The 144,179-nt window shown below is 35.5% G+C and overlaps 6 protein-coding genes, 1 long non-coding RNA gene and 1 pseudogene across 8 annotated transcripts in view; 4 read left to right on the top strand and 4 right to left on the bottom strand.

Moving 5' to 3' along the window:
• LOC100367577 (protein transport protein Sec24C-like) overlaps positions 1-21,998 on the bottom strand; it is a 24,927-nt gene extending 2,929 nt beyond the window's left edge. The window contains exons 1-18 of one of the 2 annotated variants that reach the window (XM_085494055.1): positions 21,350-21,998; positions 15,239-15,404; positions 14,263-14,856; positions 14,064-14,117; positions 10,463-10,574; positions 10,067-10,194; positions 9,665-9,803; positions 8,669-8,784; positions 8,133-8,257; positions 7,475-7,666; positions 5,438-5,531; positions 4,802-4,918; positions 4,354-4,524; positions 2,900-3,142; positions 1,933-2,071; positions 924-1,042; positions 145-324; positions 1-39 (exon numbers count right to left, since the gene is read on the bottom strand). The exon at positions 1-39 is cut by the window's left edge and continues 243 nt beyond it. In XM_085494055.1, the coding sequence (XP_085350181.1) occupies positions 1-39; positions 145-324; positions 924-1,042; positions 1,933-2,071; positions 2,900-3,142; positions 4,354-4,524; positions 4,802-4,918; positions 5,438-5,531; positions 7,475-7,666; positions 8,133-8,257; positions 8,669-8,784; positions 9,665-9,803; positions 10,067-10,194; positions 10,463-10,574; positions 14,064-14,117; positions 14,263-14,856; positions 15,239-15,404; positions 21,350-21,675 (3,054 nt within the window). In that variant the 5' untranslated portion in view covers positions 21,676-21,998. The remainder of the gene's footprint in view (positions 40-144; positions 325-923; positions 1,043-1,932; positions 2,072-2,899; positions 3,143-4,353; positions 4,525-4,801; positions 4,919-5,437; positions 5,532-7,474; positions 7,667-8,132; positions 8,258-8,668; positions 8,785-9,664; positions 9,804-10,066; positions 10,195-10,462; positions 10,575-14,063; positions 14,118-14,262; positions 14,857-15,238; positions 15,405-21,349) is intronic. The other variant, XM_002735988.4, reaches the window with a different exon arrangement.
• Positions 21,999-24,130: 2,132 nt separating this feature from the next.
• Positions 24,131-25,138, top strand: LOC146730893 (uncharacterized). Its single transcript, XM_085493746.1, has one exon. It carries the CDS (start codon positions 24,131-24,133, stop codon positions 25,136-25,138), a length of 1,008 nt encoding a protein of 335 aa, XP_085349872.1.
• Positions 25,139-31,179: 6,041 nt separating this feature from the next.
• Positions 31,180-38,122, bottom strand: LOC100367422 (thioredoxin domain-containing protein 15-like). Its single transcript, XM_002735987.2, has 4 exons — positions 38,041-38,122; positions 36,503-37,058; positions 32,529-32,659; positions 31,180-31,447 (listed from the first exon to the last, which is right to left on the bottom strand). The coding sequence occupies exons 1-4, from the start codon at positions 38,120-38,122 to the stop codon at positions 31,239-31,241; spliced, it is 978 nt and encodes a 325-aa protein (XP_002736033.1). The 3' UTR covers positions 31,180-31,238.
• A 25,647-nt stretch (positions 38,123-63,769) lies between these two features.
• On the top strand, positions 63,770-113,480 carry LOC144354673 (neuronal acetylcholine receptor subunit alpha-10-like). Its single transcript, XM_078010340.2, has 6 exons — positions 63,770-63,839; positions 91,970-92,172; positions 98,029-98,073; positions 100,369-100,478; positions 108,226-108,770; positions 109,879-113,480. Exons 1-6 carry the CDS (start codon positions 63,770-63,772, stop codon positions 110,481-110,483), a joined length of 1,578 nt encoding a protein of 525 aa, XP_077866466.2. The 3' UTR covers positions 110,484-113,480.
• LOC146730892 (uncharacterized) lies at positions 106,941-107,836 on the bottom strand. The gene is made up of 2 exons (XR_014927492.1): positions 107,612-107,836; positions 106,941-107,114 (listed from the first exon to the last, which is right to left on the bottom strand). It is a non-coding gene; the product is annotated as an uncharacterized LOC146730892 (long non-coding RNA).
• A 7,909-nt stretch (positions 113,481-121,389) lies between the features above and the next one.
• Positions 121,390-123,019, top strand: LOC144354672 (neuronal acetylcholine receptor subunit alpha-7-like). The gene is made up of 2 exons (XM_078010339.2): positions 121,390-121,711; positions 122,466-123,019. Exons 1-2 carry the CDS (start codon positions 121,390-121,392, stop codon positions 123,017-123,019), a joined length of 876 nt encoding a protein of 291 aa, XP_077866465.1.
• Positions 123,020-126,156: 3,137 nt separating this feature from the next.
• On the bottom strand, positions 126,157-131,737 carry LOC100367124 (neuronal acetylcholine receptor subunit alpha-9-like; annotated as a pseudogene).
• Positions 131,738-135,331: 3,594 nt separating this feature from the next.
• On the top strand, positions 135,332-140,762 carry LOC100366969 (neuronal acetylcholine receptor subunit alpha-10-like). Its single transcript, XM_002735985.2, has 6 exons — positions 135,332-135,419; positions 135,794-135,933; positions 137,919-137,963; positions 138,120-138,229; positions 139,308-139,858; positions 140,257-140,762. Exons 1-6 carry the CDS (start codon positions 135,332-135,334, stop codon positions 140,760-140,762), a joined length of 1,440 nt encoding a protein of 479 aa, XP_002736031.2.
• Positions 140,763-144,179: the final 3,417 nt, after the last annotated feature.

The following is a 144,179-nucleotide window of genomic DNA, read 5'->3' as shown; positions in this document are numbered from 1 at the left end:
AGACACCGGCAAATTTGTAGCTTCTAAATCTAAATTATGCTGAAATGTGAATGAAATAAATATCATTTAGTTGTCATGATAATGAAAAACTACTCTACAAACAATGAATATCATTTAATTCGGTGAAAGGTGGTACCCACTTACCAATGGAAGTAATCGTGGATAGAAATAGACATGTGATGAAGCCACGTCCATTGCATTGACAGACTGCATTAACCAACTCCTATCATCTGTAGTGATATCAGATCCACCTGACAGTGCATCACTCTTAATTAAACTGTTTGAATACAGTGGGAGTAACTTCATACATTCTGGTAGTATTAACTACAAACAAAAATGTACAGTTAGTATGTGCACAGTTTTTTACGCTGCGAGTTGGAAACACGAATGATTGGTGCACTGTGACTTTGCGCATCTAAATCTGTACTACCTTCCAGTTTGTTGACCTCACACAATATGCGCAAAAGAAATAAACGCACAATTTGAGAGTGATGAATTACAGACAAGACAAAATAACACCAACGATTTATAAGACAAAGATCTCATGAGAACTAAACTCGTAGCTTGTAAGAGTGATCGCAATCTGTGTACATTACTAAAAGGAATAGCTAACCAATTGTTTCATAGAATGCAGTGAACGCTTGGAAAGGTACAACTGTGCAAGAAATGAAAGTTTATCTCGGCATTCAATAAAGCTAGCATAACACGCTTGCGGACAAACAACGATCGGAGATTAATCATTTCTTTCACAGACTCACTAATTTGCATTACAATTACAAGAAATATACAGGGTAGATTTGTCTTGCAATTGTGATCATCTCGCAAGTCGCGCGACTTCAATTTGTGCGAGATCTGCATCATATAGCCCATAGTTACATGCCATTATGTTATACATACTTGACAAAACTTATTTTTCAGCTTACCTGTCCAGGAGATGAGGGGCTAGCACAATTTTTTCTGTAGCATGTGAGTATGGTAGCACATTGATTGATTATTACTTCTCTAATTGCTTTGGGTGTAGCATGAATCACTTGATCAAGAGCTGCGAATGAAACAACATTTATAAGAACTTCAAAATCTAGTGTGGTAAATTGAGAAATGACTATAAACAGAAATGGTTATTACATGCTGGAGACACTAATGTGGACATATAATAAACAAGCAACCAGTCGGCCGAGACAGCTCCACTGTTAGCAATGCACATTTCAATTAAAGAACTGAAAATATCATTAGAGAATGAACAATATGTACAGTATCAAAGCAATTGGGCTTGCTGCTTTTAACAAGAATTCAAAAATATCACTTTTCACCAAAAATATTCATCAAAATTAGATATTGAAGATATCATCACGAAATGAACAAATCTGAGAGAGGTTCACATGTAGTAGCTATATATGTAATATCAAAGCAATCAGATTTGTGGTTTTTAACAAGTAGTCAAAAATGTCACTTTACACCAAAAATTACAAAAATATTCACCAAAATTAGAGAATTAAACAAATCTAATAGAGGTCTACCAAAAGTACAACAACAAGTATCAAATCATTCAGGCTTGTAGTTTTCAAGAAGAAGTCACAAAAGTAAAAAGTTGACACTGACGACGACGGACAATCACTCATATAATAAGCTCTGCTCCGCTTGACAATTTATCATGGCTTCCAGTCGGCCATACTAGATCAAATCATATTGTTTTCCTGTAACCCAATTGCCATGAAAATACTATTAGCTAAATATGACAACAAAAGTGGCTGCAAGTGATTGGATCATCAAGAAAACGTGTCTCCAAATAACAGATTGCAGGAATTACACTGCAAGAAAAGTATAGAATACCGAAAACTCGACTCAGATTTGTTTTGGATGGTTTTCATTGGATATCAGTACTTTTATTATTAAATAAAACAACGTATGTCATGTGACATGATGTATACTTACATTGTTTTGCAATCAAGTTAAGTATGGAGTCCATTTCACAACTTCTGAACATGTCCGCCATTTGATTACAACAATTCAATGATAAGTTATGTATCCTAAGACGACGCTGCCCTCGAATAGTCGTATATAGCAGTGCAATCTGTCATGAAATGGAACATTATATAAGGAGTGTGACCAGATCTCGGCATTCGTAGACTTCACATACAGAAAAATGCCAAAATGATAATGAAATTTAAACTTGTACAATACTTTAGCCATGCTTCATGTTTTTTTTTTTGATTGAGAACTTTCAGTACAGCATCTTCATCGACGACCTCGTTTTTTTTTGAAATTATCTGGCAAGCTATAAATGGCAGTAGAAGAGCCATGCTATTAAATTTTTTTCAAGAATGTCTGAATTGGGAGAGCTATAAATATTTTTTGACTTGTGGTAGGTAAGTGGAGTGGCCACTCGGCTTAGCAAGTGCTGCATCTGTATAATATGTATATATAATATACATCCAATCCATGATTTGCTTTTTAGTATGAATGTTGCATGTGATCTGATGCACAGATTATTTTCTTAAGTCATGTACAATTGAGGTTCCCACAGCGGGAGGATCGTCACCTGCACACGCGTGGGAATTGAGTCCCAACTGACGATAACAACACATGCTAAAATGCAAAGGCTCATGGGTAGACGCTTGGTGTAAACAATGACATGCAATGGCCATCTGAGGCATGCGCAGGTGACGACTTCCCCGCTGTGGGAACCTCAATTGTATATGACTTAAGAAAATAATAATTAACATTAGAAGCAATGAGAGAAAAACATAGCAAGATAAAGTTATCCCACAGAAAGAAACAATTGTACATTTACAAACAACAGGAAAAATTTTCATTTTGAGCATATTAATCATAAAAATGGTTAAAATAAGAATATTAGAATGAACTTCCTACATGTAAATACAAAACACTGTCAACAAACCTGGATAAAGGCCCCCGATTCTTCCTGTAATTTATCGTCATGTTTAATTTCCACATCAATGGCTTTGTCACAATCGATCGATGCTAGTTCAACATCAGTGGTGTTACTCATATATAGATTACCATGGAATGAAGTCGGTCGAATTCCTGTACTTGTACGTACTCTCATTATGGCATCAAATGCAATGGGTCGCTCTATGTCGCGTGTTAAATCGAAAAGAAATCTTTCACCATCCGATGCCGCCTACGGAAATGAGAAATAATTAAAATATACAAAAATGTCAACAGTTTTCCTCTGTTGTTGGTTTCAACGCTGATATCGCAAATTGCAGTTTCTTATGATTGCATTCAAACGAAGGATATTAAAAAGCATGGTTGAATCATCTAGTCATTTTAAAATCGCAGTAAAAAGCACATTTTCGTTAATCAACTGTGAGACCCATATCAATCAGGTTATGGTGATGAAATATTTAAATAAAATGAAAGTCTGTGGTACATCAGCTATTGTGAGTACCAGGGAAGAAACACTGAATATTAATTTTTAAAACAAGCAGCCTATCGGCTGAGATAGCTCCGCTGTTAGCAATGCACATTTCAATTAAAGAACTGAAGACATCATTAGAAAATGAACAATATGTATAAAATCAAAGCAATCGGACTTACAGTTTTTAACAAGAAGTCGAAAATATCACTTTTTACCAAAAATTACAAAAATATTCACCAAAATTAGAGAATTGAAGATATCATCACAAAATGAACAAATCTGAGAAAGGTCTACATTTAGTATCTATACATGTAATATCAAAGCAATTGAACTATTGGTTTTTAACAAGAAGTCGAAAATATCACTTTTTACCAAAAATTACAAAAATATTCACCAAAATTAGAGAATTGAAGATATCATCACAAAATGAACAAATCTGAGAGAGGTCCACATGTAGTACCTATATATGTAATATCAAAGCAATTGCACTTGCGGTTTTTAACAAGAAGTCAAAAATATCACTTTTTACCCAAAATGACAAAAATATTCACCAAAATTAGAGAATTGAAGATATCAACATGAAATGAACAAACCTAAGAGAGGTCTACCCAAGGTACATATACACCAAGTATCAAAGCATTCAGGCTTGTAGTTTTCAAGAAGAAGTCGAAAAAGTAAAACATTGACACGGACAACGACGGACAATCACTCATATGATAAGCTCTGCTCGACTTTGTCGACAGCGGAGCTAATAAAATGGTGTTAATGAGAAACCCATGATAGCAATAAAGATATTATGATATCAGGCATTTGAAATCACATGCATAAAGTGCCTATCTCCATGGAGTGATAAAATACAGGACATGTCAAACATGCATATCATTAATTAAACACACCACCAACGTTCATTCATTGGTTACAACAATTAAAAAAATCCTAGCTAATTACACCAAATTCAAATCAAAACTTACCGTAAAGTAATTATATTTAAAACATTGTCCGCCTGTAATTGTACAAACTTGACCAATAGTAGCAAGATCCAAATACGCATTGGGGAATAAAAACATATCTACACTACACCCAGCTGCCACACAATTCTGAGCTACTTTGCTGTAATATGTGGTTTGTGGTTGTAAAACAAGCTGTAAGAGAAAAGAAAAAGAAATTAGGAGAATTAAATATTTCACTAGAAAGTGATATCCAATCATAAGGCACCATCAAAGAACATATGACCCTTATTAGTCAATTACAATTGTTTTTACTACAAAAAAAATTGAAAATCTGTATTTTGTTCCTAAAAAGCACATCTCGCTAATACAAATGTAGATATGCAAAAAGATCAAAAATGTTGGAACATTTATCATATTATCCAATTAAGAGGCTTGTTACAAAAGCACTTTAGTATCAACAGCCAATTACCTTTTCTTTGTCTGAGCCTAATAATTTTCTATCATCTCTGTTTTTTAATCTCCCTGGAGCCTCCGCAATCGGCAAAGAAGAGTGGAAGATAAAAATTTTACCCGCACAGTCCGCAGCCTAAGATAGAACACATAACATAATCAGGTGATTACATCGGAGGATACAAGAATGCAATTCTTATTATCCCTCGGTAACTGAAGTCAAAATTGTCATCAGTGGTTTCGCATTATGGGTATATGTAATATAAATATTAATGTTTCTGTTGTGTTGATACATTTCAGGTACATATGAAGTTTAAATAATTTAAATGTAGTAGTTGTTACATAACTGTATATTATTCAGAAACTTTGTAATGACATGACAAAGCAATCTTAATATATTAAATTTAATAAACGGATAGAAATTCTCATTCCATGCAAGTTTTTCATTCACAGAAATCGATTGGGTCGCAAAGAATGTATGAATAACATGGATACAGCAATCTAACAGCCGTTTGGCTAACCAAATATTTTGGGGATTAGTAAAACTCACTTATAGCATCACTGTCTATGGCTACTTGTCTTGTGTCAATGATCAAACGCAATATATTCAAGATTATCTCATTTGCATATTTAGGAAGTCATGTGACATTCTCACCTTCAATGCTGCGAGTCCTGCCTCTATAACTGGACCGAGCATAGTTTCCGTTTCCCTGGTGTCTCTGAACATCACTGGTATCTGTTCAAGTAAGCTGTTGCACAAAAGCAATAAACAAACATATATTGAAGCTCAGACATTATTGGTCTCCAAACAATGTTTGATAAGTTGGCGTAGCAACGGCCTAGATGACTTTGTACAACCTCAAAATTCTACCCATTTTGATACTGGGTATTCTGGAAGGAGGGAGTGAATATTGCCGTCAATTCAGAGTCCTCTAATGGATATCCCATTGTAAGTGTGACAACTTACAATACAACTTTCTAGGGACTATTGTATGAAATATTTGACGGTCTAAATTTGTGCACATTGTGAGAAAGGATTCTCTGGGATTATTTTTGGAATCTATTCGACTTGAACGGTAATCAAAAGCATCAGCAAAGAAAATTAGAACATAAAATAAAATGGTAAGCCGAAACAATTGCTCGCACTGAGACATGCCGAAACAATGGCTCGCATTGAGACATGCCGAAACAATTGCTAGCATTGAGACATGCCGAAACAATTGCTAGCATTGAGACATGCCGAAACAATTGCTAGCATTGAGACATGTCGAAACAATTGCTAGCATTGAGACATGCCGAAACAATTGCTCGCATTGAGACATGCCGAAACAATGGCTCGCACTGAGACATGCCAAAACAATTGCTAGCATTGAGACATGTCGAAACAATTGCTCGCACTGAGACATGCCGAAACAATGGCTTGCATTGAGACATGCCGAAACAATTGCTAGCATTGAGACATGCCGAAACAATTGCTCGCATTGAGACATGCCAAAACAATTGCTAGCATTGAGACATGCCAAAACAATTGCTAGCATTGAGACATGCCAAAACAATTGCTTGCATTGAGACATGCCAAAACAATTGCTTGCACTGAGACATGCCAAAACAATTGCTTGCATTGAGACATGCCAAAACAATTGCTTGCATTGAGACATGCCAAAACAATTGCTTGCATTGAGACATGCCAAAACAATTGCTTGCATTGAGACATGCCAAAACAATTGCTAGCATTGAGACATGCCAAAACAATTGCTAGCATTGAGACATGCCAAAACAATTGCTAGCATTGAGACATGCCAAAACAATTGCTAGCATTGAGACATGCCAAAACAATTGCTAGCATTGAGACATGCCGAAACAATTGCTCACATTGAGACATGCCAAAACAATTGCTCACATTGAGACATACCAAAACAATTGCTAGCATTGAGACATGCCAAAACAATTGCTAGCATTGAGACATGCCAAAACAATTGCTCACATTGAGACATGCCAAAACAATTGCTCACATTGAGACATACCAAAACAATTGCTAGCATTGAGACATGCCGAAACAATTGCTCGCATTGAGACATGCCAAACAATTGCTAGCATTGAGACATGCCAAACAATTGCTAGCATTGAGACATGCCAAAACAATTGCTCACATTGAGACATGCCAAAACAATTGCTAGCATTGAGACATGCCGAAACAATTGCTCGCATTGAGACATGCCAAACAATTGCTAGCATTGAGACATGCCAATACAATTGCTAGCATTGAGACATGCCAAAACAATTGCTCACATTGAGACATGCCAAAACAATTGCTAGCATTGAGACATGCCAAACAATTGCTCACATTGAGACATGCCAAAACAATTGCTCACATTGAGACATGCTGAAAAATGTTGGAATTAGGGTGGAGCTACATCACAGAACGTTCTATATTGCTGAGACAAGTACCACTATACCTATATTTCTAAGGGCCATGTGCGAGCTGCTGTGAAACGCCGGTCGAAGAGTCTGAAAACAGCCGAAAAGGAAAAGCGCAAACTCCCAAGAATTTGAATGCTGAAATTTATTTTTATGTAATATCAAGTACTATCACTCAAAATATTTGTCTTTTTCAATTATGTACTCTATTTCTCAAATTATTCTTAAAAATCAGACTATAAACACATATTAATAAAAGTTACCAGGGACTTACCTATCTATTACTAACTTGGCTTCTGACAATTTAACTAGGAAACCATCTAATAGTGGCATAAATACATCATTTATATCAGAAACAACCAACATTTGAGGCTGAGCTAATGCACCATTCAGATTGTAGAAATGTAAAGTTTTGTCGTAAGTCACAAACCCAACACGAATTGATGATTCTTCTTGATCCGTTTCCCTGGAGATGAATAATAAAAATTGTTGACATTAACCTTTGTTGTGAATTGTATTAACAATCAGAAAATTCAAGATTGCTGCTTCAAAATATGTTGCCATAGAAACAAAAAAGTTAGTGATCCAAGACGAACTAATCAAATCATACTGTAAATACTTTATTTCCACTTGGAATTTATTTTCGCTGAAGAGATGATTCAGAGAAAATAAAACATAGTGAATGTACCTTTTTTCCTATATTTTACATTCAACTCATCAAAAGTCAATGAAAACAAATTCCATACAAAACACCCAAAAAGCATTTTCAGTGAAAATTAATTCCAGCGAAAATTAAGTATTTTACAGTACATAAAGAGAATAGACTGCAAGTAGTAACCTCGTCATACTGATAAACATACACATAAATAAGATTATCAATTTTTCAACTTACTTAGGTAGACAAATACAAGATCATGAGATTTTCAACTTACTTAGGTAGCCTTTCTAATAAATTATGAAGTTGATGACAAAGTAATGGCACCATTCCATTCTTTACACTATTATACGTTACATCAATCATAAAAATAAACGCTGGTGGATTTGGTAATTTATTATTCTGAAAAACAAAATAATGTAACAGTACAAAATGATAAACCAACAAGACAATCTTGACCAATGGCAGAGTTTGAGACAGAATGGCAAGCTGTCTCAAACTCATTGAAATCATGCCTCTTGAAAGAGTACCGCTAGTTAACTATACTACGATGAATCACTTGTTTGTAACGATAATACCGAACTTGTTCTATTAGTAGCGATGACTTAAGGTGAATGACAAAGGTTAACAATAAATGTAATATTTTTTTTACATGCACTTTTACTAGAGCACATACAGCATATGCTAGTTATCCATGCATGGTACTGTAACTGGTTGATGTGACAAATGTCCATTTGATAAGCCAATGTTATTCACCGGATTGGCTCACATCAGTCAGGTGATTGGCTAGTTTACATCATGTGACATACTCACCTTGCAATAATCAGTTGTAGCTACAAACTCATAAGAACCTAATGAAAGTTCAGGTCTGTCATAATAGTCTAGTCTTCTACCCATGTGATCTAAATGTTGGAAAAACTCTGGTGGCACTGAAAATACAAACAAATACAAGTCAATTGATTTTGTGTGTGTACAAGTAGAGGTGCACTTTAACAAACAATGAATACTATATTGACATCTGCAATACATAGCGACAAGAAAAATATCCCTGAACACTCAATTTTAAGACATTTATCTGAAAGATTGCCCTATGCAATGTTTTGAAAAATGGGTCATATTTTGGGAGATAACCAGAACCAAAATATCGCAATGGGCAAGGTTTTGGTACTTCTTTCTTAAAATTTTTTGTATAATTAAACGTTCACATCTGCCATCAACATAGATCAGTTAGATCTTACAATACTTCGCACACTTACTTAATAATTCGCACACCCCCCAAAAAACATTGAACATATTCTATATACTGGTACTGTGTTTAAAAAAGATTTCCATTTTTATCCTTTTAATTGGCACACTAACTTTCTATATGCAAAGCATAGCACACTAATTAGTTTTGTCAAGTGATCCGGTGATCCCTACCTGGTATATAGTAATGACAATTTCTACAAAACGTAAACTTCTTTTTTACGCACGACATAACTACTGACATATAGCCGGAGAAAAAATGCTTTAAAGCAATGCATATAAAATCAAAGAAATTCCTCAATCAATATGGATTAATTAGAAAGCACTGACTCCAGTGGTATTTTGTTTATAGTTGAACACTCATTACTCCCACACATGTACAAGGATGCCATGCGTTAACCGATGATTGGATAGCTGGTTGACCCCCGTACAAGTCCACCAGATGGGCAGACATTTCACTTCAAATTTCCCATTGCTGCAGAGCTGCAGTTCAAACAGAACACGGGATCTATGACTTAGCTGGACTAAATCATTCTAGTTTAGGGAGGTACACGTTATACATACCTTCAGTGATGCAATTACAGAAGTTACACTGGAACCTTCTACCCCCATCAATGAATTGCATAAATGGACACATGTAGGCTTTACACCTGTTGCAGCGAATAGGACCGTTGGCGCCGTTATCAACGACAGGAGGTGAGGACTGCAAACAAACATGGAATATTAACAATCAGTGGGCGATGCGTTTACAAATCAATTTCACTCGTATGGAAGGTTCACTCCCTTGTACATTTATTTTAATTAATATTTTGAACCAAATAAATATACTCTAATAGGCGAGAGGGTTTGATCAAAATTTTTAGAAAAATGTGGGTTTATTTTGTGAAAGTTGACAAAAGTTGACATGCCCATGATAAGGGTCAAATTTTCAATTTCGATCGTCCACTACTCTAATAACGTACTTACCTCATTGGGTTTTACTTCAGCAAACGGCGTGATAACTAAACCCAGCGGTACTTGTGATTGCTTTAACATGTCTTGAGTACACGGAATATTATACACAGTGGCTCGAACAAACCTAGGACTGCAGTTACCTAAACAATATAATAGCAATCAGTCAATCATAGTCATTGATAAAATATTGATAAGCTGCTAGGTGGCATGATATTGGGCTCCTTAACCTCAATGTAAACTGCCTGACGTACAACATGAAATAATATGAACTCCCTAGCTATAAGTATATTATGAACACCTGAGATACAAGAATAATGTGAACTCCCTAGCCAAATTGCATATATGACAAATGTTGCTTTGATAGTACCAAATGAAATTATTTTTTTGGGGGTAGAATTATTTATATACCTTGATCAACAACCCTGAAGTCTGTGGTCACCAATGGTGGTACCTGGCCACGTTGATTTGTTGTAAAAGGCTGGTTACCATGGGTACGTCTGTCATCTTCAATGACCTGAATCTGATGGGGAAGAAAAATAAAACAGGTTTTGTGTGTTAGTGTTGTTGATGGGAGCAAAGAAAATGTACAGGATTCAGTATTCCTCAAAATTTACTTATCGTCACTAACAAACAACCAATGAATGAAATCATTCAACCATCAAAATCAGTAAATTAATGTTAAATCAATGTTAAATCAATGAATAAATTAATGTTTTAATTGCAGCTGATGATATTACTACTGATTAGCATAATTTTATGAGACAAATTTTCATCAATATTTTGTGGAATAATTTTTTTGTAATAATCTTTGAAATGTTGCAGGGCCGAAAATATAACTGGGTTCGCAACGTATGGAGTCGTTATGACAACTTTCAATAATCAAATGCCACAATTTAAAACAGCAAAAATTGAGCAGTATATAGTATCTTGCATATTTTCAATTGAATACGAGTACTAAATATAGTCCAGTTGTGTTCATTTTTTTTTGAAAACATAAATAGTACAGTTCTGCTCAGTTGTATGTTATTTTTTTGGATCTGGATCAAAATTATTATTTTTACAGACATTAAGTAACTGTGAAGTCATCAGATTGTAGTAATACAGAAATAAATAACAAGAATTTAGTGAAACCTAGAGCATTTTATACAACAAGGCCCAATGATAGGAGCACACATAGTTTTATCAGTGCTACCAGGATACAGGATATCGATGGACAAAATGTAGCACCAGTATAATTCAAGTAATTCCCTCAGAAATAAACCTCACTGAGCAAGGTCAAGTACTACATCACAAGCAGGCACCAATATTTTGCAAGTAAATAGAAAACCTTATCCTCCCGACCATCACCTGGCACCATGCTGTGTTCTCCCCAGTGAGAGCTAAACTGCATATGATAAACAGTAGCCAATCACATAACAGATAGATGAGCATTTATACAAGTCATCTGTAGTCTTCTTTATGGCTAATTTGGTTACCATAGTAACAGTTACTATGACAAAAACATTTCGTAGCCTTGTCCAAAATTTTACTGTTTCAGACATGGGGAGAACACAAATAATACTATAAAATCAGGCAGTTATTTAGAGAAACGGAGGGAATGCAAGAAGGAGTAAACACCAAAATAGAAGTGTAAATTTGCAGTGAAATAGAGAAAGAGGATAGTGACAATTTTTTTTAAAGCTTTCTACGATGAGTGACTGACTTATCTGTACAATGTAGAACTCACGTCCACATACTGAATATTTTGTTAGGAGAATTATCAATGTATGATATATAATTTTTTAATATGAACAAATCTGGAGGTGTTGTTTGAACTATGTTTACAAGAATTAAACAAGATGAATGTTTTCTCATCACTGGATACAATTCAATCGTTACATATCTCATGTATGGTTTTTTCACTTATGTCACTGCTATTGTAATGAAATAATGTACAATAATTCTAAACAAATAGACAATCTGAGCCAAACCTGTGTACAGTGACCATCCAAAGAATGTCATTAAAATGGTCATTATAGACAGATGGCCCTTACATGGAGGTTTGATAATTATTTTTTTTATGGATTACCATCTCGTACATTTGTCCAGAAAAATAATGAGATGGCATTGTTGCAACAAAAACACATTTGTTTATTTGAGTAAATTACAACAAGTTTTGTCTTGAGGAAATTGAAAATTTGTCCTTATAAATGCAATGCCAATTATTATTTTAATCTCTAAACAAAAGCGAACCTGGACAAATATTGCTGAAAGAGTGATCACATAGGACTATACTGTAAGCAGGTTGTCTTTATACATGTGTATAGGTGGTCACTAACACTGTCACAGGTTTTGACTGTAGATAAAAAGAATTCCTGTATAGTAGTGTAGTGAGAGGAAATCACAGGCTACTAATACAATGACGTACATGTACATGTACTATTTTTGGCATTCACTAAATCCCTTACTATATATGCACATACTTGCATATATACCCATGTTCCTCTGTTGTACGTAATACTACAGATTTTTTTTGGTTTGTATCAATATGTAAAGTCTAATTTGTTTATTATCTGGACTTGAGTTTTAATTTCTCATGAAGAATGGAGAGTCTGATTTCTGGAGTACATTATACCCAAAATGCACTCTAATGAGCCAACCTAGAGAAATACGAGTCTGTGAATGTCAGTATTTAATGTAAAAGTCACCGAATTTGTTAAAAACACGCAAACCCAAATGTTGAATTTTACACAAGATTGTGAAGTGAAGGACGAGCAGAATGAATCATGTTTGTATTATGGGACAGTTTAATTGCTGTTTAAAGACTAAATTAAATCAAAATTGAACAAAATAACCCTAAAAAATTAATGAAATAGTCTGCGATTCAAAGTAACAAACAATTTTGCTTAAACTAAAAGTAATTTTGTTTTACAAAGTCATCCCAGTTTTAGCCGCATCGACTACGGGTAACTTTGTTTTTCTTAACCAATTTTAAACTTCCTCAGCCACTCCACAAATCGAGAGACATGAAAAAAAATAAGGTTTTCCTGATGTTTATTTCAAATTTCTGTGATGACCATTTTCACAAAAGAAATTCATGAATTTAAATTACTTTTAACCAATGGTGATAAAATCTGAAATGAAATTGACAATTCGCAAAGCCCAGACATACTCGGCCTGGGAGTAACTATTACTCGTAGACTAATTTATGATATTTCTAGAAAATTATGCTGAACCCCTTTTGCAATTTTATAAAATTCACAAGTCTTGGACAACCATAAAATTCTGTAGCGATGACATGTTACTGGGTTAGACACCATGACTTACATAAAGTTCAGTTTATCCACACTATCTAATGAATAAATCACAGGAATCAAAATCGTATATTTTTGTAGTTCAAAATACCGGTAATATTTACGCAAACCAGTACTCAAACAGTTGTGCTTACTAAGAATGATAACAGTGAAATCTACAAGCGTTGTATACTCTCCAATCAAAGTAGATTGGTAATGGTATTCACGAGTATTTTTTTTCAAATCAATGTAGGAGAAATTCCGGTTAAAGTTAGTCTAGCTTCGTAAAGCTTGTCAAATTTCACTCGTTTGGTGTTTTGGTTTTGTTCGTGCAGCCAGTATTTCTTTAGTTCTTGGTCGTTTCCTTAACTGAGTCATCGTAATGCAAGTTCACGTCATGTGACACAAAAAAGGCCCCTAATATTGATAAACAACGCCATGTGCTGAACTACATACAGTGACTTGAAGGTGTTAATGAAAATGTAAATAGCAGCTACTTCATGTTTGCAGTCATGTGATCAACTGTTTAGCATGTGTAAACTCTCGCACAGCTCAGAAATGTTATCCACTTGACCTTGACCGAGTGTAAGTAGAGCGTTCAGATATAATACAGCAGGTAGAACAATAATGAATGTTATGGAGTTTAAATTTGCCAGCATTTTTTGTTTTTAGTATTTCAATGTTTTTGGATAATGTGGAGAAGATTACCAGCATGCTTGAATTATTGCTGCCTTTACCTGATCAGCGCAGCCCTGGATATCGTTACCATGGCTACCTTGACTGCCTAAACGCTGCATGCAGGATGTAGAAGAGAACTTAATCAGTGAAGTTTTTTCTTAAAATGAATTACCGGTAAACTATTAAATGATAATACTGGCATTACTCCATCAATTAAGTACAGCCGAGTTAATGATTAATTTATTTATAATAACTTACTGGACTAGGCATCTGGTCAGGATCTAGTCTCCTCTGTGGTGCCTGCGTCTGCGGTTGCTGCATCATGCCAGCATGACTGGCAGCCATGCCAGCACTACCCATTGACATCGCAGCCCCAGCTGGCATTCCACCTCCCATACCAGGTGATGGCGGAGTGGAACCCGGTCCAACCATTCCGGCACCGGTTTGCTGGTAGCCATACCCCGGAGTAACACCTCCTGCCATAGGGGGACCAGACGACGGGGGACCAGACATTCCAGGCTGTCCCATATGGCCACTCGGAGGGCCAACCTGTTGCGTTCCCATGTAAGCACCACCACTAGGGGGAGGTCCCATACTTGGTGGGCCAGACATACTAGAAGGTGGGCCAGCCATACTTGGAGGAGCCATGCTGGCTGGTGCTTGCCCCATACTCGTAGGTTGTGGCCCCATATTAGTCGGTGGTGGCCCCATACTTTGATGTTGACTTGTTGCTGCCCAGTGTCCCGGCGCATTTGAACTTGGAACTGCACCCTGAGAGTATGGCTGATTAGTGGAGTAGCCAGCGTACGCATTCGGGGCCTGTGAAGTGTTAGATGGAGGCGGTGGGCCACGCTGCAAAAAAAAAAAAAATTCAGAAATTAATTACACATGCAGCTACATGAACCATAGCAGTGACCATGACCCAGTGATTACAATGAAGTGCATCCTTTCCAGCAAATCAGCAATATCAAAAATGTACCCACATTTTTCTAATAGGGTAGAAAAAAGCTGGGTCACAACTATTTTATATCACAGACCAATATAACCATTACAGAATACTCGGAAGAATAGAAAAGGTTTGATAATCACTTGAATATTATTAAAATGTTTATTACAAAATTGTGACTGTTCCTAAACTGAACCAAAAAGCATTTTCATATATCAAGTATGTGAAAAACATAAAATATAACTTTTGACATGCAAACAGACAATTCAATATAACAAAAGGACATACCATTTGTTGTTGACCGGTAGGCAAGGGTGGTTGACCGGAGATGGACAATTCACTCATCTGGGTTGGCAGCTGACTTGGTGCCGGTCCTCTTGATGGTTGTGAGGAAGCTGGAGGGACACCATATTGTGCTTGGGGGAGTCTTTGATTTGGTATTGATGTTGGAACCCTAAACGTAATATTTAAAACCAAAACCAAATGTTATTGATAACAATTTAAGAGAGTTGAAAATAGCATTTTTCACTAGAAATGACAAAACAATTCACTAAAATTAGAGAATTGAAGATATTGTGACAAAATAAGGTTGACTTCAGGTGTCTATATACATGTATAAAATATTGAAGTAATCAGACTAGTCATTTTTAAGAAGTCGAAAATAGTGTCTTTTTTACCTAAAAATGACAAAAATATTCATCAAGAGTTGTGATTTGAAGATATCATCCTGAAATGAACAAATCCAAAAAAGGTCCACCCAAGATACATATATTGTATCAAAGCAAGCAGACTTGACGTTTTCGAAAAGAATTCGTAAATATAAAGTTGACGACGTCTGAGAATCATAATTATAATTCGCAGCTTAATTTCTCCATGTTTAAAAATATCCTTATATTCATTTAGATTGCACATATTTGTTTTGTCATTCCTAGTTTCTGTAATTTTGTTTCTACTTTATTTCACTATGTTGCATGTTCCAATCCTATAAGTTGGACCATCTAACTTATAATAAAATAATCATTTTTTTTATTTATAATACTCTAGAAATTCGTCCACCTGGCAGGAGATTCGTTCACCTGGCCACATTCACTTTAAGAATTTTAGCTACACCTTTGTGTGGTTAAGCATCTTGTTCTTACTTTTTCTGCTTTGGAATCACCAATGAAAAGTAATGTTGTTCACAAAGACGTTTTGTTTTTTTAAATGCATATTGTTGCAACATACTGTTTTTGTGATAGTACAAGTACATGTAATACAGTAAGCACAGATGTTCTACAGCTTTGACATCCTCACTGTAGTGAATAAAACAACCTACTATTAACGCAACTTTAAACATTTGCAAGTACATTGTCCTCATAACTACCATTCTTCAACACAATGTTTAATTTAATCCTTCGAGAGCCATAGGTTTTCTCTGCACAATTTTAGAACATTTTTGCTTCTTTTTATGCATTTTTTATATTTATTTTGATAATTTAGGAAAAAATATTATAATTTTCTATTGTCTCAGGATGAAATCAACATTATGGAAAATTTATTAATGTATAAAATTTGTGAATTGCGACAAGTGTTAGCTTTGGCACGCATAAGGTTAATTTTCATCTTGTGAAATTGACTAAAATACACATTGAATAATTTTCTTGATTAACAAGGAATGCCTTTACTATTTAGCTACATTCAAACTTTATACTGTAAAATACTGGAATTAATTTTCACTGAAAATACATTTGACTGTTTTGTATTACCGGTAAGTTTATTTTAGCTGATTTTTGGAGAATAAGAGGTCAATGTAAAACTTATTTTGTTGGTTTTTATTTTCACTTATTTTATTCCTTTGGCAAAAAAAATTTAAGGATGTAGTAGACATAACAGTCACTATTTTATACTTTTTTTGTTTATTGTCTATTTTGGTGGCATTTGTCTATCTGCATGCAATGGATGTGTTTTCCACTCAAAGTAGTAACCAGTACACCCAAAAACGGCATTTTTAACAAAAAAGTTAGGATATGTGTTTATAACAGCAGACCGCTCACTTTGATTTCAGGATAATCGGCTTTGAGCGCAAACAATAAATATTGACCTAATTTGCATAAGTTGGCCTACTTAGCAACGGAAACAACGCACACACGCCCTGTCTCTGTGATCGTTCTATATTAGTACACCGTGTGTGACACATCAAAAAATTAGCGTTCCTTAAAATTGTTATCAGAATTATTATTAGAGAAGGAAGGAACAAAAAAGGAAGAATATGACTCCAATATCCGAAGAAGCAAAACTTCGTCTCAGAAAAAATAACATCGATCGCAGTTCGTAAAGTTCGGACTCCAACGATACTTCTGTGACGGTGCAACATTTATCTACATGTAGCTCAGAATTGAAAAACCAGAAAAAGTGTCAAGAAGTGCATAAGAAAGGAAATTATCATCACATGGTGACGATGATGGGGTGGCTGACGCAGATGGATCGCTGAGACTGATCGATGTCTACATTTTAAATAGCGAACTTTTTCGGCGCCATTGCGGTGCTCAAGTTGCAACGAAGAGATTTGACATTGGAGGAAGCCACACGGCACGACTGGGGACCCCACTTCCAAATTAAATGTTCAAATTCCGAATGTTATTTTTCCTCAGCCGAGAGAATTTTCACGTCTTTTGAAAAACAAGAAAAAGAGTTCCAAGTAAACAGGAAAATGGTGATCGCCGGAAGAGTGATCGGTAAAGGCCGACGTGTGATGGCAATATTTGCCAAGTACATGGGTTTACCGGCACCGATCCACCGGGGACCATATAAAAAACACGTCGTTGAAGTGGAAAACGGGGCCGAGAACGAACTTGAGAAGGAATTCGTAGAAGCGGCGTCAGTAGAGCTCCGACAAATAAAATTCAAATCAAGAAACGTTTCAATCACCTCACTCCTTATACGGATTGTCTCCGCCCAATTATGACGTCAAATGTTCAGAGCTGAACTGTACTGCATGTTTACTTCCTGCATGGAGCTCCATGATTCCTGTATACCAGGCAGGGTTATCTTTTCACAGGCCGGCTTCAAAGGTACTTTTTCACACGTTGTCCCAAACGACAAATTATTTATCACAACTAAATTTTAATATCCAGTAAGAAACTGAGATATAAATACAATTGAATAATCGTTACGCCAGTCCCGGTTGCCACTCGACCGAACAGCGAAACACATACTCTGTCGGATCGAGCTGTTTCTATCCCTCGTCTCCAGCTAGCATGCCTGCATCTACATTAACAAGGCACATTTCATTTTATTTTATTATATATATATATTTTTTTTTTTTCTAAGGGGGGTGACCGATATGATCGTTGTCAGCAACTTGGACATTGTGTAGAAAACACGCGGCGATTTACACTGATCACAGTTGGCCTACATTAAAAATTGCAGTAGCTGCCACAATAACCCCAGTCGTGCGGTTCCCGGTTACTAAGGAAGTAACCATAATCTCTCACTTATGTCCAGTCAATAAACAACCTTTGTATGCGCATAGGATTACGTAATTTATCTTTTGTAACTGTACAACGCTATTTCGATGAACGAGTCTCGCCAGTGCTTTGGAGCCTGTTTTACGTTGAATATCGACGATACGCTTGATCACTTTGTAACTTGAACCACACAATCTATAAAATAGAAGTATACCCTTCGCCCGAGTGTCACATTTTTTCTCAAACAACGTCCCAAACTGAAAATATTGGCCAGTTTGTTCAGTGGAAAGGTTATTTGCCGTTTCTGCCAAATGAAAACAGACTAATTAGTGAACTACATTATCGAGTACGCTGCGTTTCCTGGGTATCGCATTGGCTTGAAATTTGCACGGGCTGTTCTACCGAAAGTGTAAAACATGCGGGTGAGAGCGTTTTATCCTAACAATAATCGTTGGCGAGAAATCTTGTTATAAACTAAAAGTAAATTGAGTGTAATTCAGTGACCGCGGTCTAACATTTCAAGCTGGTCTCATGAAATAAACGCATCTCGCTGGGCAAAAATCTTGTCACCCGATTGGATGGGACACCCTGTGGTTAACATTACGATGTTTGTTACTCATCTAACTAGTTCCAGTTTCATGCAGTACTCGTTCTTTTAAAATAACATTTTTGTTTGTTTACTTAGCAGTCACGTGATAACCATTAAATTCTATCCAAAATTACCCAGAATTTCAGAAAGTGTGAGATAAGAGGTTTCATAAAATATATGGTTTACTATAGTTCAGGTCAATTCTTATATGAAAATATCAAGCCTAACTATAACATACTTGTTATGTCTACTACATCCTTAAATAAATTGCAAGTGAAAATAAAGTTCATTTTACAGTAACTGTGATTTTATATGTATTTTTATATAATTAAGTCAAGCAGAACATACACAGAGTTAGTTTTGGTAGATTTTACAATGCAAATTTTTTTTTATAGATCAACATCTTTATTCACTTCCACATTGGATCAACAGATTCAAGATGGTACATGTATAACATGTATAATATATACTAGTATACACGATTTGAGCCAAATTAACATTTTGCTGTACTGAGCGTGCTACTGCACGTTAATGTATCATGGGAAAAAACTTGCAAAATGGAAACTTACTAGATTAAGTAAATTTTTTGAAATGTTTTAATAATTCATGTACAAAACTTTTGCATCTATGTCATTCTAGCGAAATTGGGAGATACAGTATATGCAGAAAATTTCACCATAGAAACCAATACATCATTTAGAAAAGTAAAGAAGATCATTACCAATAGGACTTCATAAAGCAAACAATACTTTCTGTCGTTTTCTCTGTTCCACTCAACAGGGGAAGTCCTACAGTCAAGATCATGTAATATTGTACTTGTTGGCAATAGCTGCCTTTGCAGTAACGGTTTTCATAAACACAATATCGATTGGTGACAGTTTTGATGGTATGACGTTAACGAATTACGAAATATTCACTCTTGTTCAAAGCACTATACAAAAGTCAGAATTTAATAGGGTTGGGTGTTTTGATAAGTATTGGGGTTGGGTAGCCAATAAGAAACAATCTTATAAGTGGCTTGGTAATGACCCCAGTAATTTGGAACAAAACTGAATCCAGGTGAATCTTGAATATTTGACAATTCACACAATTCATACATGCGTAAGAGATTATCAACTAATATCAGGTGTTCGAAAAACAGGTAGATACACTTCACTGTTTGTATTATCCACATACTGAATCTGAGCAGATAATAGAGCTTATGAAGACACAAGTACATACTTAGTATGGTATTACCGTAACCAGTTTTACGAACAAGTGATATCAGACGATAACCTTTTTATCACATAACCAGCTCAAAATGTGTCAAATGACAGAAACTGTATTTATATGGAACCACACTTACGAATTATATGTGAATAAGGGACGACTTTTAAGCGTGTTGATGAACACGCATCCACGACACATCTCATGTGGTGACGTTAATTAAAACTAATTGATTTTTGTTTTCGCCCGGGTTCGAACCAGGGGCCTTTTGCGTGTGAGGCGAACGTGAACTACTACACTACGAAAACTTGTTACATGAAATCGCAAGAAATCAGTTAGGCTTCAAATGTAGTATTCGCAAGTTTTTGAAACTGCAAAATTGCAAGATTCTGTGATCAATTCACTATACTGTTAATTGTATTTTAGAGATGTGAGGAAAGCAACCAGCCTTGTAAGTTATTGTCATCTCACCACACAATACTGTCCCACAATTTGGTTTCTCAACATACCGGTACTGTTCGAGCATACAGATTGATGACGTTTATTGTGGATATCGTCACATTTAGTGTGATATTTAGTTATAGATATTTCACACTAATACGTCACTACTGTAAATGACATGCACAATGGTCATGTGATAATAGTCCAAATACAGGAATAATCTCAGACTGCTCATGTGAGGACATATTCTATCGAAGGTCATGTTGACCCAAGTGAAATTTTTACGGAAAGAGTTCCTTAAGGGCCCCTTACCCCTAACCTGAATCCTAACCCCAACACTCCAGCCCCCAATGTAAATCAATACAACCTTCCAAATAATTATAAATGACCCAAGGGCCAGGTTTTAGGATTAGAGTTATGAATGGGGGGGGGGGGGCTAAGGAACTCTTATCATGTTTACAACAGCACAATTTCATGATTCTCTCAATATTATTTAATTAAATAGGATTGGCTTTATGTATTGGGTCTTGTATTGGTAATGAACGAAGTCGGAAAATGAATGACTTGCAAAACCAAATTTGGGTTTCCTCTTTTCATTGATAATATAAAAATATGATATATATAATCATCTACAACAACATACCACATACAATAATGACCCTTTAATCTGGGGTTGAGTAATGGCAATACAGCCAGATTAAACAGGAAGTGACTGACCTTTGCTGTTGCTGTTGTCCGTAATATTGTTGTCCCTGACTGCTCGGTCCACCACTGTTTGTATACGGGCCGTTCTGATTCTGCTGGCCATGCATTGGTTGTCCTGTCGGTGGTGGTGGACCAGCATTGTAACCACCCATGGGTGCTTTACTTGGAGGTGGTTGACCCATCGCAGGTTTACCACTAAATGGAGTTCCATATTGATTCATTGACTGTTGCTGTTGTTGATATCCCATGCTGTGTCCAGAAACTGGAGGAGGGCCATAGTTTTGTCCACCAGGCGGCTGTCCATAGCCCATTGATTGTCCGGCTTGTGGATTATACATTGTGTAGTTTCTATTCGTTGTTGATGTTGAGATATGAAATCAGAGTATAGCGACGTAGGACGAACACAGTAGACAAACACAATCTGTCATATGTTACAATACCGGAACATGCGAGATCAAAATGGAACTCGGTACCGATGCTATCGTGCTTGATACTAGTCTGACACGACACAAACTCGCTAATCGCTTCAAGGTTGACACAATATGTTCCACGTTTCTTCTACCAACAACCTAAAGGTGATCGAAGTTCTATACACGACGCAAAACTGACGTAAATCGGGCAGATACTTATGCCACGTCGATTTCGGGTTCACGCAGGTGTATTCCCGGATGTACGCATGCGTAGTAAAGCCACGTCGACAAATTCTGCATTGTATTCTGGGATATGCTTCCGGGTTCACCAGAATGCGTAGTAATCTTGCGGAGCTGAGACAGTGTTTGAAATTCGTATGGGGGGGGGGGGGGCAAGGGTTATTTTTGTTCAACGTAATTGCAATATTTTTTTGTTCGTACAACGTAAATTGAAAAAAAAATAAATTCCGTAATTCTGTAATCACAGACTAGACGTACAACGTAATCAATCAAATATTTTTTTCGTACACTAAAAATGTGTCATTTTTCTCGGTACGTACAAGAATTTTCTAGGTTGTCTTTCTTAATCTTCCGTAAAATGTAAAATAACCTTTATTTTCTCTGTAAACTGTAAACATTCAATTTTCACTGTAAACTGTAAAAAACGTCTTTTTTCCTTGTAAATTGTAAAAACCCCTATTTATTTCCCGTAAAACTGTACCAGCTACCCCCCTTGCCGCCCCTCCGTATAAGATATAAACCTGTCAGAAAATAAACAAAGATGCGGACAGTTGTCATCTTTTGGGGTTATGGCGTTTCTTATAAAACAAGTGAAACAACGCCGACAGTTGAGTCAGAGCACTTTAATCCATTAATATCAAAGTCTAGAAACTAATAATATATAAATAAATAAATAAAATTATAATTGAAACTTCACAGTTACAGTTAAACAAATATTAAGAAGATTCATAACAAACGTTGCAATATAATATATAAAATAAAATAAAAAGGATAAATATAAACATAAACACAACATGGAAATATAACTTTCGCACGTACGGCTTGAAATGAACCCCTGAATATAACTCTCTGTTATCCAGTTTATTAACCCGTGGAGTTAATAAGAATTTACCTCCATGATTAACCGATGCCTGTGCCCGGTTCAATAATTAAAATCAATCACCAATGTCTGTACTATGTACGTAACTTCTTTACAATTCACACTTACCGTCATATATGAACAAACATGATTGAACTCAGAACAGCTGTTTTAAAACACAAATTTAATCTCTCAGGTGAGCAAAAAATAAACGTTGTAAAAATTATAAGCCATAAGTAAATGTTAAGTTAGACACACGACATCAGAAATTTACAATAACTGAGTACATTTTATATGAAAACAGTCATTCACATTACGCGCATTGCATCGTTTGTTGACGTTTTTTTTTTTTGGGGGGGGGGTCATGTACCAAGATGCATGTCTAATGAGGTTGAAAATGTCAAGCTGCAGTTCTCTGTCCCGGGGGATTACTTATTTACATACGGGTATGCAAGGCACGAACTTTTGGTGATAATCATAGACCGGGAGCCCATTTTGAAACATATTTTACAGCGAGCGCAAGATATTTACATACACCTAACTCGCGCACCCGCTAGGTAATTACCGAGGGACTTTGCAACATCCCCAGACACTTTGCTAGACGCCCCAACGACCGTTGTAGACGCAATAAAGTTACATACACTCTCACGTGACAGTTAATCAAAACACCGGACGCGGTATGCCTTTGATGTGTGGGCACGAGGAACGAGGGGTAGTTTGGATATTCCATTGCTTTGTAGTTATAACAATCTGTGTAACACTTGACATTCAACAGCTCTGGCAACTGCCCCATCGGGAATTAGCCTATAATGGCCTTTTTTTCCCTCATAAATACGCATGAGGCAGATAATGAGCTGTTCTAACTTTTTCTGGGTCAATAGGTTAAATACATGCGTACTTGCTATATTTTGGTTTTGAGCACGCTCAGATGATTTAGATGGAAAGCACATGTTCATGTTCAATCAAAACAACGGTCCGGGGTTTCAGATAGGTTCAACTATTACAACGTGTAAGCGCCCAGTCAAACATTTATCAAACAATTTTTTATTCATTGTTGTTGTCGGACACTTTATTATGTCATGCATAGATATGTTCGTTTATTTACTAATAAATAAATTCTATTTTGAACGTTTCATTAATATAATAAACCTTGTTAATACAAACATGTAATACAACACCCCTAACATATAATGGAATTACCATCGCGAGAACAGTTTAGTTTTTTTCAGTGTAGTTTCTGGATTCAAGTTTGAATTGCTCGCTGACTATAAAATTATTGCTATTATGCCAAAGGGTGTAGACGAAAACACTCGGAAGGAGATTATTCGTCTTTTCTTTGATGGAAATAGTTTGCGAATGATCGCCAAGGAAGTTGGACTAGCGGGGGCAACGGTCCAGGGGATTGTGAAGCATTTCCGTCGCACCGGTTGGATACGTTCCGACAAGAGTAGCGGCCGTCGTCGACTGAAATCTACACAGGAAATCGTTGAGTTTATGGAATTTTGTCTCTTACAGAAACCATCCCTAACGGCAAAGGAAATACGCATGTCTCTCTTGAGGGAAAATATTTGCGTACAGGAAAATTTGCCTTCGGTGCGTATGGTACATCATATAATGAAAAGTGATTTGAATTATTCGTTCAAAAAAATAAGTCAAACTCCTACTGAGCAAGTTACTGAAAGAAATATGGAACGAATATTACAATATATAGACACTGTTTCTCAGCTTGATCCACAAACTTTGCACTTTTTCGACGAGACTGGTGTGAAGAGAACGACTCCAAATCGCAATCATGATTACGGTCACAGTTTACGCGGTCAAAAGGCTGTCGAGTTTCAACGCTATGCTTATGACGTCAATTTTACAGTGAGTCTCTTACACAACGCCCGAGGTGTAAGTAACTTCAACATTTTAGACAGTCCTTCCAATGGACTCGAAATGCTTAATTTTTTTGAAGAGACCATGGAGTTACTCGACGAGAATGGGCAACATGTATTATCACCAGACGATACAGTAATAATGGATAATTGTGGTTTTCACCATGGCCGGATAACTGAGCCAGCGCTTCGTGAAATGTTGGCAGCAAGAAATGTTACGCTACTTTTTCAACCACCATACTCACCTGAATTTAATTCATGTGAAATGTGTTTTTGTCAAGTGAAGAGAAAATTACGAGAAAATTATATGTTTGCCGTGTTGTTTACCGAGACTGCTATTATTGACGGACTTGCATCAATAACGCCCTTGATGTCGCGCAATTTCTTTCGTTTTTGTGGAATTGCCATAGTCTAGACTAGATAACATTAAAAAAACATACTAAATTTTGATGGTGGAGCCTTATCACAAAACTTACTGGAAAGTGTAAATTGATAAATAAATAAGTTTTTTCTTCAAAAATGTTGTCGATTATTTTTTTATATGAGTTGCGTATGGGGTAGGTCTGCCACTAAAATTAACTGTTACAGGGTTAGGTTTGACCAATAGAAACACTGGATGGAGAGATAAAACCGTTGAAATTATTTAAATTCTTTACTTAGTTTGAGGTTAGATCATTGTTGATTATTTTGTTTTCAAAACAATTCGTTTCCCTGGAGTTTAAAATTGCCCCGACAACTCTTCGTCACTGTCATGGGAGGACTTTATTGGAGAGTCTGCAACAACAAAAATACACATTTAATTATACTGTATATTCGACGCTAGTCTCACAGCCTATAACATTAAAATATTGACGAATGTGTTACAGGGTGTAAAAAATAATGAGTATACTCATAAATATAATTATTAAAATATCGGGTGGGCTCGCCTTTTAGCAGTCCATATACAACTTCGCAACTATCAGGTGGTTCGTAACCAGTCTTGTGATTGGTTGTTGACAAATGCTGAACAGGCCACGCCTCCAACTGTACCGTGCGTTCGGGCAAACCGTTAGGAATTCCTAAATGGAGTCAATTTGTGTAGTTTTCTTGATTTATTCTGCAGATATCGGTAAAATGTAGGTAGGGCTTTGGCGAAATTTGAAGAAACAACTAATATTCTTCAACCTGGTATTTTTTTTAGATTTTATTTTTTATTTTTGTCGTCCGTTTTTTCGAGTTTAAAAAATGTGAGCTGGCTGGAGCCTTCATCCCTTGTCTATTTCTTACACTAGATACCAGCCGATACCCCCCCCCCCCTCGCTCATAGAGACTGCGTATTACAGTTGATTATAGTTCCTGGGCTCCCTGTGGTAAAACTATATACTAGTAAGTAGAAGATTTCTGGGAAAGACTGACTGGGCGCTGTATGGCAAACTGGCAATGGGACATGCCATTATGCGCAAACGCGACATTTTTAATAGGACTGTGTATAAACCCATTGACAACATCTCAACAAACTAACAATCGAAGGAATTTACTTTTAACGTTTCTTGTTAATATTTATTTCCAGTTTTATGTTCGTTTTATATTTCTTCCAAGTGTTACACAGCAATGATTGTTATACCTACAAAGCAATGGAATATTCCAACTACCCCTGTTCCTCGTGCCCACACATCAAAGGCATACCGCGTCCGGTGTTTTGATTAACTGTCACGTGAGAGTGTATGTAACTTTATTGCGTCTACAACGGTCGTTGGGGCGTCTAGCAAAGTGTCTGGGGATGTTGCAAAGTCCCTCGGTAATTACCTAGCGGGTGCGCGAGTTAGGTGTATGTAAATATCTTGCGCTCGCTGTAAAATCCCCTTAGGTTCTCGCATACCCTGTGGACGTTTCTACTCGTGACTCCTGCCCCCGCGGTTCCCTACCCTACACTAGATTTATACGCCGGGTTTCATCTCAAGATTTACACGATTTTCTAGACGCAACGAGTACCAGGGTCAAGATAGATGAATTTATATAGCATTTGCATATAAATAAATTAATTACCTTATGAATATATATGCTAATTATTGTATTCATTTGCAAATTAATGTACATTCATCTATCTTGACCACTAACGCACACACATATGTTCGTATTCTCAAACTCCTTAACCTTACCGTGATTACAAACTACAAGACTTAGTATTTGGGCAAATAAACTGGATCGTCCAAGAATATCTGAACCCCTAATTGAACTGAATTGAATATACACACCCCAATTAAAGCACTACGTCACACTCTATCCGTTTCTCAAATCAGTTTGCTTCACTACCTTTTTTGTGCTAAAATAACCAGTACACATAATCAAATGGCAATACAGTTTGGCAAACGAAATTACAAATCAGCTGTCGATTAGTAGCGTGACTGACGTCATGAAATCAACATGTTTCTTACTAAATGATTCAATTAATATGCACACATTTTGAATCAAAACCAGCTGAAATAATAAATTCTTATCTCGGGATTACAATATTAGCCGAAGAAGAACATCAGGCCAATTGTCGTAACGATATCGTTCAAAGGCGTTTGATTTTGTGAACTTTACTCAAGTTTACAAAAAATATATCCCTAAAACATAAGTTCACAGAATCTGAAAACAAATATTTTCTTCGAAAGTTCTGAATAATGATTTATTTTGGAAGAAAAACAAACATAGCACGATATAATATAACTTTATTTGACACAATAAGTAATGTAATGTAATGTAATGACCGTTTCGATGGATGGTTATTTTGAGTCGTTAAAGGTTGGCGTATTGGCTGGTTCCTATAAGCGATATTTTGAGACACTTTATAATTTGAATGCAAGGAAAGAGAAAACAAATTATAGAAACAAAACTCGGGATAATTCTAGCCCGCAATTTAAAACTTTATATTCTCAGATTTGGATTTTTTTGTGGAATTTCTTTTTGCTGGTTGCCAAACTGAATACATTCAAATTATTAGTTACACCTATTACCCTAGAGAATTTGTCGTTTCCATTGGTACATAATACGGGAAAAAAAGACTTAAACCGTTACTCGGCGGAGGTAACAGATTAGAGTTACGGGAAAATAACAGCTAGGCACGGCAAGCTACTTGAAATCCACAGTTCGCTTACAAGCATCATCAACTTGTATTTTCTCAGTCTGAGCTTCAAGTTCAGTTAAAATCGTTGCCTTTGTGAAATAAAGTGAAGTCAGACATTTTCCAAGTGTTATGCACGATATTGCTTCCGGACACGGGTTTCCAGAGAATTTCTTCCAGAAGTTTTATTTATTTTTAGTTTTCCCTGCGAGGCGTACATTAGAAAAAATTATACCCACTTCGGTTTGACCACCCTGCTATAGTTTGCAAAACAACTATCATCCATTACCGTGACACAGTAATAAAGCTTCAACATTTGGCTCATGCACTATTGAATTGTAGTGAAGACAATCCATAGTTACTTTGCTACTTGTAATACGTGCAACTTAGTCACTGAGGGCGATGTCTTGAAATTCAAAAGCAAAATCGATTTTTTACAATTTTAAAATAAAGTTTGGTAAACAAAAATTGACTAAAAAATATTTTTTTTGGTACTAAAAGAAATGAAATAATGCGCATACATCTAGTTCAATAATGTTGAGAAATAGAAAAAAAGTCTTGTATAAAATAAAGCACAACTAGACGAGATTATTTTATCATTTCTACTGCACCAAAACTAATGAAATGCACCATGCCACTGGTGATAGAACGCTCCCGTGACGTCAAAATGACGCACAAGGATGGAGGAATGTAGATCAAACCAGTCATCTATATACGGTCAACATCTCTCAAAAAACACAAGCTTCACTGATTTATGACTATGGATCAAAGCAATAACAAAGAGTAGAACAGCGTTTGTCTCATCCGTTTTTATCATACACGATTTTCATCACTAGAGGGCGCAGTTTACAGAATGGTGTATTCAATGGTCTAATTTGAATACATAAAGATGCTGGTAGTACAAATTTATTTCCAGCATACGACTTCATGAAATTAAAACAAATCAATAAAAGGATATGCAAATTCCAAATATGGAATGATTACATGGGTTTGACCAGACCCAATACAAAGAAGTTCACTCAGACAGTATGCGGTCACATCGACCTCTGCTGCGTGTCTGTCTATACTCCTGCTATACTGTATTAGTGCATACTTTTCGGTATCCTCGTAATAACCTCGTATTATGTGGTCTGCAGCGGCTAGACTCAGGCTGTTGACAGTCCTTTAGGTCTATTTAAAGGCCGATCAGTGATATAAATAGCTTTGCTATATCAAGCTAATAAATCATTTTGTTTACAAACTTTAATCGAGTTACCAGTCTTGTACTTTACATTATCCAATCAATTTGTATGTAACATTATTTTCCAATAATATGTACAATATTTCCCACACATAATATTCAATGATAGACTATAGTGTGAGCCGAATTTAAATTTTTCACTACTGAGCATGTTACTGCACATATATGCAATGCATTATGGGAGATAACCTCATTGATATAATTGAAAACTAGTATCACCCTGGAAACTCGTTTTACTCCCTAAATTATTCGTTTTTTTCAAAATTGAATAACAATGTTGGATTTAATATACATAATAATCCCATGTAATTGAGTGAAATTTTGAGATACGAATGAATAATCTCACCATAGAAACCAGTGTAAAAATGACAATTTTGGAAATTTTCCATGATATTTCGGACTACTGTATCTCACAAAATCATCAGGTGAACCCCATTTTTTTTCCATTTTCGATATTCTGATGGTATGATCTTATAATAATTAAGCACGATGAACAGGATACAATCTTCAATTCAGCTCAAACCTCTAACTCGTTGAATGCCTGATAATTTACCTGCCTAAAATTCAGGGTAAATATTCTCTCCAGTAAAATTGTTCTAAATTATATAATTATTTTGGACCACACTCACCGTTTTTATTAGATATTACTTTTAGTTTTTGATCAAAAGGTTTGTAATTTTTTTATCAACATTTCATGTGGAGAGGAGCAGACTGTACTTTTTGCAGATGGTGCCAAAATTTGATATCACTAAAAGGGTTACAAAGATATGATAATAATGAATACATCTAATCAAACCATTTATTACAGAGTCGACCACAAAAATTAACTACACACACCATGGGCAGCAGTGTATTGTGGGAATGGAAACCATTTTCACGACTAGATGATGACATTTTCACACTAGAGTCACTATTTGTTGGAGTTCTAGGCAGGGAGCTACACTGACATTCATGTTTAATCAAATTAAACCTCCTTCAAAATATTTTGTAGCAATGCCAATGAAACAGAGTAATTTATTCCAGTTAATTTAAAAAGTCATTCTTAATGATATGAAAATAATAAGTTATTGTAACAGTATTGAACCCTAAAAACACAAGATAATTTTGTCAACATTATCTTGTCTCCCATTTTTGTTCGTTTACAAGACTTGCTTAGTTAAAGCATGGAAGGTACTAACGGAAGGAGCCACGACACCTATCAAGTGGCCAATTAAGCCTCTTAATTGGCTTATTTCCTTTTGTTTCAACCCAAATTAATCCTGATAAGGCCATTGTCTAGCTCATCTTTGATGTCCATGATAGTTTGCGATTGTTTACACAAGTAACGAGTTAGCGGAGTATGATACAACCCCGCCATTTTTTTAATGTGACTATGAAATATATGCGCATTAAGAAACTACGGTCATCACACATGCGCACTGGGTTTGTTTAGATCTAAAAGGTCAAAATACGTATTTCACAACCGGAAATTCAACAGATGAACGTTTGACTTCACAAATTTCCCATGTTTTAAATATTAGCAACTGTAACTAGAACAAGATTTCGAGTGCATACAACAACAATTCCTAAGGACTCCTAAGAAATATTATCACAGAGAAAGTGTGGAGGCATGCTCTTCTTTCGATACTATCTTTTCTGTTGGTGTTCGCTGATGTCCGGTGGTCAAAAATTTCGACAGTTTCGGGCGCCAAAATGGTACCATTGAATAATGCAATCGTCACAAGCAATCATTGATTAACTGTCATTACCATTACAAATACAAAATTCATGATATTTCATCAGTTCTTCTTCAATCAATGTTATATCTGACAATTTTCCATTAAAGTTCGCCATTTTCAATATTGTACATGCGAGGTACTATCGCTTCCGAACATGCTCTGAATATTACCGAATGCTCGAGATTAGCATAACCCATCGTACGAAGGTGTTAAAAGCTAACAAGAACAATGTTTGTGAACAAACATTGACAAACGATCATGGGGTAAAGCTAAAACAATAGCGTCGTGGCTCCTTCCGTTAGTACCTTCCATGGTTAAAGTCATTAGATATAGACCCTCCAAAGCCACCCAAGGTTGATTACTGTCATGCACAAAAAAGTCTGATATTAATAAAACTGACATGATTACTACTCGAGTTCTCAGTAATTATTGCATATTTCACAGTCTCCAACAAAGTGACCAATTTTACATCTCAATCTAAATGTTCATGAATCTCTGCCCAAGTCCTCACACGCTCCATGATTCGGTCTCCAAATTTTTGTTTGAATAAATAGCAAATAAAGGCAATGACAAATAAGGTTGAAAACCACAGGAAATAGTCTGGTTCAACTGTGGGTACGCTGGGTAATGGTCCGAGGTAGTCCTCATCTGTTACTTCAACCGTAGCATCTGCATCAATTCCTGCAAATGACGCAAAGTTCAGATAAATCAAAGGAGAATAACTTGTGTAGTATTGCGTAGAAGGATACTGTACAGAACATCGGGTGTGTAGTAATAACACAACAGAAAGAGTGTGAATGTTTCATTGTTCGCCATGCCTGGCCCCTATGGTCACACATCCTGGCATTTATACCTGGCCCCTAAGGTCAAATATCCTGGCATTTATACCTGGCCCCTAAGGTCACACATCCTGGCATTTATACCTGGCCCCTAAGGTTACATATCCTGGCATTTATATCCAGCCACTAAGGTCACACATCCTGGCATTTATACCTGGCCCCTAAGGTCACACATCCTAGCATTTATATTTAGCCACTAAGGTCATACATCCTGGCATTTATACCTGGCCCCCCAAGGTCAAATATCCTGGCATTTAGTTTTCCCTTGAAAGCATGAATCATATGGACCATGTGAGGAAAAAATGTACTACATGATACAGGAAAATACAGGAATGCATTATCCTATCTCGATTAAAACAGCGTGATATCACAAGGTTGTTGATCTATATGTTGATTTTGCAAAAGATTTTGTTAATGCAACATGGTAAACACAATAATTCAACTCACACATGAACACTCTTAGTCAAAGTTCTATGAAGCACTTCATACTGGATCACAATATTGCATTTTAAAACTAGCCATGCAATTTTGTTAAATTTTCTTGAAAGATGCAAAGTACACAAAATATACAGCTGTCTATGGTTGTGAAAACAAAGCTGAAACACATCCTGGTATAATAATAAAAAATAAATAGTTTGAGCCCCTCAGAGAAACTATTTTCCAAATATCACGAGTTATAAAACACATAAAATCAAGAGAACCACATGTTCTAGGTATGATAAGGCATGGTATTCTCATATTAGCCCCAAAAATGTTGCATCCCGAATAGAAGCCACACCCATTTTTTTGGAACAATTGCAAACCAAAAATTCACTTTCTCATATGCGCAGATGCTCTAATAGAAGCCGCATTCCCTCTCTTGCATTGTACCATTTTAATAGACTCTCCAGCTTCTAATACTGATTTTACAGTAGTACATGTACCTGTATGGTTCTTGATAAATGATTTAAACTGTTCAAATGTTCTTTCTGTTTGATTGTATCTTGCAACTGGTTTACCATTGTGGAATAGAATGAGATTGGGTACAGCCACAGTACCAAATCTAGCATTCAAACTGGCAAAAAAAAGATAAAGTGTAAGACTGTGAATTGTACATTTATTGCTAAAATACCATAATTAACACATACATTTAATTTCTTATTATAAGTCACAGAAGTTAAAGGATGGTGGCTTGCACCTGTTCAAATGAAAACAATGTATTTTACATGTGTTGTATACATCGTATGGGACCCATATCAACACATCCTGGCAACGCCAACTGCCCTTTAGACACAATACCATACTAACAATTTTTGTTTATTTTCCATCTTGTGGTAAATGTGTCTGTAAAAATGAATTTATCACCGTGTAGACCACTGTGTTATCGCAAATATGCTTGAAAAGTTGTTAAATGAACAAATAATATTAAATATCAAACTATGAAATACAATCATCAATAAAGATAGTTTCAATAATAAAGAGAATTACATTACATGCATTACATTCTATTCTACTCTACTGCATAGGGTTTTAATTATTTGGTGCATTTTATTTTTTGTTTTTTCGGCCGATAACTAAATGCTCTAAATTCAAACCCAGTGAATATTTAAATTTAACAATAGAATGTATTGTTTCCTTCAGGAATCAGTATCTTTGCAATGTCATCATATGCAGGGAATATTTCTCTATTTACAGTATGTGAAATCTTGGGACTGCATGCAACAGCGCCCTCTAGTGGTAGATGTTTATTAATTTGACATTATGGTGATATGAAATCAGAGTGCAACTAAGTGCAACTAATTTATTAGGAAACCAGAATTGTAATTGCATATTATATTAAAGTATGACATGGTAGGAGTGTGTACAAATCTTTTGCAGAGCATTCGTTGAGTTGGCGTGCCTTGTTAGCTTGTATGCATACCGTATTTATCTGGGTAAAGAGCCCAGGGTTCTGAACATGGAAAATGCCAAAAAAATAGGGGTGGCCCTATGTTAGAATGTCTCACTATATGGATATCATGATGGGCTTGTAATAGGAAGAATTTTTATTTATAGAAATGCAATAGCTGTGATAAAAGATGATGACATTGCAAAATTGTTGGCCCCAGTTATGGATTCGCAAGCTGCTACCAAATATTTTATAAAGACAAAACCACTCTGGAATATGGAACAAGGGACCGAAGCTTGCCCACTGTGTACACAATATGCTAATGACCTTTAACAAGGTTATGACGTAGACATATCTCATGAATATTATTTGAAAGTGCAATTATCAATAGAAAGCATTTATTATGAAATGCCAGAATCATGTATATTCTGTCTATTGTGGTAATTTGAAGACTGTACATGCTTTCTATCATACTAAACTGGTCACCAAATTTAACACTGGCCTTTACACTGTAGTCTGAATGTGCGCAGACAAGCCTAAATAAATTTTGATCACAACCACAAGTAAAATTGAAAGGAGGAACTAAAATACAAGTATTCTGTTACACGTAATATTTCTTTAGTTATGCATACCTGTATGTACTATTTGTAGTTAACAGGCCTTAAACCTGACCCTTGAAAGTCACACATTTATACTTGACCTCTAAGGTCACACATCCTGGCATTTATACCTGGCCCCCAAGGTCACACAGCCTGGCATTCATACCTAGCCACTAAGGTCACACATCCTGGCATTTATACCTGGCCCCTAAGGTCACACATCCTGGCATTTATACCTGGCCCCTAAGGTCACACATCCTGGCATTTACACCTGGCCCCTAAGGTCACACATCCTGGCATTTATACCTGGCCCCTAAGGTCACAAAATCTGGCATTTATACCTGGCCCCTAAGGTCACACATCCTGGCATTTATACCTGGCCCCTAAGGTCACACATCCTGTCATTTATACCTGGCCCCTAAGGTCACACATCCTGGCATTTATACCTGGCCCCTAAGGTCACAAAATCTGGCATTTATACCTGGCCCCTAAGGTCACACATCCTGGCATTTATACCTGGCCCCTAAGGTCACACATCCTGTCATTTATACCTGGCCCCTAAGGTCACACATCCTGGCATTTATACCTGGCCCCTAAGGTCACACATCCTGGCATTTATACCTGGCCCCTAAGGTCACACATCCTGGCATTTATACCTGGCCCCTAAGGTCACACATCCTGGCATTTATACCTGGCCCCTAAGGTCACAAAATCTGGCATTTATACCTGGCCCCTAAGGTCACACATCCTGGCATTTATACCTGGCCCCTAAGGTCACACATACTGTCATTTATACCTTGCCCCTAAGGTCACACATCCTGGCATTTATACCTGGCCCCTAAGGTCAAACATTCTGGCATTTATACCTAGCCACTAAGGTCAAACATCCTGGCATTTATACCTAGCCACTAAGGTCACACATCCTAGCATTTATACCTGGCCCCTAAGGTCACACATCCTGGCATTTATACCTGGCCCCTAAGGTCACACAACCTGGCATTTATACCTGGTCCCTAAGGTCACACATCCTAGCATTTATACCTGGTCCCTAAGGTCAAACATCATGGCATTTATACCTGGTCCCCAAGGTCAAACATCATGGCATTTATACCTGGTCCCTAAGGTCAAACATCATGGCATTTATATCTAGCCACTAAGGTCACACATCCTAGTATTTATACCTGGTCCCTAAGGTCACACATCCTAGCATTTATACCTGGTCCCTAAGATCACACATCCTGGTATTTATACCTGGTCCCTAAGGTCACACATCCTGGCATTTATACCTGGCCCTAAGGTCACACATCCTAGCATTCATACCTAGCCACTAAGGTCACACATCCTGTCATTTATACCTGGCCCCTATGGTCAAACATCATGGCATTTATATCTAGCCACTAAGTCACACATCCTAGCATTTATACCTGGTCCCTCAGGTCACACATCCTGGCATTTATATCTAGCCACTAAGGTCACACATCCTAGCATTCATACCTGGCCACTAAGGTCACACATTCTGGCATTTATATGTGGCCCCTAAGGTCACACATCCTGGCATTTATACCTGGTCCCTAAGGTCAAACATCCTGGCATTTATACCTGGCCCCTAAGGTCACACACCCTGGCATTTATACCTGGCCCCTAAGGTCAAACATCATGGCATTTATATCTAGCCACTAAGGTCATACATCCTAGCATTCATACCTGACCACTAAGGTCACACATTCTGGCATTTATATCTAGCCACTAAGGTCACACATCCTGGCATTTATACCTGGTCCCTTAGGTCACACATCCTGACATTTATACCTGGCCCCTAAGGTCACACATCCTGGCATTTATACCTGGCCCCTAAGGTCATACATCCTGGCATTTATACCAGGCCCCTAAGGTCACACACCCTGTCATTTATACCTGGCCCCTAAGGTCACACATCCTGGCATTTATACCTGGCCTCTAAGGTCAAACATCCTGGCATTTATACCTGGCCCCTAAGGTCACACATCTTGGCATTTATACCTGGCGTCTAAGGTCACACATCCTGACATTTATACCTAGCCACTAAGGTCACACATCCTGTCATTTATATCTGGCCCCTATGGTCAAACATCATGGCATTTATACCTAGCCACTAAGGTCACACATCCTGGCATTTATACCTGGCCCCTAAGGTCACACATCCTAGCATTTATACCTGGCCCCTAAGGTCACACACCCTGGCATTTATACCTGGCCCCTAAGGTCACACATCCTAGCATTTATACCTGGCCCCCAAGGTCACACATCCTGGCATTTATACCCGACCTCTGGTACTGTTGTGTTGTAAAATTCAGTGAATTTTCAGTGACCATTTTTTCACATGTTTAATTACTATATTGAAATCTTGACAGCTGAAAACAGAGCACCTGGTTAGAAAAAAGAAAATACATACCCACTAAATTGTATAGCATCCACTGCTAGTACATGTAACATTGGATATGCTCTCCCAACAGCATTCACATGTGGTGCAACTGCTGCACTGAATCTACACCATGGCGCATAGAATAAAACAATAGCACACGGCCCTTCAGACGTATTCAGTCTATTCAACGTCTGAAAGAGTTCTGTGTTGTTCACTATTTTTACAGCGGCCGTTTCATTTTCGGCAAGTTCAACTTTGGTACACTGGAATCTGGGTTTATTTTCTTCTGTATGATTCGTTGCAAAACATACCCCCTCATCGTTATCATCGTCTTCCATCTCTTTGGTGACATTATTACTTGGTATAATTTCTGAATCATTCAATCCTACTTCACTTATGATATCACTGGCATGACATACATCCTTAGTGGTATCATCGTCTACAATATCTCCAGTGAGTTCATTCTCTAGAACTGTAGATGATGGATACTGACTATCATGATCTTCTAGCAGGTCTTCATCCACACCAAGATGATCAATAACAACTGGCTCAACATTATCATTGTTTTGTATATCTCCCAGTATCACTAGAAATGTAGGCAAATTAATGTTATTATTTTAGCAACCATTTTGATTAATACAGTCTCACTAAACAATTGAGAAATTGCACACACTGACCATAATTCTTCATATGGTACACAAAATCACAATTTGGTCTACATTGGCAGACCTTACTTTCTAAGGACAGTGATGCCTCAACTGATTCACAGTCAATTCGTCACAATTCACATTCGTCCCACGAGTCGATTCGTCCCAATTCACATTCGTCTATTTTTAAAATTTTTGGTCAGCATTACGATCTTGAACAGGGTCAATTTCTATGCCAACTGTTACTGACACGCTAACTAATAACTCCACGTTGCGTGAACGGATTATTTGTATTTATTAACTAAAACTCTACGTTGCGTGTACGGTGTATTTGTATTTATTAACTAATAACTTGTACGTTGAATGTCCGGTGTATTTGTATTTATTAACTAATAACTTGTACGATGTATTTGTATTTATTAACTAATAACTCTATGTTGCATGTAAGGAGTATTTGTATTTATTAACTAATAACTTGTACGGTGTATTTGTATTTATTAACTAATAACTCAGCGTTGTACGTAAGATGTATTTGTATATAACGTCGGCAAAAACAAAATGGCGTAACGAACAATTACGCATGCCAGTGCATGACGTGTACGTGAACAGTTCGTTGTTTGGATGTGTTTGTGCTTATTTGGCGAGTTAGTATTTGGCTAACCTTAAATCCGACGAATCGACTTGTGGAACGAATCGACTTTGGGACGAATCAACTTGTGGGACGAATCAACTTTGGGACGAATTAACTTGTGGGACGAACCGACTTACCGTATGTAAGTTTGACTTGCGCTTAGGGTAAAATTAGAATGCCACACACCTGTGATTAGAGTGTACGTATATATAATGGGGTCTTGCGTTTGACATAAGAGCCACACATCCATCACCAAAGTAAGTAGAAACATAAATAAATAGAATATTTACCTGAGAACGTACTGAGCAATAACAACAAATTCGAAAAATTAAAAGCAATACAAAATACGACGACTCTCTTGTGCGTCGCCATTTTGTATAGACCACTTAGGTTTATTTTATTTGCGTTATGTAACCAATTTTCGCATTAAGAACGCAATTGCAGATTTCATTACCCCAAACAAATAATTATAACTTAATTAGTGAGGTGCATGGTATATTTGGCGTAAATAATCACATCCATTTGCTATATAGTATAGCATAGTGTATTTAAAAATAATTTATACTTTTTTTATTAAGCTAGAGGGTCTTACTTCGAACGACTGAATTTGACAACACGGCTAGAGAGGGCGATGTTCTCATTGTGACCAGTGGCAAGAGTTCAGTTTGTACCCATTCCTCCACTGAGAATCAACCGATGAACACGTAAAAAAACGAACACACTTATCACAAACGAAATGAGATCAATGATCCAGCATTAGTGATTCTGCTCAAAGGCTGGACACTAAATCGACGAAAGGTAGGTGCTCTTTATTGATTCAAAAGTCATGAAACGAAATACTCGCAACGTATACAAGCGAATGGATGCCAGATAACAGCAATTGTGTCACTGCAGTTGGATGTCGAGCTGAGAATTCAACAGTTTCGTAGTGCTATATTTCATAAAGTTTAAAATACTGTAAAACCAATTCCAATTTGGAGAATTTTGGGAAAATACTTGTTACATTCTAGCTGCATGAGATCAAGTTAAACGTTATTCTGATTAGCAATAGTCAGTAAGTACCCAATACCGTATTTTCTAGAGCATAATGAATATACAAATATGGGCATATACCTTTGCATATTTACAGCGTTAACATTGCTGCTATACCCAGTTCGTAGACGAGTCGAACATGGAAGGGGCCTTAAATTCTGATTGTTAAAGTAGTGTTTCATCTTATTTAGGAAGATTCGCTCCCACCCATTCATTGAATTAGTCCTATATTTGTGTACATGAACCTTATTACATATAAAGTGATTTTAATTCTGCGTCACAAATCGCACCTCGGCTAAACCTTCTCGAGTATATATGAAGCCGGGGCTAGAACGGTGAAACGACACGCGTTACAGATACACGGTACATGCGCTATGCATTATTCTACCTAGTTAAAAATTTACGCTCGATTTGATTGTAATTACATGCCATAAAACAACGTAGTCTTCAGTGACCTTCTCGTACATTGGGATGCAATTAAACCAACATGGCAATATATTGACTCTGTAAGTGAAGGGAAATAACAATTCTTCGATATAAACAAATGACTGTGATCGACATTTTATGCAACCACAATACTTTATTTCGAATCTAATAACGACTCCAGCCTTTACACGCTGCTGTGACGTTTACAATTCTATAATTCGACTTTCTGGCTGAATCATTTAATTTAGAATTCTAATTTGTGTTTATTGTACAGTGTGACGAAAACAAGAATATTATTCATTGAATGTTAAAACTTTGTAATGCAGCTGGATCATCCGATGCAACCGTATCGTGCTTTCTCGTGTCCGGGGGACGGATCCCCAGAGGAAACAGCCTTGCGGGCATACTCGGGGCTTACAGGGCCAGGCTATATGATTTGGTGTCGCCTTTTAGGGATTTTAATTTTGGGGATGTCAGACCAGTGCAAAAGTTGGAACGTACGTTTTACTTTAGATCAAAACTAATATTTTATTGTTAGTTTTTAAACAATAAAATTTCCTAAAAATAACAGTTACATGGTTCAAAAAAAGAAAGTAAATAACTGCAGAAATTGAACACAACTATTAAGACGGCATAACTTCTGGCGCAAGAGTGAAATCATCAAGCCGTGTTTTTTGTCATTGAGAAACAATTTCAACAAGAACGCTGGCGCCAGTAATACTTGTTTGAAAACAATCAGTTCTATCGGTGACGTTTATATTTGAGCGAGTGTTACACGTATGCCTGGTATTAAACTGACACAATCATCTGGAATAGTACCGCTAATCAACTTTCGATTTTTAATCCATTGCGAGACGGCCTACGGTGATACTAAACTAAATACACATGAAATGCAATATACATCGTGGCACATGTAAATATCCTCCAGACGGAGAATCATTTACGTCCCCCCCTAACATCCATCCATTATTCCCCTCATTCTTAAAATTAGTTTATTATTGGTGTATGGCTAGAAAATGGTTTTAATTTCGCTAGGCTCTGTGATTTGACATGCACGTGCTAATGAAGAGTGATTCGGTACCAGCTATCTTTAGCAATGTGTTTTTATTTATTTAGATATCTGCGCGATTCGCAGCTATTGACAACGTAAGTAATTTACATATTGTAAATTTCCACAAGAACATTCAGACGGTGATTAATTGAGGAAATTTGACACAGAGAAAGAAGCAGTAAATAAGTAAATGAATCAGGCAGAAAAAAAAATTATGTCTGAATATGACATTTATCATGGGAGTTACTCTTGGTTGTTAAAGCGAGAACATCAATCAATCCCGTCTCTATAGTATGAGCTATAATGATATTATATCAAATACGTTTATAATAATTATAGTGATACTATATGATTTAATTTATTTCACTTGTAAACAGCAAAAATCAATGATTAGACAATGTCCCCTTGACGAAGGATCTGGACATTATTTATGAGGGATCATTGGATTGAAATTTACCGAAAACTACTCTGAAATATATTCTTCAAGAGTAAAATGTTTTGCAGTATCATACTGCACGTAATTGTTGATGAAATGGTCCACTTAGTTTGCAGCACGAAAACAACGCATGCTCCCCTCATCATGATGACAATTCTTAAAGCGCGGTGGTCGTCGCGCAGCGCGTGTTTAAATTTCATGTAAATAAACAATGTATTTTACACGCGTTGTATACGTCGCTATGAGTCCCATATCGAACAGGTCGCGGCGCGACGACTGCCGCCCTTTAATTCGTTAAACCACATGTCGTACGTGACAGTGAATAGGACTGTGGCTTGCAGATTTACAATTACGGCTATTTTTGTCACGTGGTACCCATTACGCGACTGTCAAGAATCAGAGTTATATGTCTTGTTAACCGTAATTCTGTTGTTCTATTTATCACATAATTGAGGTTTGTATCTACTCGCGATACTTTCCAATGTGGCAGCGCTTCTCAAAGACAAGCGGTACACGTTAAAAATCCATTTAGGCCAGGTAAAAAAAATTCTCTGTTTCTCGTTTCATGGAAATTATTTTTAAAATGAGGCGGCGAGGCGATTTTTTTAATAGTGAGCTGAAATAAGTCAAATTTGAGACAAGTGCGAGTACAGGCGCATTTTGAAATGCTTTAGAAGGAAAAAAAAAAAACGTCCGAGGCGCATAGTTCAACGCGCGGAAACTAGAAACATATTTTTTTTCTCAGCCTTACACATGTTTTACCAGAATGATATCCACGATGAAGTCCGTGATGCGGCACCCATCAATCACTCAAAATGTCTAGGCATGGAAGGCTTGCTTTCAAATACGGGATATCTTGGTGTGGTCTGTCGTAGTATTCGGTCAGTAATCAGAACTTAATAAAGGTATTCGAACAGGAAAACAAACTGGCATGTGCATTAAAGGTGCATTACAACGTTAACGCGTCCTCCATAACCAGCCAATCAAAATCTTCGTACTATTATGTATATCACGGATATTCACAATGTGCGTTCTTTGACAGTACAGATAGAATACAGTGAACTGTTGTACCACATCCACGGTGATCCATTCTATAGGTGGAAGGGGTGGAAATAATTACATACCGTAATCCTATGATGTGATAAAAGGACAATTTTTTATCCCAATATTCTGTCAAAATATATTATGTACAGGGGAGTGGCGACACGTGACATACCAGCATACCCTGGTGGCATGTCCACGGTGAATGGTCAGTATTGAATTATAATATCTAGGCAAATGCACAACATCACAATTTGATGTAAAATAAATGTACGACACAGTTGAAATACTGGGTCTTTATAAGCATATTGTATTACCCTCGATGATGTACCCGTACCCCGGGACTCGTAATACGTTATGTACGTTGAAAGAGTTGAAAGGAAACACTTAAGGCTGTTCCCCATGTATTGAACCGTTACCAACAAACACTCGGGATCGGTTTTCTTAGCTTCTCCAATCAATTATCAATCAACACGTCACTGTTAATACCCTGTGGTATTCGGGGAGTAATTTACTCGTTCGTCTCATGACCGTGCACGCTTCGCTATTAAGGTTATGACCGGTCACACTACGGTCATTGCGTTGCCATTTGTTCTCATCATTTCATCATTGACGTTAGTTTGTATTTATGTCATCTTGTCTTAATAACTGGTTGCAGGTATTTATGTTTTGTTTCTCAATTTCTTTTACACATGCCCCCCCATGTATAGGTAGAACATATGAGTGTCTTGCAAAACCATAAACAACCTTTTTGCACTGATTTGTTTTAATGCTGTTTTATAAAATGAATAACCTTAATACAGACTAGATATACTGTCTTCTTGTTCTATTCGAATACCTCCGTACTTTTGATGAGTTTGATTCAGTTGGAACCTTCAAAGCAACTCAGTCTTCTACTGCCAAGACACTTCCTTGTTTTAAAAAGTATCCAATTTTTTTTCGGTTTTCGCGGAAGTGCCGAACTTTGAAAAGTATAGCCCCTAGGATAGTGATGGTCTATGTTGCATTCATTCACTCACTAATTTGATCGTGTTTCTAAGTTAAGCACTTTGGCGGGAGTGCAATATTATGTTTATACAGTTTTATTTCCAATATGCGACTCTCCCAATAATCTGCTATTGGCGGTGTTACTTCCATTTTATACGGACGACATTGTGCAATGTTTTCCAATCTGAACACTGGAATATGATCGCCATACTGGTTAAAATCAATTCTTAAATCATTAAAAAATAATCAGATAAATATACACATTGTAATTGTGTCACGCTGAGGTAAATATAACTACACGTACAGTTATTCAGTGTCCGGGTCCTCCCTTTTATGTACTAGAATGTTAGCCCTATGGCACCCCGTGTATTTATTGATTCTACTGAAAGTTAGTTGCTACTGCTATCCTCAATTAATCTGGAGATGACGGTATATTTGCAAGCTCAGATATTTTAGAACTATTATGTCCTTTTATCGATTCTGCCTCTATGTATGAAGCAATACAGATATACTCTTATGTACACGAATCGCGCTCGGAAATGTATTACACAACCTTTAAAGTAATATACAAGTCAACTAGTATCCTGGTAAAAAAAACACTGTCAGACTTTGGGTTGCATTCATAACATCTCCATATGTTGTCCACAAGGACATCAGCGTAAAAGATCACGTGATTGAAAAACGCAGCATTATTGGGACATCCCCGCGAAAATAAATGTTATATATAGCCAGGTAGAAAGTTGTGAAAGTGCGATTTCTTGGCATATATTTACTGTTAGGAATGTCACGGTAAATCTATGTGGTGTCATCGTAGTACCCTTAATTATGTTAATGAGGTCACTTAAAACCATTCATTGTACATATATATCAGAAACATGGGATATTATATATATATATAAAACGATACATTATAACACACACATTAACTGTATGTTGTTGCATTTGTGCTTTATAATAATTATAGTTAATTTGTATGCTAAATAGATTCATACCCGTGTTTTGCATACTCTATAACGTGTTATGTCGTAGCGGAGAGAGCTGTTGTTTACAGTAGCGAAATGCATTTTTCGTAGGTGAGATTTCGCACGATTACGTGTGAATTTGACTACTTATTCTAAGATGTTTGTAAATCGTAACTTAGTTGGTCGTTTCTGACCATCAGTAATAGTGCGTCTACCCACATTGGGGAGTCGATTGCCGTAATTGTAAATCGAAGCGTTCGTTTTATGTTGTTATATCTGTCTGTTTGTTTACATATACAATTTATTAATTCGACTTAGTGGTTGTTTAACAACAATTATACTAAATGTTACGTGTGATGAATAACCACGGTTGTGCATTTTTGTGTTTAATCTATGGAAATAATGAAGATGTTACGTATAATTTAAATTTATGATATCATTGGACATTGGACGATTTTTTTAATGTATCTGCAAATTCTTTAGGCCATAGTTACCGATTAGCGGTTTAGTGATACTGATCATGAATCAATATAAAGTTAAAATATGCACACAGTATATGCATACTAAGTATGTTCCGAGTGGATTTGACTTGGCTGAAAGTGACTGGACCAGCCACAATGTGCTGAAGATGGGAGGATATCAAAATAAGAAGAATTAGGAAAAACTTCAAATTGGCATTCTACTTATTGCGCCTCTAATGGCTAAATAAACATTTAAAATTATATAATAATTTGTTAGTAGTGAGAATGAGCCGTATACCACTATATATGGGATGTTATATTCAGCTGAGCAGACTGATAACTGACAATTATTGCATTGTAGAATCTTGTTTCCGAAGTGCAATCAGTCAATCTCACATTAAATCACATTAAATCAACATACTCTCTAATCCGCCTCCACTAAGGACTGGAACTCACTTCCCGATCACATAAAAAGTATACAAAATAGACGGTCTTTCAAATGCCACTTAAAAAGGTATCTTCTAGAAGATATGTAAATTTTACTTTCCTATCAGCATTATGTGTATTTGTATGTTACGTTGTTTTATTTTATCAGGGCGTGTGAGTGTTTCTGTATTGCTTTATGTATTATAGTGTTCATTACATGCTTTAACTACTGTAGAATACTTTATTTTAGCTGGAATTAATTTGCGCTGAAAAGACATTTTGGGTATTTTGTATTAAATTTATTTTCACTGATTTTTGACAAGTTGAATGTAAAATATAAGAAAAAAGTATATTCACTGGATTTTATTTTCACTGACTCATTCCTTCAGCGAAAACAGCGAAAATAAATTACATTTCATTCATTCATTCATTCATTCATTCATTCATTCATTCATTCATTCATTCATTCATTGTAACAAATAACATTCAAGTAACAAATAAGATATGGTTAATAGTTTTAAATGCAGCGGAAGAGTCAAGGAGAGCTAGAAGGGCTCGTTGTCCTACATAGAAATATCACTGTGGACTTCAAAAATCCGTTTCAGTATTGCGGAGTTGGAAAACTTTAGAAATGAAGGTGCTACTTGAAATAGGTCCGCTGTGATAAATATCATTTATTTGAGAAACATCATTACAGTGGTTCATTTCTGAGAGTATAAAACAGTTGAGCAGGAAAATTGATGAAAATTGTGTAATATTGTCAAGAATCGTTTCAGGTAGAGATTATTGGACTATGATCTAGGTGTGCAACCTTTGACCTTTGATAATTTTATAGACATTAAAAGTAAAATTTGGTCGAAAAGATGAGATCATGGCTGATGTGGTGTTCAAAGAAACAGTAACTACTTGGCCACGAGAATTGTCTGCATTCAGGTTGTTGTAGTCTTTGGTAATTGTCACATGCATGTAAGGCAATTGTATAATTTGAAGGCACTGACGATGATTGCCTAGAAGTGAGGCTGTACACAGACAACGCCTCTGGTTTTATTATTATGGTATAGTTGTTGGTTTAGCGTGTCTGTTTAGCTGACAGCCATATGAATATAAGACACTGTATACATTTCCTGTACACGAAGCATGAGGAACAACGCAATAACTTGAGAATAACGCAACTAAAGTTTATTTGCAGAAAGATTAACATCAATATGACATTGTATTTAGATACGATGCTATTGTTGCTATTTGGAAAAAAAAAACGATTTAGCATTAAATCTAAATCTAAAATACTCCGACATGGCTCAAGACTAAACAGGCTCATAGCTTGTAGGTCTGACACTGTATAGTGTCTCCATTATAGACTGTCTGATTAAGATACGCGTTGCTAGTCGTTGGACACGCTCCAGCTCTCCTTCGTCCTGAATATTATTGACATTCTAGGCCGTATTCTAAAATTGAGATTACTCGCGATTGATATAATAGGCATAAAGGTGAATTAGTTGAGAGAACTGTCACCATCCTCGATATAAACACAAGCAATACGTTGTCAAAAAAATAATGGTTATCAAATCCTTTTCAAACATGTTCATGTTTTATGGATGCTTAGTTTGGACAATCATTTCATTGATGTGTAACTGTTATGGAGATACCTTTTTAATATTGAATCAATATTTTAATATTGAAGAATGGAATGGAATTACACTTGTAATTGTGTCATCGTTTTGATTGTATGTGATTAAATACTATGCACATTATTTTATTACAATTCTTATTCAGTATTTTGCTACGGACAAGGATTCGTTAGTTATGCTATGTTTCTAAATATAATTTAACTTAAAAGTATTGATTATCAAATTTCGCACAATGATTTTTTATTTGGTATATTGAAAATGCAATTAATTACCCAATACAGTTTAGATATGATTATAATCGCAACATACGTGAGAATATGCAAGGCAGTATTAAACATATGATACATTGAAAGTACTTTACTTTTTTTGCCGGGTCTTGCGTACAGGAAAAAAGGGTCGTGGTAATTGACGTAATTTAAGCGAAAAAAAAACATTGCATTAGCACACAACTTGCAAATATTCGGTCTGTTACCTTGACTACAAGCCTATTGAAAGACATATACAATAATAACTAATTATGTGATTTGAATACCTAACGATATGTTAAACAGAATGTAACTCCAAATATATGTTGTCCGCTTATTTCGCCGTATCCAATTTATGTATCTGTATATATAGGAAAGGCAAGTATAGGAAATGCACATACGATTGTTGCAGCAATTGAACATGATATTGTGTGATGTTCATAACTTGAACATTGGTTATTCGGCACTCTGTCGTGATTTCGAATGCCAGATCAATGACGATACGAATACCATATTCAGTTCATTGACCTAAACCAATTTTCAGTGTCGAACTCAGTACTGCTTATCCGCCTACTCACTGAGTCTACACGTCGATCGATTACACAGTTTAGGAACTTGTAGACGAAGTGGTTATTTTTAGGAACATAAATTATATAAAATAGAGATAATTTCGATTGATCAAACAACATTATTCGCCTGATAGGCTTATCATGTAGTGGATAATAAATAATTACGTCAACGTATCCAGTGATGTTACGTACGTCCATCTGTAGATAAGACGAATCTCGCTTCCGTTGCACGCATCTTGCCGACTGATAATGACGTACTCAACTCCCTATGTTACATACTTCCGTATATATAAGATTCATCATGATAACATTCCAAGTCAGGGGGACACATGCAACTAAAGATTACAAAAAAGTATGCACGAAGACAGTACAGCGGGAATATCAACCGACGCACAACTGAGGTCGATTCGACGGCGTACTGTCTGAGTGCATATTTTGCGGTATTCTCTTAATAACCTTATTATTATACATCTTTTCCTCCCAATGATACATCATGGGAATGCCAAAATCCAAAAAGTTTAAAACAGAATCAGAATCTTTGTTTGGAGTCCGGTCAAACACTGGTGGCAGGCTGCAGCCATGTTTGTTTTTATTATTAGAAGGTGCGTCAGATGGAACAGCTATACAAGACAGCACCTCGTGATGGTAAATGGAATGAAGGCTAATTGAATATATAAAGAGCAAAATTAAACATCAATAAATATCAACGACACCATACACATGTACAAAAAGTGTGCCAAGCACAATTTGAATCTATAATTAAAGATTAAAGAAAATAATTTCCAAAAAACTAACTAATTCTCTCCCTAAAAACAGTAGCGCTACGATTTACTGAATTAGTACAGATAGTATACAGTATGTAAAAACATGTATTGGGTTAATATGTCTACTCGATTTTGTACGACTTAACTTTGGTTGTAATTAAATCTTGTTGCCAATCGTATTGATCTAGAAAACATGTGATGGTCGGACGAATCAATATCGAATAAATTATTAGACAATGTGTAAAGCGTACGTCAATCATTGCTTGTCATAGTGACAAAATAAACACTAACACCCACAGAAGCGCTCATAATAATTTTTAAACAGTTCCTTAGAGCATTTAACTTATAAATTTGTATTAATTATAAACTTGTGTTCTACACTACCAACAATTAGAGTAATTTCCTGCCATAATTCAGCTGCTGCTATAATTTGTATGTCACAGCATATTATCTAATCACACACAGAGGAAACATTATCGACGTACCATTCGTTTCCGTTTTGTCCCTAAAAATAAACAGCTACTATTTACTATATATCAACTAAATGTTGTCTTGTAAAAACGCTTCAACAATTAATGTATAGATCTGGTAGCAGACGTAAACATTGACAGAGAGACCCAACAACTTAATTACGACTCTTGTATACACTGAATGAAATAAACACAACATGAATCATATTTAAATTATGTATATTTCCGTAAAGCATAATCCCAGCTCATAAATTCACCTGTCTTTTACAATACACTATTCAGACACGCATCACCAATTTATGTTAAAGGTAGTCCCCTGAGTTGGACACTTCTCGGTGATGGCTCGTACGACGAACACGAACTCATCAATACAGTCAACAATAATTTGATTTCGGTTGCCCTGTCACAATACGAGACAGTCTTTACATGATTGCGCTGGGGCCGTATATAAGCGTTGTTGATCAAATAATAAGAAAACAAAACATCCATTCTGTATACCGTCTAGACGGTCATTCCTGCGAATACCTGCCATTTGCATCTCTGATAATTAAACCACGATCAGCGCTTCCTAGAATGAGTTAGCATGAAATTGTTTATCATATTCTAGTCGTTATTACAGCACACTAGTAATATTAATTTAAAAGCAGTGAAGTGTGAAAAAGGCCCATATTCAAGGAGTTACCCCCTCATGATACGGCGCACATTGTACCCAAATTACTTTGTCCAAAGTCATTTCGTATCACGTGGTCATTTCGTACCACGCACCCACTTTGTTCAATTTATCTCCTACCGCGGGATCACATCGTAACAACCTCGACGTTACTTTTTACCACACGTTTCAAATCAACATGAAACATCAGTTTGAAACGTTCTACAAGGCCACATAGTGCCATATTGTAATATTATATTTGTTCATATGTAAAACCATAGACTTTAAAACAATACGTCTAAAGACTGTAGTGAAACCCACATTTTGTGTTTACGAAATACAGTTATAATCCCTGGTAGATAGCCGATTTGGATTTATTTGGCCCCAATATATTGATTAGATTAGATATATTGAGTTGATTAATTGTATTACATTAACATCAAATATGTGAAATTTATAAATATTTTACAAGTTAGCTAGTTTTCATATAGTTAATATTATTTTTGTATACACCACCCTCATGAGGTACATCATTTAGCAAGCTCGAAAACAATGAATAAATTAACCGTTTGATGGTGGACGTCTTGCCAAGATGGCCGACGTATATGAACGTGTTCATTCAATCAGGTTACGTGCTAGGCATCTCACCCTCCTAAGGCGACACGTGCACCTTCCATGGTTTAGTGAAAATATCTAAGTGTGTGTTCACCAATACAGTCCATAAATATAATGTTTGAAGTAAATTGTGTCAGTTCAATATTCCGTATTATTCCTAACGTGTCATCTACATTAATTAACCTGGCGAGTACACGTTTTCAGCTGATTTAATTAATTAATTAATTAATTAGTTCTGATAACCACTGAAGATTACTATCTTAGTGGCGTATGCCCTGGGCAATATTTGTATTTTATGTTACTTATTCATTTATTTTATACGTCAGTAAACCACAACTGTGCCGTGGCGGTGGTCATAGTGCATAAATTACTAATGTATACGCTAGAGTATATCGTACGGGGACTGTGAACAGCACTGTGCTTAGGAGAAGTTGCGCTTTGTTGTTATCTAAGTCAATAGATATGTATATGAAAAACGTGCAATGCATCATCCGGAGAGTGATAAAAATCGATTTTTAGTTACGTCATTCTTTGTTCAAGCTGTAAATTGTATTTATTAAATCAATGTACATATTTGCATTTACTGGATAAAATTTGAGTCGCACTTTCATTAAAAACGTTGTATCGAAGTTACCACTCCCCGGGTGGTTTACTTATGTTAGTGCTTGTGTCAGTCTGTCTGTGTAGTCATGCGCGCTTAAATGTATTGCTTTGGATGGTTTATCCACTAACAGTTGCAACAAGAGAGATAATTAACTTCCGGTTTCGTTTCACCACAAATGGACAAAATAACTAGTGAACGTTTTACAGACGATGTTTGTAATTATAACGCACATGTAATTCAAATTTGTAATTTGGCGGCGGCCATATTTGATTTCGCCTAGCTACTTGCAAAAAAGCTATATTTAAACCATCATTAGCCACTTTCTTAGCACAGATTAGCACAAAAAATATGGATATTTCACTACATTAAAAAATGCATGTGTACCAAGTTTGGACTAGGTAACACTGCAATTCGAACGGAAAAATCGGGAAAATGTATTATTCGTGATTTACATGAAGACAAACTAATCAGATATTTAATATTACCCTAATTGACATGAATACCAAGTTTTGTTTCATTTGAAATACTAGTATCAAACATTAAGCATCAAGAATGAAAGAAACATCGAGACAAAAATAATAGATACCCAAATATTCACTTTTGTGCTTGTGATTTTTGTGACCAAAACATAGACTACTTTTGCTTGAAATGTTAATGGATTGCTTAATATAGTAATCATTAACACGTTTCAAAGTACATGTATACTATTTTGCTGAAACGTTACTGTTAATGTATAAAAATTACATATTTTTTTCCTTTTCTTCCACCTCATGTTCAACAAATCACTTTCCAGTTTTGTAAAAAGGCTTTTAAAAATGTGCGTTATTGATCTTTTGATTAGTATTAACATTGTCATTAAATTTAACTTTTCTTTTCACACTAGTCGACCCACACTAAGTTAAAGCTACTACAAATTTTAGTATATTTTCTCCGTTTACGTTGTACTATTACAATCACCCGTTTCGTCTTCCACTGTTTACTCATGTCCTTCCAAAATGCCATGTACAATTCACGACATAATACCATCATATTGCAACCAATTACCATTTACAAAGTATTTTTTTTTCTGAAAAATACTCACACTAAACAAATTAAGTTGGAGTTCAACTCAATGTTCATTTTGTTTAGTTTAGTAGACTCTTTGATATTAGTAGACCAATCAAAATTCGACTCACTAATAGGCAAAGTAGCCACATACTACAATCACCTTTGTGTCGATAGAAACTTAACAACCTGCCGGTAATTTGAATAGGGTGTCGTCATAGCAACATCAGCGAGATCGAGTAAAGAGCGATTCTCAATGTGCATGTAGAATGATTGCAGACAGATAGTCAGACAGGCATATTTTACAAACGTTTTTATCATCTCCCACTTTTCGATGCAGAATACGAGTAAAAAAACTTTGGAAGTAATTACTATCCAAAGAATAACACTACACGGTACTGCCGATTTATTGTTTTCATCACTCTCCGCATTTACTACCCTGACGCAATTGGGTAACAATAAGACCATCTACCACCGTGATAGGGGAACATACATACAGGTTGCCTTATCAATGTTACCGTTTATATTATTATATGATTAAAATATAATGCCATTTAGGGGGATTGCACCTACTATTCATAATTTCAACTTTCAATATCCACCATGGTTCTATGAATTGATAGCGTCTAGTAAATCTTTATTATACTCCACACCTGACAGATCGCACTGTGCCATATTAAAACATCCGTTAATTTGCATATAGCGTGTAATTTATTGATCATGGTGTCGCCACTCTCCACTATCAAGGATGAGAAGACAATCACTACGGACCTTAAGTCTTGATAGTGTACGAGTGACGACCATGTTCGTAAAACTCGGCACCTAAGTAATATGGACACGTTTGAATTTGTCATAATAAAATGCTGTGTGACAGCAGAGTTGATAAACAACCATGACGTAATGTCGAATAGTTAACTCATGAATAAACAGAATACATTGGGATGATGCATACATTCGGATAAACGGTGAATCCATCTATCATAGAAACTCATACATGCTGCTATGTTGAGAACACTTGCCGCCTGACGAAGAATTTGACGTATATTTGATGCAATGTGATGTAATCCTGGGAAAAATTCAAAGCAAAATAAGGTAATCGACACGCTACATTGAATTATACATTAGACCAAGACGTATGGTATTATCAGGGGGGAAAGATGTACAACTGACAAAACATCAAATTGTTGAAGTATAAATGAAATGAACGAATACTGACACTATTTGCCGCTCCTCGTATTTATAGCAAAAATGTGATACAACTATCAAATACTAAAAGCCATTAGATTTCAAGACTCTAATGTTTATTTATTCAACGTTATCGAAATGCTTCATAAGAGGCTTACGTGTGTCTTAACTCGTACTTACGCCTTCAAATATCTACATGACTTTTGCTATCATCATGAAGGGAATTATCATTTTTGATTATAACTTTCGTTGAATTTTAATTTTTAATCCACTGCTCAGGACGACGCTTTATTGTATTAGGCAACATGAATCACTGAGACGCATAATTTGTCAACCACCGAGAAATCGGTGCTCTATTTTTTCAATTGTTATAAAATCAAGCAAATAAAGGAAGAGATGTCAGCACTAATTATTAAACCTCATTAAACAATTTGAGACCGTTTCAGCTAAGCCTTTATGTTCATTTTCAAACCTTTTATTATTATTTGATTCTCTGAATCCTTATTATTCTCTTTTGAGCCATTATTACTCCATTCAATATTCTGGAATAAATAAGTAAAATATATAAATATTTCTCTTTATCAAATATTTTGAAATTGTTTGAAATTGTTTCATTTGAAACTGAACATTTATCATCCCATTTTAAGCCATTTTTAACTCTTTCTAAACCCTTATTATTCCATTCTAAACCCTTGGTATTCATTCAAGCTGCAAAAGAAAATGCGAGGCACCATTCCCTCTGCAGATATAGGGCCAGCTTTTGGTAAGATGTACCACCTCACCTCCGTGATAAATGTTATGCGAAGCATTAGTATACAAAGCTTTGATTGGCTGGCATGGTAATGTTCTGATTATAGAAATCTATAGTCCCCCTGCACTGATTCTAAGCTTACGTTTTATTTAGAACTATGATTGACATATCCCACCCTGTATCGGCACATCTACATCTAAAAAGCTCCTGGGCGCATGAGAGTGTACTTATGCTCCTCGAAAGTTCTCAAAGTTATTCAATGATTCACAACCCCCACTGAGACTTCATACTGAATGTAATCACGTCCTGGTCACCACACTGCTTACGCATTATCAATCCTTCAGGGGGAAAGTCTGCCTGTAAATAACACACGGTGATGAGACTGCCACGTAATCAACAAGCTCTGTAATGAAGTCAACTCAGTGTACTGAGTGGACTGATGCGTAGCACAAAGAACGTTCGCGCCATAGTATAAATAGAATTGGAGAAATGGTGCATATTGAAACGTTTAATGTCAGATTATGACACAACAAATGGTTCTACTGAGATCTCACTCAATGAACCCAAAATTACAAATGAAGTAATAATGGGATGTGCGAAATTCACTGGATCGGTTCAGAAATCAGAACAGTAGATAGATCATAATCTATAGGAGATGTTAATGATACGATTGGACAAAACGTAGCAGCGTAAACATGGATATAAAGATTTAAATGAAAGTGAAAAATTGACACAATGGGCATGGAAGATCCAACAAGAACACGATTCAGCAGGTTTTGACACTGACTGCGAAGTGCGCTCTAAACTGAAACAAGTCTAAAAACAAACAAAATTTTTACACAGAAGCACTTGATAATAACGAACTCTTCAGAGACTAACGAATCGAACTGCAGAACAGATCTGAGGGACTTATCATAGAAGATGTAGAGGATCTGAGCACCATTTGCGAAAGGCTATCTTAGAGGACTGAAATAATTGAGGTGAAACAACAACGAACAAGAATTCCATCAATAGATCAAGAAAACAGACAACATAAAATTAAAAAAATATAAATAAAGACAAACACAACAGCATTTTAAGCACAAAGCAACTAGTCAGCAACACGTGGGCAGAATATCGTGATGTTTTTTAAAATTTCAAGATATCTGAAGATGAGAACTAACACAATACTGAAAATATGGCAGATAGAAAAAAAATGGAATCGCGTTTAATTTCTCTGAATAAGCCAGACAGTGCCTGGAACAGTAACAAATGCACCACAATAAACAAAATGAAATTCTTAAAACTTTCTATTTTCTCGATAGTAGAGAGGTATGGACACTGAGAAATGTTTTAGTTCACGGATTCGAAGCTAGAAACAAGTGAACATTCTGACTCTCATCGACATTAAGTGTGCGGGGGTGTGTGACTTTGCCTCCATTACTGCTAACATCGTGATATACGTTTTTCTAATCATTTAGTAGTTCTCGTTTCTATATTGACAATATCCAGGAAAACACTTTCAGCGTATGATTAACTGAACTGGCGATTGTGTTAAAATAATTCGAATTGACATATTACGATTTGGCAAGTGCACAATACGATATCGGATTAATACTGTAATCTATTAAATCATGTACACATCATTGAATAAACTTTATACATAATGCGTAATGTCATGATCCTGTTAATCACGACACTCAAGCCTGTAATATTGAATATTTAGTTTTTTTGTTTCCGAATTTCCTTAGGCGACAAGTTGTGTAATTCTTAACTACACTCTGTTATATGCCTGTGTCTGCCTTCATCACGTCCCCTGTGTTTTGTGACATAATTGATTAAACACGAAAGTGCATGCACCATCTCCAAGTCATTTTAAAATGCAGATACATTTTGGTAGCTGATTCAAACGAATTCCTGGTTTGATGCCAGCTACACATGCATTGCTTGCGTCATCGAATTAAGTACTGTCACATTCTAGCTATTTTTCCTACAGTTTTGTTCTTTGACAACACAGTCACATATTTTGCTAAATCCCGGCTCAGTGAACTGGACGCTGACTTATAAAGTGTGCACATTGCGCTGATTAGACAAATATTTTGTTTTCAATTCCTTCTCATAACATAACAAGTATACCCGCTTGATTCTGTTTTCACGAACAATAATAGTGCGAAATGTCGAGTGATATGTCGGTATATCCTGCTGGCTTGTTTTGTTTACAGTTTTGACAAGGTGAGTTTCATATATTGTCCACATCCCACATACAGGACGTTGCCACAAATATACCAGCCCTGTATAGTAAAGTACAGCTTGATTCTATCCAACCTCACTCATTCACAACCGTTTATATGGTCATATTCTAGTTTCAGGTTTCATATTGTCACGTTAATACGGCTTTCATAACGTGCGAGAACATGATTTGAAAACGCAGAAAATAATTGTTGCCCCTGTCAGTGATATCAGGACATTTCGAACTACAAACACAGTCTCACAATGCCGCCCGGTTTTTCCATCAGCCGCGACGTTATTCGCTATAAATTATAAATTCGTATATATAAACTTGCATGAATTTATAATTAATGAAATTATTGAAAAATATAAACACAGTGGACGCAAGAGCAATTACAATTTTAGATTACAAAGGTGAACTGGTCTTCACTAGACTTTATAACCTCAGCATAAACATCGGTTTCTTGTTTTACTTTGTCTTTATTTCTATTTTTGCATCATCACCATTCGTGTCAAATGAATGCATTGCGTACTTTGATTGTCAGCTTTCTCCAGGTCCAAATGTTCATGATTATCAGTTTATCTTCTGATGAAAGGGGCTTAATTTAGCTTCCTCCCATCACAAAAATATATTACAGTGACTTTTACCGTTCTATAGGCAACAATATGCGACTTTCTAGGTTAAAATTGCAGCACATCAAGGTTTATAACTTTGACTAAAAACGGACCATTTGTTATAATCACCATACGCTAATACACACATATCATGCATCACTATAGAGCACCTATCTCTTTCTCCTAACATTTCAAATACGTTCTCAGAGAAGTAATTGAATTAATTAAGTACTGATTCCAGTTTTTGTTCTCCGTCCGTTTTCGGGAAAACAAGAGTTTACTTTATGACATGCGCTGTCATTGAGAAGATCCGCGCTTCCCGTTTGTATACACCACGTAGCGCGCTAAAACACGTTTTGTCGGTCTTGCTGGCAGGTTATTTCTTGTTGTTACCAGAGCCTACTTATTCTATATTTACCCACGTTTTGGTAACACAAGAAATTGAACACTTCAGCAAGTTATTGATCCACCTCAATTCATATTCCAATTTGAATTCCTGAACATTTAGCAATAAAGATACAAAAACAGATAAATAGTGGGTGTTACAGGATTACTTTGCATGACGTACGTGATCCACCGCATCTTCCGAATTGTATATTGCTGTGACTCCTTCTGATGCGGAGAATGACAATTGGTAATCTGGGAACATTAAACACAATTTTAAAATCAGGTGAAAGATAAATCGAGTTTTTTTAAAACAAACTATGTAATATATTCAACAGCCATTTTCAAACAAACACACAAACAAGCCAACCATCGATTCATCCGTACATCTCGTCCATCAACCAATTATCCAACTTACCAAAAATACGATCATTAACAAATATGTTTAAGCTCATATTGCGCAGATGTATACGAAATCGATTCGTGCATTGATCACACAGTAATTTGATGTAATAACAAGGTAGCTATGCAAACGTTGAAAATAAAACTAAATTAAGTATAACTTCCGTGGGACATCAGACAGGAATCTTTAACAGGTGAGATTAATCAGCAAACGACTAATCAAACAGATTAGAGTTCTAATTTCATAGGTCTCATTCGTTTAAGTAATATGCAGTATAGACATATGCAGTGAAATCGATTTCACAACGACAATGGTTATTTCATTTTTTTTATTTCACTGCTATCAATATCATTTAATTCAAATCACAGAAAAGACCGCTATGATGTATCACTATCGGTACGAATAGTGCGATTAAAATCCATTAATTATTATCGATGTTTAAAATTAAATTAGATTAACAAGAAAACTGACAAATATTGTAATGACGACTAAGTTTGAAATTGTGGAATTGTCCAAACATGACAAACGATAGATTTGGTTACTAAGAACTTGATATATATTGAAATGAACATTACTTCATGTGTACTAGTTTTTTCCTTGGGGGCATTGACAGTAATTCTGTCACACGACATCATACGTTACATAAGTACTAACATGTCACATTTCCATTCCTATCGTATGTGACTTGTACCTTTCTCCTGTCAAGATTATTTTTATTACTGACGTCCGGGACATTTAAATCAAACCATCACATCCGAAATTTCAAGTAAAAACTACGATATCCAGGAAATTGGTTTGTGCGACAGAATGATAAGTTACTAGTCGAAGTCCTGTTTGGCACGACAGTTGCTATAGCAACAATTACACAAATTTATACTGGACACTCGTGTGGTTTAGAGAGAAGTCACGCAGTCGACTTTATGACTTACACGCAGTTACAGAGTGATTGCATCTCGCAACGAGTATGCGAGCAAGGTAAGTGCGGATGTGACGTAGGAGAAATCACATAACATCTTGACTGATGATTGTATGTCGGTGCGTGACCAAGTTAACTGATAGAAAAACTAGCTCTTTCACTAAATACTACTCAATGTACGCATGATTCAAATATTGAACATCCGTACTGTGTGGTAGACATATTCCAGTAAAATGATTTGAACAGTATGGACTATGTATTGTAAAAAACATACAGGAATTAGTTTTCAATATGTATCTGTAAAGTTTTGAACAATATTGTGACATTGTGTTATAGTAGGCACTTTCGTTCAAAGGATTCCGGCTCATATGCTTAGTAGCTGTGTGTGGTGATTTTTTTGTGTGTAGTGAATAATCTCGGCATTAAGTTACGTTAAGAATGTACAATAAATTACAGGTACTCTTTCACTCACGTATTTCCTATTAACGGGATCAATGGACAATTCACATCAGGGGACACACCGTGAAGTCAGAGTTGTTGAATTGCGTCTTGTCGGCACGTCAATAAAGAAACCTAGTTTCGTCTGGCGGTATATTCTAATACGCCTTTCATGATCATGTGTATTGTGTCGCGCAATTAATTGTTCAATTAAAATATGTACACGTTTCCATGGTTACGATTTTGATAGCATATGATAACCCAGTTATTGGTTAAATGTATAACAATAATTTGATAATGTGTACTCGTCTAACGCCTAGGTGATATTTTCCGATTCCCACGTGCTATATATCCGCCGCACCACGGTCAAACACAGCGATCAGCAGGTCTTGAGATTCCCCACCTGTAACTATGCAGTCATCTTAACTTGATACGTCAGCGCTCAACGTTAATATATATACGTGTACAATAAAATTACCAATATAGAAATAATAATATTACGTACAGGTCAACTTGAAAAATAACAAATACATTAAAAACGCAATGCGGCCTCATCTTGGGTAATCGAACGCGGATCCCCGATATATATGATGCGTTGATTTTTCTTCCAATACTATATATCTGATATTAACCTTTCAAAATGAAATTACTATTGCTCCAAACCCATGATGTAAAGCACTGTGAGGCACCTGTCTCCAAAATATACAGAGTAAACTCGGCGCTCACACACTAAAAGGTTTACCGTGTTCTCCAAATATGCTATCTATTGGCGAATGAAAGATGTCCGTGAAATTTGAGAGATAAATCATTTGAGGACCGCGTTATGAAAAAAGGTAATTGATTGGATTGGGATTGAGCTAGTTGGTTTTCAATCCCTCCAGGGAACTTTTAATGACAGCCGGAGCTTGTTGCTCGGATTTCGCTGCCGTGGGTGGTAAGCAAAAAAAAAAAAAGATGATGTATGGGAAAATGATCACACAACAGTGGTTTCAAATCTAAAATCTAAATGTCATCGGAATGTTGAAATTTATTACCTACTTGATTTCTAAGGTCAAGGGTGAATCGGTATAATCACAAATAATTCTACATCGCTAGAACGAATGATCTTTTTTTGCGAAATTATTTCAGAACGTTTGAGAAAAAGTATTTTAATATTTGGTAATTTCAACGGGTTTGATTACTTGATTAAAATAATTAATGGTACTGGTTGTTTTAAATAAGGAATTCAAATTACGTGTTAGGACTTCCCACATAATTTGTAGCACATGTTGAACGTTAAATTGTTATAATTTAAATTGAGGATACACAAAGTGAAGTAGTGCGGTTTCTCTATATAAATTAACGTCTTGAATGATTATAACGTTATCAACGGTTTAGTTATACATTATAAAGCAAATCTGAATGTATTTGCCATACACAGGTGAGTGAATAACTAGACACGCAGGCCTGAGACGCATGCCTGTTTATTTGTTATATATATCAAAAATACTTATCACATGGTATATTTCACATTGTACATACATTTCAATTTATGGAAGGTCGTGACTTGTCATCTGGTCACTAGTGGGGATTATTTTTCTGTTGTATATTTTCAATAATCAAGTACACCTATTGCGTCTGTCCGAAAAAGAAAACGCGGATGTGATGCGACTCAGAATCAGTTATATCTATAATGCGTGTCAACATGTCAGTTCAATAGTCATTACCCTAATATGTTGTGATACATAAATCACATTGGATATTGCACAATTCGCAGCATATATTGCAATTCGGTTCGGGCATATATGTCGTTAATTGTGCAATAGCCCGTGGATACTCTACTGCATTGGTGGTTTATTGCTATATTATACCAACGTTATTACGACCTAGAAATAACTTCAAAGCACCGAAAAACCATGTAAAAATGTGATACGGAATTTGTACGTTCTGCTTGCTACCGTGGTTAAATAAAATGGGTCATTCAACTAACATACTACGATTTTAGATACATCGAGCGACTTACCCTTTCTACTAGACTGTATGTAGTTTTAACATCATCAATTTCCCCCATCTTTGTAGTAATGTACTAGTATATCCTTCTTTCCCCTTCAAATGATGTATATATTTCAAAGCTTGTTTGATATTCTTGAGCTTGCACCTGTTATAATGACTTTGCTAATTCAAGTCTTTGTTTTCAAGATATCGTCTTATCTCAACATTCAAGCGTTTCTACGGTAGATATCATAAATTAATGACAATATCATCGAGGCAGTTGATCTATGATTGTGGTAACATCATTTGTCTTATTTAGAAGATCCCGTCATGAATTGACCCACTAGATTGATATATGGCGAGTGCTACGGATAGGGCAGATTACGCTCAATTATCTTTTGCAAACGCCTGATATCACGTCTTTGCCCTTAACCTTGAGGTACATATATCATTTGTACATTAGGTTTTGTGAATGTCCGAGATTGATCACTTCATCTCGCGTAGTACATTATTTAATTTCTGTACAAGTGTACACAAGTATGTGTGTAAATGTATATCTATGTACTAGTATACTGTTATGTTCATTGGACTTTTTTGCATGTCTTAACTGGACTCTATGACCAAAGTTGGGACTGTTAAATTCGGTCACCTGGCGTATTAGGATTGGATATCCATATACAACTGAGAAATACGTTAACCTTTGTGTAATTGCCGGGTGTTGTTGTGTTATCCGATTTTGTGGTGTACAAAAAAACTAAAATGGTTTACCCTACGGTAAACACTCCAATCTTATTCTGTTAAAATCATTTTTATTGGATTTTTAAAATAAATTAATTATTGGATAATTAAAATAAATTAAATAGATATGACTATTACAAATATTACTTGTATATGTGTACAGATTGTGCTATCAAAATATCAAGGGGACTAACCGAAAATACACGTGTACTACTAAAATATAATCAAGAATTAACGACCGGGTTGACTGCCTTTGAATTAACTGACTGTATCGTGAAACAACTTTCACTTCTGGCAAAGTCTAAACGTGGTTAATTACAGCTGTATAATGTTTCCATACATTGCCGAGCAACTTGTTGGAGACAAATTAAGTTTTACATGAAGCAGACGTTTCATGGCAGTTGTCATAGTGACACCAAGTGCAGTTATTTTTAACGCTGTTACCATAGGAGAAAGAATATCACAATAATGAAACTGTGTTTGCACTAATGTAACACGTAATTGGCAGTGCAAGAGCGCTGACTTTTATTCCAACTGTCGAATACTACAACGACTAAATATATTTATTGACGTTTTTATTTTATTATTTATTTACCAAGTTATTTAAACATGTACAAAACACCCAAGTTGCGACTTTACTGTATAAGGTTTCATGTGTTCTCAAAATATTTTGTTAATAGCATTATTATTATTATTATTATTATACATTCTTTTTAACAGACGTTGGGAGGAGATGTTTACCTAAACTATCGCTTTCGCTTTCAAAGTTTTCCGCTGGGTACTGTCAGTGACATTTTCGAAATTTGCATATTTGAACGCGCTACATACGCGCGCTTCCATGACACAAATTCTAGCGTTCGTTTCGCACTCGATCGTGACCGCTCTCATATGCTTTCATACAAGCTAGAAAGGCTGTCTTGCAAATGTATTTGTACAGTCACCGTAATGAATATCTTTAGATAATATTACTGGATGTAGTAGCGACCGTGAAACGCGATCAACTTTGACAATTAGCAGTCAAAACACAGTCACCTTGCCTGAACTCGTAAATAACCACAGCCGGCGTTTAAACGTGATTACCTGAGAGTCAGTCAGCGAATTTTGGAGTTTATTTTGAATACGAATAATCATTCGAAGAAAAGTTAGGCTGACTAAAACGTGTTTGATTGTGTGTATGCGTTGATCTGCTGAAGAGGTCACACAGTTTTTCAATGACGTTGTAAATTTTCATAATTATTAGAATCCCTGGCCCAATTTCATAGTTGTTGGATGCATGCTCCAGAGTTGTTTGCATTTCATAAAATCATAGAATCAATAATATATAATATCAATTATAATGGTTATAAAACTTCAAGTAAACCCATTTATACGCATAATTATAACAGCTTATTTATTTATTGCTTCTAGCAGACCCAGTTATTTCATGTCCCACCTGTGCGATGCCGACAAAAACGTTTAATTAATTAGCTACAGTGGAATTGTGTTTCGTTTCAACTCAATCAAAAAGTAATTACGGTTCATAATTGAAATGCTTTTACCTCACTAATTCGGTGACACACACCGTGGGGTTGATAATAAATGGAAGGCGAGATTGAAGTAGTAAATTGGGACTTTTGTGTTGCAAGGAACTCGTTATTATCAATGTTATCACATTATAGTCATAATAATTTATTGTTCCACTAATCAACAACAAAGCACTAACACTGATGTCAAGAAACAGTGAACAATCAAGTTCGTTGTCATTTGCAGTTAAAAAAACTGAAATATTCAAAACTGCCGATCAATGCTAGTTACATTGACTAACAGATGTTTTTTTTAACAATATGATTATTTTACACAACAAATTACAAACATTTGTGATCAATAACATTATTTCGATAATTTATTTGGATGGAAATAATTCTTACCACACACTGTGGGAGAATTTGAACCTATGCAACTTCCGGACGATAGGATTCACAGCTTTCTGTTGCATTGTGGTTCTACGTATTGATTGTTCTTATCGCGGTTCTTCATGCATATTTTATCTCCACACTGAAGAGTTTGATAATATCTACACGGAAGTAGTAAGCAATTAAATACCGCACATTGTACAAGCATAGATTTTCGTAGCTTATGTTCCAGACAATTTATTGATCTAGTGAGACAATTAAGTCGCCATATTGATTATAATTTACAAAGTAATTAACTTTAAGATAGTTACGAAATGTTTGAATAGTGAAACAGCTGAAAGGGTAAACACGTCAATGCAGGAAACAATACATACATTGCTGCCTCTACATATACCACATTTACTAGTTTATTCCATGTATTGTTGAACAGATCACGTAGTGCGCGTTTGGATCGCCTTGCTGATTACAAAATACTACTTAACTGTTTAGTTCAATTGTATCGTACCCATATTAAAATATTATTACAGTCAATCAAAATCCATCATAATCTTGGAAGGACCAACTGGTGAATGCAGTGTTTTAAAAATATATGGATTTCAAAGCTTGTATACACTACACTGAAAGAACAGTCTGATCGGGATCGTGATCCTCAAGTGGGACTCGACTTATATTATCAAACAAAAGTATAGTCTAGATCAAACATGTGACAGGGGTTATGATATCTGCAGAACAACTATAATTTCACTCAGGAGTATACACTTTATGTTTAGTTTCCAGGAATATGAAGCTGGAGTGAAAAACAATGGCTAGACCTAAATGGAATCCTTATAACTGGTGTGGAATTATACGACGGTGTGAACGCATTGGCCGGGTATGAACGACTGAATGGTCTGTGTGAATAATCTCGTTGATGAAGGGATATTCCAGGAAACAATTCCAGATTTTAACGGTATCAACACGGACAGTTATCTAACTAATCACAGTGGCTGTATATGTCCATCGTGGTTGGATAGCCACAACACTCAGTCACCACCGTAACGATCCTCGCTGCCAAACACAAATACGTACTGAAGCTGACACGAAACAAGCTTTGGACATGATACTCAAAATGGCGCTGGGCAGGCAAAAAGAGCACTGGGAAATGCTATTCTTCTTCATCGTATCTTTCCATGCTTACGGTAAGTGGAAATATTTCATTTAAAAATTAAATATCAGTAATGTCTCAAATAAGCAGCGACGTCTTCATGCATTGCAGTGTCACAGACACGTTTGTGACTGAACACCAGTATGTGATGTTAGAGATAAGAAACGTATGTACTTTGGTATGATTGCGTTAACTTTAACAACAACAACGTACATAAACAAGACACACTAGATTTATAGTTTGCTGAAATTGTGTTTATTGAATAATAAAATAAGTTATAAATCCTATGCAAAGGTTAGCAAGGTTAGTAATGTAAACTGTTGCTAAACAGTCCTACTACAGGATTTCAAGGGTGCTGTCGTTATAACGTGTGTAACACTATTTCCTAAATAATTTGTATCGACAAAACTATAAAAGTGTGGTAGATTTATGATCTAGACAAATCATATACACCAGTCAGTGATGCCAGATGGGGGCCGATAATACGAGTATGTACCTGAGTCGTAGCAGCAGGACACCTGTGTAAAACATTTAGTGTTCAGTTACAATTACTCGTTAAAGCAAGGTATACACGATGGTTTGCTTTTTTTCATTGAAGTCTATAGACAAACTAGTGCATAATTGGGGACAGAATGACTATAACCATGTCATGCATGACACCGATCTGACCCGTCGCAAAAAAAGTCGCTAAGAATTTACGTTTCACGGTACATGAAACACAATTATTCATTGAACAACTAGTCCTCTAAAGTCAACATTTATGCCCGCCTGCCACACACAACTCTAGTGCTAAATATTATTATTTTTACTACAGTATGTGCTAATTGTACAGTAAAGTTTGAAAGTATATTTTCTGCATTGGTTGGGACCAACACACTGCGGGCCTTCCGTGATTTCACTCGAGTACTGCAATCAAATGACAAATGTGTTTTCTCGTCTCAGTGCGAGTACTTGCTGAATGTAGCAATTTATTTGTTTTGTCTGTCACGTGTCGTATATTAATATATATAGTAATTGTGAGTGTATGGATCAATTCAGCATGATATTATTTCTACTGTGTTGTGCTTCATCTGAGTAAATAATGTTATTGCATAGATGCATAGAAAATATCTCTTAAGTGACTCTTGTATATCGGATTTATTAAAATAGAGTAGTAATTTTCATTTGTTCTGAGCCTTTGGTGAGAAACACATGAAAATTACATAGGTTTAATGAATCTGACTTTTGAGGGTCACACATTTGTTATCCTGTTTATCTCATGTATATATGTTACAGTTTCTAAAAGCAAAAAACTAACTGAGTGATCGTAATTGTTGAGCGCGTATTCAGGACATAGTATGTTTGGGCTTATTTGCATAAATGGCCGCCCTTCTTGAACACAGATTACCGCTAGTTTACAATACTAAGATTAAGTATACTAGTAGTTATTTTTGGAGTCATCACTATATTTACGGTTCCGGGATGCATTGATAACATAACCTTCAATTCAAACCGTGACCGTTTCACAATGTAGGTAAAAATCGCCACTAGTCGTGGATGAACAAATTTCTGTTATTGAAGGAGTTTGGAGGATTTAAAAGAGGTCCCAGAAATATATACGAATGAATCAAATGTGTCAAAGTTACAGATCAATCTGCTGGGAAGAACCAATCAGAATAACGGGATCAATACACTGCTTTACTACACTGAACTGCCATGGTATATGGAACAAACGTTCGTAGACACCATATTTGAAGTTCGGTTTTGTTTATTAATCTTTATTAATATATTTTAGCTCCAAATCTCAACCACAAACATTTTTAAATTGAGAAAATATGGTATATTTTGAATTTTAATTGTTTGTAATGGTCATTATCTGAGTTTATGGATTTTAGTTTGTCAGGAAAAATTCACAAGAATTAGATACTGTACTTCGAGTTGTTTGCTTTAACTCTACATAGCAACGTCACAGCTATTGCGTTTTGTTGGCATTCAATTGATGCTGCAGTATAAAGCAGCATCCACGTCTTGCAAATCCCTGTCAAACTACGATATGAAACTATGTAAAATCTCTAAGAAATGAACATTTCCGAGCACCAACAAGTTTTCATCCATACCTTCCATTAATGGGGATACTCTGTTAGACGCTGAATACGTGTTCCTCTCAATAAGTCATCATCCATGCCTGATACTTATATTCAACATGTAACTCTACTATGAACAACTTACTATTCCGACGCTCGTGACAAACAAATTCATAACTGTTCGCAGTCAGGTTGTTTCTCTTTCACTTAAGTAAACTAATCTTTTGGAAAGCAATAATCTTGCATGCATGCTCTTTCAGAAACGTCTTCAATTAACTACCTCAAACACAAGCTTTTCATCACCCACCTTGCATTACTCACTACACCTTAATGTTAATCTAATGGCTGACAAGTGTTTGATTGATGGACCTTATGAACTAGTCGGTACATATTTGGTGACTAGTTTTACTATCGACCGTGACTGTGATTGGCGATGATAAATGAAGTTGTTAACTTATATTGTCACGTTATAATATGTCTGATAGATAAAGCATTGAACATATCAGTTACAGATCAGTAATCAGAACATAGTGCGAGCCATTCCGCTTAAGGTCAAAGCTACTTGACTGATAAATATCTCATACATATAGTTTCCGTTTTGATGGACAAGATAAAAAGTAAAGATTGTAATTTCCCATCGTGTCAGAAATGCTTCACGGATAACAAGTTATATCACTGTAACTGTCATTCGAATCAATCCAGCTTCCCTTCCGATCTTTTTGAAAAATGACTGTCATCTTTATTTGTCGTGTTATTATAGTTTTGTATAAAACCGTTAAGTACAGAATGGTTTCATTCGAATTTCGTAATCTCAACTTTACAAAATTATTCTTGTATCTGTATATCAATATAACTTGTCGACTATGTCAAATGAATCAAAAGGATTCTCTCGAGTCACGTGTTATTCATTCTTTGACTATTCATATCATGTTTTTAACATGAATTCTATATGAATATTCCTTCTAACTCAATTACTACCTAATGGAGTTCGCTCATCGATGGAAATACGGCAATGTCGGTTTAAATAACCATTGAATTATACGCTGTGATCAAATTTGCTCCGATGAGACCCAAATGTCAATATGTTTGCTAAGCCGCATGGCGTATTAAACGAAGCTGTTTAATATCGAGTTTCGGTCATTGACATTGTTGACTTCGAGTTATTTATCTTTTTTATTGGTGTAAACTTAACATAGCGATGTTTGTTACTTCATTCCATTGCGCACTGTCCCACGTGTGACGTATATCGCAAATTGACTTCGCAAATAATTTTTATATCAGGTATGAGACCGGAAATCGATATTTTTAAATTCTACTCAGTTCTCGTTGTGAATTCTCTGTGGGTCATATTATACCGTAAACTTTTATGTTTTGCGTCCAATTAATACAATATACGCGAAAGTTGATGGTACTGGTGCTGTTTCGCTAATCATCGATATGTTTTCATGTTTGTCGCAGATGCTATAATTGTAATCTGACAGATTATGATTTATGAACTCAACAAATATAGGAAGGGAATATCGATATGCATAAATGCTAACAATACATTGTTCTAAAACATGGTATAACAGTATCAGCTTTAGCAGGTCACAATATTAGCTCTAATTAGCCACCCATCCCAGGTACAGAGAAATTAGGAAACACCTCCCTTGGATTGGGTTAACTACTTCGAATCATGTTCAAAACAACATGGACGTGTTAGCGTCTCTGTGGAATGTAAAGTATCACTTGCATGTGCCATTTACAGTAATACGTCATTAGTCACATTCACTAGTTGTTTGAGACATACTAAAATCACGAATGTTTTTAACACTATCTAGTCTACACACGTGGACCAGAACGCACTGACATGCTGGAAACTCTTTATAGCGTGAATGTCGTATGAATAATGTAGTCTGAATTGACTACGGCAGCTTATAAATATTTACCATCTATCAATGTTGTCCTTCTAGTATGTGTATCTTACTAGTGTATGGTTTACAGATGTTTACACTAGAATAAACAAAACAAAAATAGGTTAAGGGTTTGCATTCTTCATAACTACGTACGGTGATATGCGACGAAGATCTCACAAAAAACGAACTCTCACGATTTGCGATCGTTTGAAAGCGATCTCCTTCCGTACGCGTCAATTGGACACAGTTTCAATCAATAGCGTCCCAGAACACAGTGGGTACTTGGAAATGTTCGATTGCGTAAAGTGAAATTATTGTCTCCATTCAAAAACACAAAACGCACGTATTACGCGTTTTTCGAGTATACAAGAACACTACTATTGAACGGTCTGAGATAAACACGAACCATTTTTTTTTCACAGACTCACTTATTTGTATTAGAATTTCTAGAATTAAGGATTTTCGTGCGATTTTATATCGCAATTACCGTTACTTTTGCAATTTGCTTGTGATCGTTATCATACATTTTACCCAAAGCCCAATCTTATACATGAGTCCTTAGATCAAAACATTTATTTAGCTTCAAATATATTTGTGGTAAATGATTTCCTCTTTGGAGTACAAGAATAATATTCTCGAGACTGAACCAGTGAAACATCAAGTATACGTTCTTATAAGTGGAATAAGTGGGCTGTCGATTGCATCGGTTGTTTGTCATTGCGTTTTGGGTACATACTGGTTGCATGTTCTAATTATTTCTCGAAATATTAATGACAGTCATCAACAGGGATTTCGTAAACTTCCCAAAATCATTCATCATGACGACACAGCTGATGTGCAAATGAGGAGTTATACAACGACAGTCTTAACGAGATTAAAATACAACGAATACCATTGAGTGAATATGTACTCAATTATATTATTCAAAAGAAGGAACAGTATTGAGAAAGAAATCCTTTACTCTTTTGTTGGGAATTAGCAACGTTCACGGCTCTTCATCGCCTGCCCCAACCATAGAGCGACAATCGCCGCTATTTTGTGCAGCGTTGATTTTGTGTGCACTGACTGTTACCAAATGCATATACACCGCATTTTCAGCCTCTTTGCCCAATCTCCGCCGGAACTTCCTTCAATCGGAATCGCACTAATTATTAAGCGCGACAGCGTACACTCGTTCTAATTGTGATCATGCTTTATCACAGTCTATGTATAGTATACAGAGGGAATGTGTTGGTACTTGTTCAAGTGAGTTATGTAGTTGTACTGTAGTGAAACGTTTATCCATTAACGTTTGGCTCTTTTTGACTTGGTTTGTTTTGTTGTTGCAGTATAGCCGCGTGCACTCAGTCCAACGCGCGTTTTTTTTAATTATTTTTCCATCAAGAATCACCGTCTACGGGACACAAGTTGTGATGTGTGGCGCAACAAAAACTACACACTTGAGGGGAAATGCCCTTTAAATTGACGGTATATGGGTCGAATTTGATATGCGAATACAGTGACAAATTGTGACAATTCTTAGGCATTAGGAAATGAATACAACTCGCAGTCGCATTTGCCTGAACATTTCATCGTCTTTGTGCTTACCACAGCATGCCGTTTCAGTAGGTAGATTACATGTCGTCCCATGGATAATTGAAGTTTAGGTTAGGGAATTGTGTGTCTGGACAGATCGGTACCTCTTTGATCTGCTCTTACATCATTATCAGACACTTTAAGTTATAGACTGCCGGGCACGATTACGAATATAGCGTGGGTGTAGACGCATGGAAATCAATAGAAACACATTTCCGTAAAGATTAGAGTTCAAATAATATTTCAATGTTGTGTTAATCTATTTTATTATGCATCTCTTCAGTTAGATAGTTTCACGATGTTGATAGTATTTTCATTAACACATTCACGGCCATTCAGCACTGAATGAGAAGATGCTATATCGATTGATTGTCAGAACTGTTTCATATATATATATATATATATATATATATATATATATATATATATATATATATATATATATATATATATATATGTTATATATATATATATATATATATATATATATATATATATATATATATATATATATATATATATATGTTATTGCCAGTAGTATATAAGACATATATATGATTTCAGCCACAGGTGCCATTTAATAAAAGCTATTAGGGCAATGTGTCTGTAACCTAGTATCTTCTAGCCACGATGTGATAAACACGATGAATGCGTTCAACTGTGTCACGTGCTTTGTTTTTATTTCCCATCTCTGTGATTCTGCATTGAAACATTGAGTTTCCTTGTCTTTGCTTTGTGAGTCGTAATGGGAGCATATATTTTTGTTGTTAGATGTTATCACGTTGCAATTTGATATGCAAGGTGTGTGTCAGGTTTAATTAAAACGTCGTAAATTATTCACATGAACAGTTTCATCACACTATGAGACAATTATGTCGTTTTACCAGCTACAACGAGTATCAAATTCCACGGTTATATACCTATTAGTTTTGAAATGAGCAGTCATTATGAAACCATGTTGCGGATCGGATCGGAAATTAATGACATTATTGATGGTCGCAGAGCGACATGAAGGCGCTGAAGTATTCGCAGAAATGTGTCAGCAGAACAAGGAGGTGTCTTTCTTTTAATTTTAGAACTAGTATATTAACCATGTTACAAGGCATGGAATGTGGCACCTTATCTGAACACTGTGTTGAATTTGGCGACGTCAGAGTGACAGAAAACAACGTGTTATTAAATAAAAAAAAATTAGTTTGGCTTTATATAATAAATTCAATATATTTATAACATTTTAATTCATTTGAATTGCTTAAGCATGAACGTGAATCGGATTTGTTAGTTTAGTTTTACTAGTAAAATGATATTAAGCTTATAGCTCTGTATTCAGCATCCGTGAAATGGTCATTTTTCGGAAACCTCATAGGTGATTGCTAAGTATCGTAATTAGTCCATTCGATAGTTTAACCTTTTACTTTAGCAAAAAATTGGTTAACTGATTTGAAGATACTATTTAAAAAAACGAGGAAACTATAACATTTCTCAGTTATGTAGTTTACGAGTTTATCTGGCACAGGAAGCACCCCCCTCGAACGATGCATGACATTATACCACACAATTAACGTATCATAAATGTAACCAAATGCATTCCTTAAACATGAGTGTGAGGGAGGGGGTAGTATCATATGTGAATATTTTCTCATTGTAAGGTAATTTAAATATTAATTTTAAATTTATATTCGTGTTTGTATAAATTACGTATAACTTGAATACGGCGGTTTACTGAGAAATTGGATGATGTAATTAATTAAAAGCTACACCATTAGTAACAATGTAATCTTTAAGGATTAAAAACACCCGTCTGTCACGATGACTATCTATATTTATATACAACGGATTATATCTGTCTACGTGTTACCGGTTCAATCACGCCATCCCGAATTATGATGTCGGAAACGCATCTCATCTATTCCAGATCACTAATAAATCGCATCAGCAAATCGGAACTTCAATATAATCTATTAGTGGAAATGCAGAGAATGAAATCTTAGTAGTTGCCGGCAGTTGTTGTCCTTCATGTCATCACGTTTCCGTCATGTCCTTATATATGACAGTGGTGTTCACCCGTCGAGCACCTGACAAATATATATATTTAAGGGTCCTCAGAAGTTTCGTATAGAGTCTGTTCGACTATTTAAAAAGTTTTGGTAATGTTTACGTCTTTTACAGTTAGTTGGAGGTCGCGTTAAAGAATTGTCGTCACACAACGTGTGTTTGAATTTCATTTAAACAAACAATGTATTTTCCAAACAGTCAGCTGGCGTACACGTGATAATAAAATAAATGTAACTTACCGCTATTTACTATATAAGGTCCGCCATTATGAATACGGCATGAAACGAAAGAGGCATATTGAGAAATGCATTTTCCAGATTCCTGTAAATCAGGGAAAAATACCAACTGAAACTTTCACAGGCAAACGATGCGTTTGGACAACTTCAGGTCAACCGCTAACAACATTTTGCAGAATTGATTTTGTGTGGAAAAAAACTTTGCATACGAGCACCTAATTAGACATAGAAATCTTTCCCAGGGTATTTAAAACCGTAATCTTCATCTGAACAGTAAAGCCGTCGCTGTTTTGTTCCTGAGTTGGATGACGATTTCGGTTTCAAATACCCCGCTTGACAATTATAAACTCTGTGCACGGGAAATAATCCCTACAGGGTTCATAAAGAGAAAAAAAAAATGCACGCTTAAATCTTCGAGAAAAAGTATTTCACATTGTGTATAAAACAGCAGCAAATTATTCATGGACAGTTGCACAGTTTTTCTGACATCGTCTCCGATGGCTACATGTATTCTATTTCAAAATATCAAATTCCGCGAAATTATTTTGCACATCAGCACAAGAAATGAACCGCAGTTTTGGATGAAATAAAAAAATAGACGTCGTCAAATCAGTCAATCAATTGATGTGAAGTACAATTTATGTAATATGAGGTTATTACGAGAATACGAATACGAAGTATGCACGAAGACAGCAGAGTATCGACCGACGCGTAGCGGGCGTACTGTCTGAGTGCATACCTTGAGGTATTCTCGTAATAACCTTATTATTATACATCTTTTGCTTCCAAGGATACACCATGGGAATGCCGAAATCCAAAATGTTAAAATTCGGCCGAATTCGTCGTTTTTGTGTGGAAAAATCCCTTGCATGCGAACACCTAATTACGCGAAGAACCTAGAACACTAAGCCGGGGTATTTGAAACCGAAATTGTCATCTAAGCGTTAGGCCGTCGCTGATTGGTTGCTAGGCTGGAATGCCAATTTTTAGTTTCAAATACCCCAGCAAAGTGTTCTAGGTTCTTCGCGTAATTAGGTGTTCGCATGCAAGGGATTTTTCCACACAAAAACGACGAATTAGGCCGAATTTTGTTATCGGTTGGCTTAATATAACCCCAACGGACCGTATTTTTGTGAAAGATTGGTATTTTTGTCATGATTTGTAGGAATCTGAAAAACGCGTTTCACAACTTGTCTCTTATTTAGTTTTATGCGTCATTCAAGATGGCGGCCCCCATATAGTAAATATCGTATTTATTTTATTATCACGTGTGCGCCAGCTGACTGTGCCATAAACCATGGGACATGTGAGTTTTTATTTCCACCAGTCCGAATGAAAAAAATCACCCGTTTCGGGATGCGGGGGAAGGGGTGACAACAATTTCAGTCACAGGAATCAACTGTGAAGAAACGTCACCCACGAGTGTCACTCGAATCGTATACCCCATACATCATCGTATCAATGCAGTGTCACCCGCCATATAAAATGCTCCAACAGGCCGTGACTCGCAATTCAGGACCGCTGTGGTTTAAATATAAACTGAATGGTGATTTAATGTTCATCTATGACATTATATATTTAACTTCTCATATATTAAATTTAAATGCTCATATTTTAAAATTAAATGCTCATATTTTAAATTTGAATGTACACTTTAATTACGGCCCTAATGGAACACCATGGAATAACACGCCCTATTAGTGTAAAATTCAGTGACCACAACGACCATTGGCGCCGTGCTCGTTTTAAGTAAATCTTAAATAAACATCTTTGCGATCAATGGAAAATCTGTTTTGAAATACACGGAGCATATTATTTTCTACTTTCGGAGTAATCAATCATTTGGATGAATTGGTCAACTTATTCTGAATACACAAGCTATAAACGGGATGGTTTAAGATACGCTGTGATAACAATAGTTTTTACGAGACTATATTACCAGTATGGAATGGTCATATATGGACCGCGACAATGCTAACATAGATGTTATATCATGATTGGTCATTGACGGCTACTACGCTTTATAGTCATTACACTAACTGAACAAAATGAATCCGTAATTCATCCAAATCAGACCTAAGCACACAAATATTATTCACCGCCCTAACCCATTCAGCCTTTGGTTGAGAGAAGCACAAGATTGAAGCGAAGTACCTTGAAAATATTACGAGATACAACCAGAGGTATTCGAACCAACAACCCTTTGATTGCGAGACCAAAGTCACAGCTATTTGCGATAAGGTTGGGCAAAGTACTGAGTATCTCTTCTCAATTCACTTGTAAAAAAAAAAAATTCACCGGGCAGTTGCACATTGTAGTATTATGGAATGATTTGTGAACCTAATCTCCAAACAATGAAATTTGTGCTCATTGACTTAACGTCGTGCTTAACTTTAATAAATTCGTTACACACAGTGTTGTTGATATCTCAATTTGTTGGGATACGCAATTGTTTAATGGCAAACATCAGTTTTTGGATATGCTTGATGCAATTTTGCACATTTTCTTATTTAATGTTAGATTGATATAATTTGTCATCTGTTATAGATCTTGATCATCCATGCTCTAAATGCAAAAGATGATAAAAGGTGACTTTTAAAAGTTGAAATGGGTATGATATACATGTTTTTTTTTGAGAACTATATGAACTAAACCTACTGGGCTCATTAGCTAAAATATTGTTATCCGAAAATTTTATCGGTATTTGTTTCATTTTTACGTTCAATTAAAGTGCGTTTATGTAATGTTAACTAACATACACCTCACATTGCTGGCACGGTACTCTGGACATTATTCAAATAATAATGTTCGTGTACTGAGCCAAAAACTTAAGAGAGAATCTTCGCCAGAGGTATATTTGCAATATTGATGCGTTTTGTTTATCAGATCGTGGTGGATGTTTTATAACCCACGGGAATTGACTTTTGTAGTAGAAAGATTGTGTATTATAATCACTATGGTTATTTTCCCATTGACACCCCCTTCCCTGTTGTTTATGCATTCAATGTTTTGAATAAAATAATACACGTACAAATAATCGAACAATTTAAATGGCATTACTGGGACATTCAAAGCGGGATTTATCAAACAAAAAAACGGGAATTGTTGTTGTGTAGTCATTTTCCAGCTACGTGTTCTGTTTAATTATTCGAGTTCAGTCAACCGAGTTACGCTGGTGGAACCAAAGAATGTATACAATTGAAATGTGTCACTGATAGAGTAATACGAAAACATATGTATCGGCATTACATAGTCAAAAATAATTCAAACCATAAATTGACTATAGTGCGATTATATAGGTATCTTTTTTAAACATTGACATAAGTGAATACATCTTTATATTGTTCAATGATTTAATAATTCATATCAGCAAAGCAGAGCATAATTTGAAATCTAATTAAGTAGATATTTCTATCGTATTTCAATGAGTAACAGCAAATCCAACACACAACCAAATCTCCGATACAAGTTGTAGTTTTATTTGGTGAATATGCCAAGTCAGAGCATATTGCTTGGGCTATTTAAAAAAAACAATTGATCGCAACGCAAATTTCAACAATGCTATTACATGCGAAGAGGCTAAACATGAATTACATCATTAATAATTAAACACTGTGAATACAGATTATATTCAGATCCTATTTTATCCGTTCGTTTTTTTATGTCGAGCCTGCCACTCAAAAACAATAAGAACTAAAGAACACGAGCACAGACCATCAATATTAAATGGATGAAGGTGTAATCCTGTTTTATCCAGTTTGAGGCTGTTTGAACCTTTTCATAATAGCGTTATAAATTGCATCGGTCATCTACATTTATTTAATCAATTACGTCATCGTAGCTGATATTCCTATCAATCTTATCCGGTAGGTGATTGTAGGTTGTAACATATAATGGCACATGATTACAGAATTGTTCATTTAAAAAAAAAATGATACTCGAATTACGTTTATTTGTTTAGCCTTTTTAGACGACTATGTCAACCGGTAACTCTTGGTGAACCTTGACAGAACATATTCCTGTAACTTGATATGACTGTACACCGATAAAAGTGTGTAGAGCGTCGTTTATTTAAATTCTGAAAAAAAGAAGACACTGAGAATTTTCATAATAATAATAATAATAACAGTAATTACGTCATACACCGGACGACCATTCACGGATCGTGTTGTTTAAATGTACGACACTTGTTTTGTAACCACTTCATGTGTACGTATTCTAGGGTTATTAGCTACAGGAAACTTAGCGTCTTAACATTGGATTAACTCGGTTGACTCGTTCGGTTTATTTGAAAATTACTGCATTACTTGGGGGATTTTATAACATATAAATAAAATAAAGTACATCACGGTTCGCCCGTCAAACAGAGATGATGATTCATTTTAATCTTCGAATACCGATTAATACCCAAAATGCAAGTAGATACGGAATGACTTATGCAATACTGCCACACACGCGACAACCACCTGCACTATCTATAATTCTATAGTTGAAATTCGGACGCACGTTGGTACCACAAAAGTAAGCTTTTCAACGCCTCGATTTTCTTAACTCAAAGATTTACAGTCTGTCAAGGTTTATATGATATTGACAGCATACCACACTTGTAATTGGATACGGTTACAAACCTTATTTCTGAAATTGACGTTCAAATGTTATTCAAAATGTTGCATGATAGTTTTAGTTTGGATCGATCTAGATCGTAGGCGATACGGACTGTTATTCTAGTTTCTGCCCTGAAGACCGGAACTCTTTCTAAAATTAATCCATTGTATTACCGCTAAACACACACTGGTACCACAACATATCATTACGTATTGTTTATTGCTCAGTGTCCTGTGGCACATTTCTTATCGGTTTATCATATGGTTCTAACGACCCACGACATTGCCATTATGGTTCATCGCCTAGCAACAATGTCACCATTCACATAAATACAAACTGGCATTACTATGGTTACTTATGTAATACTAGACTATATTATTTTGATGAAGGTTTTGAACCACCCTCAAATGCCCCAGTTACTCCGATATTTATCATTCGTTCCCTTCCCCGAAGTGGTCGATGCAGTATACATGCGTAAATGCGTAAACTAGTTTTATCTGACTTTTGAATCGAGTACTCACGGATAGGGGATAGTATTAATTACATTCGGGATTGAAGTCCACGGATGAGAACGAGTTATAAGCATGCATGATAAAATTTAATACGGATGATATTCGCGCACAGTAATAACGCTAACAAACGTCTTATGTTATCTCATATAAACAGTTTGTTTTTGGTTCTATTGAATATGTTTTGCTAAACCACTTATAAATTAACCCCCATCAATTTGAAACATAAACAGCTCGCAACTTATTGATATATTGGAATGAACTGAGCATCTTAAATGAATATGTAAAGCGCAATTTATTTTACCAATCGCCCAGAAAAAAAACATTTCACTTTTTTATTTGCTAGTATTGAAGTGATTGTGATACGTTTCTCATAAACGTGCCCATTTTTGTTTGCTTATCGTATCTCAGTAAGCTTCTGAGGGTTCCCGGTGAGCGCGCACAGAACGTCCACATGATCGCCTTGGTATCTCCGCTTACTTTGTAGCCATTCCGGTCCGGAGAATATGTTTACATATATAAGTCATTTATGTTTTTCTCCAATGCCACTCGTTAAGGAAGGTGTTAGCCAATCAAAATGATTGTAACATTATCTGATTTGATACATTTGCCAGCGTCAGTTAGCAATGATTTTTGTAGTTTCAGAAATCAATTATCATACAATTGAATATCTGTTCACATATAATTAAGAATTCGAATATGCATAAACTAAATCTGATTATTTACTAATTTGCATAGAATCAAACAGCGAGTGAGAGCGTTTCCAAAATAATTTTCTGGTAAAGACATCAGGTCACGAGACAATAGTTGTGTCATTTTGTTTTAGTCTCAATATTTTTCATATAACAAAAAATAAAGTTTAATATAATGAAAAAAGAAAGACTAACCTTCTAGTATCAAGGGAGAAACACGACGTTATGATGAAAAGCTGTTAAAATCGATAGAAAACACTATAAACTGATTAGAAATATACAGAGCTACCTTGCCTGTCGGCTTTCTCGTTTGCTCTCGTTAACATAACTACAATGACAGTGAGTGATTGTGTGCAGCCAAAACGTGGCTGAAACATTGACCTGTTAAAACTCGATTATAAGATCACATAGGTATATTTGAGTTGTGCAAATTGAGTTCGAAAGACGTACATAAAACGTTTTCTAAGGTCCGTATCAGGCATATTTTATTTGCATATGCAAATTATACACTGAAATTTGTATTAAAAGAATAGTTCATTCAATTCAATTCAATTCAATGAAGGTTATTTGGAAAGTTGTTCAAACGTGCAAATCTAATAGAAACACAAACAGGTGCGATCTCGCGAGATAATGCCTAGAAATTGCCATCGAGTGGTGAAGCACGTGGTAGAGTGTTTTAAATTATGTTTTTTACCTGGCAAGTTGTATATAACACATGCAATCTCATAGGTATAAGTTAAGTCACTAATACAATACTGAAGTAAATTGAAGTAAATTATGGATAATTCCAAAGCATATTTTTAAGCTCAGTATTCTTTATATTGTAAGAGATGACGCGACTGTTTACTTAGACGAGATTCCCTCACTAACATAGCATTAAAACGAGAAATTGGAAAGCGAACATGAAGGATGGCATTTAATCACGCTGCCAAGTAATCAAATCAGCCGCGTGAATAGTCGTAATTTCCCTTTTCACGACTAGGTTTTTGCCGTAATAATTTAGTTCCCCCATTCGTTCTGATTTTAATTTTAAGTCGAACAAAGTTCCTCATTGCTGATGGGATTTATCAAACAAATCTGACTCTGACAGACGGATGAATCCTGATTTTTTTAAAATATATTTTTCCGCCATGTAAGTGATATAGCTTGTGTGCGTATATGAACATATTTCCTTTTTTTGCAACATTTTAGACTGTACTTTACATCCTGTTTGACATTTCCCAGCTAAAAGCCAATTTACTGAATGAACAGAAGAAACCCTAACCTCATGCGACATGTCTAGATCAATAATTCAATAGAAAACAATTCGAAACCATTTATCAGTTTGAATCGGCTAAATTTTGTGCGAGGAGTTGTAAAATACGGGAGGTCAAAATGTCCTAATTCTTTTTGCCGTTTTTAAGCCAAGTGTGATGATGCGAATGAGCGCATGTATGTATCATCCTTTTCATTCAAATAATTCTCAACATAGTTCCCCTTTCGCTTTGGTATACCTAAATAAAATTAACTACCCCATCGAAGGCATGGGATGCTCCACGTGCACCAAAGATGAGTTAAATGCAGTATGTCGATTACAACTTGTCTGTCAATGTGATTGCATAATTATTTGTAAGGAATCCACAGATTTCATATTGTTGTGTACGTGACTACTAGTCTCGTAAAGCTACTAACAACCAATTCCAATTTTAGTGAAGTTGATTTGTGTATTACCGCTTTTGTGTGTTTGTAATGAATTAATGCACTTTAGGGGATGATATGAATGGATCGTTTTTCTCACGTTCGATGGAAATACACCAGTTTTTGGTAATGCTCTTGAGACCCCATTGACGCATGCTTGGCATTTAAATCATACTATCTCTTCATTATTATTGAGGGCTCATTCCCGACGCGTATTGAGAACATTCATACATAAATAATAAAATTGAAAAAGTGACGTGAAAATTCTATTGTAAAGGTTGATTTTACACCGGTCTGTGAATACAATTTTGATGCAATAATTCGTGGCTATCCAAATTAGATGGTAATTCTGAAGATATATTAATTTGTATTTGACTCGTTTGGCTCCCATCTTTAAGAATGGTTACAAGGTTGTTGGCCTAATTACAACTCTCTACATTTTATTGAAAGTTTAATTGTATTATTTAATCGTTTTAGACGGTATATCAGTTTACTGGCGCCATCTGGCTATTACGTCACAATCGGTTAAACACAGCTGAGTATATATGAGAATCGATTTGATCTTTAAGGTGATTTCATTGAGTAGCAAATCGCTGCAATTAGACTCCTTTTTTTTAAATAACCAGCTATTGACATTTATCTGTCATTTATATGTGCCTTCAAGTTGTGATACAAAACAAAGTGGGGAGGGGTATAGATCACAGGTCATGGGGAAGGAAAGTGCATATTCTCACGAATAACAGTGCAACTACTGTTACCCAAAATAAAAGCATACACATATTTTTCCAGAGTATATTTTGAAGACTAAACATTTGTATTCCATTAGAACGAGTATCAGTGCCCCCCTTATGTCAGTATTCAATACACACATGCATTGTCACACAACTTTGTCGCGCACTTACTCCAGCTAAAATAAGCGTCGACAACTCGAAAATTATGTTGAATTTAGCTCATATTATTTTTATTTCATTCGACATCGTAGTCGGTACAGAAGAATAATTTATAACTCTTTTATAAAATATCATGATAAAATGGTATAAATAGTGTGACAAATTAGTTTTCTATTACGTTACGACCTTATTGCTATGTTATACAGCCCTTGACATTACAAGAATCAACCATATTTTAATTTTACTAATTTTAAAAGACGTCCAAGCGCGCCACTGGACGTGTCTTTACATATATCGTCATAGTTAGCAAGATAACTTTTAGTCGGTACCCTAAGGAGTCAGTGTAATTGCATCACGTGACTAATTGCTGTTATTCGGTCTGCAAGTATCATATAATTGATATGGTTTTCTTTGTGTGCTGTTCGAACGCCCATGCCATATCTCTAGTGACATGTCGCACTGAAGTAAATGCATCTTGGTTATGTAGTAATTTCACTATATATTCGTTGTGTGAGTTTTGGAGTGTGGGTGTTTGGCAGGTGATTTATAAAAACCTGTTAACAGTGTTTCTGATTACATAGATGAAGAGGCGAACAAAATATGTGTTATCGCAGGAGCTCCAACCACCGTTTGGTTTTTCTTTAATTTCTTACTGCCGCAATACGCGACATAGGAAATATAAGTCTATTATACAATACTCGTAGTTGCTGTACCTGGAGCAATATTTTCAGTCATTATTGTATTATTTACTTTTTATTCGCAATGTTCATTAGGTACAACAGAAAATAATTAGCGCCACGGATGTTATTTGCAATTTATAAAACTTAATATATGTTAATATATATTTATCGTGGTATTACTACTTTTGTTGTTTTTGCTGACCACGATTTAGTCGCTCAGTTAAAAAGCGTCATTATATGTCAATGATGTTTTTGAAGATTTTTAACCACATAAACATTTACCAATTTTACCGAAAATGACTCCACACAAGACTAGGGTCACATAAAATGCAATGTGACAAATAAGGGTCGATTATTTCGTTGAAATCTGTCGTATTCTTGCGATGTAACTATTGGCGCAGGGAATGTTTTATTAAAAATAAAAAAAGCGTAGAAAAAAATTGATAGTTACATCTATTTGTGCTTTAAGTTGTTGGCGTGCTATTCGGCATAATGAACAGACATACACTTTTTAACTTCAGTCAAGAAAATAAAACAGCCATTTTTATATGCACTGTGCTCTACCGTTGGTGGCAGTAGTATTCAAGTTGTTTTCATATGATCGTTCCTCGTTTATCCAGGAAAAGGGGTAATTCTCATTTCATACATCTTCATCGACCACGAACATTAATTAATTAATAAATAAATAAATACTGCAGTCCTGGCGACAGGAAAATTATTCAACCTTCTGACATGCTGACAGGTCGGAGAAGTATACATTTGTATAATGAATACAAAATGCCGTGATAATGCTCTCGTAATCTGGTGAACGACATTTTGTATAATTTATCTGTCAGTGAGCAGCGAAATATCACAAACACACGATGTTAAAATTGCATTAAGGTATTATAACATGTCTGACCCTGTTCACTGTTGCAGGAATATATAATCTTTAATACTATCCCCACGCGTAAAACAAATTATCATCATTACTCAATAGTGTTAATGACATAAGGTCCTGTAATATTTATATTTATCTACATTCAGGTGGGGGAAATATACGAGTGACGTAAGAGCCATATCACTACGAGTCAAATATATGCGTTTTCATTTTTCGCATTTGATGAATTCGCTTTTATCAATTCTTAGAAACATATTCATATGTTCCGCTCCAAAGACTCGGAACATCTAAAATAACTGCAGTCTAAGAATAATTCTGATTTCATAGGTTACTCATTGGATATTCTATATTTACACGTTTACATTACCAGTGATTGATGAATTGTTCGAAGTTTATGTAGAATAATTACGTTCCAATAAATAATAATTAATTGATGCATATTATTACATTCAACAGTTTCTATATATACACTGAATGATCATCAACTCAATTAATTTAGTTTTTAGTAGAATTTCTTAGATTTTATTTTTTTATGCTGGTCTGCTTTGAATGTTTTTTTTTTCTCAAAATAAAATGACTGTAACTGGTCCAATGTTTCACGTGTTTCACTGTACCAATGAATAATAAGATTTACAAATGTAGCAACCATGATTGTACTCAAGTTGTCATGATGTTTCATGCAGTAATTAATTTGTTTTATTTCGATAATTTTAGAATATAATCTTTGTGTTTGCATACGATTTACGCAATTTACTGGGAACGCAATGCGGGTTTGGTTGTATAGTGTGGGAAATGTTTATAACGCCCTCATCTGCAAACAAAAACAATCGTTATCATCATATATAGAGTCTATTACCTCCAAGGAGTTTATTTTTGAGGACCTGTTTCCACAACGAGTCTATAACATGTGCAGAAAAAAACTAACCCGGTTGCCATGAAAACATGAATATTTGGAAGGGTTCTTCACCATTCTCAGTTAGAATCATGAAGATAAGTTCTTTGCAGCTGTGATGGAAAATTGCGGTTTCAGAGTATCTTTTACATTGCTATTGTATTCTCCACATTGTTTCCCGTTTATATAATCCGTAATCCTGAAATCCGCAAACATAGCTTAACCTTAAGGATTACCCAGACTGGTTAAAGTATTCATGAGAATGCATTCGCTGTCTCCGTGTCGTATCAATAATTTAATATCTTATTTTCTACCGTGCAAAGTTGTTATAAGTATGCATATGAAATATACACAACTCATAAGGGCAGTATGGCATATATTCTTAATAATTACTCCAAAAACGCCCACAACGTCTCGGACAAATATAAGTACACAGAACACCTTTTCTAAAAAAACGTTAAAAAAATATATAAGACAGTCACATCATACATTGGGATATGCTTGGTCGGCTATGATAAACGATAAAGCATAGGGGAAACACATGATTGACAGTGTTCCATTAAATAACCTCCCCAGCTGCTCTTTTCAAAACATGCAACATGAGGTCAAAAGCAGGTGCAATCGTCGGACCAATAACTTGAAGGTCGTTACGGACGTTAGCTGGGCTATAAATGAACCATTGATGAAAGTAAACTTTCCAGAACTGTATATTCTGTGCACTCAGCACACCATGTAAGGCTAGACTTTTTTTTATTCCTTGTTTCGCGAGTTTTTATAAGGCAATTTTTTCAGGAGGGCGGAAAAAATAAAATTAATTCTTTTTTTTCATTAGATTTGTGTGATTCTCAAAGAATTGTAAGTGAGATCATTGATCGGAGAGAAGAAATGAAATAAAATGTTATTCCATGTATAACCTTGTTTCTCATCTGCGCGAGACTTTGATCATGATACTCCCACGAAAATGCAACTTGGGTTTATTATGCGGCGGGCGAAAGTTTTTTTTAGCAATTTTTTGCATTTACAAGTCGGTGGGCGCGAGAAATTACGCTGAAATAAAATTTTATTTTTATTTCATTTTCGGTTTCTGTTCATTCGGCGGGTTCGCAAAACAAGGTATAATAAAAGTCTGGCTTTTTATCCGTTTTCACCAAAATATTACATTAATTGCACAGGTATAACCGCACTTCATATCGACGTGTGAACAACATTATTTCGTTTCATATCATTTACATATTTTACCAAAACGTTACTAAAATAATTTACTAAACTTCATAAGCTGTGACGATAAACATAAATTACATTCCTTGATTTTAATTTAGTGTTTAGTAGCATAGTACCCATCAACTAATTTTAATTGTGAACTGTTCCTCAAACTTCGACCAAGAGCGGACGTCTTTCAGTGCACGCATTTAGTGGGGCATCAGTTCCAATTGAAATAAAAAAAATCATGATCATGATAACATTTACGATAGGGAGGATATTACGCGACAACAGGGAAACCGTGATATCGCATTATTTACGGTTTTACACATGATCTCGGTATTTGAACTCGTTGCTTCGCGACTCATTAACCTCAAGATCACTCGTAAAATACGACGCCATACCACGGGGATTGTCGTGTATTAACCTCAAACATCTTAGTATGTAAGTTAGGTAAAACACAATAATGAATACATACTTCCAGGCGCACATCGAATTAAGGGTAACACGAAGAAATAACATCTGTTCTTAGCAAATTTCTTTGCACCCAATTCTCGTATCATCGTTATATATAAACCAATTGTGCGTATTTGAGATCGCCCATGGTAACAATCAAGTCTGCAGCCAATCATCGTAGGGAAAAGCATGAAGAATCTCCTTATATTAACAATTACAGTTTCAGTCTCAATAGAGACGCTTCAAATGATATCGCATTGATTGTTAACTCTCCAAGAGACAATCCATTAAAAGTGATAATAATTACTTTGTTTAAATTGAGTTGGGATTACACATTATTTAATGTAATCAACCTGGATATTCTGGGTGGACTTAGACTAAAATTGTCGATCGTGCATGTTTTGTGCACCATAAATTAATAATATTCAGGCATGAATTATGTTGACGTCTTGTGAAAGATTCACCACTTTGACCTCTATCGCCCACCATCCTATATTTAATGTATGTTCAATACATTGATAGCCGTAGAAGCATTCTTACAAAATATGCTCTTGTATGTTAAAGGACGGTGGTCATCGTGTCGCGCATGTGCGACATTTGTGTTGATTGATTTTCCCACAATCCAATGCGTTTTTTTTAAATCATGAGTACGAGTTTTGGCCTCAGCGCGACGTGCACTAATTACCGACGATGACTTCTTCGACACCTTCCAATCTCCAAAGAAATTACCTAGTTAAAGCTTGGAAACTTCTCAGTTTGTGCGACACTCAAAGTCGCCATCTTTGTTACAAGAGACCCATATCTTGCGCATGCGAGGCATGATGATCATCGCCGTTTAAGATGCTACATTGAATTGTGATTTATCATAAACCCAAAATGCTATTTTTGCTGTGCACATCTGTGTATTCCTTCAATGAAACCCATTTATTACGCATGTGCACTGTTGTTATTGGTACGTACAAAAACAATTACTGTACATGCGCAGTAATGCTTTTCATTTTCTTCGAATTAATATTATGAATTCTAAACATTTTTAGTTCACATTAATTCATAAATACATGATAATGCGTCTTTAAAATGTATCACCAGATGTTTTTTTTTACTTTTACCGTGTTATGCAGTTAGTCACACAATCCATATACAAATTATGATCGCAGGACTACGTTTTCCACACAAATGTTGGATTCACCACTGGGTTCCACAGTGAAAAAATCCGTTATATTTCAAAATTTCGTTCGGGGTACAATGGTAAAAAATAAGTTGGGCAATCATGGTTGTCTCGAATTATTAAAGATTTTTGAGAATACATTTATTTTTATGAAACACTATTTTAATATAAATCGACATTTTTTAGACAGTTTTTTTGCAAACAATATATATATTCGTACCCGTTTCATTTTTTAGTTATCAGGATGAATGCCCTAAAATACCTTACGGGATCGGCTCATGTGAAGTACATTAAAAATGTGAAAATACTATTCAAGTCATTTTACCTATCCTAGTAGGCATTATTCGACATTGTCACGTATCCCGTACATATCAGCTTTATTAAATACGATAAACCAGCCGTGAAATAATTTTCAGTATCATGTCCGGCTTTGTTTAGCCATAATTATATCAACGTAATTCTTTTATATAATTTAGAATGCACACAACTATCCACTTGCCACGTTCTTATCTTATATAATTTAATGTGATCTTGAGATTTTGAACGTAAAGATTTCTGACGCCACCTTGTATGACTTGCCTTTTAAAAACATCGGTCACGTTACCTGCTAACTAGCTTTCGGCGACAGACAGACAGACAGAAATCAAATCGTATTCGCAAAAGAGTTGCGTGAATAGCGGTCGAATTCCAAAACCCTCGTGCGTCTTTTGGTGCCGAGCACTGAACGTTTGCTCACCCGGTATGAATAATAATTGAAATAAACATCTACAGCTCCAAACAATTCGAAGTATTTTTATTATGCAAATGTATGATTAACTTGCTCTCTGATCACAATCTATAAATGTATTGTCCATAAATTGTTTCGTCAACAGGGACACATACATTTTAATTTAGTAACAGCAGCAACGAACAATGCTCTTAATTTATTTTTGGGTGCAAAAGACCGGTATCGACAACCAGTCACTACGCACACACACACGCGCGCTAGGATAAACAAGTGCGTCCACCAATAATGAATTAGGCATGATAAAAGCTTTATTGACAGGTTTTGACATCTCTGTCAAGCCAGAGAAGTCAATCCAGTTTATACAAATAATTTCTTAGTTTTCTTCTGTTTCTCGTGTAATCAGTTAGTTGCTTTTTACTTGAAACGACAGGTTAACGTTCATGTACTATTGAGTCCGTTACTGTCCTTCCCGTGAAATGTAACGCCACCTTTCATTGGTGAAATTAAACCAGACATACAAAGGGTCCACCAATCATCAATACACCATATACTATCCATCAATTCGGAACGAGACTACTAATCAACTTCCAGATTTCGTTACCCAGACGTTCCTGTAAATTGAACAAGATATTTTTTTGAAAGCCTATTTCTCCTGAGATTAACAATTTCGCTTGTGGGAATTGTGTCACAATACACTAAATGTTGATGTAAATGTGTGATTTTTCAAAGTTACACACGCCTACGGAAAATAAAATGAATATATATAATTATATATTTTTCTGCCACGGCATAGGTATAATCGTTGTCATAGTAACAATTGAAATAGATGTCAATCACGTACAGACAAATTATTGAAATGTTCACATCAATAATTTATAAACGTTGTCTTTTTGTTAATACTTGGACGACCTTTTGAAAGTGCCTTCAGTTGAAGCAGTTACCCACCGAGGCGCAAACCGAGGCGCTAACCGAGGCGCAAACCGAAGCACAACTATTTTGTTTTCATAAAGCATACGGTATAATAAATTAAGTAACCTTGTTTGGCTTTTAGTGTAGTTTAATGTCACAGTTGAAGCATAAATATAAAGATCATTAATGACGCCACGTAATTCCCAATTTCGTGATAAAGTAAACATCATGAAATATTTTGTGGACAGTGGGTACTTAATTTGATATTACAAATAGTTTGCTTATAAGATAATTTATAGATTATTTATATTTTGGGAATTCCAGTACCAATTAAACAAGAGAATCGTTGTATGACAGTAAATCAAATGTAAATTTGATTCGTTGATTGTTGTGTTTTTGTATGTGTATATTTATATTAAACTTTTTTAGCAAGAAATAAAATGTATTTCGATCGTCATATAATATTTGAACAAGCAAATATTTGGATATTCCGTGTCGCTTCCAATAAACGAATATTCACATTAATTTAGTTGGTCAACAAAATGATGCACTTATACATATTATAATGATGTGAGGACACGGTTTGCTTAAATCATTATATGCATTGTTATAAATGTAACAGAAAATAGTCCCAGATATAATGTCTTTACATCATGGTTGTGTTTACGATGTCTTTACATCATGGTTGTGTTTACGATGTCTTTACACCATGGTTTTGGTTATAATGTATAGACACCATGGTTGTGGTTATAATGTATATACACCATGGTTGTGTTTACGATGTCTTTACATCATAGTAGTGTTTACGATGTCTTTACATCATGGTTGTGGTTATAATGTATATACACCATGGTTGTGGTTATAATGTATATACACCATGGTTGTGTTTACGATGTATTTACACCATGGTTGTGTTTACGATGTCTTTACATCATGGCCGTGGTTACAATGTATATACACTATGGTTGTGTTTACGATGTCTTTACATCATGGTTGTGGTTACAATGTATATACACCATGGTTTTGTTTACGATGTCTTTACATCATGGTTGTAGTTACAATGTATATACACTGTAGTTGTGTTTACGATGTCTTTACATCATGGTTGTGGTTACAATGTATATACATCATGGTTGTGTTTACGATGTCTTTACATCATGGTTGTGGTTACAATGTAGATCCACCATGGTTGTGTTTACGATGCCTTTACATCATGGTTGTGGTTTAATGCATATATACACCATGGTTGTGTTTACGATGTCTTTACATCATGGTTGTGGTTTAATGCATATATACACCATGGTTGTGTTTACGATGCCTTTACATCATGGTTGTGGTTTAATGCATATATATACCATGGTTGTGTTTACGATCTTTTTACATCATGGTTGTGGTTACAATGTAGATCCACCATGGTTGTGTTTACGGTGCCTTTACATCATGGTTGTGTTTACGATGTCTTTACATCATGGCTGTGGTTACAATGTATATACATCATGGTTGTGTTTACGATGTCTTTACATCATGGTTGTGGTTACAATGTATATACACTATGGTTGTGTTTACGATGTCTTTACATCATGGTTGTGGTTACAATGTATATACACTATAGTTGTGTTTACGATGTCTTTACATCATGGTTGTGGTTACAATGTATATACATCATGGTTGTGTTTACGATGTCTTTACATCATGGTTGTGGTTACAATGTAGATCCACCATGGTTGTGTTTACGATGCCTTTACATCATGGTTGTGGTTTAATGCATATATACACCATGGTTGTGTTTACGATGTCTTTACATCATGGTTGTGTTTACGATGTCTTTACATCATGGTTGTGTTTACGATGTCTTTACATCATGGTTGTGTTTACGATGTCTTTACACCATGGTTTTGGTTATAATGTATAGACACCATGGTTGTGGTTATAATTTATATACACCATGGTTGTGGTTATAATGTATATACACCATGATTGTGTTTACGATGTCTTTACATCATGGTTGTGTTTACGATGTCTTTACATAATGGTTGTGGTTATAATGTATATACACCATGGTTGTGGTTATAATGTATATACACCATGGTTGTGTTTACGATGTATTTACACCATGGTTGTGTTTACGATGTCTTTACATCATGGCCGTGGTTACAATGTATATACACTATGGTTGTGTTTACGATGTCTTTACATCATGGTTGTGGTTACAATGTATATACACCATGGTTTTGTTTACGATGTCTTTACATCATGGCTGTGGTTACAATGTATATACATCATGGTTGTGTTTACGATGTCTTTACATCATGGTTGTGGTTACAATGTATATACACTATGGTTGTGTTTACGATGTCTCTACATCATGGTTGTGGTTACAATGTATATACACTATAGTTGTGTTTACGATGTCTTTACATCATGGTTGTGGTTACAATGTATATACATCATGGTTGTGTTTACGATGTCTTTACATCATGGTTGTGGTTACAATGTAGATTCACCATGGTTGTGTTTACGATGCCTTTACATCATGGTTGTGGTTTAATGCATATATACACCATGGTTGTGTTTACGATGCCTTTTCATCATGGTTGTGGTTTAATGCATATATATACCATGGTTGTGTTTACGATCTCTTTACATCATGGTTGTGGTTACAATGTAGATCCACCATGGTTGTGTTTACAATGCCTTTACATCATGGTTGTGTTTACGATGTCTTTACATCATGGTTGTGGTTACAATGTAGATCCACCATGGTTGTGTTTACAATGCCTTTACATCATGGTTGTGTTTACGATACCTTTACATTATGGTTGTGGTTACAATGTAGATCCACCATGGTTGTATTTACGATGCCTTTACATCATGGTTGTGTTTACGATGCCTTTACATCATGGTTGTGTTTACGATACCTTTACATCATGGTTGTGTTTACGATGCCTTTACATCATGGTTGTGTTTACGATGTCTTTACATCATGGTTGTGTTTACGATACCTTTACATCATGGTTGTGTTTACGATGCCTTTACATCATGGTTGTATTTACGATGCCTTTACATCATGGTTGTATTTACGATACATTTACATCATGGTTGTGTTTACGATACCTTTACATCATGGTTGTGTTTACGATGCCTTTACATCATGGTTGTATTTACGATGCCTTTACACCATGGTTGTGTTTACGATACCTTTACATCATGGTTGTGTTTACGATACCTTTACATCATGGTTGTGTTTGCGATGCCTTTACATCATGGTTGTATTTACGATCTCTTTACATCATGGTTGTGGTTACAATGTAGATCCACCATGGTTGTATTTACGATGCCTTTACATCATGGTTGTGTTTACGATACCTTTACATCATGGCTGTGGTTACATTGTATATATACACCATTGACCATGGTCATTTATAAACGGCGCATTATTTATTTTTAAAAATCACTAGCCACAGTTGCAAGAATCGTTTGATATTCCTTCTGTGTTATCATTATTCATTTTTTCTCCGAACATGTTTCACAGTGGATGTCACATTATACAGAAATAAAGTACGAAAATATTTCCACAACCATCACCACGCCCGACATGACGTATTGTTTAGACACACCCTGAGAATGAAATAGAATCTATCAAAATACATTTGCTCCGCACTGTTTATATTTGACAGTCCTTAACAAATAGTCTTTACTTCCTACTAGACAACTTCAAGTTGGCAACTTCGGGTTGAGTTCTTCTCTAAATTCAAACGCTCCGTAATTTATTGTTTTTTGTCACCAAAACGTGCATGTCGTCACGCCGCTGATTGAGTTGAACTATCTCCACCTCACGAAGATGTTAATGTCTTCATTTTCATCGCAATTAACTTTATTTTCGTTGTTCTGATCGATTCCTCGACATCTTTGACATTGATTGGTTTCTTTGTCACTAGTGATACATAAGGTAGTGTCAAAGTCAGGCGATAGTAACACCCCTCTGACAAGTGAATACATACATAATAATTCTGTATGGCAGCAAAATTAATGTAGAGCTCCATAAAAAGTCTGACGTGTAGACATTATTTGACTATGTCTCCCAGACGAATTTCGTAGGCAAGCTTCTCTAAAACACTTATAACCAAACTATTTGGCAACCGTTTTACAAACACGTTGTTATCATTTACATGCATTATTTATGGTGCTGACCATTTTGAATATCAGCGCGCCATTGAGCATAAATTGAAACCGCGTAAAATGTATAAGTTCTTGTTTGCACGTGATACACAATAATAAGTGGAACAGCACATATTAGTCTCAAGCTCTGAATTCATCCCATTACTTGACACTTGACCTTTGACACTTAACCTCGTGAATCAACTTACGATTACTTGACAGTATTCATCTCATTCAATAGACTATAGAAGAGGTTTAATTGTCCAAGGTTGACATGATTCTTCCGTGTTTTGTCTCCAAAATGAATATTTTCATATAACCACGGATAAAATATGGGGGTTTTAGAAGAAAAAAAAAAGATTACGAACACATCATTCACTTTATTGTGTATTGTAGCATATAGTTGATTAAGTATAGCATCCACTGAACACTGAACATGATTAATATTCTATCGACTATAAATTATTTATTTGGATTAGTTCAGTATACTTATATTCGAATCTGTTCAAGTGAACTGGCTTTGTTGATTGAACATGATTGATCTCGGATTATTTGAATAAAATATTTATACGAAACAAATTCATAATTTATTTCTTGTTTTTGTTATGTTATGCATATAGGTTTCACAATAAAGTGTGTAACGAAAATTATTGAAAAATTATAATAAATGTATAAATATGTATAAATGTATAAACAACAGATGATATCATTTGTGATTCTATGTGGCCTGTTGTAGTATTAACATTGTGAAATAATCTATTATGCATTTTTAAATTTACCTTTCAGCCTTTTGTAATGGTGGTCCAACAGTCAGCTCAGTCATACCTGATGTAAGAAATATGTTTATATCATGTCTTGGGAGAAACAAACAAAACTTATGTTGATTTTTCATTACAGCTGTCAGGTGTTTAGACCAAACGCCGAGTACGGAGTTCAACAAGTCGTCACTGCTCCCACCTGGGGCTGAAAGGAGAAGTGGGCGATCGAAGTTAACAAGACACTTATTAAAAGAGTACGAAACGTATGTTCGACCAGTATATGAAATGTCCACTGTAACCGATGTTAAATATGGTCTGGCTTTGACGCAGATCATCGATATGGTAAGGACTATATACTCAATATGCTCCAGCAAATGTAACCCCAACAGCTTCGAAATATACTTTAACTGAAATACTAAACTCTATTTTACTAACTATCGCTCATGAAACGCGCGCGCGTATCTATATTAGCATACTATTTCCACGTTTCTAATTCGCGTGATACCCTTTCCGATTACGTCAGCGGCTTAGCTTATGACGCGCGTGGTCGCCGTCATGTTCATGCAACGACTGACAACTATTTCAGAGGTCCTCTCAAATCAAACATTCAAATACCAAGTAGTGATTATTCAAAGATGGGAAGATGCACATTATAGCAATTAAACTGTATTCAGAGAGAATGGGTTTCATACGCACAATATTTAACAAATTAAATACATGTACCAATATTTTATAATCGGAAATCTGTAATCAGCAAAAGAAGGGTCCTAAAGGCACAATATTCACAACTGTCGGACGAAACTTGACCAGTATGTACACCTGTAAGTCGTGTATATAACGACATAAAACATTTGTCGAAAAAAACAAACAATATTTTAATCAGTAAATAGTTCTTTTCTCTAAATACAGATAATCGGAAATCTGTTATCAGCAAAACAAGGGCCCTGCACGTACATTCTTCACAACTGTCGGGCGAAACTTGACCAGTACATTCCTACAAATGGTAGTTGGCAACAACTTAGCCTATCACAACGCTGACGGATACCGTCATATTTCACATTCTTGGCAGTAAATGGATTGAAGGAAACCCGCCAACTTATAGGTAATTGGCATTACGGTCATGGGCTCTATTGTCAATGAAAGCATTTTTCCGGTACTTAAATTAAGTGCGTTATTCATAAAAGAGTGTATTCACTTGATGAAACCTCAATGAATAAATTACATATAAATACTGGTGAATTGAAATTTAGTGCAATTGGTATATTCCTGATACAACGTAACAATTAAACACTACAACAAGTGTTTGCTACATATGCAAATGGATGGCTAGCCATAACACATAAATAGAAGGTTCATCTGACCAAAACATGGATGTTGTCTACAGCCAAAATTTTAAGTACCATTCAATAACACTAGTAGTTTTTTTCAGTAGAGCCATACATCTGCAAGCAATTCATAGCGAGTATATTTTCATTGAATATTTCGTAGTATCTGTTCTAGTTAAAATTGGTAAAGGTATATTATTTATCTGCGAATTAGATATGTGCATAATTAAAGTCACATAACCAGGTATTAGTTCATCCAAATTTCTTCATCCATGTATATATGAAATGTATCTATGATAGCAAACTCAATAATTATACAAACAACATTTCTTACTAAAACTTGTGAAATTCCTGACATTCTTAACATACAAATAGAAATAGCAAAAAGATTTTATGGCATATGACCTTAAATTTGCATATTTTGGAGGAAAAACATTCCTTCACTGTACACATTTGTCAAATGCTATTTGAAAAACGGATACAGTTTTTAAGATACCACAAGGATGTCAACATTTAACAATTTACATATAATCGACCATCTAATATCAGATCATGAAAAAAATGAGTTTACATGTCTATGATGTACGTGTCGCGTTTAAACATGCTCAGTCCAGAAATATAAAAATATATGTTTGTGTGGATGTACTGAAATATAACGCACATAGATGAATCAATTAGGCTCCCTCTTCAGGCATCATCTAAACCGGGACAAAAACTATAATTGAGCATATGAATATAAAATCAATAAAGTATGAAAGTTTCGTCCGACAGTTGTGAATATTGTACATGTAGAACCCTTTTTTCGCTGATTACAGATTTCTGATTATATGTAATTAGCAAAGTGAGCCATTTACTGATTTTTTTTTTATTTTCGGCAAATATTTTGTAAATATTGTGCGTATAAAACCCATTTTTGCAGATTACAGTTTAATTGTCATTATGTCGCTGTTATTCAATTATTATTTTGGGGAATATTTTTGTAGTCATTATTCGACGTGACATGAAGACAAAATGTCCTACCCAGGTTATAAAAACCGCGTACATTGCGACCGGCAAACACAATTCCATGATTATGCGCTGAACACAATTTGCTCTCTCTCTCTTTTTTTAAAGATTTTATATTTATTTGTATTATAATAGTCATAATAACGATACTTTTATTTGAGCTATAAATAATAATAGTTAAAATGTCGAGCTTTATGCCCGGGAACGTGAATATTTTTCGTCGGGCATTACTTGTACTAGGTTTAATATTTCAATTGCTTGTATGAATGTTGAAAAAGGTTGTCAGTCATTTCACATCGTTTCGTAGCAGCTCGCAACATATCGCCCCAAAGGGTTCACTGTGCATTACGGTGTCAATTATTTAATCGATTACTGGCTTTTAACAAACTTAAATAATTTCATTAGAGTGACGAAAGAGCGAGAATATTACATTACATTATGATTTTTGAAATAGATATGATCGAACGATGTGCAGCACAGTGTGTATTCACTACTCTTCGCTTAGTTTGCAATGTACCGTGTCCCGTCTTTCTCGAGATCCAGCATTACAGTGAAATCTGATGTAACAATTAACAAACAAAGGTCATAGACGTGGCGTGGCGTAAGATTTGACAAATATGAATGCAATTTTTCATATTTTTTGCTACACACATTTGATGATGGTCAATTTTGCTGAAGTAATGGTGTTTAAGCACCATGTTCTTTTCTGCACCGCACATTACGCATGATTTCTCAGTGAGCGGAAAATCCACTATTTATCACTTTTAAGTGTGACATGGGGGTGATGACTTGACCACGTCAAACGAAACAATTGAATCAGTGCTCCATATTATATAAAGATAAACTCGAGTTCTACCTCTAAGACATGTCAATTAATATTGCACGAAAGACTTTTATAATTACTCTGAGTGTCATAGCAAATATATCTTTTGAATTTCCATATGTCAATGACGTCATTTACAATCATTCTTCTGTGGAACAAGTTCCCTATTTGGTCATCGACGACACGCACTGCGCAGGAACATTAATACTATTTTTTATCGATTATTTAAGAGAAAGTGTTATTCACTTTTTTCAGTATAATTGTGTTGAATTATTTACAACATTTACAATACCCAAGCAAGTTTCCGAATGCTCCCTTAGCGTAGGCATGACCTTGAAATTAATGAATACTCACTGCAGTAGATTCGCCTGGTGAATACATGATATGGGTTTCATCAAACCAGAATGATCATGCCACGTGTAGTCCACAGAAAGACGAACATATGCGTGTATGGACTCGGATTTTGCTTCGGATAAATAGTTCATTGTAAAACCTATTTGATAGACACTGGACGCAAATGGCCACCGAAATCTCGTTCAGGGCGAGATTACCACTATACTCGTTTGTTTGCCCCACAAATAGTATACCATTTCACCTTTCCCCGTCATCGAGTCTACTGTTTCAATGATGTATGGTATTTGTAAGAGTGGACGCTATGACGTGACGGAGAGAATGGGAGGCTAGTCTCGCGGATTTCTCGCTTTGAACAAGAACTCAGCGGTCATTTGCGTTCATCTGATAATAGGTGATGAAATAGCTGTAAACATTTTTTCAGGTTTTTGAGACTCTTGACACATATATATTCCATTCTTTAAATAAAAAGTTTAATATATTTATTGTTAATAAAGTTCACTGCTGGATTCATCATTATTGCATTCTTGATTAAGTGAGTCCTCAACTAAAATGTAAATTAGAACATTTCTGTTTAAAATATACAAACGATTTGTGTCTTGTAGTTTATTTTATATATTTTCTGCCAATCTTCATCTGCATATATTTCTATTTTTAAATTTGTATATTGTTTATTATATCGACTTCCTTCCAATATTCGTACACGCTGACAAATATTTAGTTGTTTTGTTATCATAAAGGTATAGTGATCTCTCATCATATGAATTGTCGACCAAATTAATTTTCTAATTGTTGACGTTCTCAATCAACACCTACCTTTTGATAAATGTGTTTTAAGGTTCGAAATAATTATCTTGAAATCACAGCGGTTTTTTGTTCGAATTTGATAAATTTACCCCTAACAACTATTCTGTAATGTGGCTCAAAGGGGAATTTCGGGGATTACTCGCTTCTGCAGTGTAGGGATACCATATGACCTTATAACGGAACACTGAAGTCATTCACACACCCATGTAGTAAGACACAGTCAGTTTCTGGAGTTGAGCTTCGATGTTCTTTAATATTAAGACACGTGAGACACCCCTTGCTAGGTTATCGCAACAATCCGTCAAGACCTGCACCTGGTATGACGTCCCAACGTCCACCCCGATTCCATTTCCACCCTCCCCATTTAAGTGTTGGCGAGAAGTCAGTTCACACCTGCTGGCACGTGAATTCACACTACGTGGACAAATTGTGATGCAGGAACAAAGAAATTTGAGTCGGCGTGGGTTCCCACGCCTGCTTCCGTTTTCGCAGTTTGGTCTTAAGATGCCAGCATGATGCAAACTTGACAATTCCATGATGTCGATGGATATGTGTTCAAGTTCCTTTACGTGATATACAAATAACACAAAAGTCAACTCTGTTACAGACTTCTTTGTTTGAAATTGTTTTCTTTAAACAAAATTTCAGCCAACATGTAGACTGGGTGGTTTAAAGTAGTTTACGTGTTTGTCTTGCACCAGGGTGGTCCCAAGCCCACTCCACATTCACCAGTATACAATAAAATACATTTTCCCTAGTCCATCAAACAAGCGGTATTACATTTATGAAAAAATGACGATTAGTTTATTGCCACTGTCGTACTGTGTCTCATTCAGGGCAAGCTGCTAAGTTTCTTCAGTCTGCGTCCCATTGTAAAATAACAAACAGAAACAGTAACTATATACGCGAGGGACAGCAACTGAAAACGAATCTACGTTACACGTTACATCCAATTAACCTCGTCAAAAAGTAGTAGAATTTTTCATGCGATTTTGACAAATTTCTTGCATGTATCTCTCATGAGAGCGTGGGCATCTAGATCTGTAATCTGGATATTTGTCAGTTGATCTGAGTAATACAAAAAATACAAATAAACTAAATATATAGATAAATGGCTATCTATACGTGCAGTATACGTATAGCGTGGAAATAGTTTATGAGGACAATGCACTCGTGATTCATGGGTCATAAAGGGATAATACATACACGCATCATTTTATAGAATATATGATAATCTTTTTCTGATATATAGCTACGTATAATATGTTCATTTTGAAGTTATTGTGATGTTTTTTGAAATGAAGTTGATCAATTCCGTATTGGTGAGTGTGTACCACGTCCAAATGGGCATCAATCAATCAACACACATACAGAACTGTGCGATAGTTGAACGAGGAGTCATTTCTTTGACCCGTTCAGAAAGGTGACCATGCCGGATTTTATTGCTAGTTCACGTCTCCGAACTTAATTACACTCATTGGAAACAAAATTGAATAGACATATTGCGCAAACTTTCTGTCCTGTTTTATACAACTTATACACGCTTTACTTATTCCAAAATGTACGAACATCACAGGGTATATAGTGATGATATATTTGTGCATGTTTTTTAGACTAAAATTATCTCAATAAATACTATAATCTATATACTCTAATTGAGGTATGATTACACAACATACCAGAGTTTGCCCTTCTGACGTCAATGCATCTACCCATCGACGTGCGTTATCTTTACATCACAGAAACGCGAATCGCTAAAGGGCGCGACTTGTAGGAATGTGTTTATCACTGCACGAAACTACGTTTACACTCATCTCATAAACCCGATGTTTCATATAGAACAACACAGATGTTGTGATGTAATATTTTTATATTTTCCGTTTACAGGACGAAAGAAATCAAAGAATAACTTTGAATGTCTGGTTACGTCAGGTGAGTGACATATTCACGACAGCTGTATTGCTAAATGGAACATTTGACCTGATTATTCCACACATTTCATGTTCCTTGTTGTCACTTTTATTTTAATTCACCACTCCCGTATCTCACTGTATTGTGCAGTTATGCACAAATAAGATATCAAAACCTAGATATGCGGATCAGTGATGTGTCTCACTAGACATAGAATTTCACTAATACGTAGCTTATTATTCCATGACGCGAATTGCATACAGAAAAGACAGAATGTAAGATGCTTGAGATAATTCCATGAGGTTTATGGACAAGCGAATACGCGTTTATGTGTGATGGCAATGACATTGGTTTGCCGATCCGCGTAAGGAATGGGGCTTCATCATACCTACTGAACCAACGAGTTGTCACATGTAGCACTGATATCAGTCAACGTTGGTATTACAGTAATATAGCTTATGAACGTTTCAACTACGCTTTTATTTGAAAATCACGTTATGTTCCAATTTCTTCATCTACTGTGATGTACGCACGTATGTGTGCGTTCACATCCAGATGAGTCTGTCCCGAGTTGTACATACTAAACATGAATTTCTATATACAATTTTGACTCATCAACAACAGTGTTCACGAACATCAAAAGAGATTTATTTCATCGTGAAGAACAAACGTACGCTTTGTTCTAGTTCTCTGTTAAAGCGTATATTCGCGAATAATCGAACCACATGGTGAGAATGTGCACACCCTTACAAGTGGTAAAAAAAAATTGAGAAATACTGCCACGATTCCGTGCATAAATTACGTTCTTCTGTGTGTACATACGTCATAATAGGTGTCTTTGATGACATTAATCAATTAATCAAGCTTATTTCGGTATGCAATGCAGAATGCCTGGCAGACCTGAATCCACTATCGATTTTCACGAATATTCGGGTGTCATTTATTCCATCTCCTTCACCATAATGACACTGATTATGCACCACTATCAACTCCAGACATAAGTAAATTGACACTGCTCAGTCCTTCATAAACCAGATTTAGTAACATCCACGCAACAGACATAACAATGTATACTACCACTGATCATGCAACGCTAACACCCATTTAGGACAACCAGACTTAGCTACAATCATCAACTGTAAGCAACCAAGTACACAGTCACCGCTTAATTATATACAGCCATTAACCATCCACAACCAATTGTGGTAGTACGACTTATGTACCTCCATGAACCATATACAGCCAGGTATATTGACACTGTGGAGGTAACACCATAAACCATCCAGGGAGAATAATACAACCGTGACTGTCATAAACACCCACCAGTATATGCCCTAGTGATTGTCAGATGAATAACAAAAACGATGTCCGTATATTACTTCAATGGCAATATTGTGTTTCATTTATGTTTATTTTATTGACATTACTATTGTCCACTTGACGTAAGTTATAATCCTATTACGCTTAATGTATTATTTAACATGCTGCGCGTGAGAAAACATAGTGACGTCAATGTATTAGAAAAGGCGAGTTGTACAAATGAATGCTTTAATTGTTAGTGCGATATTTCAAAGTTGTAACCAGTTTATTTCAATAACAGGCAATGCTGTAAATTATGCATACCGTCCTACTATCAAATTATTATAATGCCACAGGGTACACAGAAGAATACACTAAAAGCGGCTTATACTCGAGAAGTCTTTTTGAAATCTGTATAGCTTCGGGATACGGATAGACTCTCGTTACAGTGTGACGGTCACGTGACTTATAAATCCGTCCAATTAAACATATTGTATATGTGATTGAGTGTAGTTGTATATATTCCTGCTGACGATGATTGGTGTTCAGACATATAATCTTTGTGAAATAATGTACGACGGTGTTCAACATCGATCTAATCAGTGATTTAACGACAGTACGAAATCGTACACATTATATATGAATATAACGTTCCTATAACAATAACCAATTTCATCTAACTTGTTCTTTAGGCCAATTTATTAATTTCACAATCAGTGTTTGAATTATATATTGATTCTGAGATATGAAGTATAAAGCTCGTCATCACATGAAACAGGAAACTAACTATCCAGCAAAACGCACGTGTCATCAACATCAACTCTCACTGCTTACGTCAATGAGCATTCCATAAGTTGCAAAAAAATAATAGACTGTCGTGACAATGATGACGTCATACCGTAATTAAAATAAGAGTGGGAATTGTGCTGGTGGGTTATTATTTTCAACCATAAGATTGTTACTTAGTCTTTATTACATGTCCACACGCCTGTAATGAATTGTTTGTTTTGATTTCAGAAATGGAATGATGAGTTTTTGGTATGGAATAAATCAGACTACGAGGAAGTCGATACAATCCAAATTCCTGCAACCTCAATATGGCGCCCAGACATCGTGCTTTATAACAAGTTAGTTGATCTATTATATTTGGGCAGAACAAATTATATTCGCCATACTCTTATTATTTTCGTTAGAATCGGTCACGTGATGTGAACAGTAGAACAGTATGACCCACGGCAGGCACTGTCATGAGAACCGGTACATATACTCATCAGTGAGAGGCCGACAGAGAGAAAGTGAGTCTCTCAACGCGCTTGACAAAACTTGATTTCAATAGAAGGCGCCCCCTGGAGACTTGACGCAGCTCAGTGAAATGCACTCACATATGAATATGTGTACAAATAGTGAAATGAGCTCATATAGGAATGCGTGTATGAATAGTGAAATGAGCTCACATAGGAATGCGTGTATGAATAGTGAAATGAGCTCACATAGGAATGCGTATATGAATAGTGAAATGAGCTCACATAGGAATGCGTGTATGAATAGTGAAATGAGCTCACATAGGAATGCGTGTATGAATAGTGAAATGAGCTCACATAGGAATGCCTGTATGAATAGTGAAATAAGCTCACATAGGAATGCGTGTATGAATAGTGAAATGAGCTCACATAGGAATGCCTGTATGAATAATGAAATAAGCTCACATAAGAATGCGTGTATGAATAGTGAAATGAGCTCACATAGGAATGCGTGTATGAATAGTGAAATCAGCTCACATAGGAATGCCTGTATGAATAGTGAAATGAGCTAACATAGGAATGCCTGTATGAATAGTGAAAAGAGCTCACATAGGAATGCGTATATGAATAGTGAAATGAGCTCACATAGGAATGCCTGTATGAATAGTGAAATGAGCTCACATAGGAATGCGTATATGAATAGTGAAATGAGCTCACATAGGAATGTCTGTATGAATAGTGAAATGAGCTCACATAGGAATGCGTATATGAATAGTGAAATGAGCTCACATAGGAATGCGTATATGAATAGTGAAATGAGCTCACATAGGAATGCGTATATGAATAGTGAAATGAGCTCACATAGGAGTGCGTGTATGAATAGTGAAATGAGCTCACATAGGAATGCCTGTATGAATAGTGAAATGAGCTCACATGGGAATGCCTGTATGAATAGTGAAATGAGCTCACATAGGAATGCCTGTATGAATAGTGAAATGAGCTCACATAATAATGCCTGTATGAATAGTGAAATGAGCTCACATAGGAATGCGTGTATGAATAGTGAAATGAGTTCACATAGGAATGCGTATATGAATAGTGAAATGAGCTCACATAGGAATGCCTGTATGAATAGTGAAATGAGCTCACATAGGAATGCGTATATGAATAATGAAATGAGCTCACATAGGAATGCCTGTATGAATAGTGAAATGACCTCACATAGGAATGCGTGTATGAATAGTGAAATGAGCTCACATAAGGATGCGTATATGAATAGTGAAATGAGCTCACATAGGAATGCGTGTATGAATAGTGAAATGAGCTCACATAGGAATGCGTGTATGAATAGTGAAATGAGCTCACATAGGAATGCGTGTATGAATAGTGAAATGAGTTCACATAGGAATGCGTATATGAATAGTGAAATGATCTCACATAGGAATGCCTGTATGAATAGTGAAATGAGCTCACATAGGAATGCGTATATGAATAGTGAAATGAGCTCACATAGGAATGCCTGTATGAATAGTGAAATGAGCTCACATAGGAATGCGTATATGAATAGTGAAATGAGCTCACATAGGAATGCGTATATGAATAGTGAAATAAGCTCACATAAGAATGCGTGTATGAATAGTGAAATGAGCTCACATAGGAATGCGTGTATGAATAGTGAAATGAGCTCACATAGGAATGCCTGTATGAATAGTGAAATGAGCTCACATAGGAATGCGTGTATGAATAGTGAAATGAGCTCACATAAGAATGCGTGTATGAATAGTGAAATGAGCTCACATAGGAATGCGTGTATGAATAGTGAAATGAGCTCACATAGGAATGCCTGTATGAATAGTGAAATGAGCTCACATAGGAATGCCTGTATGAATAGTGAAATAAGCTCACATAGGAATGCCTGTATGAATAGTGAAATGAGCTCACATAGGAATGCGTGTATGAAAAGCTCACTGGTAAAATGGTTTATGCTAATATACAAACGAAACGACCCGATATAACAATCTAACGTTCTCACATAGAAATGTAATCCTTTAATTTTGGCATGCAGTGGATACAACACCATATACCTCTCTCCTCGTTTTTAGCTGACGACGTGACAATTTTTGCCGACTATGTTAGAAATCTACTGAAACATATCAACGTTTAAAAGGGCAAATAAAGATGAATTTTAAAAAAAAATGTGAGATAAAAACTTTTCCTAAAATGACCACCGGGCTAGAAATAAACAAAATTGTGTTTTGGTAACTCCCAGATATGTATCTAATTATAAATATTCAAGTCTGTTCAAAACTAAACCAGTCATGCAAACAATGCTACAAGCAAACATGATAACTATTGTCAAACTATCTATCAGCTACTTTTCTGTTCATTTCAACCGTTTGAAATCTATCCGTCGTACTTTCTATTTGAGTTACGGACCTATTCAGATATTGGAGTCCCAATATTATGATGGGATTGAAAGTATTTCATACGGCGAACGATCGGGGCTGCGATGGGAGAAATGTGGTGGACTTCCCATTGTTACTCGCATTTTGAGCAGTGTATGCGTTTTCTTGATATATTCTCGATAGATTTGGGAGATTTACGCTGACATATGTGGGTAAAATCAGTGGAAAATTTACTATATTCATACGTCTGGATTTTTCAGGAAATTTAGTATTAAGAATTAGTTTTATCTATACATTCGAAAACAAGACGTAACAAGTCAATAAAACTAAAATTACGTACTCAATTAAGCTTTAAGAGTTTGCTTGACCCTGAAATACACTTACTTTTAGCATGTAGTCAGATGTTCGTCGTTTTCTTGCTTTTTACTCTTTTTTTACCATTTTTTAAAATTGGAAAGACGAGTACTAATAGAATTTGTCTCTCGGTATTGCAAGGTTAGTCAAAATAGAGACATAGTAGACGATTAGTATTTCATTTTAGTTTGTTCCATTTCTTCATACATTAAAACAATATATTAACCAAATGAAGTGCTTTCAAACCCTAACAGCTTTAAATCGTGTACACCTTATGACGCGGCAATAGCTGTAACTATCGATCTTTATTCTCCGTGTCATTAGTGTCCATTTGTAAAGGCCATCGCCGAAATGTTAAGCATAGTATATACGCTATATATATATAGAAGATGTATTTTAAATCGCTTGCAAGTAATCAAAGATGGCCGTGGGGTTGCGTGCATGTCTCAAGATGGCGCCATTCAATGAAATCAGGTTTTCTCAAACGAACCACGGGGATTACAGTAGAGGATGTCAACTTACCGAGCCCTGGGCAAAATGTCAGATGTGTCGGCAGCTTGAAAGGCTAAACCTCTCTCTGTCACCCCCTGGCGATTTCATGCGCCAATTCTCATGATAGCGTGCGCCGTGCGCCATAATTTACTACAGTTCGCATCACATGACCGATCTCAACGAAATCTCGACTCTTACTTTTCATATCGCATATCATGTGACATCAGCCTTGTGCCTTGTGTAAGATGACTTTGTTCATGCCAATGTTTCTCTATATCATTGTAATAATAATTTATCTAGTTTTTAGTGTATGTTTGCTAGCTATCATTCTGTATATTGACTAAAAGCTCTGTCGTGCAATAAACTGAATTTGTTACTCCCTGATCGTAAAATGGCTGGGTTTTTGTAACCTGCGCTCACTCCAAAACAACTGTACTGCTGCATGGACGGCAGCGTTGACTCCATATTCGCAGTCTGGCGTGCATGGTGCAATCATTATTTGATCTAACCACACGTACAATACACGCTTATTAATTAACAGCTCGTGGTGATGTCATGTCATAAGCAATTTCTTTCTGGGAACAACCACAGAGGGCGGACACAGCGATAAATTTGATAGATCAAAAATGTTTTGGCTGCTGACTCTCAAAACAATGCAATAAAATTATGTTTACGAATAAATCGTTTAATTAATGTTGCTGGTCACATTTTTACTTGTTTTGGGTGATTTTTCTCGTGGAATCGTTAAAAGAAATATCTTTTAATTAAGGTCGTAAAAAACGCATTTTCAATTATCTCCCAGATCAGGAGATGGCACCGTCTGCGAGTCTCGGTCACCGTAATTGTCATAGGTTTAAGACACCATCGATATTGGTGACGCTATTCTGACAGTCATTCTAGGATATTGGATCATTTGTCTTGTCAATTAAACTGTCTGACACAACGCATTAATATCGACAAGACAATACTGCCTGTCATTTAACTATTATAGCTCCCTGTCGGAAATCGCCATTACATTATTCATTATTCGTCGTTAGTTGCCTGAGAAATTAAAAAAACGAATGAATGAACGAATGAATATATGGATAAAATATATTGCAATTTGCAGTAATATTTGAACCCTTACTCAGAGCATATCTTGCAATTAATACATGATTGAACCTTCAGTTGGGTGCATATGCCATTATGTGACGTAATTGGATGCTTACGTCTCGTTGTGACCCCGTTGGATGCCTACGCTGATTGGTTAGCTCATTCTAACTTACTGAAGACAGTGAGATCATTGCCCTAGCATCACGAAACGATGTAAGAACGCAGTTTGTTGTCGTTTTCTGTCAATAATTTAACCACGTTTCTCAAATATTGTCCAGGGAACATTAATAACTTTATTGCATCCTTGGAAATACAATGTAGTTATCAGCAATACAGATTAGTTGTGATAACTACTGCTATAAAATGAAGGACAGCAAGTAAACAAGTGTTAAATTTCAGATGGCACTGTCCTTTGGTGAATAAAATGAGTTATGAATATAGTTACTTATCTTTTTATTATGACATCATCTTTTTAAGTCATAAGGAAATTAAATCTATAATGGAAATGTAATGTCTTGTTGGTGTATTAATTTATATTGAGGATATATGAATCTGATCAGTATTTATAATGTTATTATCTTCAACAAATTGACTAATTATAGCATTAATTATGTTACAGAAAGTTTTACCTACGCAACTAGAAACAGATATTTTTCTATAATTTTCTGGGTGGGTTTTGTCTCTTTTCTCGAAGATGTGAAAAATAATACCAATATTGTATTCTTGCTGAATACTAGGATTATAATCTAAGTCGGACTATATATATTAAATAATGTATGCAGTGGATGCGAATATGAAAATTATTTAAATTGTAATTGTTAAAATACGCTTTTACTCCCATAGTTAAAACGTTACAACTTATTTCTATTTGAAAAACGGTATTATTAATGTCATTAGTGATATTATTAATTGTACATAGAATTCTTTCTATTTCTTCGGGTAATTAGATTATACTGATCGTGTCTCAAACATTTCAATTCATTGATTAATTTTCAAAATATCTTTTATGTCAGTTAATTTATTAACAACTTTATTTTGTTCTTTTTCTTTGTTTTGTTCTAATTAAATTGTTTATTTTTTGGCAAAGAACACTTCCTTACATTAACATCAGCTATATAGTTGCTAATTACGCGTGTAGTATTACGCAGATCTGTTTTAAGAATGTAATATTCATTGTCAAACCATTTTCTTTTTGGTTTATATTTAACAATTTCCATTAGCCTTTTGTTTATATTTAAAAGTCTTGCTTTCCTATTCATGTTATAAATGAATTGAACTCAGATGCCAGGTTATTCTGTTAATCGAAGACTGACAACCTATCCAAAACCCAACTCTTTGGTAAAATATTTAAAAGACCTGAGTTGTTTATCGGTAAATCATATACTGCAACATTTTGATCTAATCGCAGAAAGCTGACAGTGGTCTGATGTACATTTATAAAAGCATGTACTTTAAAATAATCAATGCTGTCAAATAGATTCCATTTTAATAAGACTATGTAGTAACAGTCGCCACGTCCCCGCCATCTGTACTAGTCTGTTCTTCAATAGTCCCATGGTGTAACGTTGCAAAAGCACCTTATCGATCAATACATGTGGATTGTACGAAAACTAAAATGCCATCGCGAGATAACTTCAAATACCAATACTGATTATTCCCTTCATCGATATCTCATTTGTCGGGTAATCCCAATCTGATTAAAATCTGATGTAGTGTACGGGCTTTAATTATTTTAGCTAAAAACTTATTTTAATTTTATTTTTTATTACTTTTGTTATTAATGCCCTTTTATTTTATTATTTTACTTTGATTTTAATTTTTTTTAAATTCCGCCCTACCTACATCTGATCCGACGCCTATGTAAGTCCCGTTCAAATCTCGCGTAAGTAACAGCCAATCACAGCCCCCCTTTTATACAGGCTGTCGGTTGCTTACTTTTCAGTGTATACGGACAATCTTTCTGTACATTATATTTTGCCCACTTGAATAAACCATTAATAGAAAATTGCTAGTATATTTTTATTTTCAAAAGAAATTCCACAGCATTTTACAATTTTTGTCATTACATTGAATATTTTTTTCACTTCCAACAAATGTGTACACTTCCAGATACATCTTTGCCAGCCAAGGTTCGTTCATTCAGTCATCGCTTCAATTTTACATCACTGAGCATAATTATCTAGAATGGAAGCAAAGAAATAAGTAAATCGTAATGATTAGAACACTGTAAACAGCTATAGAAAACAATGCAAACTGATATTAAATTGTATAACGGTCACCAGCCCACGGCATCGACGCAGAAAATTGGAGCAAAATAATATTTCCTGATCAATTTCGATGTGTTCCAAATAAAAAAATATTTTATTCCAGTCAAAATCAGCTCAATTACTTTAATAAAGAGTTATTATATAATGTACAAAATGTTGATACAATTTGGTGAATATTTACAGCGACGGCTTCAATACCGTAGACGATTTTGGCCCGATCGTCAACAAAACATCACCCGTCTCCAGGGCAGGCGACTGGAAAAAAGACACTGGTGTTCGGTCGAACCGGTGGAAACAAAATCGTCACTCCCAGAATAACTATGCAAAATAACGATCTAAAGTCGAACCATTCGAGCCACAATATTAACATAAAAATGACTTTCGTTGCATTTGACAATGATAAACTTACCAAAAAGCCGTGTCATTCTCGGTCGCTAACGTCGGTATAATCCGCCATTTTATTTGAGTTAGTTTGCAACCTGACTCTGCCCGGTGACGTCATCATGTGCGCTATAGAAGGAGGTCTGTGATTCGTTGACTAAAATCGTCGATAGTGGGTCTCGTTGAAATCTCGTTACATAGGCATCGGATCAGATGTAGGTAGGGCGGAATTAAAAAAAATCACAAAATCAAAATCAAAGTAAAATAATAAAATAAAAGGGCATTATTAACAAAAGTAATAAAAAATAAAATTAAAATAAGTTTATAGCCAAAATAATTAAAGCCCGTACACTACATCAGATTTTAATCAGATTGGGGTAATCCGAAAACGTCACAAGTTGCGTGTTCGGATGTTTTTTCTTTGTTCAAATTTACTATGTAAACTAAATATATACAACATTCTGATTGTGCAGCTCTGGAACGTCGACATCAGCTAGCATGAAACTAATTTAAGTCGTATCTCATTACTCTTATTGTTTTTAATAAAGTGATGTTTTACAAATGTGTGTTTCAATTGCCATTAATTAATTAGTTTATTAAATTGTTCAAACCTGCTCTAATTATTTGTTTTCTTGCCCACAGCGTCGATGAAGAGTTTGCTCACATCAAAATGGACACTTTGTCAATTATCACGTCAGATGGTAACGTATTCTGGATGGCGCCAGCAATATTAAAAAGTTCTTGCAAAGTCGAAGTTTTGCACTTTCCGTTTGATAGACAGAACTGCAGTCTCAAATTTGGTTCTTGGGCGTACAATGGCGTGGAACTGAACTTATCTAGCCTGAACGATCTGACTCAAGCGGATGTCTCTGATTATATTAACAATGGTGAATGGGATTTAGTCAATGCGCCCATTAAGCGTAATGAAAGATATTACGGATGTTGTGTCGAGGCGTTCCCTGATCTCACGTTTACCATCATCCTCCAACGCCGACCTCTCTTCTACGTGTTCAATCTGCTGCTACCAAATTGCCTCATTGCTTGTCTTACTCTAATGGGATTTTATCTGCCCCCTGACTCCGGTGAGAAGGTTACCATGGTTATTACTAATTTGTTGGCTTTGATAGTGTTTCATCAACTGCTATCGGAATCTCTGCCACCAACATCTGACAGGGTACCGTTAGTCGGTAAGTTTGTTTTCAATTTGCACTGGCACGAGTGTTGTGGTGGGACAAGCACTTTGCTTACATTCACTAGATTTATTGTAGTGGGGCTTACTGGAATATGGGACGTATTGCCAGGGGCGTTTGAAAGAACACGTACGCTTAGAATAACTAAGTATTCTATAAATCACAATAACTTGCACAAAACTCAAACGGGACAATAATCATATTTTTTTTATTAGCATAAGCATTCCGAGTGAGATTATGTATCGTATAATCTTTTTTTACAGTTATTGACATTTTAATTAAACGTTTAAAAACACAACCAACCACCCCACTACACATGTAACTGACACATTATCAAATGGCGTACATTGTGTAAAATTAGCATATTGACATGACTTATTGTGTTACACGTGTTAATAACAGAACTGATTAAACCATAACCATATTTATATGTTATTTTAACCTTTACAACATTCAATCTATACTCCGAATAACACAGATGCCAACGGCAATGACGTCACTTTACCGCCAAACAACCGAAATGCATTGCGTTATATTTATTTGCGTATATTTCACTACTACTAAAACACAAAACCGATATGAGAAATATATTTTTTATTAAAATGAAATATACAATTGCGCTGAATCGTTTAGTTATTTTATTAAAATGATGTACCAATTATACAAAAAACGTAATACTAGTAATTTTACATATTAGTAAACACAAATATTTTTTTCTCTGAACATTTGCCTATTAGTATTACACTCCAATAACAGTGTATACTTAACGATATGTGACGTAATAGATATTGACACCAGTGGGTTAATGACATATGGATTGCATTAGTGCATTTTCCTTCCATTAAATTATATTGCTTTCTAAATATAGAAAATTCCCAAAGCTTCCCAATCCGAAATGTATATTGCAAAAGCATTTTGAAATAGATTTATTAATCTCAAAACATTTATATGCTGTCCGTCTAGTCTTATTTTACTTTAGATAACTGTGACTGCAGAATATATCGCCCTTAACGTTGATGCAGTTCTGGACTTTCGTTTATTTCACACAATTCCCACACAATAAAGCCCGCCCTCATCTCAATATTTTTTTGCTATTATTCCACAGCTCTGTATTTCACCGCAATGATAGTAATGGTGTCTCTTTCCTGTGTTATGACTATTTGGGTGCTGAACTTGCACTACCACGATGGTCACACTCACAGAGTGCCAAACTGGGTAAGGAAGGTGGTGTTCGGTGTGTTGGCACGAATCATGCGCATCAAAAGAGCAGACAGCGGTTCGGATATGAGTGTTGAAGCTATGAACAGTCTCTCGCGAGAACTCAACAGCGCCGCCAATAATGAAGGAATGTTCAGCAACTCGCACACTGAGACGAATTCAAATCGCTACTGTTGTCTTGAAAATGGACGTCTAATCTTTAAAAGCGTAAGTTCCTTTTCCAAAACAGAAGAACGGGAGCGACTACTCGATAAACACTCCAATCCCAAAATGTTTGTCATGTCGGATAAAACTGAAAGAGACATCGGAGAGATTCTCCGTCACGTCAGACATTTTTCGCAGCGAGTGCTTGCGAAAGAAAAAAAGAACCACAATCTGAAAGAATGGAAAGAAATAGCGTATATAATGGACAGAATGTTACTTGTTATTTTCTTCATTTTGTTTCTCATGGTCACTTTAACTTTGATATTAAGTGCGATGCGTCCTGTTTAGATGAATCATGAACATACGGACAATAGATTTACTGAACACCGGAACAATCTACCTTTTATAACGATTTACGTCCACGAATCAAGATACTTATTTTATGTATTTATTTTTCCGTTTATATCCATTGGAGATTCAACAACGATCGCTCGGTCTTTCAAACAAAGAACAACCCCTTCATGGCAAATGTTTTACTGGCTGGTTCGTCGTCGTAATCCAGATGTTCGGAGATCAACAAAAACAACAATACAAAGAAACCGAATCTTCACTAGTGGTTTGTAGATCTAACTGGCTTTATCCACGTCTTCATTTCGCTTTCATCACGACGTACCGGCACACCTTAACTATATATACTATTCTATATTGGTATGATAGCTGTACATGGAAACGGATTCATCTGTATTTGATCTGTAACTGCAGTGTGTATCGTGTATCTATACCTGATGATGACACTGCCATTTCTATACCGCGGATGCAGGGAACATCTCTTCAAAGTGAATGAAGCGCCATCAAGATGATATCGAAATTAAATGTTTAGATGATTCTATTCTTATGCAGTACCATGTACAATTGTCGACGTTTGTGGGATTGTTAACTTACTTTGTACCACGGATGTCGTGAAGTTTTCATTGCGCGGGTATTAGCTGCGACGTAAGTTATGACAAAGAATATGCTCTAATGGCTTTATTTCAAAAGTATATTCGATTGGACGAAGACTCTCCAATTCGCACAAAACGTAGCAAACTTAGACAATTATTTAGTTTGACGGTGGCGCAGATTCTACTCACGCTCGCGGTTTATTATGTGACGCAATCATCACGTGATCGAAATTTATTTAATACTCATCTTACTGAGGTTGTTATATTACAGCTAGGAATATTTACATTGTCAACATGGGATGTTGACAGGAATGGCCATATACATTGTATACTCTTATACATAATCGTTGATTAGAGATTGAGGTGAAATTACACGACGATTGGTAGTCCGATAGTTTTTTAAAGTTTGGTCCACTGAACGCGCAAAATTAAACATGTTTCCTCCCCACCGACAACTGTCGGCCGACTTAACGTCGGGGACTTAACGTAGGCTGAAATTTGCAACCACGTGACACGACCTATTATAATCGGCCGACGCACTGTCTACAGTCGACTACAGTCGGCCGTATAATTTCACTCTCAGTCACTTACTATAATTATTTTTTTACCAACTATATTATGGTAATTGTATATTTATTCATTTAACATTATTTTTAGTATATGTCTTATACTTACCCCCACCTTGCTTATTTACGAACAATATATAAACATATTTTCTGTGACGGTGAAAATGTTCCTACATTCCCTGTCTGCATACGCTGTCAGGTATATGTATTAGAAACACACAAAGATGCAGTGGGGCTTTAACCGAATATATTTTTTGTCATAGTTTGGAGTAAAAGATTTGCATATAGAGTCCCCTCTTTGTTTCTACGCCATTAAAAATCTCACATTGCTCACGGGACTTTCCAAATAATCAATTAATTAAAAAAATTGCTATGAACGTTTTAGAAATACAATACGTAGAGCTGTTGACGTATATACAACATAAAACATTTTATTCGTTCGGCTGCCACCTTGAAACTAATGCCTAAACGCATCTCAATGTCAATACTAATTTCAATAAATATAGGTATGCAAATATATACATTTTACTTCCCATTGGTTGTTGACTTTTGATGTGAAACACAATGTTGCTAAAATGATTGGTAAGAAAAACATATAAATGGATATATTTAGATTTGACCTATATGTTCTAGCACAGAATCATATTGTTTACATAGTTCAACTTTACATTCTAGAAGTAACATTATTACATCTTCTTATACGCTTTGTAAAGTACCTATCTTTTCCGAGATCAAATGTACTGAAGATTGTCCACATAGTTTCACATTTCCTAAAGAAACTTTTTACTTATATACATACCAAAATAATATTTGTGCTATGGTGCACAGGTGCTAGGTGCCAAATAGTAATTTCCTATTGATTTCTTCTGATATTGTTTTCTTGACACATTTTGTATTATTACATTAAATTATTTAAACAGTGAGTTTAATTTAAATCACCTGTATTCAATATTGAGCGCGTTGTTGCATAAATTAGAATAACACATTGTATAGAAAACTCTGCTAATCTACTATTCTCCAATGTCAATATTAATTGAATTGGCAACCTAATTATTATTCACAATTAGTTGGTACATTTCTGACGTACACAACATAACAAAGGAATAGACAGACTGACGCACGCACGCACTAAATTCCGCGTGGATGTCGGGCTGATATTCGATCAAAATATCATTAGTTTTGCTCACAGTTGAGGTGCCAAATACAGTAAAGCCAGATGACACAAGAGTACGTTGTTTGTAACTTCCTGTGTTCCTAATACACGTGGAGGGATTATATTGTTTACAAGGAAAGACAAAGCCAGAATACCGTCGTCGTTATTAACATGTGTTAACAGTAGCATAGTTTCCATTGAAAGTTTCACTGTATATGTCATTGCGCGGTTTACAAAGGCGATACTATACGACTTTACATGCAAGTTTATATTGTAAAGTTATTCATAATGTCTGGTGAAATATGATAGAGAAATAGTCTTAAGGTGGTTGGCATATAGTAATTATTAAGGAGTGTCGCCATACTTTAGTTAAACAGGTAATGCGAATAACTTTCAGTATGTTTTATCATCTTGAAATATTCAATATTTTATTGAACGAGTAATGCATACATGTTTGCATACAAAACATTGTTTTTTTTTGGCTAACAAAATCATAAGCTTTGTTTCAATAGAGATACAAAATTCAAATAAAAATATCTCAACATGTTTGTACGTACTCAAAGTTATCTGTATTGACTCTCAATAGAATGCAGCTCGACTGTTCGTTACTTTTTTTTCAACGCACTTTGCAAGTTAATGATTAAACGATGTTCTTATAGTGCTAATAAAATGAAATAAAACACCAGCTTTGTCGAATTCCTTTGAATGGTCGTGACAGTGTGAACAACAACACGACATACTACAGTCCAGTAATAACCATATTAGCTTTTAAAGAGGGAGGGTTGTCACCTGCGCACGCGCGGGAATTGAGTCCCAAGCGACGATAACAACATATTAATACGCTAAAAACGCAAAGATTCATGGGTAGACGCTTGTTTGTAAACAATGACACGCTATGGCCATCTGACGCATGCGCAGGTGACGACGTCCCCGACAAGTTACGATCTCCGTTACATGCCTACGTTATATTATATATGTTGTTTTTTCATTGCAGAATATACTTGACGTAAGCAATCTTTATTACATTGTTTTATCATGATAATTAATTGCTTAAAAATAATTACCACTATAAAACACGTTGTTCGTGCGATACATATATAATAATGTTTATAACTTTGCAGTTTAGTCGATTACAGCGCCCTCAATGTAGTTGGTAATACGATTATCTATATTCATAGTCATATGGGGCAACGGTATATTCTCTGTAGTAATAGTTTACTTCTATTGTAGTTGAAAACTGCTTGCTAACGATGCGAGACCTGCTTTTCAGGTATTCGTCGTATTTGGTACGGATCTACTCAAAAACACCAATATTATTAAACGATTGGTGTGAAAAGTTTCTCTAACCCAAATATATTTATAAATCTATCATTGTTAAACAACATCAACACAAATGGCTCGTGCATATTTCATATCGACGTGTCATTGTGAGAATTCAGTGAGAATAATGGGTTATGTAAAATCAGAAATTATATTATATTTAATTATTATACAATTATCATAGTACTCTGAGTGCATGTGAAATGCCCACCCACACGTTTCCCATTTTAGATTTGTGTTCAACGGAAATGGACAGTTATTGAATTTGTTATTGAAAATGATTACTCATATCTAAGTAAATTTGAGATAGTTCTCGTGCTGTAGTCACGCCTACCTATACTGTAACGGTCGACTGTTTCCGGTTTACCGACTCTCGCCGAGGTTATGGTGCGTCATAAAGTGCCAAACAATGTGAGGAAGCCATACCCTTGAGCCGTACTTGTATAAGACTGTGTCATTCAACATATTTTTAACGATATACATTTTTGAGTCGGCGTATATTTTATGTATTTTTGAGAGGGAGTTTTTAGAAGTTGTTTTCACAACAAACATTTATGATGATTAATTGTGTTATGGGCAGGTGCAGTAATACGTATAGCCATAGTGTAAGTATTTAAAAGTTTCCAATCGATCCGAAGGTGCGACATCAGTGGACGAAAGCCGTGAAACTGCAAGCAACGAGAAAACGTTGGGGTGAACCTACTCTTTACACCGTCATATGTAGTGTCCATTTTACCTCCGATTCCTTTGCCGAACAGCTTTTCTCATTTATATGAAAACACAACTAGGTTATAAAGCGAAGCGTCAAAAAACTTAAACCTGGTGCAATACCAACACTTTTTAATGAAAAATATTCCGGACCAGCCCCTGATCACCACGGCGGATTTCAGACGATAGAGGGACGTCGAGTAAATGTTTCAAATGATTTGATATTTTTGAGATCTTGAATGTCGGTTTATAGAGACCATTTAGTCCGTGTTATGTAGGAGGTAGCAACAATGTTCTTAGTGACACGAAAACGAAGCGAAAACGGTGACCAGCTACGCTAGAAAGGACATATTTCGCATCTAACTCAACCCTGTGAGATAAACTTGATATTATGTGTTCATTATGGTCCATTCTTCCTCGACGAACAAGTACATAAGTGGCAATTTAGTCAAAGATGTCAAAACTATACAAGAAATGTGCCTTATATACAGTCACGTATCGGCAAGGCAAGCTGTCCAGCAAGTTCCCCTTCATACGTCATCAGGGGGTATTTATGTATGCAAATGAAAGCTTAGTATTAAAACACACGAGAATAAATATGTCATAGACTGAGTTTCAAACCCACTTTAAATAAACTATTTTATGCATAGAAACGTACAAATTAATAATATTGATGTACCAATGAATAATCATAGGCGAGAAAGTAACAGGCATTTCACATGCACTTTAAGAGAGAATTTAAAAATACTAAACAAAATGAGTAGCATACAACGGTACACAAATAAATGAATAGGAATACATGGTAATATTTTTGATTTTATTGGTGTTGGTTTAATATCTTTCAAACTAGTGTGGCACATTTAGAAGATCAGTTGAAGCATGATATCACTATATTTACATCAGACCATGTTTTTCTTTATACCTTCTCGTGTTTAACGTAACATCATCATTCAGGCTAGAGTCGATCAAATACGAAGAAGGTAATAGTGCATTAGTGCATAGCAAAAATATCGACTGGGAGTAATTGTATTAACTAGTTATGTATTGTATTTAGACATTGCAGAGGTTAAAGTGATATAATTACTACATAGATCAGCTTGCCCATAGATTATAAATAAATTGAATATCTGAGTATATTAAAAATATGTATATATTTCACGAAATATTAATATTCTCTTTTATGTGGCGTAGATATATGAATACATTAACATCAGTCAAACAAGCCCATGTGATACATATCACGTATTATAATTTTTCTTATATGCAAGTGTTCCACTGTTTTGATGAAAATGTCTCTTCAAATTACTTAAGTTGGCCATTATGCAAATATATTGGAATTTGATATTCTATTTTAATTGCTGTAACTATTTTTAGCAGACAGCATCTCGTCTATGAGATTTCATTGATAGACCCACTGTTCCAGCACTTCACATAGTGGCTGCTTATTTAGCTCAAATTGACCCACTCATATGTTAAAAAACGACTAAAATCTATATGGTACACCCGATTCTTTTGTTGTTTGTGGATTTTGTCCTTCCCTCTTTTACAAAATATATGCTTAACACAGCGTAAATAAAACTTTGTCGCAACCAAATTTTCTCTGAAAAAAAACACACAAAAAAACGACCCGCTTTGAAATCTACCGCTAAGTAATATCGATTGCAGAGTCAAGTTCAAATAATGACCAAATATAAATTACGAACAAAATATTAAATTAAATTTTAAAACTAAAATTACTATTCCTTTTCCTGAAGTATCGTTTTATTCATTGTACAATTTGAAACGATGCTATGGAGAGGGTACACACCAACAAAATAGGACACTTGAAACTTTATGTCAGTCCCCAAAACTCAAACAATTATATTGTCGGTCGTCATCATCCGGTTGGAACTAAGGAATATCAAGTCCAACAATCCACAGAGAATGACACCCGTTAGATCCATGAATAATTTATATATTTAATTATTATTACATATTGACACTCATGATAAATTATGTTCCGTCACGGCGGTGTTACGAGTAACATGCACCGAAGTACTCGTACGGTCGCCGGAAATGCACCTGTCGTTCTACGCTATATTGCTTTCAATGTCACAGTCTTATTGAGTTTTTTTTATGGTAAGATTGGAATTCACGCGTGAGCTTTGGTGCAATCTGCCAATAATGTCCAACCAAATGTAAGAATGGGGTCACGCGTTAAACGGGTCGCGGTTACACAAAATACAGTGCGGTGTGGCGAGACGGGTTGTTTACTTTATATAAATAATGTACTTGGATGGCGATAGACGTTGACTTGGTTGCCGAGCACCGGACTGTCGCTCACCGCTCCATGGCCACGTGACACACAGCTTTATTACTTAAAAATTATTATTGCATACATTATTACTAATAATAAATTATTTTGTTTTCAATAGATCGTGCAAGCATAAACTATATTGTGCACAAGACAAATATCACCGAATAGAATAGCAACGTTTAAGGGCGGTGGTCGTCGCGCCGCGTCCTGTTCGACATGGGAGGCATAGCGACGTATACAACGCGTGTAAAATACATTGTTTATTTACATGAAATTCGAGCATGCCTTTTAACAACAGAAGTTTCCATGCATTGCTTGAAAAGTACAGGATCTCCTGAAAACAGTTTAGACTCATATTCGCCATATGTCATGCCGTTCGAGCAATTCAGCTGTACTCGATTTTGTTAAATACGCAGATCTATAATTGTTTCACGTGTTGATATCATAGTAAAATTCAGAGCCAGAGAGTCAAAACCCATGTGTATTTTCTCTCTCTATATATATATTGTTTAAATCAAATACTGTAAAATAACTAATTTTCACTGGGTTTAAATTTCAGGCATATTCAGTGGGTTTTAAATTCATGGTTTTATCATTTAGATAATGTGTTCTATACTACATTTTACATTTTCACTGGGTTTTAATTTAGCGCATTTTCCCGTCAGTGAAATAAGCAAAATTAAAACCCAGTGAATAATTAACCCCTTTACAGTAGTAAGCAATGTTGTTACAGAAGTTGAACGTTTTTAAATTGAAGCCATGAAGACACAGGGGCTTGTATTTTTTGAAAATTGAAATAGTTGAGCCCGCCATTACAGAATTGGTTGGAATTTACCTAAAATGCCTGTTACAAATCAAAGACGTGGTTGCAAAAACAGTTTGAGCATAACGTTGCTTTCAAAATAAAGAGAAATCCCTTCGTATTGAAATACAGATTCTAGTGTGAAAACACTATAGGTTAGGCAATGGAATGCCTAAATTAACTGCCTCACCAGCAAATAGAACGCCCTGATTAATTGGTCCACCAGTCAATCGTCATCGACTTTATGCAAATGCATAATCGCATTATAATTATTGTTTTCAGAGATCAAATATTGATTGTTTTTGAAACTTTCGTATCGTAAATTACACGATATAGGCGTCAACGCCACTTGTATGATCCCACGCAAAATACACAAATGATCCTCATTTTGTACACGGATGTTTTGTGTTACCTTAAAACGAGTAAGTGTATGATATGAATAAATTATACAGTGTATATAAATAAGTAGTTTATATAGCAGTTCGCCTCGCATACTCTATTAAACGCTTATCTGTAGCGATTACCGTTATATCATTGTCGACTGATGTACTCAGTTGCGCATTAACGTAACGTTTCTTTACAAAACACGTCTGACATATACCGGAGAAGAAGTCGTATATAGTATGTACATTGTTGCGGTTGTATTCTTTGCATTGTGCAACACACATATCCTTGTCAGCTCCGATGATGAAGGTAATGTACATTTATTATTTAAAAAGTAAAACAAATGTTGGGAAGTTGAAATTACGAATATATAGTTTTAAATAGTCTCAAACAAACTAAAACATGAACATAAAAAATTACATATTGTTTATAGATATTGCCTATCAACATATCTTGTTGGAGGAACTGTCAAATGGATATCAACAGCATATCAGACCAGTGTCGAATATATCCACCGTGACAATTGTAATATTCGGGATATCTTTGTTACAAATAATAAACTTGGTGAGTTTTTCTTCAAATACAATAATTTAAATCGCAAATATTTATTTTAACCTAAAATGACTCTGTCTGATTTGCTTTGTATGCTGTCGAATAATAATCGTAATTCTTATTTAGGACACACAGGAGCAGCAGTTGACTCTGAACATTTGGCTGAAATACGTAAGTGGTCAAATTTTAGTTTTAATTTTTAGACTCATATTTTAGTTATCTCATGACGACACTGTCAAAATATAATATAATATTACAAACTTTCATGAATTATTTTCAAAGGTTCACATAATAAACAATATTTGCGGTAATTATACGGTTGGACGACGTATATTATTTGGAAATCATTGAGTTTATATAATGAATGTGTTGACCTTCAAGATTGAACTATCATCTGGGGATGGTGTCCCTGAGTCAGATTGATCTTTAGCATTCAGCAAAAAGCATTCCCTGTCGTTCGGATTGACGCTAACAATCCAAACTCATGTGATTGCCACCAGGTATGGACCATTATGTAAGACTTGATCGCGTCACTTACTTTCACATTAAACACTAGTAATGTAAACTTAGCATTGGGTTCATGATGGTGTTTTAACTGCAATATTGGTGTTTGAATGAATAAACAGCAAAATATTACGATTCAAATAAGGCATTTGAATATATTACAATGTGGATTGTGCTGTTCACCAAAACAATCGACCAAATCCTGCAATGTCGTATGCGGACACAGGTCGTTCTACACGGGCTTTGTCATAAATATTGTGCGGTAAGGTACATACGTATATATACGTAGCAGTTATAGGGATGTTGTACCGGCGTAATGTCAATACTGGTTATTACTATTGACAACGTTTGCTCAGCAGTTAATTAAGATGAAATTAGTGTGTGCCACGATGGTCTTAAACCAGTTCAAGTTCTCAGTTGTGTCCTGCTCGTAACACCAATTACGCAGTGTGTTTTGGTGTATGGGAGTCTTATAAAATGTCGTCAACAATAACTTAAAGTCAAGTTCGATGTGAACAGAATGATCATTTCACATCAGTAAATATAAGAAAAAAATTATACAGCGACGAGTAATTTGCTTAATTAAATTACATGTATATCATGTGACGTTATCTCTGTAACTCAATCATGCCCAACTTATCGATGCAGTGCGATCAGGTTTTGCAATCCCATTACCATTAGAATCATATGCAACATTAAAAAGTGCTTGTCACCTTTAGGTTTAGAGTTTCTGTTCACGCTATAAATGTGTGTTTCGGCAGATGGACAAATATTCCAAACAAATACAATTATTATATGTGATTTACGTGAGTTTATTGAAGATGAATTTGCAGGAATGTCCAGTTTATCACAAATTTGGAGACAGGCACAGAATGCAAAATATTATTCCAGCTGCCATGTTACGCGTAAATTGCTTGTGCTTATTTCCTCAATCAATCGACCAATCTTGGGTAAATTATCTTCTTTGTTTTGAAATTCAGATCTGAAATTCTTGGACTCAATGCCTAAATCATCTGTGTTTACCTCATTGATTTATTACCCTAATGATCAGTTTTACACAGACTGTGTCTTGTACATTTCGGTCGGTTGTCTTCGGTACTGAATAAAATACATTGATATCTATTCAGACATACTCATGCGGCTACATTCAAAAGATTTCAACTTGAAGTATTTCCGTATTTTTAAAATCTTCATCGGAAGCATTTTTTTTTTTAAATTTCAGACCTGGGTTGATGAATTTTTGAGATGGAACAGTTCGAAGTACGGTAATCTTGACTATATTCACATGCCGCTGTCTAAGCTTTGGAGACCTGATGTCGAACTCTATAACAAGTATGTAACCATTATCAACCCATTAGTGGGCTCGTGACCCATTGTTTAACCATACGTTTAATTTATTCATGTATTTTTGTTTTTATTTGAGGTCAAACCGCTTTATGAGAAAATGTTGTTTGCTTAAAAAAAACTATATATAGATCCAGTTTAATCCGTTTGTGTAAAGACATCCCCTCATATCTCATTTATTGCGATGTCTTGGGGGTGATACCTTTATATCGTGAACGACAAGAAACATGTTTTTTATAGCTTAAAAATAAAATTCAGATACGTGCCAAGATCGTCCCCGATTCAAATATGTTGAAAATGAAAGAATCTTAGCCAAATTGATAATTACGGACTTTATACGAATTTCTCTGAATCAACAACAACCACCGCCTTTTAATTCATTTACGGGATAGCGTCTTTTCAAAACAGATTACATTTCGTAACCATTGATCTGTCACTACATAACTGTACAGGGGGTTTTCTCCGTATATTTCTAGTGTGAAAGAGTTCAGACAAGACGAAATATACGCTCTCGTGGCAAACAACGGTACCGTCTCCTATAGAATGAATGACTTGACGCAAACCAGCTGCCGACTGAACCTATTGAAGTTTCCTTTCGATCGTCACGACTGCTTCCTTACTTACGGTTCATGGTCATATAGCTCTTCACATTTGATGTTAAAAGTCGGTCCTTATGCCACTGACATGTCGATGTATGTAGGGAACGGGGAATGGCATGTAATCGACTTTGTTGTTGAAGAGACGATGGTTAATTTACAACGAATTAGTGAGCCAATTAGTTATATGAACTTCACATTAACTCTTCAAAGAATCCCGACGTATTATATCTTTAATCTCATTATACCAAACGTAATCTTATCATGTTTGATGTTGATGTGCTTCTGCCTGCCACCAGACTCTGGCGAAAAGATGACACTCTGTATCTCCAACCTCTTGGCGCTTGTAGTTTTTCAACAACTGGTTATGAAATTGATGCCACCTAACGGCGATTCCATTCCACATTTAGGTAAGTAGCACGGCGGTGAGCCATTATTTATATCGGGAGATGTCAGTGTATGGTGTGGTAGGGTGATAATATAACCGGAAAAAAAAACTGTTGCAAAAACACAGCTTCTATACCTATATGCACACATTTCACGTATCACCGGTGATGATAGGACCAAATGTAATGTAACGCCACAGGACACCTTCCTACTTCGGCATAAATTACGGCACACGTATTAGAAATATCAATTATTATTATTATACTTCTGATACCGTAACGCCTTAAGTATGCGGTATTTTACGGGGTACTAGTATTTTCATCCTACCATATAAGGAAATCCGAATTCCAAATATGGAATGATTACGCGCGTAAGTTTCCTCTAATAATTAAAACAAACATGGCTGCCACCAGGCTTTGACCGGATTCCACACAAAGAAGTTCACTGATTCTGTTCTAAACTATGTATTCTATGTATGTTCTATGTATTCTTGAACGGAAAATATGTATAATAATAATAAGGTTATTACGAGGATACCTCAAAGTATGCACTCAGACAGTACGCCGTCGCATCGACCTCCCCTGCGCGTCGGGCGATACTGGCGCTGTACTGTCTTCGTGCATACTTTGAGGTATCTTCGTAATAACCTCACATTCATAAGATATTCAAGTATTATTAAATGTCAACATCTTAATGTGTGGAATTATTGATATTGTGTAACAAATTTCCAATCTAACTAATTATTAACAAAATGTTACGAAATGTTTATGTTTATAGCTTATTACTTCGCGATGATGATTTTCCTGAATGCCTGTTCATGCTGCTTGAGTGTCTGGGTACTATCGATTTATCATCATACCAGCTATCCACGGCCGGTACCTAACTGGGCTCGTCGTGTCGTCTTTGACTTCATGCGACCGTGTCTGTGTATGGGGGTGGAGAAGGCAAATCGTGCTTGTCGAACCATGGTCCCGGACCCGATAGCGGTCACAGAAAATCCGAACTTTTGCATGAATGACGAGTCGCAAAACTCATTAGAAGAAGAAACTACCATAGATGTGACTCCAAACAAATTCGTAAAAGTGGACGAACAAGAACTGAAACAGTACCCTGCGTATCGACAGCGGAATCCCACCTTCCGTACTGCAAAGAACCTTGAGACTTTACTGAATCACGTGACAGATTTAGCCAATAGATTGAATGAATGCGACAATCGTGAAGCCATGTTATTGGAATGGAAAGAGCTCGCTAGAATTGTCGACCGATTTTTATTATTCGTGGTTACCACTGCCTTTTTAACAATTCTGATTACTCTGATATGTATGTTGTAACATAATACTCACTACATAGCATCAAGTTTTTTGACAACCATTAAATTAAATTCTAATATTTCTTTTTCGGTTATATTCGGACGAGACATGCATCAGAGACGTATTTAAATTATACTATTATGCAAGTTGTGACAAACTCAGCATGGAAGAAAAGTAAATTTAAGAAAATTTGAATAAAAGACGATTCGGGTAACCTAATCATAACGGAAATAGTTCCAAATAACACTCCCCTAAGCCGTTCAACTAAGAAATCAGCAACAAACGAACTCTGACTGTGGTATTTGGGTAAACCATAATTATTAGAAACTTATAACAAGACTATCAAGGACCGATAATTAAAAAATAATGATTTGAAGAAGTGAGTCATGGTATGGTAATTTGCATAGTATCAGTCAGATGTAGATCATTATTTATCTAACCCATCGATCCGTAAAAATATACTCAATGACAACCGTAAAACGAGTTGAGTATGATTGCATTTGTAAGCATCACGCTGCATCTGTAAACTGAATGTAAACGCGACCGCCACATTGCTCCAATTTCGTTGTAATTGGGTTGCATTTGCAAGTGACATTAAAAAGACAATCCTAAAAATCTGAATGAAAATGGTTGTCGATTTCTACGGTTCAGAATTTCAATTGAAAGTATATCGATTTAAACAGTAATGTCTTCTCACCATTCATTTTAAACTAGATAGGTTTTAGACTTTTTTGGATTTAGAAATGTGTAACGAATAAATATTTATTTCAAATTAAATTTCTTTAAATAAGCCATTATGACGATAATATGTGTGTTATTTGATTATTAATTAGCATTTTAAGCATTCATTGTTGTTGTTGACTCAATTTATTAGTTTGTGTCATATTGTGCACAATAATGTTACTATGGAAAATTACTTTTACAAAAGAAATAATGAAAACAAGCACGGTCTGATTCTGTATAAGTCTAACACACAACATTTTATCTGCTATGTCATACATTACGAAAGCGAACGATTATACGCAAATTAAATAAACAAATTAGAATATTTATTTATAGCATTCACCGACGAAAGTAATTATGATATTTATTCTGAGAAAAATGTTGATTATGACATGTGAAACTTTTGGGATAAAAGATTTGAATAGCGTAGCAGACTACAAACTAAATGGTATTAAATTTTTTTTTTTAAATAATATGCAAATAAATACAATGTGCATAAATAATGATCTGAAGAGCAGCATTTTATATTAAATGTAATATGACTATTTCAGCAGTTCATTCAAGATAGTGGTTCGAATAATACACAGTGACTTTATCTGTTTTATGCGTATTTGCAATGGCTGCCTCTTGATAATGTCACTTTTCTGATGGGGACCTAGGTCCTATACATGAATCAGAATGATAAATGGCAGGTTCCACGTGTGGAGCAAGATGTGCCCACTCGTTTCTATGTATTGTAGTATTTGTTATTTTGTTTTGTTTGTGTGAATTTCTTTTGTCTATTGCTATCAGGCGTTTCTTTTGTGTTTCTGGACTTGGAATAAAATATATACATGTATATATATATGTCTTTGGACTTGAAGATAAGATTGGGTTGGTTAGACAGAGCATAATCAACACCAAACTAATGTATGCCGAACATTAGTATTGAGATGTATTTGAGGACATTCTCATCCTTGAAACGTGTTTTTTTTTTAATTTACTAATTTATTTGTTTTTATAGTGAATCAAACATGGTGGTTTTTGTGAGTTGTAATGCCACAGGATTCTCATATTTGTGATTGGCCAAGATAAATCTCATCTGGTTGTCCAAATAAAATGCATCTTAATCTCACGTAAAATGGAGCTGTCTATTCACATAAAATGCACCCTATCATTCAATTGCGTTTGAATGTAAAATTCCTTTGAAACACAAGCTATAGTTAAACCATTACGAAAAACCAAAAAAATATAACAGTTGAGCGCGTCACTTTTATAATTACCGATTATAAAATAGGTAGGTGTATTACCAAGCGCCTTCGTAAAGTGTTGCCCTATTCAATTCATGAAAACCAGACAAGCGTATAGAAGAATGTAATGTTAAATTCATTGTAATTAGTGATATTGGACAGGGGTCTTGTGAAATGCACGTGACCTTACTATCAATGTCAAATCGTGATGGTAAAGTCATTCGGTGTTTCAGATTTACTCTATACATACATGAAATGTATGTTTTTCGATTCAGTCAACTGGAGTCACGACTTTATTTGAGGCAATAAGATATCACATTAGGAATAATAACACAACAGAAATTGTTATGATGGTGATCACAGCATGAAATAAATAAAGAATACTGAGACAATATTAGACTCTAGATATTTGATATGCTTCATAAATTGGCTGTGTGGTGGGATTATTTATATGAATGATCTACTGAAAATGATGGTTCTTTTTCGGCACATCAACAATCTGTTGACAAATAATGTCAGATGTAACCTTCATCACGTGGCAAACATCTGTAAATTCTGTGAGCTATTTCGAGTATTAAAAACGTATTTCAAAAACAGTAGTAATATAAAATACATAAAAGTATCATGAGATTTTGCAATCTATTTTACCAGCAACAAAATAATGTTGAATAATTAAGTACCAATAGAAAAAAAAGTTTTAAGTTAACAGTGTTTCACCTAACAACTATCTATATTCTAACAAATAACAGATATCTATTTAGAATTAAGTTAAGAAGGGTCAAAAGTAATCCTTGTCAGAAAAAGAATACTTTAGAACTGCTTAGGTGGGGGTGCAAAGTAATGAAGCTTTTTTGACAAGAATTTCTGGACTTTTGTAAACAAGGCTAGGGGGATCAACTTTTGATATTTTAATTCACACGCTTTAGTTGAATCATTTGACTTAACCAAATATTTTCTGTATTCAAATAATCAAGCCTTTACTTTCTTTTACTGATTACCTATCAATATTCTTTGGAAAGCGAAGAGACATGATTTCACTTGAAAAGGCCTTGTTCATGCGATTTTCACATGCGATGTACAATATGATGTCACACGAAATAAATGTGAATTTTGACATTATTTGAACGTGAATATGAACCATAAGCACGGACATCATGATCATATTTTCCCCATCATATGATAATACATCACGACAGTGAAAATTATTTAATATCCCACAAACAACCACAGAAATGTCCGATCAATCACTTTCGCAATTTCCTGCCATTCGCAGACTAGGTTATGATGATGACGCTTCTCCTTTACTTCATTTGTAAGTTCCGAGATTCTTCGAAGAATTTCTACCAGAACTTCGCTTGATTGTGCTGATTTATTTAGGTCTTGGCTTCTCGTCATTGATTCTTTAATTTGTCTGAGGTTACCGATCACAATCGAGCCGTTCCCAGCTAGACAGCCTCTCTCCTCGATTTGACTTTGAAAATTGACAAAACTGACCCCACCGTGTTCTTGACAATTTCCGTATTTAAGGTCACATCCATCTGATATAGGACTTTGCGTTTTTGAGTGTTTCTCGCTCACCTTCTTTTTCCAGCCAAGACATACCACAGGTGCCAAAAAACCGAAGACCACTCTTCCCAGCCATTGAGGTACATAACTCGTTCCACGATGGTAAATATTCAGGATTACCACAGTTAGAAAGACCGACAGCGCCACCATAATTATCATTCCATTAATAAATTGGGCTGAAACAAACAGGGCAACCAACGTTAACATAGGTGTGAAATGTTCGCAAAATTCTTACAATTAGTTGTAATTACGTTCTTTGCCGCATTGTTTACATAAAACAAGTTAATTTAAATATTCATTTATTCTATGCGCAGGCCAAACTGTTAGGTTATTGTTATTGTGTTTCGCGTGCAGTCGAAGCAGAATTCGAAACACCACTGTGCGTCGGGTTTTTTGTTCTTTCCAGATAATAAAAACCGCAAAACGGGGTAAATACTGCTTCTATATCAAATACAATATAATTTAAAAACAAAAGCTCACCTATGATTGGATCATCCGACGTAGCGGGCAGATTCTGGGTCACCACCTGTTGAAATACTACCAACGATAGCAAATTAGTGACCATAAGCGTCATCTTCTCCCCGGACTCAGGTGGTAAATAAAAACCGACGAGAGTGAGCACGGATATCATTATATTTGGCATCAAAAGATTCCTGATATAGAATTCAGGATTTCGTTTAAACACCACTGTGTATGTGATCACAGGATATGGCGCTGTACAGCATTTGTGCGGCGGGCGCATCGACTAAATCCCATTCTCCGTTTCGCATAAATTGAGACAGATCTGCGGCATCCAAATCACTACGGAGGTCAAGAGCGTGGCCATTATATGACCACGAGCTAAAGTTTAATTCACAGACTTGCGTGTCAAACGGAAAGTGTGTGACGTCGATACGACAGGAGCATGTGAATATTGCTGGCGCGTTCCAAGCTATGTAACCATTGCTGCTTACCATCGCATACGTCTTATCGATACGATCAAACTCCTCGTCCACACTGAGAATAAAACATGATTAAGAATGAACAATATATAATGAATAATAATGACATCTAAAACAAAGGGGGGGGACTACCCTGGTAGTAGTGTGACGCCAGTACTCTCGGATCTTCTAAACCGGCCAAAGTTTCACGATTTTTATATTTGTCATTTGTACTGTTTTGTTTTGTCCAAGCCATTCTCCGGTCGAAATGATGTTTTTTGAAGAATGCTTTTTATCCGATTTTCATAGAATATTTTGACAGATTTCTTTCCAGGCTTCATGCCTCCCTTCCATGCACTTTTTCTATTGAAGCTTACCCGATTAATTTGAAAGTTCACTAATAAATGAACAAAATAGAATGAATTAATACCAAAATTAGTAATGGTTGTTGCTCAATTTCTTTTCCAGGGCGATATCAAGGAAACGGTATGGTAGTAGACTTACTTGTTGTAAAGTCGCAAATCTGGACGCCAGATGAGCTCTGATGGTATTCTGACTATCTCTGTGTTTCCATATTCTGACGCATTCCATCTCAAGAACTCGTCAGTCCATTTCTAGAATATTTACCGATTTATATAATAATTCTCTGGTTAGTCAAGCAACCTTTTGGTACCATGTCTATATCTAGATTACGTTGCCGTAGTGGATTTCATATCTGGGTAATATCACCAGTAGTTTGTGCAAGGGCATACGTACTCTAAACTGAAAATCCCGCCACTCACTTGACTGACTTTATTGATTACAGAATTCAAAATAATGAGCTAGGTAGCTAATGTCGAGTTCTACGCATGCGCATTAACGCCACTCACTTATTACGACGGTTTTAAACGTTCATTACGTCACAATACTGCACGTACAAGATGGTGTACGGGTTCACCACCATTACTCAGATATTAAACAAGTTATGCATACAATTTTGACCATATACGTCATGCCAGGTAGACGTGGAGGTGCAACTTTCAGATAAGCAGTAGATGAGTAGTGATCGGATCAGATCGTTTCGTATATAAGTATGGGCCATTTTTCTAGACAAATCAGATACAGTATACACTTATACAAAAATGATCATATTAGACAATAAGTAAAGGGGTCATATCAGGAATTTGTAGAAATTATTATTCTTGAAAAGGGTATCATAAGACCACTAACCAATCGCAACCATACGTTTAAAGACAGCTGTTGTTTTCTTTCGTTCTGACAATAAACAAATAAAGCTGTAATGTGCGATTCTGCAGTGTAACAATAATATATGGATGATATCCCAAGCCATGAGTGAATGTACTACATCAAATGTTTAATAAATATGATAATTTAGGTCATGAATTTTATTATATCATATTTAGCTTCCATAACCTATGATATATCTTGTAAAAACACAAAAGAAGAAGCAACATTTCCCTAATATATCTCGCATACTAATTGTGAGTGTCTTTACCTGAAAGTTTTCAAATCTATATGACCGCTGACATAAATAATCGTATAGAGAATACTCTAATTAATAAGTCTATCTCGAAATGCCCAATTGTTCACACTAATTTCCATATAACATTTAGACTTTCTCCGTCAAACACAAAGTGGTGGCGGTATTATAACACAAATACAAATTTAACTAGTATTTGTTGTCTTTTAAAAACGGCTAACTCTGTCTGCATAGTCCTTGGCTCTATCACTGGCCTATATTCTCTGAAACACAGGTCTCATAAACCCGGGGCATAAACGTACAACCGAATAAATATATCTTCCTACCAGTTCAAGCATTTGACATATTGCTATGCCATGTGTAACCATGACAACGGATGACGAATTAACAACTGGGCGCAGATAACTGTGATAATCTTCCAGTAAATCTTCAACAAGTGACACTCCCTTGGGCTGTTTGCCTGACGGAAAGGTAGAAAACGTATAGACGCAAAACGTGAAATAATGTACTCATATAGTCATAGAAACACCATACTCTCAGTCCAGATTGCAGATATTCTTAATCTTATTCAAGGCATACAATACAATTTTTCAAAGTGTTTGACAAAATACTAATTAACAGACAGTTCTTGTCAATATATATGTGCCATAAGAAAAACACATACTCAAAATAACATGCTGATATACGAAGCAAATATTGATGATGAAATAAGAAAAGGTGAACTCACCATGAACACATTCAAATGTGAATAGTTTATGAAATATTATTAACGCAATCACTACTGTATCCAATTAATGGGCCATGTTTATTTCAGCTGCAATATTAACGAAATGAACCACACCTGACATGAAACAAAACTTTATAGATGTACCTAGAAAAAAATTAGAAACAAAACAACGTGAAGATAATACACAACAGAAAAGTTATGTTTATTTCGTGAGATGACATTTATATATAATTCCTCGGTATCCCCCGTTATTCATACCTCTATACCTATATTAATTGTATGTAATACGGGGAGCCATTATTTTAAAATGACAAGAAATGCCGGGATGTTTATATTCACCATATCTGTAAATACATACCCCAAGCGTAGACTATTGTGGTAATTGTTCGATATTTTACAAATTTGTAATGTGACTGTTTGACTAATTTTAAATAAAAGGTAGGCGTTGCGCACATTCGAAGGCTACTGTAAAGCAGATAATCACAATTAAACAATTATATTATCCGCGTTTATTTTTTTTTCACTAATGTATATATAGATTTGATTGGATCAAACATTAAACTTTGTTTTTATATTGCCCAAGGACGTTCAATGACCTTACATTAAATTGCGTAACGATGTCTGAAACATGGGAACATATTAGGCACGTTAGAAATTCCACCTAAGTTATATATATGATTAGTGTTAGTTGCATACATTTGTTTAGATCATTTCAAAGTTCTTCGTTACTTGGTCATTATTTTCAAAATATCACAAAATTCCATCCATGATGAACATATTAAAACACACTCAAACGCACCCTAGTAATTGACTCCTGTATAGAAAATCATATTTCAATGATTATGTTGAGTAACCACAAGGGTGTTTACCAAATGTCAAAATTAATTATATTCTACTACATCGGAAAAATGAATTGCTTTTTGGCTAATATTCGTAAACCTACAAAAACACTATTACTGTGTACACAGGACAAAATAATTAAATAATATGCGAGATGTCTACAACTTAATCTCCAGTTCAATAAAACTTTGTGACTTAGTGTCTACGATTGTTTTAAACTGCATTATACAGTATATCCTATCGTTAGAATTAATATCTTCATTAATGGAGACTTGTGGATGGTTAAAAATTGACAATTTTCGTTAATGTGTCGTTTTTAATGCAAACTGTAAACAAGAAACCACGCATAAAATATAAGACTATGGCAATATAATATTGTATGTATTGAAAACATATAACATGTCTTAGGACACATTTAAAAAAATTACAGTTTTGATTTGTTATAAATTCTGGAAAACTGGTGAAATATGTAAAACAAAGCCCGCCAGTAAAACCAGGTAAGCGTAATCTGTAACAATGCCCCTCCCTCCTCTCATCTTCATATCAAGATAATTTATATTTCTATCTTATCAGAAATTCAGGTTTTTCTACTTTTTGTAAGTGTATTGGTCTTCCATCTTCGTTGGAAAAAATGACAATGCTGTAGGCAGCCTCATCTTAGGCTAATTTATCACGATAAAACCAAATACAAATTCGACTACGTTTTTTGTATGATGTTAGAGTTTGGTGTAATCTAAATGGTAAAATGCTAGTTCTAGATCTCGTAATATTTACTTAAAAACGTGTCTAGATCGTTTCGTTGCAGGCTAATTGTGCGTTCCCGGATGGGGAAAAAATGGTCATATAATTTAGAAGCACAAATTGCCACAGAAAGCTCTTACAGTACCTTAGTTTATAAACATATTTATAACAATTCGTAAATACCGATCAACAGCCTTCAAATGGCCTAGCAACTGCGATCGCACACTTATTCAAAATGAATGGGTTTTGAACTAAGTTATACATTTTATTAGAAACACGATGATGTCGTCATGTCGTTATTGGATTTGAATTCAGAATTTGAATTTTACCAGTCATTTTTATATTTATAAAACGTTTCTAACACCCCCGGCTTTATGTCTTTCACTGTTATGCATTTATGTAAATAAGCATACTGGTACCAGCACGCATGATGTCAACACTATGAAGATCAAAAATATATATTGTGACCTTAAACATGTGATCCATATCTTCATGGTCAAAACAAGATGCCATAATGGGATATTGGGAATTTAGATTAAATACAACTACTATAACAACGACTGCGATTGCGATTACGTTCAACTATATTGTTTACTTTGTTTTTATAAACGTACATTTCCGATATTGGCATCTTAGAAACTACAACATGGAATAATTATTGTCGGCAAGTAAATAACAATAATAGTTAAGAACGCAAACTTGCGTGATGGTTCATTGTTTAAAGTTAAAGTGTAATAATACTCACAGATTTGAGAATTGCGTAAAGTACTTTACCTTTAGAAAATATACAAGTAGAACACGAGAGGGAGGGTGACGGCGCAAGACACATCAAATGCTATAGTCCACGACGAGCATGATTATGATTGCGCGCAGCGATGACGGCTTTGTAACTAATGAATTCGTCCATTACTTGGTTAGCGCATATAGCAGATTACGTCATAATGTTATTTTTATAATGTCATTTTAGTAAAGGGTGGTCGTCGTTGCGCAGCTCGTGTTCGAATTTCGTGTAAACTGGTGGTGCATAAGTCGCCATATCGAACACGACGCGGAGCGGCTAACGCAGTCATTCAATTATTTGTTTTAATTATACTGTTTCAATTATTAATCTGAAATTAATTATAACATTATACTGCGTAAATAAGGCAATACGATAATTATGGGGAAATTGATAATACTATTATTGCATTAATATAAAAACTCAGTGTCGTAAATGCGAGAGAAAGCTATATCAATCATGATAGTCAGCCAGAGTGTCAAAAAAAATAATTTAAGAGTGCTGTGCTACCTACCTGTGTTATAAGTTATATTGTATGTGATGTGACGGACAATAACTGCGAAAGTAGTCAGAGATCCACAAAACAACATTTTTGTTGCCTGACAAATCTACTGGTGTTGACACAACGTAGTTACTTCAGAGACAACACTTGAATACAATTGTTCTTTATATTTCTGTATTATGATGTCATCTCGAGAACGAATTTGGACCCTGTATATAATAACGTATAATAAAACTTACCGTAGAGGGGGTAGTATAATTGCTGTACTGCACAAGTCGCACAAATAAGCATTGAATAGAAAGGTTATTGAATCAGTCACCAACCTGCCAATCATGAACAATGTCTGTTTTCAAGGGGTCAACTCATAATTTACACATTGGATTTATTTGCTTATTACCCGCGTTTTAGATAGTCTGAGGATAACTAATCAACCATTTAAAGAAACGTTCATGTCTGAAATGATGTAGTAATTCAAAGTTGTGTGCGATTTCAATTTTGATAAAGCCATATTAATTAAGACTACTTAAAGTGAAGTTTCAAACATTTCCGGAACGCTGGGTGTTTTTCTAACATAAATATCGATGCCATGGTGGCTGAATAGTGTATTTTTGTTTAATTTAAATTTGTAATTCACTGCTTACGTTTACGTTATTTTTGTCATTGAGCATTGTCATACGCTTTTGACCATTTTTCACAAATACATTGTTATTCGTGTAATTCTTGTAGAACACAAATACTCTCTCTGCTGTACAAACACTGGCTCGATTTCTGCTCAAATAATGGGTGCGCCATCTTGGTCTCATATTATGATCAGGAACATTGCTAGAAGTGAGGTACACATGGTTCAAACGTGCTTCACGTTACTCGTCACCTGAATCAGTGCACGGTTTCGCGAGTTCGTTGTACATATACACCTTTCACGATCCCGTGTATGATTTTTACCGAGAAGTCTCGTTTATGACCTCGGCAAAATGCATTGATTTGTGTATGTGTCACTGAAACGCAAAATACAGTTTCGTCTCCCATGGTTTGACTGATGAATACAAGAACGCAGATTAATAAAACGCAGAAAAACAAAGTTCACCAGCAATGAATGACACACGATTTGTGCAATTTAAATATCTTCTCGCAAAATGCCGAACATTGAATATTTCAACATCATAGTAGTTATTATGTCATCTGTTGATATCATGTCAAAACATGTTTTGTTAACAAAAAAGTGGGTTTGAAATTATTATAAATAAGGGATAGAGATCAACAACATATGAATATAAGTAAATAAATAATTGAAAAGACATTATAAATAACAATTGATAATTTAAAGTATTGTTCCAAAGTTTGTAATTAATTGCCATGACATACGTATATGGTCTGTTTATAATAAACGAATTACAATAAATCAAAAATTGACATATAGATATAAATGTAAGAAATACATGGTATGGAATGTTTTGTCTGTTTCAAGGCCTTTAACCATTGGCAAAATAATATCTCATTATCTTGGAACTCTGCTCGGTGACACATTAAAAAAATTTGCTTTTATTGTGATCTAGAACACCTAAGACCAACAACAGATAAATTAAATAAATTAAATAAATAAATTAAATAAATAAATAAATAAAATAAATAAATAAATAAATAAATAAATAAATAAATAAATAAATAAATAAATAAATAAATAAATAAATAAATAAATAAATAAATAAATAAATAAATAAATAAATAAATAAATAAATAAATAAATAAATAAATAAATAAATAAATAAATAAATAAATAAATAAATAAATAAACTTACCCTTCCGGGGGCATGCTCCCTCTTAAAATGTTGAAATCTTGATCCTCTGAAACACTATTCCATGCATTTTAAGGGCAAATGTTGCTGACACAGAGGGTTTCAACTTGTTTGTTTCTAGGGGACGACCGCCCCCTTTCTCCTTCTGTGCCGCCGCCACTGAGTCGTTCTATAAAAATTGAATAGAGCCTATATGTACGTACTTATAGTGGAATAAATCTATATGTTCAGTTGTAGTATGTTTGGTATAGTGGTGGGCACTATTCCCTCCCCACGTTTCTGACTAGTTATATTGTACGTCGTTTATTGATTTTTCGTTGTACGACGAGTCATATATCGTATGATTATTAAGTGTTAAGGATCCTGTTGTTTTCGTCTTCACAAGTTTCGTTCATTTAGAATGTACACGTGACTTATATAATTGCATATTTCGGCAATAATTGACGCATATTAACGTTCGTAATATAACGATTACTTATATATTTTACAAATTTCAAACACAGTGAACTACATTTGGTTTGTAATAGAAGATTATTGTCAAGAGCTGATCAATTCGTCTATATTCTATTTTACATCAAAATCGTAATACTTTCTTCCCCTGTAAACGAAACGAACATTGGCATCGACTATTATTTTTCTGATTGAATAATTTATTGCAGTGTTTAGATGTAATACTAAGGCGACTTTCCATAAATTCATCTGAATGGAATCCAGACGATAAGTCAGAGAACCCTACTATGACACTGCTATCTTCTCCTGTGTAAATCAAATACTCCGCTTATATTAAAATCTTAGGTTAATGTTGACTGTACATATCAATTGCTTGAACGCAATGATGTATAGGGTCATGCACTCACAGGGGCAAGTACGACCATCTTCATTCGCTATTTGCATTCGTCACCGACAGCGTTATGAATGTTCCCGGGACAATTTGTTGAACACACTACACAGACTTATACGCAGTTGTGACAGCTGATGCTAACCGTAAGCAGGGCTTTATACTCGTCGTGGAATCGGTTAAATACTACATTGGAATGCAGATACTATCAAAGACACTTGTACCATTCATTGTGTTAGCCTTTGCACTCGTGCTAGCAGATACAAATGCCTCAACTCAGCACAGTAAGTCGAATTTCACGTATTCACACACAAACATACATTATTTCTTTTGTTAAAAATGTTATAGGATATAATAATGATATGGCACGCTATGGTGGGAGGTTTCATTATAAACTGTAATTTCCAGCTAATGACTTTCCCCCAAATAAACGATGTTGAAATTCAAACAAAGTTTGACGTAATAATCGAGGTATACAATAAGCAGATGTGTGAACTTTAGGGGGTTCATGATTATAGTCCATTTCTACAACATAACATAACTTAACGTATTTATTTTGATTTTGAATTACTATATCGTTTTTATATAATATGTAAGAGTGTATATCAATTAATTTATATTCTAATTGAAGTCAATATTCTGTTTTTATAAATTTCAGACGGCATGCGCACCAATCACAAGCATGCACTGCTTGGTGATTTGATGGCGAACTATACCAAGCACATTCGACCTGTACAGAATACGTCACATATTACCATGGTGACGTACGGACTTGCTATAAATCAGCTTATTGAATTTGTGAGTATGGGCACGAGTTATTACCCCCCCCCCTCCGCATGGTACAATAACTTTTGTGTACTATCCATTTAACGTCATTAATATTAATATTATTATTATTTTATAAGGGAATCGAGATTGTTCGTCTTTTCATGCAATAACTATACGCACCAGGCAGATTTAGGTACTCTTTCCACTCTCTGCCAGGTAGAGCCGCCTCACGGCAACACTCCGACGACCCCAGCTACAGCTATTGACTTCAGGGCAAGACTGTGCCTGCAGTTTAAAGCGCGGTGGTCGTCGCACTCGTTGTATACGTCGCTATGAGTCACCATATCGAACAGGACGCGGCACGACGACTGCCGCCCTTAAATATACCTTAATACAGAAACGCTGCGAATTCTAGTTATTAGTCAATAAAATCCACCAATCGGATTGCCGTTATCTGTGCTACACACAACTTTGCACCAATTACAACTCGTATCTACTTTATGTATCAAAGCCAATACTGTTATTAATCGTTGATACCGATCGCGTGGCTGGCCATATATGGTATTGACACAACTGTCTCCAGCTTGACGTCATTGTCGTCGCAACTGTGAGGTTCAAAATCAAGTGCGCGATTGTTTACTCGCATACCAGTATTCATCTCTAAACAAACCACGTATGCTTACATACCAATGTCAATAATGATAAATGACTCGACGCACGTTTTCGCTAATGATCGGACGGCATCTCCGAAGGTTCACATATATGTCACTTCTCCGGTCATGACCTCAAGCAATACAATTAGTAATTTTATGTCACAATAGCCAAAATACCCATGGTATACATTATCTTACAATGGACTAATATCACGACTAATTTCGGACACTGGCTAACAAAAGATGAAATTATAAGTGGTCTTATATTGAGAAATGTATTTAAGCTGCGTTGACTAATTTAGAATGTATTGAAAAGCTACACGTGTCTGACGGAAATATCGATATATTGATAGCAATCTACTGAGCAAATTACCCGCTCGATGAAACAAACAAAAGGAGAAAAAAAATGGCACATTTCAACCGCCACTTTCACGCCCTTCCTCGCTGTGCTGTCGTCAAGTTTGACCAAGTAAATGTTGTTCTTACTGCTTTTATGCCGACGTATTCTTCTTCATTGTGAATGTTAATTTGATCGTATGTACGGTATGAGCCGGACGGAAGGTTACGTGTAGTATGCGATGGTTTGCAAAATTGATGTACGGAAAAAGACTAATATATACGTCTGCCACGCCTGGCGTTGTCTCTTGTGCACTCACATATTAATTTGTTGAGGATTAAGACAAAATTTAGAGAAGTTTCAATCAGAAGAAAATCTCAGGAGTGTCAATAACTTTCCTAGATGCATTTGGTAGTATTAATAAAATGATGACACATTTACAACGACGGGATTTATATATTAGCTTAATTTTAGTTGAACTCCACATAAAGTTGTAGCGACCTTTCACATCTCATAATAAATCGACATTTGTTCTATATATTTAGCATAAACACTATAACTTCACTAGCCGATGTGACCTTCGAGAGAACCTAGGTTAAGGTCAACGATCGCGAGTGCTTGTTCTCAACCACAGTCAGCTGGCGCACACGTAATAATAAAATCAAATCTATGTTCTTCGTGTAATTAAGTGTTCGTATTTAAGGGATTTTCCATACAAAAACGACGAATTCAACCGAATTTTGTTATCGGTTGGTTTTATATTACCCCCAACGGATCGTATTTCTGTGAAAAGTTGGCATTTTTGTCCTGATTTTCGGAATCTGAAAAACGCGTTTCACAACTTGTCTCTTATTTAGTTTTATGCCGCATTCAAGATGGCGGCCCCATATAGTAAATATCGCATTTATATTATTATCACGTGTGTATCCTCAACCGAGCCGGGCGACGCTAAGATAGCGCATCATTACATAGCCACAACACGGAAGACGATGTATTAAAATTTTATTTAATTCTTCGCATTTCAGGTGGGAATAGAACAGTACATCGTGCTATCTGTATGGATTAGGCAGGTAAGAATATATACTTACGTGGTGTAGCTTACGTGTAGATATCAGCGTAAGTCCTTTGCGTACATACTCGTACTCACTGAAATAATCCCTTCTGCATGTGACAGTGGGGTCTGTAATACTCTAATTGTTTATAATTTTTTTCTGAATTCTTACCAGCGATGGCAAGACGAATTTCTATCATGGCAACAACACAGGTACGGCGGAATTGATCAAATAATCCTGCCCTCCTCGTTGGTATGGAAACCGGACATAAAACTATACAACAGGTAAACAGTGTACGCGTTATATAAATGGCAAATAATGTAGGCAATATAAGAAATATGAATTGACAATAGTCACTGTCACTGAGTCTGCCATGGTTATTTGCTAATCAAAGCATTATCTGTAAATGACGAAATTGAATGCTTAACTTAAAGCGGAGAAGTCGGCACCTGCGCATGCGTCAGATGGCCATAGCGTGTCATTGTTTACAAACAAGCGTCTACCGATGAGCCTTTGCGTTTTTAGCGTGTGTTGTTATCGTCGCTTGGGACTCAATTCTCGCGCGTGCGCAGGTGACGACCCTCCTGCTTTAATATAAATATAATCATTACAAGATTAATTCTTAAAATGTCACAGAATAGAATTAAACACATCGTCAAATCAATGATTAATTTATAAATTGAAATCGCTGTCAGCTGTGTCAGAATTCAACAATGGCTATAATGCTGTCAGATACTAGGAGTCATTGACCGACATCACAGTACAGCCAATGACGTCACAAATATCAGCCGGCTCTACGAAATAAGTTTATGTAAGGCGATAACCTTTCTATAATCACATGGCAAACGTCATTATGATAGAAATACCAGTGATCTTTCACACTAAACGTCTCGTCTGTAAATGACATACACCACGGTTAGTAATAAACTTTGCACGCACTCTCACACATAGTTGACATGGCACGTAATAATCTAGTCTCGTATATTAAATTCAATAACTCGCTTCCAATGAATATTCATAATTATAGTTCAGCAGTCTGTGTGTAAGCATGTGAATGCACGATTTTGATTGGCTGGGAAGTAGTTTTAATATTAGCTAGGTCTAAATACCTGATATACCAAGGTTTTCCGTGTTTGAAAGTAGGTCCCAAACGTCAACTGAAATCGACAAACATAATTTTGCTCAACGGACATAGTGCCTAATGAAGCGTGATTTGGGTTCAAAAAAGAAGCATGAGAATTACAGAATTACGCAAAAGACGCCAAAAATAACGTCTGAAATGGCTAGCTCGTAAAAATGCATGAGACGATCATCATACTTGACCATTGTCGTAACTCATGTTATTAACGCTTATTTTTCCAGTGTTTCGTATAGTATCGTAGAGGAGGTATTAAGTATGGATGAAAATAACGTCATCGTCAGTTCGAATGGATCCGTATTCTGGATGGCGCCCGCTAGAGTTAAAGCTTCTTGTCTTATGGACGTATACTACTACCCGTTCGACGAACAGACATGCTATTTGAAATTTGGTCCCTGGGCTTATGATACACGAATGGTACAAATGGTTAGTGACCTGGGTCACGTGGACCTTAACGACTACGCCAACAATATGGAATGGGATTTGGCTGACACACTTGCAGAGGAACACGAGGTGTACTACGGTTGTTGCCCGGATGCACCATTCTCTGACGTCACGTTCATTTTATTTTTTCACAGACACCCTATGTTTTACGGATTTAATTATCTTTTTCCAAATTTACTGATCTCGGCTTCCACTTTGGTTGGTTTTTGTCTGCCAGCTGAGTCAGGAGAGAAGATTACTCTCTGCATCACTAATTTATTATCGTTGATATTCTTCCATCTGATGATAGTACAAGGAATGCCGCCCATTGCCGGTGGAATTCCCGTAATTGGTATGCAAATTTATGAATTCTGTCATAGATGTATGAAGTACGCATGCTCGAGAAATTAAAGGTTTTGGTGATTGTTGCAATGGCTTGGGTGATTTCATTTCATAGAAGAGCAGCAATTTGTTGTCTTAACAATTAATCCTTACATTTGCTACTGAATCTGAAGCATTCATTTTTAAACCGGAAAAAGCTAGTAAAAATCTAATGAATTACATATTTATAAGTACAAAAATAAGCACGACGTTGGGTTCATTATTGGCGATGTGTTGTATTAAAGACAGTACACTTAATCTTAATACATAACTTTATATATATATATATATATATATATATATATATATATATATATATATATATATATATATATATAAATTCAACATAACTTTATTTTAAATTCACAGCACAACATTTTGCTGCGATGATATCAATGGTGGGCGGATCATGTCTTACGTCAGTGGTTGTGTTGAATATCCATTATGATCAATCAGAAACCAAGGAAGTACCAGCATGGTTGAAGACAATCCTCTTCAAATACGTAGCCCCATTAGTGTGCCTTCAGCGCAAAAGAAAGTACTTCCCTTCACTACAGCCTATGGATGAATATGGCAGTAAAATACGCGAGAGCCTGGCTCCAATACGACCGCTGTCCGTGAATTCCTATTCTCTGCTTAAGCTACAGGACAAAAAAACCTCGTCATTCGGAAAGTCGGAAGAAACTTTAGACCAGATTTTACGCGAAGTGCACTATTTGAATTTCATGGTGAAAGAAAAAAATGAGCGACAAAAGATTATCAGGGAATGGCACCACGTGGCAAAAATTGTCGACCGAATGATGATGCTGATATGTGCTTGTTACGTATTGGTTGTATCAGCTGTGCTTTATGGTAGAGCACGTGATATATACTGAGATGTTGCCCAGCAGACACGTGCCGAACACGTGATATATACGAGGTATGGACTTGCCAAGGTTGTGCCATAACGATATAAATACTTGGGTATAGCATGGCGATGACGTGCCCTGTATGACGTGAGAGGAAACTAGTCTCTAAAAACACTAAGAAGCCATTCGTTTAATGCACCGTTTCAAATTTACTACCATTGACGTCTGTATAGAATGTCTAAAGTAGTATAAGCTGTTTTATAGTTTTTTTTGCACATGCAATTTACGTGCACAACAATTACAATTTAATCATTTTTTTACAGAATATAATGTGCGTTTCTATCGCAATAATGAGCATATTTTATGAAGTGAGTTCAATATATAGAACAACGTAAAGTCTCAATATATACGAGATAGTATTACACAAATAAATATATCCATAAGCATTTTATAGAGTCACTAAACTTTTTTTTAAACTTTTTCATATTCAGGCAGTGAGTGCTCAGCAAAAACGCATAAATGTATTTCACATTTTTAAATTTAATGCCAATGACCGACAGAATTCCCAAGAGCTCAATCTTTCTGACAGATTGCTGATCCGAGATGGCGAAAAATCAGCCTTAGGAACGGATATGAAGAACACGTGCAGTGAGGTTAATGAACGTTCTAATGAAATGGCTTCCATGCAAGCGTCTAACAAGCATTTGCATTCTCAAGGGTAACTGATAGTTCCTCAATCTGCAAAGGAAAAAAAATATTTTACGATTTGGTGAGATTGCAGAATCAGCAGATGAAGAACGTATACTACGGACATGTATTGGAAAATGCTTATTATCACAACTCTTTTTTAAGTGCTTTTACTAGAAACACATATTTTAAAGTGTTTCCACTAGAAATATACTAGAAGTGCGTTAATTATCGAAGAACTTTCAAAAGTGCTTTCACTGGACACACATATAAAAATTGTCTTCACCATGATGTATGCTTTCACGCAAAACACAATCTGGTTATTGAAAAGTGCTTGTAAGAGACACATTTTGAAATGTATTTCCACAGATAACATGAACAAAAATCATCATTATTATCATTTCGGTTGTTGTTGAACATGCTATCTGTCTACATACTGATAATATGAGTCAACTGTTGAATGAGCTTGCCAACGACACAAGTTAAAACTTACTTGAACACACAACATATAATAGTGTTCATCTTGCAAACGTCCGTCACAGAAGGTATCTCAAAAAGAAGTAACAACCTAAATTAATGTTTTCATATTGTATTGTATTCGTAACATTTCTAAATATTTATGTATTATTAGAGACTTTAAGGGCTCGTTCAGAATATACGCAAATTTCTACAGGTGTGTGGTAATCACCGTACTAGATGGGATTCAACATTGAGGTACCACCAACAGAACAATAGCTACGAAGGAAAACAAATATATTGATTAGATACAGGGAATTAAGGCCTGTCTAGTCATCCAGTTTACTAACTAGGGCATGTTTAATTTCATCGGTTACGAAACTTACGATATGTACATGGTATATGCACACATGAATATATAAAGCTGTTCATGATTGAAAATACTAATCGATACATTTATCGTTACAATCACAGTATGTCTGCTGACATTATTGGCGCGTGTGACTATTGTTTCTAATAAATATACAGTTGACAATAAGCATTGTGGCTATTATAGATCGTACATTTATTACATATTTATGGTGTGGTGTTTTTACGTTGAAACATTGCGTGTGTATTTGTTTTCTGAAATTCTTCAAAATAATTAAAAGAATAGTGTTTTAGTTACTTATATGAACTTGTGTAAACGTTGTATATATATATATATGTACATACACTTATGTATAGTCGGGAGTTTTAGGTTGAAACTTTCTATGTGTGTTTGTTTCAAAGAAAAGTGGTTTAGTTACTCTTATGAATACAAATGTGTCTAATACATTAGCTCGTCGTGAAATATTTATAGTCTGATGTTTGTGTCTAAAAATCATTGGTTATTTTGCTTTCTGAATTTACAAATTGAATAATTTTCGGGAAAAAATCTTAAAATCACGTATGAGACTATACAACTATTTCCTGAAGGTAATGTCATGGTAATCTTAGTACGCGTTAAATTACGTCATCTTTGTGGTTGTCTAGTTTAGTCAATGACATATATACCATAATGTTTATTACGAGTCACCAGTTCTTTTAACTCAATTTAGGGAGTTACTGAATTTTTCCATATTAATGTTGGGCTGCAGCAGGGTTCTGTTATTTCACCTTTACTGTTTTGCTTTTACATAAATGACCTTAAGAGTGCCCTCCAACAAGGACGGGAATCAGTTGTGTATATAAATACTTTAAAACTTTTTTATTTGTTATATGCGGATGATTTGGTGTTGTTCAGCAGCACACCTGTTGGATTACAAAGATTACTTAATAACTTAGTGGATTATTGTCTAAAATGGAGACTGAATATTAATCTGAAAAAATCAAAAATAATTGTTTTCCGAAAAGGGGGTCGTCTGAAAAAATATGAAAAATGGTGTCTGAGGGGTAAAGAAATTGAAATTGTAGCAAAATATAATTATTTAGGCATAGTTTTTTCGAGTTCGGGAAAATGGTTTCAAACACAGAAAGATATCTCGGCGCGAGCTAGAAAAGCACTATTTTGTTTGGAAAAAAACATTATGAGGTTGGGGGGACTGCAGCCTGATCTTGCATGCAAAGTATTTGACTGTAAAATATTGCCAATTTTGTTATACGGTAGTTGTGTGTGGGGAATGCGGGGTGTAATAGCTGACATAGAAAAAGTACAAAATAAGTTTTGTAAATTTCTATTGAGAGTTAGTTTCAACGCTTCCAATGCTGCAGTAAGGGGTGAATTAGGAAGACACTCAGTTAGAGTCTATGTTAATATTGAAATGGTTAGATTTTGGCTGAAACTGATTCAAGAGAATGGCCCAACCATTTTAAAGGAATGTTATAATTATCTATACCATAGAGCAGAAGGGGGTCTAGGTGTTGGGCTTTAGAGGTAAAAAATATTTTATGTACATCTGGTTATGGACATGTTTGGTATGAACAAAGAATTGATAATAGCGAGATGTTCTTCAGTGAATTTAAAATAAGATGCTTTGATATATCTAGACAGAATTGGTGTGCAGAAATTAATAAAAATGTAAAGCTTCAAACATATTGCATGTTTAAACAAGATTTAATATATGATTTAATATATAATATACTGCTATTTCGTTGGCTACTCCTATCTATTCATGTGCTATAACTAGACTTAGAATTTCCTGTCATCCCCTAGAAATTGAAAATGGTAGAACATTGGGTATTCCACGTGACCAAAGATTATGTCTATTTGGTTGCAGGGTCACAGAGGACGAATATCATTTTACTATGGTTTGTCCAAAATATGAAGCACTTAGACAAAAA

The sequence above is a fragment of the Saccoglossus kowalevskii genome, chromosome 19 (assembly GCF_978046115.1).
Source record: "Saccoglossus kowalevskii chromosome 19, keSacKowa6.1, whole genome shotgun sequence".
NCBI classification, from domain to species: Eukaryota; Metazoa; Hemichordata; class Enteropneusta; family Harrimaniidae; genus Saccoglossus; species Saccoglossus kowalevskii.
This window is presented reverse-complemented; position numbering and strand designations above follow the sequence as displayed.

Coding starts and splice junctions, on each gene's coding strand:
- LOC146730893 (XM_085493746.1), top strand. CDS start 24,131: ATGCCAAAGGGTGTAGACGAAAACACTCGGAAGGAGATTATTCGTCTT.
- LOC100367422 (XM_002735987.2), bottom strand. CDS start 38,122: ATGGCGACGCACAAGAGAGTCGTCGTATTTTGTATTGCTTTTAATTTT. Junction 32,660..36,502: donor GATGCTATACAATTTAGTGG/GTATGTATTTTC, acceptor TTTTTTTGCCAG/TTTGAATGCTAGATTTGGTA. Junction 31,448..32,528: donor ATTTATCAAGAACCATACAG/GTACATGTACTA, acceptor CGTCATTTGCAG/GAATTGATGCAGATGCTACG.
- LOC144354673 (XM_078010340.2), top strand. CDS start 63,770: ATGGCGCTGGGCAGGCAAAAAGAGCACTGGGAAATGCTATTCTTCTTC. Junction 63,840..91,969: donor CGTATCTTTCCATGCTTACG/GTAAGTGGAAAT, acceptor TTTTCATTACAG/CTGTCAGGTGTTTAGACCAA. Junction 100,479..108,225: donor GACATCGTGCTTTATAACAA/GTTAGTTGATCT, acceptor TCTTGCCCACAG/CGTCGATGAAGAGTTTGCTC.
- LOC144354672 (XM_078010339.2), top strand. CDS start 121,390: ATGTCGATGTATGTAGGGAACGGGGAATGGCATGTAATCGACTTTGTT. Junction 121,712..122,465: donor CGATTCCATTCCACATTTAG/GTAAGTAGCACG, acceptor TTATGTTTATAG/CTTATTACTTCGCGATGATG.
- LOC100366969 (XM_002735985.2), top strand. CDS start 135,332: ATGCAGATACTATCAAAGACACTTGTACCATTCATTGTGTTAGCCTTT. Junction 138,230..139,307: donor GACATAAAACTATACAACAG/GTAAACAGTGTA, acceptor TTATTTTTCCAG/TGTTTCGTATAGTATCGTAG. Junction 139,859..140,256: donor CGGTGGAATTCCCGTAATTG/GTATGCAAATTT, acceptor TTAAATTCACAG/CACAACATTTTGCTGCGATG.